The sequence below is a fragment of the Alexandromys fortis genome, unplaced genomic scaffold (assembly GCF_014885135.2).
Source record: "Alexandromys fortis isolate MF-2015 unplaced genomic scaffold, M_Fortis_MF-2015_v1.1 scaffold_139, whole genome shotgun sequence".
NCBI lineage: Eukaryota > Metazoa > Chordata > Mammalia > Rodentia > Cricetidae > Alexandromys > Alexandromys fortis.
The window spans coordinates 4,339,044-4,460,441 of record NW_026068020.1 but is presented as its reverse complement, the minus strand read 5'-3'; the positions used below and the strand labels follow the sequence as shown (position 1 = coordinate 4,460,441).

Genomic DNA, 121,398 nt, shown 5'->3' with positions numbered 1-121,398 from the left:
AAAAGAATGGCACTTGACGGGCCTGGAGAGATGGCGTAGTGGATAAGAGCACTGTCTGGTCTTGAAAGAGGACCCAGGTTCAGTTCCCACGTACTGGTTAACAGTTGCCTCTAACTCCAGTTCCGGTGAATCCCATGCTCTCTCCTGGCCTCTCTGGGATTGCATGCACATGGTGCACATGTATACAAGCAGGTACTCACACATACACATCAATGACACTACTGGGTGGTAGGAACACACGTGCGTACCACCATTCCTGGCTTATACACGTTTCAAAAAGATGTTTGTGCAAGATTTTTTGTTTTCCCCTAAACATTATCTCAACTACTTTAGTCTTTTTTCCAGAAATAGCTTTGGAATCCTAAGATTAATTTTCTATTTTAATACTGAAATAGATGTATAATAGTTACTTAGCAACAGCCACGTGCCTTTCACAGTTTCTTCAGTGTGGTGACCATGATAAATTAAGTACTTTTTTTTCTCTTAAAAAAATAAATGACTGTTAGTACTTTTTAAAAAAAATGATACCTGGGAGGTGAAGGCAAGAGAATCAGAAGTTAAAGGTCATCCTTGGCTAGCTACATAGTGAGTTCAAGGCCAGCCTGGGATCCATGAGACCTAGTTTTTTTTTAACCTTTTATTTTTATGATTGTTCAATACAGGGTTTCTTTGTGTAGCTCTGACTGTCCTGAAGCTCACTTTGCAGACCAGGCTGGCCTTGAGCTCACAGAGATCCACCTGCCTCTGCCTCTTAAGTATTAGGATTAGAGGTGTGTATCACTATGCCTGGTCATGAGACCCTATCTTAATTTTTTTATTTCTATTTTTTATTTTTTAATTTTTGTCGTGATGGTTTGAAAGAAAATTACCCCCAAAGGGAGGGGCACTATTAGTAGGTGTGGCCTTTTTGGAGTAGGTGTGATCTTGTTGGAGGAAGTATGTCACTGTGGAGGCGGGCTTTGAGGTCTCTTATATGCTCAAGTCACGCCCAGGGAGACAGACTACTTGCTGTTGCCTGCAAGCTGAAGCCTCTCAGCTTCCTCCCCAGCACTGTGTCTGCCTGCATACCTCCATGTCCCATCATGCTGATAATGGACTGCCCCTCTGAAACTGTAAGCCTCAACCTCAATTAAATGTTTTCCTTGAGAAGAGTTGCCATGGTCGTGGTGTCTCTTCACAGCAATAGAAACCCTAACTGAGACAGAAATCATCTCAGATGCTTATTCTTTCTTTTCATGTCAGTCACAGGAGACAAAAATCCAGACAGAGGCTATAGTCGTCCCTTTAAGATGCACATTTGGGCACCTAGTGCTAAGTGGTTCTTAGCATACAGCTTCATAGGACTCAATAAATAATTGATATAAATTAGTGGCCAATGAAAGAAGCATCCACACTGATCTATAATTACTGGAAACAACCTTATACATTTTTCATGAAAGTGTTATTTCATTGCAATTTTTTCCTCTAAAATTCAGTGTATTTAGAATTTAAATGGCTTTCAATAATTGCTCTCAATGCTCTCAGTGGTGTAGCTTCCCTGTGAGTGTGGGCGGCAGAGAAATGGGGGATTCAGTTGCTGCTCCTTGCTTCTGATTCTGCCTGACTTTCTGGCCTACACGATGACATCATTGAGAGTGAGAGCGAAGGCCAGGATGCTCCCACAGTGACACTTCAGCAGCTTGTCATCGTGAGCAGAGTCACACGGTGCCAACACTTCAGCAGCGTGTAGGACCAGGCAGCCATAGCCCACATGCTGGCTGGCAGAGATGGATCCACCTGAGTGCAGTGTGGTCACGTGACTTCACCATGAAAAAGGCCCTCTGAGCAAGGACAGAGATTTCTCATACTCTGAATTCACATCATCAACAGAGCAGTCATTCAGAGAAAGGGCAAGGAGGGGCAGACAAGCAAGGACAACGGAGGGAGGAGAAACTCACCACTGGCTCTTTCTGCTTAGGAGACTGACTGGCCGCCACCTAGAGAGGTGTCTGGCGCATCAGACAAACTGTGGCTTGAGTTTTGGTTCTGATCCTCACTAGCAAGGCAGAACACAGACAGGTTATTGCTAGGATGTCCTATTGATAATAGTTATCACTTTGTAGTTGAGACTTTCTGCATCCTCACCTGTGACATGGAAGGATACCCACTTCTTACTGTGATTCAGAGAGCTACATGAACTGAAGGCTGAGCTTTTTGTATCATTACTAATCAAATTTTAAGATGAACCAAAAACCTACACTGGAAAGAGAAAGAACTGTCGCTAAGTTCTTTATCATCTAGGACTGTAAGGTGTGTATGTGTCCTTTGGTTCATAAATGTCACATGTGAGTAACAGTGAGGAAATTCAACTTGGTTATGACTAAGAAGCAAATTTTATCTGACTATCTATCTATCTATCTCTCTATCTCTCTATCTGCCTATCTATCATTTCTGGTTTGGGACAATTATGTATTCTGTCAATTATGTGTTAAATAAATGCTGATTGGCCAGTAGCCAGGCAGGAAGTATAGGTGGGACAACAAGAGAGGAAGTGGTGGTGGGGAAAGGAGAACAAGTGTATTCTGGGAAGAAGGAAGCTCCTCCCCAGTCCTGTCCAGACACCGAAAAAGCAGGATGTGACCTGCCCCCACTGAAAAAGGTACTGAGCCATGTGGCTAACATAGATAAGAATAATGGGTTAATATAAGTTATAAGAGTTAATAAGAAGCCTGAGCTAATGGGCCAATCAGTTTATCATTAATATAGACCTCTATGTAATTTCTTTGGGGCTTACTGGATGTGGGAACTGGGCAGGATAAAAACCCCAACAAGCAGGCCCTCTTGTTACACATTTCTATCTTTAATTTATCTATATATCATCTATGGATTTATCTATGATCTATCTATCTATCTATGTTTATTTGTCTGTCTATCTATCTATCTTGTATTATTCCTTGGAAATAATGATTTCATACTACAGCTCCTCGTCTTTCCTGACTGTTGCAAAAGTGGCCTCTAGGTCTTTATATGTAATACAACCCCATTTCCCCCTTACTGTATCATTCTGAGGCACAGAAACCTGCCAAGGCTTCTGATGGATGCTTGACTAAGTAGAAACTAACCCTATGTCCCACAGACCCTCTGATTAAGAATGTTATTTTTATCTTTTGGTTTGTGTTTTGATGAGCACAGTTCATAAGCACTTGCCCTATGTTCTCTTTGTGTGTCACTGAGCTAGGTATTGGGGGGCATGATGAATTGGTCCTCAAAGATCCCTTAGTTCAACCGTACTGAATTCTTTACTTATATCTACAACAGTGTCCAAAATTAGGTACTTGTAAGGATAAATGTGAGAACCAGGCTAAGCAAGAAGACAGTTCCCAGGAAGCTGGGGAGTCCAGGAACCAACCAGAGGCTCACAAGTAAAGTCAAACCCAGTGCTGGCTTCATGAAACATATCTCTGGATCAGCTCAGACCTTGGGTCCCAGACATTCAGTGATCTCCACAGGATGGCCCTGAATTACTACCAACAAGTAGCTGGTTAGAGTAGACACCTGTGATGTGGTGTTAGACTTAGCTGCTTGGGCCTTTTCAAAGCCATGAATGGAAAACACGTCTGAGGATAAGGCCCAGATAGAGAATGTTAGGATAAAACACAGAGACAGAGCAGGGTCCTGGTGATGCCATGGGAGCCCCAGTTGGGCTGATCCTAAGAGAGTAAGCCCAGGCTGTGGTCTTCTGAGCCAGAGTGCCCTGTGATTTCTTAGTCTCATTTGTTTTGTTTGTTTATTTGTTAAAATGTTATAAGCCCTCCTTTTAAAAGATGTGCCTGTAGGGCCCATGGGTCTACCCCTGCTCCTGGGGTTCATTTTGAGAACAGTCTCTGGCCAGCTAGCATTTCCAGTTTGCTCCTGTACTCCCTCTGCCCTGCCTGGTGATTAGCTATAGGGCATTGTTTACTCCATCTTAAGGGTGGTAATTTCCCACCTGCCTGGGGGGAATTCCTTGTGCTGCAGCTAGGTATATAAGGATTTTTCCAAGGTTGAATAAACAGCATTTAGCTGATCTCCTTTCAGACCCAGGTCTCTTGTGTGTTCTTTCAATCTCCAGGACCTTGCTAGGCTCGCTTATGGTACAGTGGTGTGCAAACTGTATTGAAAGGGCAATGCAGATGCAGGTGTTACAATTGCAGGTACCACTGGGATATCAGAAGTCACATTTGGAGACTCAGCAGCTAGATTGGGAAGTAGGGGACCCCTGAGAGATCTCCATTATGCTGGCCAGCAGGTTGAAGAGCCCAAGAATAAAAAAATAAAAAAATATAGATTCTAAAAATAAGAATGTAGAAATAAAGAAATATAAAGTTATAAGCCTAGGAGATATAAGACAGACTATCAGCAGCTTTCTCAGCAGATCAAGGATCAGTCATTCACAGTGAGCTATTTTCTCAGATGCCTGGGAAGCCTCCATCAGCTTTTTACAACTGGCTCTTCTACTTAGAAGGCCAGAGCTTCTCTCTGCAAATTGAGAGTAGTGTCCTGGCCATCCCTGATAAACAACAGATGTGAACTGAGTTAACCTTTAGGAGACAGAGATACTGACCTCTGGGTTAGACACTGTCTCTGTTATGGAAAACTGGCGCCACCAAAGGGGAGGCATGGGGCTTCAGTATACACCTGGAGGTACCAGGAGACAGTGGACAAATACAATGGTTTAATTGATGAGCTCTGATAATGGAGGTTGTAAAGTATGGCAGTCAGTATCTGAGTTTTACCTTGAGATAGTGTGAAAAGCTTTCTGCTATCTTCTAAATTCTCAGCCTAAGAACCAGTTAATCCTAATTTATTAACCTTCTAGTATTACTAGCAGTTCCTTTCTGACTATTGCTAACGACATCTGTTTTCTTGCAATTAGTGACTTTTGCTGTAATCTCCTCTGAAACATATTTCATGATGGCTGCCTAGTTACCCATTGACATTAGCACTCACCCCACTCTTTAGGGTCTCTGCTGACTGACCCACAGGTCAGGGCAAGATCGTAAAAATTCCTTTGTTCAGAGCTAATGCTTGGTGCCCCTAATATAAAAAGTGATTTCAAAAACCTGCCTGGGGCCACAGCCTAACAAATACCATCTCTGGCTGTGGTCTGAGCTAGTTGATAAGCTTCTGTGCCCAGTGGTGTTTTTATTTTTTATTTTTAAGTTTGCTTAAAATTATTTTTAGACTTGCTGGTGTTCTCATCTTTGCGTGACCCCCCCCCCCGAACCCAATGCTAATCTTTGCAGGTTTGATAATCATTATCCTTCTGATAAGTTGGTCATCTTTTCCAAAAATCATCCAGTATGCTTTCCTAAAGTTACTTCTTTGCAGCCTCTGGCAGGGGCATGGAATGTGTTTACTAATGGGTCTTCCACTGGGAGAACTGTGGTAGCCTCCCCTCCTGATTTTGATATTCAAGCCTGTGAATGCTAAATCTGCTCAGATGGCTGATTTGCTCGCTGTACAAAAATATACTGATATTCCACTTAACCTTTTTACTGACAGTCAATATATAAGCAAAATTCTTGCACCTTTGGAAACTGCAGCTTCTATTGCTTCTGTATCTCAAGTCCAGATGCATTTATTGGCTACTCAAACACTGCTTTGGACCCGATCTGTTCACATTTATGTAGGGCATTTGTGGGTTCATACTGACCTTCCTGGTCCCTTGAGCGAGGAGAATGCATTGGCTGGTCAGCTTACTCGGCAAATTTGTGCAGTTAGTCAAGAATCTTATGAAGCTGCAGAAAAAGCTCATAATCGTTTTCATCTCAGTGCTGGGTCTTTAAGATTTCATTTTAAGATATCTCGAGAGCAGGTCACTGATGTTGTTAAAAAATGCTCTCTGTGTACAGAACTTTTAGCTGTTCCCCATTTGGGAGTTAATCCTCGTGGGCTTGCTCCTAATCATTTATGGCAAATGGATGTCACCCATGTTCCTTCTTTTGGATGTATGCAATATGTTCACATAACCGTGGGTACATATTCTCATCTACTTTTGCCTCAGTCCATACAGAAGAAAAATTACGGGATGGTAGAAGTCACTGTCTCCAGGCTTTTGCCTACATGGGAGTTACAAAAACTGTAAAAACTGACAATGGGCCAGCCTACATCAGCACTGGCTTTGCTAAATTTTCCTCTGGGTTCTCTGTTTCTCATAAAACAGAAATATCTTATAATTCTCAAGGACAAGCTATAGTGGAATGAGTACATCATATGCTCAAAGCCTATTTGCAGAAAATAAAAAAGGGGGAATATGGTTCCACCCCCAGAGACCATTTGTCTTTTATTTTATACATTTAATTTTTTTGACTGTTGATGCTTAATCTCATATCACTGCTGACCGGCATTGGCAGCCAGTTTCCTCCAGGATGCCTCACATCAAATGGAAGAATCTAGCAGATGACATTTGGTGTGGTCCAGATCCTGTACTGGTGTGGGGAAGAAGGGCTGTTTGTGTTTTCCCGCAGGATGCTGACAGTCCAATATGGGTACCTGAGCGTCTGGTGCGTTCTGTGGATTTTCCTGTCCAGAAGCCCAAAGGCAGGACAGAGCCAAGAGATCAAGTAGACACTGGCTTGTCAACTGAAGAGTTGCTGGATTCCTGAGCAGCTGGCTGTGGTGGTCCGAGTGCCAAGGATTGTTCTTACCTATCTACCCATCCCATGATAATGGTGGCCATTGCTGTGGCTGCCAGAGTGGCTACGGCTGCTGGATTTTCCATTAGTCAGTCAGTTGCTTCTGCTAGCACAATGGATACCTTCTCAGGGCAGGTTGCAAATGTCTTGGACACTCAAATTGAGCTAAATTTACAAATGAATATTGCAGTTAATTTTGCAATTGGTTTTGGTTAAAGACCACTGCTAGGTTATACAGTAAAAGGCTTATTGCTGTTATTCACGGACCCTGGAATGCACACGTCACAAATTGGCTCTTGAGATTATTCTAGTTAGCTATACCAGGGTTCTTCCCCAAAGTACTGAGACCTTACTTAAAGGGCTCCAATTTGCGGGTGGACTTATTAAGGACTAAGCAGGCACAGCCTCCTTAAAAAGTGCTTACATGTGCTGAAGCATCATCTTCATGGTTTCATGGTGCCAGAGCCAAAGGCAAGCTCAGGTCAATGTCACCATTTGGCGAGTCCTCCTAACTATTGCCCCGGAGGATCTTTCAGCACGAATCTGGCTAAACTTGGTGATGGGTGACTAGTGAGCCAATGACGGGAAAGTTTTTTGGGGGGGCTGCCCCAACTTAAGAAAGGAAATGTGTTTTGACCAGGACACTTTTCCATGATGGGTAAGGGGTATTGCCTAATGTCCAATGCCACCCAAGACAGGCCTAGTCATATAATTTATATAAAAGGGGAATCTGTAGGGCCCATGTGTCTACCCTTGCTCCCGGGGTTCATTTGAGGACAGTCTCTGGCCAGCCAGCATTTCCAGTTTGTTCCTGTACTCCCTCTGCCCTGCCTTGTGATTAGCTATAGGGCATTGTTTACTCCATCTTGGGTGTGGCAATTGTCTACCTGCCTGGGGGGAATTCCTTGTGCAGCAGCTGGGTGTATAAAGATTTTCCCAAGGTTGAATAAATGGCATTTGGCTGATTTCCTTTTGAACGACCCAGGGCTCTTCCATGTTCTTTCAATCTCCAGGCCCTTGCCCAGCTCACGTGGTGCTCGAACTGTACCGAGAGGGTAACGCAGACGCAGGTGTTACAGTTGGAGACACCGCTGGGATATCAGAAGTTACAAGTAGACACCTGTGATGTGATGTTAGACTTAGCTGCTTGGGCCTTTTCAAAGCCATGAATGAAAAACACGTCTGAGGATAAGGCCCAGATAGTGAATGTGGGATAAAACACAGAGACAGAGCTGGGTCCTGGGAGTGCCATTGGAGCCCCAGTTGGGCTGATCCTCAGAGAGTAAGCCCAGGCTGTGGTCTTCAAAGCCAGTGTGTCCTGTGATTTCTTTGTCTCATTTGTTTTGTTTGTTTGTTTGTTAAAAGTCATAAGCCTTCCTCTAAGAAATATGTGGAAAACTCATTGCCTCCAGCTCATTAAATGCAATAGATTGGGCATAGACAGGCCTGCAAGGTCCAGCAGCTTCTATATCTGTCTGTCAATGGTGGAGCTTTGAGGTTGTGTTGGGATTGGCAAGAGTCCTGAAGAAAAAGAAGGTAAAAAATGAAGAGTAGGAGAGAATTGGGAGAGAGGAGAGAGGAGAGAGGAGGGAGATGGAAGAGGAAGGGGGAGGAGAAGAGAAGGAACAGAGGGAAGGGAGTCATTGTGATAAGCTCTCCTGTTTGTCTCTATCCATTTCTGGATTGGGGCTTGCTATGAGATTGCCTTTGAGGATTTTCTGTTACTTGGCCCTAGAAATAAATTTATTTGCAGCCGAGAGTCTCCTGATAAAGGGGGCTTTTAACCTTCAAATGGGGATAAAGAATACCAGCCCCAGAGTGACAGAAGTGTGGTCAGGGAGCCTGTTTGGTCACAGTTTCCCATCATATTCTACAGCATGGCCGCCAAAATAGCCCTGGTGGTAGGTATCTGAATTACTCAATCAACTTACCCAGACATCAGTGGGTACTAGGTACTGACTGTCTCAGGAACCATGGCAGACACAGGGACATTATACTGGACACAACCTGTCTCTGAAAGCCATTTGGTACCGGAGGCAAAGGTGGTTTGTACCTGAGATCTAGTCTTGGATAGGAGCCAACTTTGTATGGAAACATTCACAGGAAGGTATTGAACATAAAGGTACCCAAATGATTTATTCCATCCCTGGCTTAGCAAAAAGGGCTACAAATAACTAAAAAATATACATGAATTCAACTTTGGTTCCTGTGACTTCAGGTCTTGTGGGAATTCAGGCCTGTAATTTTGTTACATAGAGAGTATGTAGCATTGACTACCGCCTCTTGCATCCCCCAGGGCATCCTGGGACAGGCCCCTCTCACACTTCAGCTAAACTGAAAGAACACTGTGAGCTGGGTGCTGTGCCGGGACTTCCTAGAAGGATTATCTCATAAATTAGGGGTGCAAATCAGGGATCAAAGGAGACAGATGCCAAGTGAGCATCATCTATTCCCGGGGTTTCTGATTGACTCAGTGCCCTCACTTCCTGCAGGAGGAAATGTCACGTTCTGTTTCTATGGTATAGCAGAGAGCTCTGGTTCATAGTTTGGGACTATGGTTGCTTTACTGACTTAACCATTCCCTGAGCAGCATAATATAAATAACCATGCTGTCTGGATTCCACCACATCTCTCCTCTTTTCTCAGTTATAACAGTTGAAAGGATGATGGCTCATTACAGGAGACAGTGTCAATCAATTTAATTTCACCATGGTGACGATGTTCTCAATTGGTCTCCTCTAAGCTGAGTCATCAGATGTGATGGTATGTGCTGGGCCTGCTCTATATTACCCCAAGCTTGGGCTGCTGCGAAGTCACCCTTCAGCAAGCATCTCATCTCTAGCCACGTAAAAGGACTAATAAAACAGGAAAAGGATATGTCGGTTTCCAGTGTCTCTTTCTGTCACTTTCATTTGCTATTATGAAGTTGCAAACCAATTAAAACATCCACAAAGCAGAGGAAAATGAAGGGGGAGTTAAAATTTGTTGCTCGCGGGAGACAGTATCAGTGTTAAGTTGCTGTGATAAACCACACAAACACAACTCGACACCACAGGACTCCTCTCTTGTTAGGTGTGTGGGCAGGTGCGCATGGACCACAGCACAGAGGGAAAGACAGCTTTTGGGAGTTGGTTTTCGCCTTCTGTCTTGTTGAGGTGCACTGCGTACTGCAGGCCAGTGGGGACACGAGCTTCCAGGTGATTCCTTGGTCTCCTGCCCATGTTGCTGTAGGAGTGTCCCATTGCAGGTCTGCGCCACTTTCCAAATCCAGCCCTTTTCCGTGCACTCTGAGGAACAAACTCCGGTTGTCAGGCTTGCGTCACCAGCGCTTTCTCTCACTGAGTCACATTCCCCAACCTCCTTTCTTGCCTTCTCTTTTTAGTTTTTGTTTTCTTTGTCCAGGTTCTCTTTAGTTATTTAAAATACAATGAAAGTAAAAAAGATCAATTCCTATTTCTAGCTTAACTTGCATTTGGTATACGACAGAAAATTAATAAGCAAATTAAAAACAGCAGCAACAGAACAAAACAAAACAAAAACAAAGGAGGATCTAGATAGTATAGTGGTGGAGTTATCATTTTTTTTTTTGGTTTGGCCTGTATTAAGTCTATCTTAATATGTCCATTTATTATCAAATATTCCCTCTCAAAGTCCCTAAGTGAAGCATCTCATTTAATTTTGTAATTTTCATATATTCAACATCATTGGATGCTGTGGTCCATGTACACCTGTCCACACACCTAACAAGAGAGGTCCTGTGGTGTCGAGTTGTGTTTGTGTGGTTTAACACAAACCTTTTGATGTGCATCTGTGAGATGAAGGGAGAAGAAAGGAGGGTGGGAAGATAAAGGAGGGAAGGAATTGGAGGGAGGGAGAAAAGGAGAGAAAGAAAAAAGGTGGAGGGAGTGGAGGAAGAAGGTAAGAAATGAGGGAAGGGATGGAAAGAAAGAAAGGGAGGGAAGGAAGGATGGAAGAGAGAAATGGATGAAGGAAGAGAGGAATGAATTAATGAAGGAAGAAAAAGGACAGAAGTAACAGGAGGAGAGAGCTCTTGTCAGTCTCCCCTTCCTTCAAATCTAGAGCAAAATGAAGAATGTCCATGTTGAGCTTTTCAGTCTTGCGAGTCCTGGAAGTGGTGTTCAGAAACAACATCCTGAAAGTGCAGAGTGCAATCCAGGGCTGAGGAAGTCACTGTAGGGACATCACCTGCTCTGGCCCATGAGTTTTTCTTAATTTCATCACCCCTACCCACGAAAGTCATGTGATCTGTCTTCAAGATCTCGAAAAGCAAACAAGACACTGCTGTTCTGTGAGCAGTGCTCCTGAAATGTCCTGGTGCAAAGGCTTGTCTCTTAGTGGATGCTGTGGACCTTTAGAAGACAGGGCTTTAAAGGAGGTCACTGGGGAGCTCTGGTCTGTGCCCTCGCCATAACCACTAATTGTCCTCACCAGATCGCAAAGCATTGAGGCCAGTTGGCTTCTTCCTTGGCCCTCCCAATTTGTGGGTTAAATTTGTTCTTTAGGAGACTGTAGTAGCCCCCTGACCTCAGCACAACTGACTCCATGATGGAAGTACCACTCAGGCCATAAAACTCAGCATGTAGACAGCACCACCTGCCAAAATGAAAACAAAAACCTAATCCATCTAAGTTCGTATTCTGGGAAAGTCTCTCAATGCACTAATCTTGCTCTTTGGCTTTTGTAGTTCTGCTTCTGGCTAACTGTTCTGGTTAACTGAGGTTTGTCAATCCAGGATAGGAATTTTGGGCCTAAAAGTCCATCCTGAGAAAGGTTCAGTACAAACTGGGACCCCAAATGCCCAGACTAGTCACCAGCTGGCTAATAAAGACTTTCTATTGCCTTAAATCTGTGTCCTGATAACCTTCTCTGGCGGGTGGATACCCACAACAGAGACTGCTTCAGGCACATTGCTGTAGCAATTAGAACCAGAATAGTGCAGGTAGCTAACACTTTTTAAATTATACCATATCCCATAATTGTGAGATCCATTCAATAAAAACATCTTGTCTTAAAAATCCATGTCAAAAGCTTCGTAGGGACTTGACTGTTGAGTTAATTAGATTTAGAATCAACTAAGGGACAGACATTTAGGTGTCCTGTAAGGTCATTTCCAGGAAGGATTAACTGAGGGCTGATGAGATTTGTCCAGAGAGGTGGCACCTTCAGGTTGCAGCCCAGACACAAAGAATCTAAGTTCTGCTTCGCTTACCTGACTTCACTTCTGGATGATGAGTTCATCTGCTGTCTCAGATGCGTGTGCATCACACAGAGAGTGTGTGCTTGAAGGCTTGTTAAAAATAGGGATTCATGGATCTGGTGAGATAGCTCAGTTGGTAAAGTGCCTGCTGAGCTAGGATGAAGACCCGAGTTCAATCCCCAGCCCCTACATAAACATCCAGGCGTGGTGGCGTGCACTTGTGATCCCGGAGCTGGGGAGGCAGAGACAAGGAGGATGCTGGAGCTTATTGTCTAACCAGCCTAGCCCAACCAGGGAGTTCCAGTTCCAGTGACAGACCCTGTGTCAAAAACAAGCAAGCAGAGAACTAGTGTGGACAGCTGACCTCTGGCCTACACAAATGCTCGCGCACACACACATGCAGGTGCACATACAGGCACACACATATGAATATGAATTTCTACTTGGGGTGCTACTAATATAGTAAGGAGATATACATACATACATACATAAATACATATGCTATTTCATAGAACATGAAATACATATATATGTATATTATATAATCTTTATATGCTAAACAAAGCCTATATGAATTTTTGGATGGGATGTCTTATCTAAAGAGACCAGAATCTCATAACTGTCATCTATTCCTTGCTTACCTAGCTTGATTTTGCTAGACAGACTTCCTTGTATGTGTGCTTGTAGCCCTTAGCTCAAAGCTTACAGCAGCTAGTGCCTGGGTAGGAATGAGGCTACAGGGGCTAGCATACATACTATGACAGCATCCCCTCGCTCACTGGAAAATATCTTTCCCATCAGGTTACTTTTGGGGAGAATCTTTAATTCCCATCTGTGGTGGCCTGGCTATTTTCATCTCTGGCATTCGAACCTTCTGCCCTCAAGGCCCTCTGTGGGATGGCAATGCTACTAATGACCCTAATTGTGCATGGCCACCCCTACCTCCTCCATTACCTCCATCACCCTTGGCCACCATGCTTTTAAGTGAGGGGCATCACATCCCTGGTCAGAAGCCCAGCAACAGCTCTGAGAAGCCACGTGGGCCTGGAGTATGTTTTCCTCGCTGTGCCGTTACCACATAAGAGTGGTCAGGAATCACTCAGGACTCTTTGTGTGATCTCAAAGTTTCGGTAATTTGGATAAAAGGGAAGAAATGGGTTCTTATTGCCCGGAGCTCTAAAACGGGTCAGGGCAAGGTCAGATAGGCCGGATTGAAGGCTGTGTGAATTCTTAATACTGTCTGTCTCACTCAGGCGCTGAAGTCCACGCAAAGACAGCGGAACGCTTCCTCAAAAGCCTACTCCCACCTTTTCCCAGCCTCGCTTCCTCTACTTGAAGGCAGACATTTAAATACAATTTAAAGAAAGTCTTGGAGGCCTTTTGAAATGATTTGCTTTGCATCTCATTGACTCTTTTTAAAAAATCCATCCATCCATTTATTCATTCATTCATCTTTTGAGATAGTGTCTTGTTATGTAGCCCAGGTTGGCGTAAAGCTATATAACAGTCGGCTTCCGATTGCTGAGATTTTAAGACTGTTCCACCATGCTTGGCTTATTTTTGTTCATTGGTTGGTTAGTTGGTTTTAAGACTAGATCTCACTGTGGAGCCCAGAATGGCTTTGAACTCACTGTCGTCCTGTCTCAGTCACCCAAACGCTGAGGTGGCAGGCTTGTGCCACCCCACCTGGTTCTGTGGCCTCACCCAAATCAGTGACTTGGATCCATAAACCCACTGGATGACTGGTGAATGCAGGTACTATTGCTGGAGAATGTGGTCCTCTGGTATTGTGTCTGCATCTCTGTGGCATGTGGTGTAGACACTAGGGTTCCAGACTCAGTGTGAGAGCTGAGCCAGCTTTGCAGATGACTTCCATGACAAGCCAAGCATGGTGGTGGATGCCTGCAGTGGCAGCTGTGGGGAGGCAGAGGCAATAAATTTGGGAGTTGCAGGCTGGTGTGGCTACATAGGAAATACAAGGCTATTCTGAGCTTCATAGCAAGAACATATTTCAAAACACCTAAGAGCTACAGACATAGCTTAGTGGTAGAGCACTTGTTTAACATGCCTATGGTACTAGATTTGATCCCTAGTGCCAAAAGTAAATAGGAGCAGGGAGGGATGGAGGCAAAGAAGGGAGAGAGAGAGAGAGAGACAGAGACAGAGACAGAGACAGAGAAACAGAGAGGGCAGGCTTATTTGTGAGTGTGTGAAAGAAAACGTAAGGTCCTTTTATTCGTTTATGATGGTTCCCATCCTAATCAACTATTTATTTAATTGTGTGTGTGTGTGATGTGATGCATGCCTGTGCATGTATGTATGTGTGCACAGATAATGTGCTTGCCTATGCTTGCACACGTGGAGGCCCTATCACTCCTCACCTTATGTTTGAGACAGGCTCTCTCGCTGAACCTTGCCATGGGTGTGCTCATGGTGAGACGGGCGCTCTTGCTGAACCTGAACCTTGCCATGGGTGCGCTCCCGGCTGCATCTCTTCTTCCAAGGAGTCAGTTTGTGCCGGGTGAGCATCACGTCTCTCAGCCAAGGCTGATGTAGTGTAATGGACAACTGCTTCCCTTGAGCCCCCCGAGTTCCAATGTGCGGATAGATGCTCGCTTCCATCAGTTGTCATCAGTGTGCAAAATTCTCACCTATGCTTGGCTAGGACTAAGACTAGGCTGTGATAGCCCTCTCTCTTACTTCCCTTCTAGAATGGGAAGTAGTCTCTGGGTGATCGGTCCACTCAACTAGAACCTGAGGCTTCTCTCTTTGTCAAAACCTCTGGGGGACTACCTGGGTTCCTGGAAGGGCAGAGCCCAGGCCTATGTGGACTTGTATCCTCAAACATGACCAAAGGGTGGGACAGGAGCATAGACCTTGTGTGGCCTCCACAAAAGGACAGACTCTATGCAGTCATCAAAGGGATCTTCCTTGCAGCAGATGAGAGGACCCTTTAATCATCTTTCATGGTACAGACTAATCCGGAGAGGGCAGGTCTCTGTTGTGTGATGTTGTGCACCATCTCCATAGGGGAAGAGCTGTGTTCCATGCTTGGGAGAGCAGATTACTTCTAGTAGGCCTGGGAGGAATGGGATTGGAGAAGGAGCAGTCTGGGAAGATGGGAAGACCCACTGAGTACCTAGACCTCTTGCTGATGCCTCAGATTCTTTATGTCTAGAGTGGGTATCTCATAGAGTTATAGATATGGGATCAACTTGCCATGTTCACTGGAAGTCCGTTTGCTCCTCTCTTGAGGGATTGTTTGGTGTGTTTGAAGTCTCTCCTGTGACTGTGGTTCCTGGTAGTCCAGGAGCTACCCAAGCTATGGTTGGAATTTCCTGTGCTCATTTTAGTCTCCCTCTCTCTAGTCTTGTCACATGGGATGATGAATTCTGGGGTAGAATCAGTTGCTTCTCTGTGTTTACTCCATTCCTGCCTTCAGTACTCTGCACTCAAGGGTGGCATACCAACCCCATCCACCCTGTGCTGCCTCTTGGTGACTTCTGCTTCTTTGGATTGGCAGTGCTCAAGCCCAGCTGAGCCCGAGAATCATCGAGTTCCTTAGGCCATGCCTCCCTTGGGATCTTGGTCTTAAAGTTCAATGTAGAGTCCTTGGGCTTCATTCTGTGTGGATCATCGATCAAGTAGGTATAGTGCTTTAAGTATGCAGTGGCGCTTAATGTTGATGGGAGAAGCAAGCATGCTACTGCTTCATGTGGGGCTGCCCAGCAAGATACAATCCCTTTCTCTCTACAGTCCTTCACAAAGCAAACTGACTTGCAGAGGACAAAAGATAGCAGAGGCAGGAAGGAATTCTTTAGATAAAGGTTTATTTTATTTTTAATTACATGCATTTTGTGGAGGAGTGAGCATGTGTTCTTGAGTATAGATGGTTATAGAAGCCAGAGACTTCCGATCACTTCAAGCTGGAGTTGCAGGCAGTTGTGAGCCATGTAATGTGGTTGCTAGGAACCAAACTTGGATCCTCTGTAAGAACGGCGGGCATTCCTAACCACTGAGCTATCTCTGTAGCCTCAAGAAGGAAGGGTTCTAACTGGACTGGTCCATCACCGTAGCTGGCCCTCTGAGGTACACCTGAGACAAGGTGACAGGGATCCCATCTTCCTGAGCTTTGCTCACAATGCCAGAGCTAGCAAAGCACCAGAGCCTGTACTAGAACCAATCTTACTCAACATTTTAAAAATATTTTCCATCAAAGTAAAATGTAGACCATGTGACAGTTACTTTACCATCACTATGACAAAATGACCGAGAGGAGTAAATTTTAGGAGGGAGGGTTTACTTCGGCTCATAGCTTCAAAGTGTTCAGTCTACCAGAGTGGGAAAGGCATGGGAAGGTGGCTCAGTGTGTGGTAGTGGTGGTGGTGGGGGCATGTAGCAGCAGCTATTCAGATCGTGTGTGTTAGGAAGCAGAGTGCTGGAATTAAGGACTGGGTTCTAATTTTCAGTCTCACCCCTAGTAAGCTACCTTGCCCATCTTTGGATAGCCCCAGAGCCTTCAACCAGGCACCGATGGCTGGAGACAAGTGCTTAGAACACGAGCCTATGCCTGCGTAGATGCATTTCAGGTCCAATCCATAGCACACAGAGTTTGCCATCCAGAGTGTTTTCAAGGCTCAGTGGTATCAAGTGTTTTGTAGCTATCACTGCTGGTCACTTCCGGTTTGTTCTTAAGGCACAAGCACCAGTGAAGCAAAGCCAAGACAGCCTGTGTCTATGGAGTTTGCATATGGAGATCACGTGAGTGCCTGTGTTTCTCTTAGTGGGGGACTAGGACACAAGGAGGAGCCAGCAAGGTCCACACTGTCTCTCACCTGTGAAGCCAGTTTGGTGGATAGAGCTGGAAGACTTTGCTTATGGCTGCCATCTCCTGGCATTGAGAGACAGTGCAACCACCTAGCATTAAAAATAAGTCTTTACCTGCTTAGCTGGATTGGGGCATTTTGTCAAGTCTTGGGTAAAATGACAAACCTTTAGGTTACATGCCCATACTCAGACAGTTCTGCCTGTATTTCTACTTCTGTTTCCCTCACTCATTGTTCATTTTATTACTTATTTTTCTTTTTTGTGTGCATGCATGTGTGCGTGCGTGTGTGTGTGTGTGTGTGTGTCTGTGTGTGTGTCTGTGTGTCTGTGTGTGTGGTGCACATCCATATGAAGTCAGAAGTCAACCTCAGGACTTGTTCCTAAAGAGTTCTCTACCTCATTTTCTTTGAAAATGAAGTTCTTTGCCGTGTTCATACAGGTATATAATACATTCTGATTACCTCCTCCCCAACCCTCTCTTATCTCCCAGCCTTTCCCCTCCCCCATCCTTACCTGTCTCTTTTACAGATTTGTGACTTTTTTTTTGGTCCTTTTGTGAAACACATTGGTTTAATGTGGGCTCTCTGTGTAATCATTGGATTGAGATTATTTGTGCCTGGCTTTGATGTGGGTTCTGGGGTCTAATTGGGGTCCTACTGCTTGCAAGCACATTGGCTGGCTGAGCCACCTCTCCAACTCTTTTGACCACTTGTAGATGACATTGTTTATAGGAGGATCCTCTCATGGATGCCTTTCGGGACATGGTAAAGCTATTCAAATGGAGCTTGGTTGGTTTGGCCAAATGATAGTTTACTGGTTTTTGATAAAATACTTTCAGGCGAATAATGAAAACTTATGAGATAAAGCAAAGAACTTTACTTTAGTAACCATAAAAATCAATGAGAAAGTCCCTTTTGGCTTTAGTGTCCTCATTTGGACACTAAGACAGTTCCCTTGGCCCCTGATGCTTGGCTGCTCTCCTGGGCTGTACTTAGGAGGCAGTGGAGGCTGGGACCACAGCCACCATCTGACTTCTTTGCCTTTCTTGGGTGTCTATGATGGCAGCAATTCTTTCTTTCTTCTTTTTTTCTTTCTTTCTTTCTTTCTTTCTTTCTTTCTTTCTTCCTTCCTTCCTTCCTTCCTTCCTTCCTTTCTTTTTACTTTCTTTTTTGGCTTTTGGAGACTGGCAGTCTGAGGTCAAAGTGGCAGTACTGAGATTTCTCCCTTTTGGCCTGAGGACGGCATCTTCTTCAGGGACCTTCATGGGATTACTCCGTGTGTGTTTCTATGACGGTTCTTTGTGTGCTTAATAGAGATCAAAACTCAGTCTAATAGCTTTATTTTGCCTTAATCAATCCTTTGCTTATGTGTTGTTGTGGTGGGGGTGATGTGTATGATAGGTGCACGTGTTCATATGTGTAGGCATGCACATGTGTGCCCATGCATGTGAAGATCAGAGTTTGACACTGGGTATCTTCTTCGATCACTCTCCTCTCTGTTTTTTGAGACACGGTCTCTCACAAAACCTGGAGTTTCTTACCAGGTTGCCAGCTAGTCCCAGAGATCTGTTTGTCTCTGACTTCACAGCCCTGGTACACAGCAGGTGTGCACCACCAAGTCCGGCTTTTTAGGTGGACACCAGGGATCCAAACTCAGGTCCTCACTCTTGCATGGCAAGTACTTTACCAACTCATCCTTAGCGCTCTAATCTCTTTAAAGACCATATTTCCACTCTACAAGTGCCAAGAGTCAGGTCTTCAATGTAATGTATTAGAAGGACATAATTCGGATCATAATAGGGACTAAATACAACATTTTGGAGGAGATAGAAAGCTGTGTCTTGCTCGCAGGAAGCATGAAGAAACTTGTAGGCCTGGATTGCAGGTACTTGCTCTCCAGGATCTGAGATCCTTTAAGGAAGGTATCTGCCCAAGGTCCTCTTGTCCTGCAGGGTCAACTCATATACCACCTTTGATATTCAGCATCTCAGATACTTTACCTGGCCTCTGTCCTTCTCAGTTAGGACCAATACGAAGTCACTGTTACAGCACACCCAAGTCTCCTACCCAACATTCAAAGCCTGGCCTGGCTCTGAGTCTTCAGTGCCATGACCTCATCCAATTCCCAGCACAACCCCCAGGCAGCAGACTGCAGCGTGTCTTCTCCCCCTAGGATTTTTCTCTATAGGTACATGTTAAACCCATGATGGAATTGTACATCTGTGTCGTAACCTGTACCAGTCACTTGGCAAAATATGCTTGGATTCTATTCTTGGGAATTTAGCTCTAAGTCAAGAGATTCCAGGCTCCTTCATGGCATTTGGACAGACACAGGCATCCCTCCTATGGGAACTGCAGTTGGTACCCCAGTATCTTTTCTTTTCTTTGTTACCCGACCTTTTTAGTTTGCTTGATTTTTTTTTCTATTTAGGTTTTAAGTTTTATATTCTGATTCCTCTGAAGATTCTTGTTGCTTCCAGTGCAGGTCAAGGAATGAGAAGCCTGGATTTGCTGGCTACCAACAGGTGTAGGTGCTAGGGTGTGGGGGTAGGGAAGGGATCACAGGGGACCAGGATGCTGTGGTTCTAGGTTTGTTCTTATAGGTGATCTTGAGATTCTTGATTCCCAGCCTGACTTTTTGATCTCCTTCCACAGCTTCCTCACTCACAAGAAGAAGCATTGTTTCCATTTTCTTCGCACCCTCCCTTCCCCCATTGCTTTGCAAATGGCCACTGTTTTAACCTTTGTGACCTGTCCCTTATTTGGGGTATTTGAGCTAGGGACCTCTGTCTGACATCTTTTGCCCTCTTTGCAGAGGGCTTTTCTCTCTGCACTGAAGATATCATCTATGGGAATTCACGAGAATCCAGCCTCAGTTCCAGTGCTTGTTCAATTGTCTGTCTCTACAGAAGCATTCCTTCACACCCAGACTGCCTACTCTCCAGCTCCTTTATATCTGTATCTCTCATGCCAGCAATTTTATGTGTATGTAGTTATGCATGTGGAGACCAGAGGTCGGTGCTTCTCAATTTCTTTCTACCTTATTAGTTATTATATATGTATGTCGGTGTCATGTCCATGCAGTTGCTGGCCTTTTCCAGAAGAGGGAGTTTGATCCCTTGGAGCTTGAGTTACAGGTGGTTGTGTTACGCCCCATATGGGTGCTGGGAACTAAACGCCTGTCCTATGAAAGAGCAGCCAGCACTGTTAACCACTGAGCCAGCTCTCTAGGTCCACCCACCTCGTTTCTTGAAATAGGATCTCTCAATGAATCTGGACCTTACTGGCTGGCCAGGGAATCCCAAGGACCTTCCTGTTTCTACCTCCTTAGTTCTGGGACTAACCTAGTGCACACCCCACACCAGGGTATGGCGTGGATACTGGGGATCCAAGTTGGACCCTCATGCTTTCTAGGCAAACCATGGATTGACTGAGCTCTCTCTTCAGTTGTCAGATTTGAAACTACACTCTCCTGTTTCTATGTGTCCATAGCCTGCATCCCACATATGAGCACAGACTGGAAATAATAACCTATACTAGACTCCGCCAGTTAGTACAAAGGCATCCATTGGTGGTGTGTCCTTTAAGGCTGAAATCTATCCACTGGCCATTCTTCTATCTTCTCTTCTAGTCTGTTTTAACGAAGACAAAGGAGCGTGAAGGGAATTTACGTGGAAGTAACTGTTAATTAGCAAAGCTGGTCCAGCTCTCACCCTTAAGCCCTACACAGGCAGCTCAAAGCTGAATGGAAGACAGAGTTGGGAAGGTCTACAAATCTGCAAAGGAGCCACGGCAGTTAAATCACCTCCAGTTAAGTGTGTTTGCCTAATCTTAATTAAGGCTTTTAATTCATTAATTAACCTCATCATCATTTTTCATAATGAGCATTTCCCATCTCATTTGTGGTTTTTAAAATGTGCCACTAACGGTAGAAATTAGATTTTAGTATGAATTAATACTAATGGCAAGCAAGAGTGGAAATCTGGATTGCTTGTCTTATTAGCATTTAATAATTATCTTCTTAGCATTTCTATATACTCAGGCATCGCTCATCCCTACTCACTTACTAAAATTGTTCCTGTGTGGTGTGAATTTTTCTTTTCTTCTTTTTTCTTTCTGTATTCCTTTTCATCAAAGAGGCTTAGGGAGGAAGGCGGGGCTAGGACGGCTTGGTCTATAAAGTCCTCCCTCCTCCAGTGGGAGAAGAGACAAGCAAGCTCTTTGGGGAGAGAGAGGCTCTTGGCTGATGGAGCAGTTCCACGGTATGTTCTCAGCTTTTGCTTTCTCCCCTCGGTCCGTGCTGCCCTGGCTGTGGCTTGTGCAGTCTAGGTGATGAGTTTGGTGCTTCTGGTCAGGGTATCATTTTCTGTGGAGATGTGAAATTTAGGTCCCTTCAAGAGACAGGGGCAAGGTGTTGCTTCATGGATGCTCTCTCTGTTTGAGTTGGTTTATAAATGTAGTAATTTCTCCTAAAATTGCTGGGGCATGATTTTAAAATATTATTCCTTTTCTTGGGTGACCCATAAAAATGTACGCTAACAGCTCCACCTGTCTATGGGAAATCTGAGGAAATTAAGTTTTCTTGGTTCAACACTATGATGAGATGGAATAAACTCACAAAGGGATTTATTCAAATTCAAAGGGATAAAAGCGAATTTTCTTTGCTAGTAGAAGAAGGGAAGTGGGCTCTGCTTGTCTTTCCTCATTGTGACTCTCTGGACCTCTCAGCCGATTGGGATGGGTATCGCTTTTATTATTCAGAAGTCAGTGGGCAAGCAAAGGGGCTGGATGAATAATTGAAGATTTCATTTCTAGTTCACTTTAAGACTTAGGCGGCTGTGTTCCTGATATTGAGACTGCGTGTTGGGTGCCCTCCCCGTGTGTTGTAGCCGCACCAATGCAGTTGAGACTGTGGAGTGTCGGGTGCCCTCTGCATCTGTTGTAGCTGCACTAATGCAGTTGAGACTGTGGAGTGCCCGGTGCCCTCCACATGCGTTGTAGCTGCTCTAATGCAGTTGTCCCCACGGCGGCAGGAATTCTACCTCCTCAGAGTCTTGGGAGTGAGATTGGGACTTTGTACTTACCCTTCCCTAAAGTCTGGGATGAAGTTGTTCTTATCTCGGACTAGATTTCTTGTGTTTGAATTGATGCTCTTCTTGTCACCTGTGAAGGCAGCAGGTTCCAGCCCCCTCTGAGATGTCCCTGCTGCCTGGCTTGTTCTAGATGGCTTTTGGCAAATAGTACCTTAAGCATTGCCCTCTGCTCGCCTGTGTCTCAACTCTGCTGCAGAGAGAGAAAGAGAGAGCAATTATCTTTCCTTGTTTTTATTTTTTGGTTTTGGTTTTTGAGACAGGGTCTCTCTATGTAGTCCTGACTGTCCTGGAGCTTGATCTTGTAGACCAGGCTGACCTCAAACCCGCAGAGATCCTCCTGCCTCTGCCTCCCAAGTGCTGGGATCCCAGGTGTGGGCACTATGCCCGCTGGGACCAATAATCTAAAACTTGCACAAAATTTTCAATTTCACCAGTTTTGCCCATCTGTTCAAACATGCTACAATTAGAAAAACAGGAAAATGTCTTCAAAAACAACAAGAAATTTAAAAAATTATCTTAATCATCTTTCTCAATGGTGATTGACAGACGAGGGCCCGTGCACCTCTGCACACGCCTCTACAGGGCTACTGCCAGAATGAGGAGGGGGAGATGCCATGTATCTGGGTGGTGTCACATGTATCTGAAGTCTCTGCAAGTGTCACCTCTCATCACAATGAATAATTGATGGGAAGGGAGAGAGGAACAGGCTGGACCCTCTGGAGCATGCCCAGAGCCCAAACAACTGCCTCCTCCCACTTGGAGCTGTCTAAGAGAGCAATTTCCTCATCTGTGTTTACCATAAAGGGACACAACTGTCCATCTTTCCCGAAAATGGCATCGTAAGACCAGTTTGGTCCCTGTGAGAGTCAAGCTAAGAAGCAATTCTAAAAACATGTCAAATACCATGATTGCGTAAGACAATAGCATCATTGATTTTCATGTTTGTCTGGTTCAGGGAATGCAAGAGTATTCCATTTCTAGTGATGACATGGGTTATACATGTGATCCGTAAGTAGTAGTAATAAAAGTTACAGAGCAACTGGTGAGATGGTGTTACGGGGCAGCTGGTGACATGGCTCAGTGAGCAAGGGTGACTCAAGTCGAGCCTGAGCATGGGAATTTAATTCCCAGAACCCACATATTGGAAAGAGAGAACCAACTCCTGCAAGTTGTCCTCTGACCTCCACATACATGCTGTACACACCACATACACATACCACACACACATATACCACACACACATATACCACACACACAGACACACACACCATACCACATACACCACAATACATACACCACACCACACGCACCCCCCCATACCCTCTCTTTTAAAAATCTGCAGCAGAGTCTCTTATTTAACAACAACAACAACATAAACTCCTTAATGTTTACATTTGGCAGTGTATTAGTATAACGATAATGAGAATCCCTACCTTCTCCAAGAGACAATGAAGTGACACAAAGCCACTTGCAGTTTCAAGGCTGACCTTGTGGGACAGCCTGCTTGGGTTGGAACCCTGCATTTTCTGCTTATCAACTGTGGGGCTCTGGAAAAGTCTTCTTCCCTGTGTGTGTTTTGTTTTCCTCATCGGGGAATCTCATGGGAAGGTTGTCAAGAGCTCAGCACGGAACCTGGCATGCTGTAGGCCCCCGCATCCTAGCTGTTCTTGATTTCCGGCACTTGAAAGTGTCCCTGTGCTGGTGGAGTGCGTGTCTCATGTTCTAGGACGGGTAGATTGCCTTCATTGTTCATGGGTCTAAGCTGTAGAAGAGCACGGGGTTGATATTTACACGAGGCTGCCTCTTCAGGTCTCAGCAATCACAGACTGTGTTTTCGGAGATTTGATTGGACGCTCTGGGAAGTCTTTAGTGCAGCCTAAGGATGGGTGGGTGCTCACTGTCTAATCTGTAGCATTCTAGTGTGGACCAGAAGTTCTACAAGTGTGGTTCAGCACGCAGCAGTCCCTGCAAGCTGATCCCCAGAGCACAGGAAGGTGAGTTTCTTGAGACCCACAGGCAGTGATTCTCAACCTGTGGGTCTCAAGACCTTTGGTGGGGGGGGGTCACATATCAGGTATCCTGCATATCAGGTATTTACATTATGTTTTATAACGGTTGAAAAATTACAGTTATGAAATTGCAATAAAAATGGTTTTATGGTTGGGGGCTCGCAACAGCATGAGGAATTATACTAAAGGGTCGCAGCATTAGGAAAGTTGAGAGCCACTGTTCTAGAGTCTCAGATTGGTCTGTTTGTTGACTGAGCCTGTGATGTAAACCTCTGCTGCCTGAGTGGGAAGTTGGAGGAACTGCTGTCTCAGGTTTAGAGCCATGCCCCCCTCCTCCTGGGAAAGTTGTAAGAAATATAGATATATTCTAAGAGCCCACCTTGATTGTATTTTTTTTATGGAGATAACCTCCTGGTGGGCACAGAGACCCATTAAATGCATCAGAAATCTCTGAAAGGACTGAAAATCAGAATAACTGTGATAGGAAACAAAATCCAGAGCCCAAAATTTCACAGAGTTAAATAAATCCTAGAACTGGCTGAATTCCCCCTCCTGTGGTTCTGGCTTTAGGGTACTCATTGAAACTTAACTGTAGCGAAACAGCTTTAGCTTCATTTTCAGGATGTTGTTGGAAGCAGGCACATTTTGTCTGGTGCCCCAGGAACTACCTGATTGGAGTGGCAGGTGTTACACCGTAGGAGCTGAGGAGCTGTAGGCATTACCTAGTTGGAGCTGTAGGAATTACAAAGTTATACCAAGGATGCTTCTGACCATGACACTCAGGAAGGTGAGACATTTTTCTTTTAATTTACCGTCATGTTGGAAAAAATATTGTAGAGAAGGGCCATGTGTCTTTCACTCATGCCCTCCAACTGATAACATCACATATAACTGGATTTTTACTAGACCCAAGGCCAGGGATTGGATGTAGGTACCGGCCACAGCGTCACTGAAATTCCCCACATTTTTCACACACTCGTGTGTCATTTTCATGTGTTGTTTTATCACATGACTATCAAGTTTTAAAATGGTCCCAACTGTAGAAAAGCCCCCACGGCTGCTCTTCATAGTCACACCCCCCTCCCCCTCCCCCTGTCCCAGCTGTAGTTCTTACCCTGGCCTCTGCTAGGGGTGGGGTGGACTTGGTGCACTTTCCCAGCTCTGCAGAACTTGTAGGTTGACCATGTTCTCTGTGATTGGAGGAAACTTTTGCACCCCAGTCTCTTTCTCTTATTTTCCCCTCATTTGCTTCTTTCTGTTTGCTTCCTTTCTTTACATTACAGAATCTCTTAGTAAGTCTCTTCAAATCTTTATTCACTGAGGTGAAATATAAAAACAGACACTGGAGCTATAACCCTACCCTATTTTCTCCATTTAATCTCTAGTTTCATCACTCCTTATGTCCTTTGACCTGCACTGGCCATCTGGAGCTGAGCTTTGCAGTTGGGTGGATCAGAATCTACATCCACGTTCATTGCTGCCTGTGTTCTGCCTTCCTGGTTCCCTTCTGTCCATGATCATACACCATGGACAGCAGCCATTTGCTGCCATCTCAAGGACTTTCTCTGGCTTGCCACTGGCCATGACTTGACATTGGCCGTGTGGTGCTGCTAGTCTTTGTCTGTGAGGGTAACAGCTTCATGTAGAAATGAGGACCAACAGCAATTCCGAAAGGCACTCTGCTCGCACACCTTGTGTTCAGCCCTGAGCTATCACAAACCCTCTCTTTTCCTCCCAGTCGTCTTTGTGATCTATTATGGATCTGAAGAAACCCAATCTTGTGTGAGATCACCCATGCCCAGGGGAGGCTGCAACCAGAAAACAACAAGATGATTTCCAGGAAACAAAAACAAACTTGAGTTTGACATAGAAGGTTTTATGAATAATATGAAAATTTTAGACCCATTTCTAGCCAGAATCAATAAAATATTAACCCTGATGAATAAAGGACAAAAGCATAAATGTGGTACAGAGAGAACAACAAGAAGAGACTGCCCATAGCGTTTACTTTACAGGGTCCATAAAATCTAACAAAAGCAGAATCAAACATGTAACATGGGGGGTAAACACAGGTCAAGTTGTCAACGTGTGAACTCTCTGCCAAGACCCTCACACCAATACCAACCTCCAAGTATGCACATTCCCCACCATGCTCCATTGAAATCCTTCCCATGGTGGTTTCTGGAGCTGATGGATGAGTCCAGGGTGAGCCAGTCAGGGAGGAAGGACAGTGCCTGTCTGTGAGAGTGGAAGATGCAGAAGTGACCATTAATAGGAAGATAATTTTTCTTCTCAGAGCTAAAGATATGCAACAACGAGAATTGCTTAATCCTACATGGGGTCAAAGTCAGATGAAGTTGGTCATTGTGGGAAAGTGGGGTGATCAGTGCCATGGTAACTGGCAGATGGAAGCACCAACCACCATTTTAAAGCCTGGTTAGGGGCACGTGGTGAGAATGTAGGCTGCTTGTGAGGTCTGTCCCCCTTTGCTATAGGTAACTATAGCAACCTGGGCTAACACTATGGGACCCGAGTGGTGTTTGGTAATCTTGTAGCCATTCTTGGCATGATATTGTATGAAAAAGATGATTATTTTGATACTTCAAGAGCATTAGAAGTGACTGTTAAATGAAAGGGTACTGTAGTAGGCTTCTGAGATCCCCAAGGATGCCCACCTCCCAGCATTGAGTCCTTATAACCCCCTCCTCAAGTGTGGGCTGGACCTAGTGTTTTTCTGCCCCTCAGAAGCATATAGAAATGTGATGGATTGTCACTTTTATGGTTGGGCAACACAAGACTGTGAATGTGTCTCACTATCATGCTTTCTCTGGCATCTTCTTAGCCATTTGTTTCAATAAAGCAAGTTGCCAAGTTAGAGAGGCCCTTACGGTCAATTCACCATGATGGAGAGGCCCATATAGAATAGCCTCCATGTGGGACCTACACAGAGCAATCTCCATGTTCGAGAGGCCTACAGAGAAAGACCAGGTTCTATGTTCGAGAGGCCTACAGAGAAAGACCAGGTTCTATGTTAGAGAGGTCCACAGAGACCAGATTCTATGTTAGAGAAGCCCACAGAGACCGATTTCTACATTGGAGAGGCCCACATAGAACAGCCATCATGCGGGAGAGGCCCCACAGAACAGAAACCTGACGGTGGACTTAGGCTTTTAGCTGAGAAGAGACTGAGACCCTCAACCTAACAGCCCTCAGGGAGCCAACTCCTGCTAATGGAAACTTTCTTCATTTAGTCTAACGGGTGATGCCCCTCTATCCCACTCATGGAGCCCTCCCTCCTCTTACTAGCTCTTTCTCCACTTGCTCCCTCTACTTCTGGTCCATTAGGATGCAAATCTAATTAAGTTCTTCCAACAACTTACATAATATTAAACCTTCCTAACACCTTACTTTCCACCATACACCTCTTTTGCTGCCCTTTGAAGGATTAAACACTAGTTTAGCACAAATGATACAGCTCTGACAGCATCTGAGCACCATGCCAAGTCTGATGCAAAGACATCCTCACAGTAAATCCGCAAGGCTGAGCACAGCCTTGGTAATGAGGAAACTGAGACTTGAGAGGCTATGTTAGTTGCTGATTGTCAGGGAACCCAGCCTCAGCCTAGTTTTTATTCAGACCCATAAGCCTTTGCTTTGGCTTTTTTTTTTTTCTGTACCATGATACCTCTTCCTCCCTTCAATGTTAGATTAGTAGGCGTTTCTTGGTGTTTGTCTGACTTCCTCTTAACATATGGTTTCCATTGTTATGGGAAAGAGAGTCTTCCATTTCTCCATGAATCCTGGGAGTGAAGGACACCAGAACTTTTATGTTTCGTTCCTATCCTCGTGACCTTTTATTTATGTGTATGTGTGTATGTCTGACTTTTATTTATGTGCATGTGTGTACGTCTGAATGAATGTATGTGCACTCCATGTGTGCAGTGCCTGTGGAAGCCAGAAGAGGCTATCAGATTCCTCTGGAACTGAAGTTCCAAATGGTTGTGACCCCGGCCCTGGAAATTGAACTCAGGTCTTCTGCAAGGACAAGTACTCTTAATGTTTGAGCCAGTCCCCAGCAATTAATAAAAACTCAGAGAGAGAAATTGGGGTTCACCCTGAAGATTCGAAAAGCAAAGCAGCCAGCCACTGGTTCTTACCTCGACCTCGGTATGAAATGGCGATCCTGCCTCCAGGAATCTCAGAATGAGACTGTGTCTGAAAACTGTTTCCTCTCATTTTATAATTCTCTCTAGGGGCTGGGATTAAAGGCATGCGCCGCCTGGTTTCTATGGCAAACTAGTGTGGCTACTGGGATTAAAGATGTGCGCTACCACTGCCTGGTCTGTAAGGCTGATCAGTAGGGTTGTTTTACTTCCTGATCTTCAGGCAAGCTTTATTTATTAAAACACAAGTGAAATGCCACTACGTGTTCCACCTTCTATTTGGTCTCATCGGCCTGGGACTTCACCAAAGAGCAGCTTGTCTCTGCCTAAGTATCTTGCTCTGGGTGTGACTGCCACACACCACCACGGGCAGCTTTTTCATGTGCCTTCTCGGGACCTAAACTCGGGTACTCACACTTAGAGACAAGCAGTTTGCCAGCTGTGCCATCTCTTCCGGCCCTGGGAGAGCAACTTTTTACTGTTTGAGAGTGTCACTCATAGGGTGTGTTTTAATCAGATTCACCCCCACTCTCTTCTCTCGAACACCCTTCCCTCTCAGTTCCCTCCCAACTTCATGTACTTTAAAAAACTCTCACTGAGCCTATGCTATGCTGCCAATATGTTCACGGGTGTAGGGCCATCCGTTGGCACACACACACACAAGATGCATTGCTGATGGAAACTAAGTCTCACTTCTTAACATATTTCTGATTCTTTTATCTAGGTTCCCTGAAAGCCAATAATGATCATTTTTAATGTTTTCTTTGCTGTTTGCAAGAACTCAGTTTGCTCTGTCACCACCAATGACTTTGCAAGAACTAAAGCAGTTGTTACCCTGCTTTCCACCCCTGACCCTCACCCCCACTGTCTGAACGTGTCTGCCCCTTACCCTCTTCCCAAACAGACAATACTGCCATCCACAAACCTCCCTTTGGTGCCTCATTATTGAGGAAGTCTTTCGGTTGGATTACAAGGAGGCTTAATGATATTTACGTTGATTAGAAATTGTATTACCTGTCATGGATTTAGAAGTCAGTCTTTGGCCCATTTTTTTCTAGCAGGTTCAGGGTTATAAATGTGGGTAGGTGTTTGGGGGTGGTCATTGATTGGACATGTTGCTTCCCCTTCCAAGGCTCAGCTTTCTTTTCCTTCTGGCCTTTCTGGGTTTTGTCAGTCTTTCTAGTTCCCTCTCCTTTGGATGAGTTTAAGCCTCTTTTCCTTCCCTGTTCTGCTAGGGCTCTCCCACACCCTCTCTAGGACCCTAGGAGCTCTCTTCTAGTCTTTTCTCTTGGGACTTCTTCCAAAAGTTTTGTTTCGTTTTTCACATCGGAATGTGTCTAGAGGATCAACAAACACGTGCATCTGTACCATGTGACCCATGGGACACGATCGAAAGTGCCTGGATCACATGGGCCCACATTATCAGCTGACCTCAGACATGGGTTAGAGACCAATGCCTGAAAGAAGCGAGACAGTACAGTCAGCTGCACGATTTCCACAGTTTGGCAGGGATGTGGTCTCCAATGCAAAAACACACCTTTTCATTTGCAGAGCTGTGGAGCTTCTTGTTGCAAAGCAAATGAAATTGCTTCCCGACCATCTGGGCCCCATTCAGAAGCAATTTGCTGTATGGGAGGCATCTCGAATGCATGGCAGGACTGGTTTGCGGTTGTGCAGTAATGTATATGAAGTACCTATTAATGCTCCGTGCAGCTCTTCGAAACGCCTGGGGGGAGGAGTAAGAGAGGCGCTTAGTGCTTTAACCAGTTTGCTCTGCACACTGAGTGGGTTCTAGGACAGTTCTCAGATCTGTGGCTCAGGAGAGTCTGTGGCTGGTCTGGCAATGTGGATCTTGGATGGGGAGTCAAGGCCACGGAGCTGTGGGATCAGAAGCACTATGTAAGTGAACGCTGGGTCAGCTCTGTGTGCTAGATGTTTCTACACGCAGAGGCTACAAGAGGTGGCATGGCAGCTGTCCTGGAGGGTTTGGGAGGGAGTACTGTGTCACCCAGCTGGCTCATCCGATGGACGTGTATATGGTATGCTTCCTATACATTGCCAGGTCCTAGAGTTCTAGTGGTGACTAGGATAGGCATGGCTTGGGCCTCACTGAGCCAATGGAGACCAGGAAGAACAATATATGAGTCTTGAGATGGTTGCTTCAGGGTAGAAGATGCTCCAAGAACATGAGCATGCTTACAAACACTCCCCCACCCCTCCCCTCACAAACACAGAGAGAGACAGAGAGACTGAGACAGACAGAGATATGCACATAGTAATTTTTAATATTGTTTAATTTAGCCGTTCCATATGTATCAACCAAGTAGACAATTAGTACTCTAGGGTGGGTCAGACAGTTTGTCCCAAGAATGCTGTAGTCATAAAATGCTGCCATACATGTTGCCACCATAGGGTGGCAGCACTGAGGGGTGAAGCCCATAGAGCTGTAGGGCAGAAATACTTGCTGGGTCCTAGAGGATGGAAAGTAGTAGGCACAGGATAGATGATGCTGGTGAACCAGATGGGACACGGTGCACTGCCCACGGCGACCAAAGGAAGGGGCACCAGGGCACATGTTTCCAGGGAAGCCCCTTTACCGTCTATAACCCACCTGCCCTCCACTCTCCACAGGCAAGATGTCCTTCGAGGGAGCCAGGCTCAGCATGAGGAGCCGCAGGAATGGGGCTCTGGGCAGCACCCGGACTCTGTACTCCAGTGTATCCCGGAGCACAAACGTGTCCTACAGTGACAGTGTAAGTCCACACTGAGGCCACTTGACTCAATGAGGGCTATCTAGTGACCAGTTTGCTCTCTGTAAAAACGTTGTCTCTTGTTTTATGAGTCATTTTTTGGTAGAATGTAGAAGCGTGTTCATTGCTGTATTGTATTTCAAACATTTCTCTTTTAAGATGACAATCATTTTAATAAGTCATTAGGAAAAATTTAAACACCGTGTTCCTTAAATCATTTTTTTTGGTAAAATTTGAGGATTTCATATGAATACACTATAATTATATCATCTGCATCCCCTCTCTTTTCCCTCCAATTCCTATTGTGTCCCCACCCACAACCCCTTATTGAATTCAGACCTCTTCTTCTGTGTTGATCTGTGTGTGTGTGTGTGTGTGTGTGTGTGTGTGTGTATGAAAACTACCCAGTCTCATTAGTGCTGACACCCTATTTGCATAGATCGCCCTCCTCCAAGCAGCCGCTGACTCCCTGGAGCTCTTTATCTCCTGGTGGAGTTTTGTGAAATTTTCCTCTTTTCCTCCATTGCTGTTGGCATGTCAGTTAGTGTGGACTTCGCAGGTCTTGCCCAGGCAGCCGTGTTGTCGAGAGTTCCTGGGAGCATCATCTCCATCCTGCTCAGAAGACATTATCAAGCATCAGACATCCCGGACTTCTGGGTCTGACAATCTCTCTCCTCCCCCTTCCGGGATGTCCCCCAAGTGTTAGCAGTAGGGGTTGTACTGCAGATGCCCCATCTGGGGCTGGGCAGTCAGGAGTCACTCAGTCCCTTCAATTTTTAAAATCATGTTTTCAGTGTTGATTTCACTATTCATGATTGATGCTCTTCGTTCTCACCCTGTGGCTTCAGGACTGAGTTGTGACGTCCGTGTCCTCGACTCGGTTCTGTTGCTCTTACCTCCTGGTTGCTTCCTCTGGCCCATCTCTCCTCACACTGCCGACAGGGCGTGGCTTCTTACTGGGATCAGCTTAGTGGGACACCAGGACATTAACTCTGTTCAGTTTCGCTCCTGTAACACGTGGTCCCCTCCTGTCTGCTCTCTGTACAGTCAGGCGTGACACACACTCTGATTTGTCAGAACACTGTAGTCTGGCTTTCACTGACTGCAGCATTAAGTGTTGGGGTAGAAGCTGGATTTATAAAGAAGAAGGGGGTGGGGGAGGGAGAGCCAGGGTACCACTCATGCCATCATTTTTATCTGATTGGTCAATTTGTGGATCCATGAGCTGTTAAAACACTCAAAAAAGGGAGCGTGAGCCTTCACAGAAGCCTGTGCCTTCTTCCAGCTGAGACCTACCTCCTGAGTCTGGCATGAAGGGAAGGGATGCACAGGAGCCTCAGGTGCCACCCCTAATCTTGACACCCCTAGGACTAAGTGTCCCCCTTAGAGTCTGTCCCCATGTCTCACTTTAGTGCTGCTCCACGACAGAGTGGACACAGGCAATGGGGACCTCTCCAGAATTTTCAGACCTTGCTCTCCTCCTTCTTTTCCTTTGACCCCAAGCAATGCAGCACCACTGGAAGGCTCTCTCCAAAGAACCCTTGACCTCAGGCACCAGTGCCCTCAGAAGTGGGATGAAGGCTGAGACTTCTCACTTCCCGTTGGCCTCCTGAGCACACACACACTTCTCAGAAAGTGCACCTTCCGAGGGAATTATTAGCAAGAAATTATTTTTTTAAAAATCACCCTCTTCTCTAGGATCACTCCATGTCCCATACAGCTGTTGAGTTTCTGTCCTCCATGGTAGGAGCACTCAGAATCATCTAAGTGGATAAACATTCTTGTGAGGAAAACTGGGCAGCACAGAGTTCCCAATGCCTTCTCTGCAGAGGAGCTGCGTTTATCCTAAATTTTGCTGAGGAATACACACAGAGGAATGGAGCTTCCAAGCTTCCAGAAGCCGTCATCACCATGACATGGGAGCCACCTCCAGCCTGAGAAGCTGAGGCTTCAGAGTGCCCTTCTCCTGGCCCAGGTCGCAGGTGCTCTCCTGAGCTGTGTGTCACCTAGTCTTTGTGGAACTGTATGGTTTGGTTTTGTCTCTGTTTGATACAGGCGCAGTTGGGCTCGACAAAGGCTCCTTTGTGGGTTCTTTATGTTTTATTATCACTAGTTTTGGGGATTGGTCCATGTTGATGCATATAGTCGTTGTCAATTTTTTGTTCCGCTATGTGGAACTCCGCTGTGGGCTTCTGCTTACCCAGCCTCCAAGAGACGGATACTTGGGTTTCTGGCATTTGATGCTGGGACCAATACCACCCAGTGTTCTTGGATGTGTACACTTGATCTATCTGAGAAACAAAATGCCCTTTGAGGATAGTTGAAGATGGAATGTCTCCTTCAACGGGTCTGGATTTGAACAACGAGATTTATGGGGCCACTCATATTCAAAGGGGGAGAATGGAGGTGAAGGTCCCCAGTGTCTGATACCAGAGTAGTTGTCAGTGCAGGCGCTGGGAATGCGTTGCGAACTCCAAACAGGGAGGAGCCCGCCTTTTGTAGCACATGTCTGGCTGACTCTTCTGGAGGGGACAAGAAGTTAGGGCTGGCTTCAGAGCTAGCCTGTCTTGTGAGGCCACCAACAGGGGAATTGGTCAGAGTACATCAGCTGCCAGCACCTGATGACTTGCAATTGACTGGGGTTCCTGTGGAAGGGAAGCTCCTAGGAGCCACACTGCATCAGGGCTGGACATTTCCGAGGATGGAGTTCCATGGATTGAGAGAGTACAGGCTCTTGGGAAACCATTCTCTAATGGGTCCTCGGAGAAATGGCTTCATGTGTAATATCCTGAGTGGTACCAATTTACTCTCTCACCTACTGGGAGTGTGAGGTCCTTCGCCTTCCTCCTCATCTCCAGTGGCTGGCAACTGTCCTTTTGATTTAAGTTTTGTTGATCTTGTAGGTAGGTGTAACGTGGTGGAGCTTTTATGTATTTTATGTATGTAGGACTTTCCTGTGGGCTCCTTTTTTTCCATATCTTCTCTGTCTCTTGCTGTTTTTCCATTGGACCATCTGCTTTGTTTCTGCTGATTGACAGTCCTTCTGTATCTTGGTCACTATTTATGATACATAACTATTGATTGCAAACTCTCTCCTTGTGAGGAATATGAGTGTTTCCAAATGTCTTTCTCTGCCAACATAAGAGACATCTTTGGTTTCTAAAAGCCTGGGATGGTTCTTATTACTAGTTCCCAGTTACACCTAACCACCTTGCCCAGAGTGGAGCAAATACAAATGAAGGGCATTTTGGAAAACATCTCTTTTTAAAAAATCAGGCAGAAGAGGGCTAAAAATATGCACAGATAGTTTTTTTTTCTAATCCCAAACTATCATCCAACACTTCTGTTCCCTAGTAACTGTGAAGAGAGAAAAACATTGTATGAGTGTGTGTGTGTGTGTGTGTGTGTGTGTGTGTGTGTGTATGTGATGCCAATTTATCCACAAGACAATGCTAAGCAACTTTTGGAAACATTTTCATTTAGTTAAACAGTTTGAATCTATGTGTCATTAAAAATAAGCTCAGAGTAGTCTAAAAGAAACAAAAAGGACGCCATGAGAACCTTTGGGGCGGGCTAGGACATGGATAGTATTCGTTAATCCCAGCAGATCTGAGAGAACACATGAGTAACGCATTACTCTTCATATTTTTTTTAACAGGATTTGGTGGATTTTATCCAGGCAAATTTTAAGAAACGAGAGTGTGTCTTCTTCACCAGAGACTCCAAGGCCATGTAAGCTGCAGCTTTTGTCCACATTGGCTTCTGTGTTTCCGAGCCCAGCCAGTGACTGTTGGCACAGTGAGCCCTTGGGTTCGTTACTGGGGATGGTTGCCTCTCTAAAGTCCCTGATGGCGTGTGATTAAGATGGCTCTGACACGCCTGCAGAATTCCCTGCTTCCGCTCTTCTCTCTTGTCTCTTAGCTCTGGCCATATCGCAGTTGGTAAAGTCACTGAGAGGGACTGCCACTCCCTTCAGGGCTTCCGTGAGCCTGGGGTCTGCCCTGTTACCTAACCCTTCGCAGACAGCTCTACCCATAGGCTCCTGCACTATCTGAATGTCCCTTCCTCACGGCTGTGGTCCTGGTTGCTTCCCTTCTAAGTGGGTGCTCCTCTACGTCAAGTCTTCTGTGTTTGGGGGTTCAGCGCCTGCAGGAGAGGCCCCACAAACCCAACACACAGGGGTCTTTCATGATCTTAATGAGCAGAAAGGAAAATGAATGGGTTTGATCCTGTCTGTTACAAGACAAGGGACTCGAAGTGGCAAGAAACACTGACACCCTTCCCTATTTTGTGGTTACTGGACAAGCTAGATGACACAGGACAAAGATCACCGCTGAGACCCTGGGGTTGCCACGTGTGTGCTAAGCCCAGTTGGACCTTCGCTTTCATCCCTAGTGGATGTCTGTTTCTTGAGTGGTCCCTGGGGGAGGATGCTGGAACTTCTCCTCCACTGGGCACCTTTGAGACATTGTATAGCCCAGCAGCTCCCTGCTGCCACTCTTAAAGTGGGATTCCCATGGGTCCGGACTGTTCTCTTTGGCTCTCACTTCTTGGTCCGTGTTGAGTCCTGTGCAGAAGCAGGAGGGACACTCTCTGCAGTCATAGCTCTTTGCAACAAAACTCTGTGTATCGAGCTGTCAACATGGCGATGTCATGTGATTATTGATCCTTTGAAATGTGGCTAGCGTCAACAAGAAACTGAATTACCAGCTTTAATCATTCTTTGCTCAACTACAAAATGAAACAGCCACACATGGTTCTTGGCCACAATAAAGATGTGTGTAGCTCTGTGGGATTCGGAACTATCGTTCTGAGGATGTGAATTAGAATGCCAGTGTCCCCCACCCCACCCTACAACCCTTCCCAGCTCTCCTCTCTACTATCCCTGCCCTTCCTCCACGTGTCTATACCCCCAGTTCTTTCCTGGCAAGGCCCTTTCCCTGTTTCTAAACAATTCATGCAGACTGGTTCTTGGAAGGCTACCAACCCATAAAGGAGCCAGACAACTTCTTTGGTCAAAAGATCATTTAAGATGTACCCCTGTCCTTGGCAGAAAAAGGGGATCAAGAGTCTATCTTCAGCTATGGCAAGGGCAAGTAGGCCATCTGCCACCCTACTGTGAGCTTGGGTGGCTGGGGACATGTCCCAAAGGGTAGTGGATTGGCAGGCAGCAGTGACAGAGAAGAGGGGGGCATGGGAAGCAGCCTTGTCTCAGGAAGTCCCCCAGGAGAAAGGGTTATGGAAATGGTTCAGTCCCAGCAGGTTCTTGTTTTCTTGGCTAAGCTGAGTGAAGCCCCTTGGGAGCTATGCAAACAGAGGCAAGAACCCTCAATGCTACAGGATCTAGTCTGTAGATCGATTTTTTTTTTTACAATTTTAGAAAAACATTTATTATTTTCACAAATACTTTGAACCAGGACAGTTCTCACACTCTTCAGTCATTAGGGGTCCTGTTATAGAGTTCAACGAGTTGAATTGAAAAAAAAAAAAAAACAGAGCTTGCTTTGAGGAGACAGGAATGCCATCTAAAAGCAGGCAGTGGTCGGGTCCCTTGAGAAGTTAGAAACCGTGACTAGGTTTGCGGGGACTCAGAAAGTCCTGTCTGTCCCTTTCTCCACTCCTTCTTAGTACCCACAGGACTTTTGTGTGGCCTGGAAAGAGATGAGAACAGACCTTCTGATCCCAATTCTGATTTTCTTGCCAAATTTCCAAGAAAGGAACACCAGTGTCAAAACTATCCGTGGGTCTGGTGACTGGATAGATGCTCAGGATTCTGGTGCATAAGCAGGGCCACCCTCATGCAACAGATGGTGTTGGGGAGCAACAGCAGTCTCTTCAGGACCCAGGTCAAGTGTGTGCTCCCCAAGAGGGACCTAAAAGAGGAGGCAACAGCAACAGTTTCCTGGACAGGAGCCGTTGCTGGTGAGGATTCCTGAGGAGTCCCCTTTGCTCCTCATTCCTGTTTGCTCCTCACGGTAGCCTCTCCCTTGTGGGGCTTTGGTGCCTAGTCTGGCTTCAGTACTTCACATGGAGGGCTGTTAACAGAGAAGCCCTGGGCCCCTGGGATGCAGCCGAGGTCACCGCTTCCAGGCAGTAGAAACAGGTGGTTTGGTTGGGCCACAGATCATTGACTTCTGCAATACTCACGACCCTTGCCTACTGAGCTGTGAGCTTCTTCTGCTGAGTGTTTAGAAGAAGTCATAGAAATACAAGTCACCCTTATCCCCTCATAAATGAAAATATGACTGCCATAGGGAGGGCTTGCCCTACATTTTGCTTTAATGCCAGACAAACTCAGTGGTGGTGAAGACCTTGAAAGACAGTGCTTCCTCTGGTCTGTGATAGTGGTGTGTATGCATCTATGCATCCTAGAAGGAAAGCTAAAGCATCTATTTTACACAAATCATTGAGAATGGTTGCAGATATAAATTATTCATAAGAAGAGTGATTAATGCCATGTCTGTTTGCTCATCCATTCACACAGTGTTTGCTAGAGGCCATTATATTTTTGGATAGCAAATATAAAGTATAGAATCCAGCCAGAAATAGCCTTAACAAGATCTTCTCAATTGACATATCTTTCTCTGGCTCTGACTGTTGGGGGAAATTTTGCTGCAATTGACTGAGTATGTAGGGTACAAGGATGCTGGAAGTGGGTGCGTCTTCTACACTGTCCCTGTGCCTTAGAGTAGGTTCACATCTCAGGTCATATACTTTATTGTATGGATGGAGACACTGGTAACGGTGAGTGAAATTGGTCCTCTTAGCCTTGGGCCAAGGATATAAAATAGGACATTGAGCTTTTGGTTATCCATGATGATGTTGGGTGACATGGTCTGGCTCCATTGTTCTTTTGCTCTGTCCTTCTCGACTGTGGAATTGGTCAAACACAGACCGTGTTTGCAGATATTTTTTTTACTACACTTTTACTTCTTTCGGTTGTTAGTCCTCCATTGTTTCTTGACCTGCATGTGTGCACCACCCTGAGCGGAAGGTCTCCTTGGCAGAACATGCGCTGTGTACCAGGTTCACTTTACACTTTGCATCATTTCTAGCCCTCACAGCAAGCCGGGCAGGAGAGAGACTGTGCCAGGACAAAAGTAGGCATTTGGTTGGTTCTGCATTATCTTTGCCAAGTTTCTACTTAGCCACTCCAGGAGATGCCTGGCAACTTGAGGGCAGGACATTACGTAGGTCTCAACTTGGGTGTTGCAGATGCTATTTGATAATAAGTAGTGCTCTTGGACACTTGTTGCATGATTACAGGGTATTCTAGAAGGGGAGGATAGGCTGCACTACTTACCAGGGTGTCTTCAATCCTCTTTCAGCTTCCCATCATGCACGTGTGCCCCCTAGTGGACAGTTAGGATTGAGTTCTGTGTACTTTCAGTGGGAAGACCTAATGCTCACTACAGCAGTTTTCCTTGTCTAGATCGAGCTGTTACTGACCCAGAGTCATTTAAGCAGTGAATATCTGGTAGAGAACAGTGGTTTCTAAGCTCTGGAGAACTTTGGACCCCTGCTAGGCTTGAGCATAACTCGTGGGTGGGAAGAGCTTACCCTCCTCAGAAGAGCATGACTTGCTTGGGCATCCGGTGAGGTTGGTACTGAAGCCTGTATGTCGCTGTGAGTTAGCTCAGACTCACATGAGAAGCTGAGTTCTGGTTCCCAGATACCTGAGTTCCACCTCTTACCAGCTTCATGGCTTCTCACACAGTTAATGTAGGGCAGGAGGCCTTCTCTGCCTCTCTGCTCCCAGCACAGGGCAAAAGCTCATTGGACAAACAGATAATTAGCAATGGGAACAAACCACGAAACTCATTTCTAGACAATCAGCCAGGATGAGGGAAATAGCCTGGGAGTAAGAGACGAGGATAGTATTTCTTGTTGCGCTGGTTGAATTTTATAGCCTGTAGTTTATCCTAAGATGTGACAAGCCATTTGAGCAGACGGAAATCTGTTCCTTCCCCAGGGAGAGCATTTGCAAGTGTGGCTATGCCCAGAACCAGCACATCGAAGGCACCCAGATCAACGAAAACGAGAAGTGGAACTACAAGAAACATACTAAGGAGTTTCCGACAGACGCCTTTGGTGACATTCAGTTTGAGACTCTGGGGAAGAAAGGCAAGGTAAGCCCCCATGTTCTGCTTTAATATACCTGCTAAGGGCTTGGGCCATCTTGGTTGCCTTGAGCTGTTTCAGTAGCATGGAGGTGGGGATGCGTGATTGCTCACACCATTGCAGGAAAAGTCAGAAAACGGCGTCTAGACTGTGCTCAGTCTGAAAACTCAGTAGGTAAGGGTGGCATCATGGCTGGAGCTGTGGTGGAGCCATGTCATGGGTCCCTGTGACATCCTGAGCCTGTTAGAGGAAGGGAGAATACATTTGTGAGTAGCTTGGGGCAGCATCCCTAAGGATATACTGTAGGGGGTAGATCTTCAGGATGGAGAGAAGCCTGAGATGCCCTTCCGTGATGACCGTGCGAACTGGGTCTGGTTATTTCTCGCACCTCTGTACAGGCCCAGTTAGGGAAAATAGTTTTCTATGTTGGGGCCTTTGGTCCCTGACAATATACTGTAATCTCCAACGAAGGCGACATTTCTTTATATCCAGGAGTTTTACAAGGGTCTTTCCATTAGAAACTGGTCTCCCCCAAGGGTTCCCATAGTCTGTTTCAACGATAGCTCAATCCATGGGCTGGATGTCTGAACCTTAACCCCATGAGTCCCTAAGCTCTGTATTGGTAGTTCCTGAGCACATGCAGCTCCACCCACTGTCTGGGGCTCTGCCTCCATGATGGGTCAGTGAGTCTTCCCACAGGCTGCCCATTTCCTCCTTGGCTCATCCAGGTGTGCCAAGATGTTAGTTTGAGGACCCTTCATCATCTCTTGTCTACCCAGCTTCCAATACCTCAAGGGCCAGGTAAAGTTTCAGGGTCTCCATCCGGCTTGTGGAAACATTCAGGGTCACTCTTCCCCCATGTCTTCCTTCCACTTTCCGGTGAGGCCCTGGCAGCAGCCCTGCCTAGAACACCTTATCCCGCCCCAGGTGCAGCCACCCACCCAAACACCCCTGGGGCAGAGTACACAAACCTGGCGCTTTTATCCTGCCCCCACAGTATATCCGCTTGTCCTGCGACACAGACTCGGAAACCCTGTATGAACTGCTGACCCAGCACTGGCACCTCAAAACACCCAACCTGGTCATTTCAGTGACTGGTGGCGCCAAAAACTTCGCCCTGAAGCCACGCATGCGCAAGATCTTCAGTCGGCTGATTTATATTGCACAGTCTAAAGGTACGCTAGCACTGAGAATATCCCGGGATCATTATTCCTAGACCGCGCTGCATTTTGGGTGCAGAGGACAAAGTTTGCACATGCTACTTATCCACAGAATCCAGATATTCCTAGAACTATGTAAGTCTCTGTGGGTTATGTGCCTGTGAGTGTAGGTACCAAAAGAGGCCAGAAGAGGGCGTTGGAGCAGGAGATACAGGCAGTTGTGAGCAGCTCTGGGTACTGGGTATTGAACTGGAGCCATCTACAAGTGCAATATGCACTCATAATGGCTGAGCCATCTCTCCAGCCCAGAGAAATATAGTTGTCATTTTATTCTAAATAAAATTCTCAGGCAGATGGAAAGATAAGATTCTCTGGCTGGCAAATTTACAGAGTAACTCTCAGTTGGGGTTAAGGTGTTAAACCTTAATTACAAAAAGAATTGTTCCCAGTAGTTTTATTTTACTTTATTATTTTCACATATAAATTTTAGTCAGAATATTCTAGTAAATAATTAAAAAGACATTTTAATTAGATTTTTCTTTAATCTTGGTGATTGTTGGTGTGCTTTTGGAAGCAGAGGCTGCAGGCCACAGCACTGTGAACACTGTGTGGTTGTGTGACCCAGATAAAGGTAGCTTTGACTTCATATGCTCAACTTAGCATGTTCTCTCTTTTACTTTTTTAATTTTAAAAGCTTTCAAGCACTGCAGAAATGTTTCGAGAGTAATATGATGAACATAAGTGCATGCGTCTAGACTTACTGATGGCTGGTATTTCCTGCATTTGCCTTCTATAAATATCCCTTTGTGAATTATTCTTTTATGAATTTTATTCCATGACTATTTTATGAATATTTGTGTACTAGAGTTTGGGACAAAATGATTTGAGAGTGGGCTGCAGACATCATGGCCCCCCAATTCACTGGCCTGCGTCTTCGAAGAGAAGGGAAGTCCCTTTACGTATCTCACTGCAATCTTCCAGCCTGGGACAGGGTCCGTTTACATTCCCTGACACTGGTAGTTGATTGTCGATTGTGCCTCTTTAATGGCCTTTCTAAATAAGGCTTATTTTTTTTCTCCATTTGGGTTCCTAATTCCCTTAACTTTGCATAGCCTTCTGTTTTTCTCCATCAGCACTGGCTCTCAGTCTCCGTCCATCGCCACACTTCCATGAGAGCACAGCCATAGCTTTGTAGGTTGAGTTTCAACTTAGGTTTGGCTGATGGTTTTCTCATAAGTGAGTTCAGTTTACCTGGACGTTTTTGAAACTTCTTTTGCAAAGAAGCATTGACTGACAGAACTGAGGAAACAAATTTTATCTTAGATAGGAATTTTCCAGTGTCTGTCCAGGGTGATTGTAGGCCCTGGGAATAGAGTAGAAGAAAACACATGAAGTCCCTGGCACTGGGCCCAGCATGATGGCTGAGCAGGTAAAGGAGCTTATGACAAGATTGACAGTCAGAGTCTGATACTGGAACCCACAGATAGGAGAGAACTGACCGGAAGTTGTATTCTGACCTGCAACTGTGCTGTAGCAGAGATGCTCAAGCATACGTACACACGTATACACACACAGATACACATATTACACAAACATACACACACATATATATATTACACAAACAGATACACACACATATTACACACACAGACAGATACACACATACACATAGATACACACACATATACACATATTACACAAACAGATACATACATATCACACACAGAGAGATACACACACATATACACATATTACACAGATACACACATATCACACACACACACACAATCTGAACAGAATAAGTGGCCTTGGCCTAGAAGACAGCTCATTTCTAACTAACTTACAAAGTTGACTCTGTTAGTTTAGCCAGGGCAAAGAAGGCAATACTCCCCGAGTCCTTGGTGTTGTTCATGTCCAGTTACCTTATTTTAAGAAGAAACACTGAGAACTGGTTTAGGAATTGGGTATGAACCTTCTAAGGGCCACAAGGCACTTACAGATTAGCAGGTCTTTGATGTGGGAGGTGACCAATGACCTAGTTCTTCCTTGTCAAATATGGCAGGAAAACTAGACAATGGAAACAGACAGCAAATGAATGGACTTTCTAACAACTAGAGAAGAGGGCTGCCTCAGGACTTTGAAGACTTCCATTGCTAGAGCTGATAAAGAGAGAAAATAGCGACTTCTTTCAGGGTGGAAACTGCCCTAAGGATAGTGTCCTCAAAGTGGAAACTTTCCTAAGGATGGAGAATGTCTCCAAGGTGGGGATTGCCCTACGGATGGAGACAGTGTTCAAGATAGGGGCTATCCTAAGCATGAAGACAGTGTTCAATGTGGGGGCGGCCCTAAAAGATGGAGAGTGTCTTCAAGATAGAGGCTGCCCTAAGGATGGATGGAGGCTGTGTTCAAGGTGGGGGCTGCCCTAAGGATGGATGGGGACTGTGTTCGAGGTGGGGGCTTCCCAAAAGATGGAGAGTATCTTCAAGGTAGGGTCTGCCTTTAGAGTGAGGACTGCCTAGGCAACAAGTTACACGATAGTCATTTCCACTATACTAAATCATTTTCTGTTGTCTGATGCTGGGATCTGAACCCGTGGTCTGGCATGTGGTAGTAGTAGTAGAACACTCTATCTCCGAGCTACAGCCCAAACCTGCAGTTCTTTTGTTTCTTTTATTTTCCATTAAAATCCAGAAAAGTGCTTGACATTGCAAGGATTATCAGATATAAACCTTGAATAAAAATAGTCACAGTTATGTAAAGCAAAGCAGAATTGCTGGGGCTAGGAAGATCCACCCTGTTCTGACCAGCATGAGGTCTGGAGACAGAGCACACTGCCCTCTATGGTTGAACTGCCCAGCTCACTTACGGGTTCAGGCCAGGCACTCACTGTTCATGAAAGCAATCCCCTGGAGACTCCTGCGTACACCTTCTGTGGAGGCTGAGAATGCATATCTAGAACGGGGCACCGAACCTGTGCTGTCTAGTACATGCCCCTCAGGAACCCCCGATGACCTGGGATTCTCTTCTTGTTCGCCATGTGGTCCCATCCCACAGTCTGGCTCTCAATGCAGCATCCAGGAGCTCATGGGCAGGAAGGTTCCCTCGGGAATCTAGAAACACAGGACCAAAACCTTACTCAGCACCGGGTGAAGTTCCGTTTCCCGTCCCTCGTCCACAGGTGCTTGGATTCTCACGGGAGGCACTCACTACGGTCTGATGAAGTACATAGGTGAAGTGGTGAGAGATAACACCATCAGCAGGAATTCAGAAGAGAACATCGTGGCCATTGGCATCGCAGCATGGGGCATGGTCTCCAACAGGGACACCCTCATCCGGAATTGTGATGATGAGGTATGTGTGGGGCAGAGAGGCCTGTAAGGCTCTGTGGGGAAAGACCAGGGCAATGGCTATGACCTGAATGCTGGGGCTCTGTAGTGGAGCCAGATGGTGGGAAAGCCTGTCTTATGAGAACAACCTATAGACCTCGGCTGTTAAAGACATGGGGAAGGGGTATTCTTAAGGAATTCCAAAGCAGGAACTAATAGTGGAGGCATTTTGCCATTAAAATTTGTCCCCAGCAAACTCCTATTAGACCTGGGTGCACTGTTTTTATGATTTACGATCCAAATCCATCTCAAAAGAGTTAACCTGGGGGTATAATTCTGCACGACCGTGCCGGATTCTTAGGAATTCAGACTGATTATTGTTCACCAACCTTAACCCAGTGTGGAGAAGGCTGAGACCCATACCACCAAATGTTTCCAGAGGACTGATTTAGGAGGTAGCAGACCTCCCTCAAATTATGTCCAGAATGCACGACAGATGATATCTACTGATATATGTGTCAGGTGTGACGTTTTGGAAACAGTGAGAAACTACCCAAGTCCTACTCAGGAGATTTGGGCTAGATGTTCAGAAATCTATATTTAATGCAATCTTATTCCATCTGTGGTTCACTAGACATTTAGATGGTAAATGTTAAGGGCTTAGTTTTAAAAAAATCATTCACTTTCTTGTCTCTGTTGCCGTTTTGGAGACTAATAAGGGGGTACAGGAACCTAAGAAGTCAAATCTGTGCTCTCCACAGAGCTTTGTCACGAGTATGAAACTGTTTTTGAAAAGTGCCAACAATTACATTAATAAATTCATCCCTAGAGAATTTAATATTAGGGCAAAGATTTTATTAAAACATTCTGTAATGCCCAAGAATTGGCACAAATCTAAATATCCAGCAATACTTGGGACTCGGTATTTATTACTAGATATTATAATCTAGTAATATTTATCACTAAAGAAGGAAGCCCAGAGAGATCACCATGCAAAAATGAAGAATAACCACTGAGGTAGGAAAATACTCCTTCTGAGGATGTTTTGACAGTATGGAAATGCTTATCAGTGTGAAATTATGAAGTATACAGATAATAGCTAAATGCACATAAAATCTTGATGACAACAACCCACGGCTCTTAGAATTAAGTATAATTTACATTTTCATTTATATGCTACAATCTTCATTTCCGTAGAAAACGTAGTTTTTTAGAGACTTAAATTATACTGCTAGTTTTTTTTAAATCCTCTTTTTCCTTCTGATGACAGTCTTCCATGACAGCATGGTTTTGCAGCAAACTCTTATGATATTGCGCTTGGCTTCCTGGTTTCTCTAGTACTTTCCTGGGCGACAGTGTTTGGTCTTCTGTATAAAACAAAACGTTCATAACCAGTTCATTGGCCACATCTTCTGACACAGGCTCACCAGGATCATTGTAGTGCTCACTGCTATGGGTGGAACAGGATGGAGGCTCAGCCAACCTGAAACAAGGCCACTGTTTGAAACACGCCATACCTTATTTTAGATCTGCTTCAGAGAATTTTCTTTGTTTTCATCATCATCTTTTTTTTTTAAACTTTTGATCGGTGTTTTATTTTTGAGTCATGAGAGTATTAAATACATAGGAACAAGACAGCACAGTTCTCGCTCATTCTTGGTTTACAGTAGACTGTTTGTGACCATACCTTTTCTACTTCCATTTTGGTGCTCTTCGTCAGTCACAAGAGGTCACACACAGCAAACACAAGTCCTCTCGCTTCAGTAGGGTCGTTGTGATGTCACCCTGCATCCCGAAGACAAGTGTCCTTGTGCTTTCCAGGGATATTTCTCGGCTCAGTACATCATGGATGACTTCAAGAGAGACCCTCTCTACATCCTCGACAACAATCACACCCACCTGCTACTTGTGGACAACGGATGTCATGGACACCCCACAGTGGAAGCCATGCTGCGGAATCAGCTGGAGAAGTACATCTCTGAGCGGACCAGTCAAGGTCGGCCCTTAGGAACCTGGAGGCCGGCGTGCATGGTGACAGTTGGAGGCCAGCTATGCATGCATGCATGGCTGTTGTGGAGGCAGCTGGTGTTGCATGGCTAGCTAGCCCTCTTGATTTTCCGTCTTCACTGCTAAAGAGGAGCTTGTATTTCTTCCCTTTCTTCAAGTATCCCAGGAGGGGTCACTGACATGTCCTTCAGCACGCTGAAGGCAGTGACGGATACCTTCTTACACTCTTGCTTATTCATTTAGGAAGCCTGCTGGCTTTTTTTTTTCCTATAGGCATTTGTAAAAAGTGAAGCCCCTAATGGAAAATCCATATTTAAGAAGCAATGCAGTTAGGTAGATTGTTGAGGTTCAGCCTCAACAAAAATACTTCCTACCAGGGTAAGGGTGTGGGAATTGGAGAAATGAAAGTAAAGAATATGAAGATACATAAAAGATAACAGAACAGAAACCACAGAAAGTATTGGGAGGACCCCAGTGACTGAAATCCTGAAATTCACCCATGTTTATTAAAAAAGAAGCAGAAGTACATCTGCATATCCTGACCACCTGTCAGGAAGGCACGGACTTACTAGAATGGATCTTAATCTCAAAAGAACCAAGCAATCACCTCCTGAGTTAGGAGGTGCAACTATGCCTGTCAATCTCCAAACTCTCTGACCGTCAGACAAGGGGGAAACAGGCCTGCATTTTTCGTCCCCTACAGTAGATGAATGACCAGACGGAGCTGAGCCATGTGGAGAGAAGGAGAGTGGGAAGGGAGAGGAGGAAAGAGAGGAAGGAAGTGTAGCAGCCATGAGGGCAGAGGTACAAAAGGGGGCAGGTAATCACAATGGCTGCATTAAATAGGGAAGAGCCTGTGGGAGAAGGGCAGCCCAGCTTCTGGGCTGGAGAGTTAGGGTAGAGGGCTGGGTATGCCAGTCATACCCTGTAACAGGTAGGGCCTGAGGGATGCTGGGAAAACCTGCCAGCCAGTGTCAGCACTGATGTATTAAATAGCTATTTGACCTGGGCTTGAGACTCAACAGTAGGGTAGAGATGTTAAGACTGTCACAACTGGAAGACTATTGAATGTTTTGACTTTGGCTCTTTCTTTGGGTTACCAGAATAGAATCACCTAAAACACTGGTTTTGTAGAAATGAGTGCAAGACCTTATCTGATAAGCTGCGTGTGTCTTCTTTTCCTGTGGACAGGGTGCTGAGAGGCGTCCTGCTTTGGAGCAAGGTTGTCCTGTGGTTTAGTGACAGACAGCCTCACAGGACACAGTCTCAATTGTTTTGGCTTCAATGAAGACACAGCTTAGAAAATTATTTATAGACGCACCAAACTCCATTGAGAGAATGCCTCATTATGCAAATTTGTCACCTACTTAGGAAAGCATGGGATTATACAAATGAGGGAGAGAATAAGAGCAAACTTCAGCCCAGTCTCATCAAATCCACAAATGTTAATGAAGCGACAAATTCAGCATTTTAAAAAGCAGTGACAAATGACAGTATTACCCATGCCACACTGTTGATGGTCTGACACACCACTATTCCTTCATTGTGATCTATCAGTTCAGGGCCAAGGTCAAATCCAAGCAGTTATCGCCCAGGCCATGAGCTCTCAGAGCAGATGCTACTCTGATGTGGGACATCCTTCTGTATATGTGTTGCTTTATTGATTGATGAATAAAGCTATTTTGGCCAATGTCTTAGCAAAGTAAAGCCAGGCAAGAAATTTGAACAGAGATAGAGAGAATAGGCAGACTCAAGGAAACGCCATGTAACTGCCAAAGGCGAAAGATGCCAGAATCTACCAGTAGGCTACAACCTTGTGGTGATACATAGATTAATAGAAATGAGTTAATTTAAGATGTAAGAGCTAGCTAGGAATACACCTGAGCCATAGGTCAAACAGGTTTGTAATTAATATAGTTTCCATGTGATTATTCGGGTCTGAGTGGCTGGGAAACCAACACACAGTCATTTACATTCCTCCCACTTCCTGCCATACTCAGTTCTCAAGGTGGAGTCTGAAACAGACTTTGTTCTTGTTTTACAGATTCCAACTATGGTGGTAAGATCCCCATCGTGTGTTTTGCTCAAGGAGGTGGAAGAGAGACTTTGAAAGTGAGTTTTGGCTTGGTTTTTTGAAAGACTGGTCTACACCCAATAGAAACATCCTCCCCCTACTGCTGCCCCAGTCTTTTGTGTTTGTCTAATCTTTTCAAACTAAATTTCCAGTTGGTGTATAAAATGGGCCTCAGCGTGACCTGTTCATACATGGTTTTCCTTGTATTTTCAGTATACTGCCTTCTGTCCCACTTCTTTAGTCTCTTTCCTCCCCACATAGTTCCTTCTCCCTTCATGATGTGTGTGTGTGTGTGTGTGTGTGTGTGTGTGTGTGAAGTCTAGATTCTGCATACAGAATATTTCTGCATACAGGAAATGAGATGTTTGTCTTTTCTTATTCAACATTATTATCCACAGTTCCACCCATTTCTCTACAAATGACAAGACTTCATCCTTTATGACTGACTAAAACCCCACCGTGTATACATCCAATACTTTATCCATTCATCTCTTAGGTGGCTAGTCTGGTTATATGTCTTAGCCATTGTGAACTGTACCCTAGAGGACATGGGAGTGCCCGTGTCTCTAGTGTCTGCTGACTTAGATTCCTTTTGGTGTGTGCTCATGAGTGGTATACTAGATCGTATGGTTATCCTAGTTTTATTTGTATTTTGAGGTACCTCTATATTAATTCCTATAGTCACTAATTAAAATTGCTTCTTCTTGGCCCCTTCATTAGTGTTCTGTTGCTTCAGTTCTTGATGCTAGTCAGTCTGACAGTGGTGAGATGGACTCTCAAGGTAGCTCTGGTTTGTGTTTTCCTGATGGCTACGAATGTTAAATATATTTTCATTTTCTTTGTTGGCCATTTGTATTTCATTTGTTGGCCCTCTTCTTTTGAGGGCCATCTGTTGAATTTAGTTCCCTATTTGCTGACTGTCCACTTGGAGTTTTGGTGCTTATCTTTTTGAGTTTATAGGTTCTAGATATTAATATCAGGCCAGCTATAAAAATAGGAAAGATTTCTCTCCCATTCTGTGAGCTGTCTCTCCTCTCTGTTAATTGTTGACTTTGCTCTGAAGGAGATTTTTCAATTTTATGCAATCCCATTTCTCAATTCTTGTTGCCATTGCCTGACCCACTGGAATCCTTTCCAGCAGGTACTTGCCTGCATAAATATTTTGAAATGTTCTGTCCATGTTCTTTTGCTTCAGTTCAAAGTTCCAGGTCATGTATTTAGGTCTTCACTCCATTTTGTGTTGATTTTGGTACCAGGCGAGAGATAAGCATCTCTTTATCCTCCTTCTTGAACTTTAAAAGATAACGTTTCCAGGTATGCTAATCTTTTTGGCAGTTTTTTTTTTTTAAGCTTTCAGGGCTTGAATTATGTCATTTCTGACTTTCCTGACTTGGGGTTTCTGCCAAGCTGTCTGATAACTCTAACGGGATTGCCTTTGTGAGTCGGCATCTCTCCCTTCAACTTTAGATATTGCTTCTTTGTGAACTTGCATTCCAGTTGTATCTTGCAGTAGTAAGATTTTCTGGCAATATGCATTTAGGGCTTAAAAGACGTCTTGTGCTTGGATGTTCCTTCCTTTCTCTAGTTGAATACACACACACACACACACACACACACACACACACACACACATGTATATATTGCTATAATGTCCCTGGATGGCTTTTTTGTACTTAAGTTTTAATTGTAGCTCCTTCTTCTCTCCCACAGATTCACAGATTTGGTTCTTTATGATGTCCCAAATTCCCAAAAGCCACATTCATGAGCTCTCTTGACTTTGCCCTCTATATATCCTAAGGACTTTCATGAAGTAAGCAATGTCTTCTCATTGTGTGTTGTTCCTTTACTAGACACAGGCTGCTCCTCAGCTGAGAGAGTAAGGAGTTGCACTCAGAATGGCAACTGGGATCCTGGACTCCATATGCAGGAATCTCACACCTAAGTCATGCTGCCCACATGGAGCTCCTGGATGACTCTGCCCCCTGTGATATTGAGTATCTTAGCAAAGACTCCATTTCCCCACCCACATCGCAGGCTCTGTTGTTACAGTTGCACCTGCCGGAATTCAGGCCTCTGGCTCCTTAGAAATGAGCATCAGTGATTACAATGTAGCTAGTGTTTGGATACGGTGCTTTCCAGCGATCTTTGTTATTGTTGTTATAGGAATAAGATCTTATAAGAAAATAATGTTCACCTCTATTATTTTCATGCCCACCCCTTTTCCTTGCTTTAATTTAAAACTGAGGTTAGAATAAGCAGACCTATACATAGTAACTGTCTCTGGCCTAGTGACCAGAGCACACTGGAATTTCTAGTTTTTGCTAGCAAAATTTCTTAGAATTGTAGAGGAATACTCACCATCTGGTCTTTTTTTATGGTGTGGCTTTTAGTTTATTCACTCAACTGATAGTTATGAGATGTTTTGAGAGCTGCTTTTGAGACCGCTGTTGAAGAAAAAAAGACGCCATTCAGGAGTCTTTGAAAGAAAAATGTTTTTAAAGGAATTTCAGGGAACAAGTAAAATTGATCATTTTCTTTTTCAGTGTGAAATGATCACTGGATAAGTGTGGAAAAAGCAGCTGTATGAAGAGGAGGTGGGGAGAGAGGGTGTGAAATAGACATCCCACTTAGGGCCGAGCCGTCTGCCGTCTCTCTTTCTTTGCCCAGCTGTAGATGGACTGGCCTCCTGTTAATCACCGTCTCCTACGAATAGACGCTTCTCCGATAAGGCTTGACTGATGCGCTAATCTCAGGGTGTAGCAGTGAGTCATAGCAGTCAGTGTAACCCTATGCCCAGTTAGCAGAGTGACAGTCACAGGTTCTCCGCTAGGGCCTGGGTGTCTCCTCACAGATTCTCATCCCCAGTGACAGGATGTGGTTTCATCCTGTGGAGTAGGTCTTACCTCCAATCAGAAAGGGATTGCTAACTCCCATGACATTCATGCTTCTAATGTACCAGTGGGCATGTCTTGCCAGGCCGGTTGCTATTGTAGCCCCCAGAATTCATAGCTGGGTAAAACAAATGGTTACTTTTCTACTCTGGTAGTGTGTGCAGCACTTCCCTGCAGTGTGAGTGCTAGTCAGTAGAGATCAGGCTTCCGGGTCAGCATTAGCTTGGTTTCTCTGTGTTCCATAGCTCGTGTGGGTGGTGTCTTTAGCAATAGGCTTACTGTCAAGTACAATACCCTGTAGTGTTTGGGGGTCTGTGGAACCTCACTGGCCAACAACTCCCTAAAAAGGTAACTCATTCCTGTCCCTGGACTTTTAATTTATTAGCCTGTGGTGACTTGTAAGGCCTTTGTTGCCCACTTATTGGTTGGATAGAGAAACAGGGAATGACTAGGGAGGAGCTGGAGGAAGGGAGTGACCATAATCAAAATGCACGGTCTGAAATTCTTTAAGCACTGATAAATGAGAAAAAATAAAGAGGAGACAGAGAGTGGTAGCAGGTTAAAGATTTGGAGAGAGATGGTACATGAGAGAGATGGATTGGGAGCTGGCTGCATGCCTCTTCTTTCTCTGAAACTTAAGATTTGGAAAGATTTGTCCTAGGGTGAAGGGAAGAAGTTTCTTTTCCCCGCTGCAACTTAATGGTGGGGGTCTCTCCAGTATCAACTGCGAAGACCTGCACCACTTGTTCCCATTCCTCGGAAGCAGGGGCCGGAGATCAGGACGCTAACTAACATCCAACTAATGTTTCTTGGGCTCCTTGGCTCCAGATCTTTTAGCTGCCACCAGCACTTGCGCTTCTGTTCCTCTGGAGTTCAGATTCTGAGGATGTGGACGGGCTGCCAGACCGCTCCCTCACACTCCTCATAGTCCCACGCTCTTGGCGCGACGGCCTGTGTCTTCTCCATGGAAAGCCTTCAGCCTCTAAAGAAGGGGACTTTCAGGTTCTTCTGTGCCCATGTGTAGCTTAATCCCTTGATCTTGAAGTCAAGCGATAAAGATTCTGAGCCCCCTCTTCCAGCTCCTGAAGTTCTTGCAAAGAACACATCGGGGTGAGAGGTGTTTGTTCACAAAGCACATCTATTTGGCTTTCTTGCAGTAAGTGAAGGGGGGAATGACGGAGCCAACACAGTAACTGCTGGATGCTTTTAAAGTATTCCCAGGGCACTGATAGCTTCCTTTAGATAAGTTATCGATACAACTGTGTGGGATCAAACCTTCACAATTGCCACTTACGCGTCACACCAGTTTGGGGAGTGAACCATTCTGTACGTAAGGTGATTTTCAAAGTACCCTTGTATGGAAGGTGTGAATTATCGCAGGGGTCCTTGTTGTGGAACATTTGTTTAACCAGGCAAAGAGGTGCTACATTGGTTTATGCTGCATTTGTTTAACTATGTAAAGATGTGTTGCATTTATGTTAATTAAATAAAATCAACCTAGGCTCAGAGAGGCAGGGTTAGCAACTGGTTGACAGGAAGTAGCAGGGAAGAGTATAATTTTTTTTTTATCTATTTAAGTTGGGGTGGTGTGGAAGGAGAGAGGCTTCTGGGAACACCAACTAAGAAAGAAAGTTTGTTGCTACTACTCTCTACTCTAGGCTTTGACTTTCTAATTTTATTAAAATAGACTAGAATTCCCCTCCAGGCTATGGCCTGAGCAGTTGGGCCACTAGTAATAATAGTAGACTTTCATTTTCTCAGGATGTCAAACAACTGGTTCACTTCTCCCATTCATAAAGCCGCTGCAGTTGGTTCAATGTTGGTTTGAAATCAAAGCTGTTGAAGGAGCTGCGGGCTGCGTTCCTGCCACCTGGCTCCTGGCTGCCTGGCTAGTTTATACCCCGAAATAACAACACACAAACTGTATTCTTTTTTTTCTTTTTTCTTTTTTTTATTGAAAGAAAAAAGAAAAAAAAGAAATTCCCACCTCCTCCCAGCCTCTCATTTCCTTCCCCCTCCTCCCACTCTTCTCCCCCTCCCCCCACTCCTCTCTCCCTCCCTCTCCAGTCCGAAGAGCAGTCAGGGTTCCCTGCCCTGTGGAAAGTCCAAGGTCCTTGCCCCTCCATCCAGGTCTAGGAAGGTGAACATCCAAACTGGCTAGGCTCCCACAAAGCCAGAACATGAAGTAGGATCAAAACCCCGTGCCATTGTCCTTGGCTTCTCATCAGCCCTCATTGTCCGCCATGTTCAAAGAGTCTGGTTTTATCCCATGCTTTTTCAGTCACAGTCCAGCTGGCCTTGGTGAGCTCCCACTAGATCAGCCCCACTGTCTCAGTGGGTGGGTGCACCCCTCGTGGTCCCGACTTCCTTGCTCATGTTCTCCCTCCTTCTGCTCCCCATTGGGACCTTGAGAGCTCAGTCCAATGCTCCAGTGTGGGTCTCTGTCTCTATCTCCATCCATCTCCAGATGAAGGTTCTATGGTGATATGCAAGATATTCACCAGTATGGCTATAGGATAGGGTCATTTCAGGTTCCCTATCCTCAGCTGCCCAAGGAGCTAACTAGGGACATCGCCCTGGGTACCTGGGAGCCCCTCTAGGTTCAAGTCTCTTGCCAACCCTAAGATGACTCCCTTAATTAAGTTATGTGATTCCCTGCTCCTCTATCCAACCTTCCTTTCTCCCAATCATCCCGTTTCCCCAAGTTCCCCCCATTCTCCCCATCTCCCTTTACCCCTGTCCCACCCACCCCCAAGTTCCCAATTTTTTGCCCGGCAATCTTGTCTACTTCCCATATCCAGGATAATAACTATATGACAAACTATATTCTTTTAAACACCGCTTGGCCCATTAGCTCTAGCCCTTACTGGCTAATTCTCATATCCCGATCAACCCATCTCTAATAATCTGTGTAGCACCAGTCTTACCGGGAAAGATTCAGCATATCTGACCTGGTGGCTTGCTTCATCGTGTCTGCCCTGGGGAAGCAGCATGGCATCTCTGATCTCACTTCCCTTCTTCCCAGCATTCTATTCTGTCTACTCCACCCACCTAAAGGCTGGCCTATCAAATGGGCCAAGGCAGTTTCTTTATTAGTCAATGACCTTCTTCCATCACAAAGCTGCAGAGAGAAATGCAGTAAGAGGCATCAGAGCATCTTGTGATTTAGAGCCTCGGTCCTGAGCTGGGTTGTGTTGCTCATTGCCGCCCCTTCTGCATGTCCAATTCTTTCTCCCTCTCATAGGCCATCAACACCTCCATCAAAAGTAAGATCCCCTGTGTGGTGGTGGAAGGCTCTGGGCAGATTGCCGATGTGATTGCCAGCCTGGTGGAGGTGGAGGATGTTCTGACCTCTTCCATGGTCAAAGAGAAGCTGGTGCGGTTTTTACCACGCACTGTGTCCCGGCTGCCTGAAGAGGAGATCGAGAGCTGGATCAGATCTGTGAGTCTGGGGAAGATGCTGGGGGTTCCTGGGATGGAAGAATGTCTCACATTTTGTTGCTAGGCACTCTTTCTTAATTCCCACAGAGCGGGGCCTTAATGGCCTCCTTTAATTTACCTGAGAGGGTGGCTCGCTTTGTAAGCCTGATGGGATGGTGGGATCCAAAATGGTTAGACAACAAGCCCTTTCTAGATTAAGCTCCATTATCTAAAATTTGCAGCCTAGAACTATGGTTGAGTTTCACCTCTACAGCTGAGAGACAGCATCTGCCCTGGGCCAGGCCTTGACTAGCAATGGCTTGTATGATCTCCTTACCAAGACATTGCATTTTTTAGATTTTTTCCACCAAAAGGAAAAACTGGTAGTTTTGTAGGAAATTTCTTGCAGGGATTTTTTTCAATCACATCTAAGTCTAGCACAGAATCAGGTGAATGGAGATGAAGATTGTAATTTATGGAAGGTGAAGGCAAAACTGAACGAAGAGGCTGAGAAGCAATCCAGCCGTTGGCATCCTTCCTTGTGCTGTGTCCCAGAGTGCACTGGTTGAGCGCACACATCACGGTCAGTATGTGATAAACACTGGCCTCCTTGCACCAGAGTGTCATGCTCTGGAAACAACAGATACCAGTGAAGAGAACCATAAAAGATCCAGCTAGGGAAGGTCAAACCTGCTGTCTATCCGGAGATAGTGAAGTGGTGGGGAGTAGCCAGGTCACTCATCCCTTGATAATCTTTCCACATGGAAGTCCATAGGCAAAGGTGATCACTCTCTGACGTGGAAATACTGTATACCTGGATAGTTTTAGTTAATTTGTTGCATGTTTATTGCCCCTCTTGATGGAGGAAGGTCATTGGTTAATAAAGAAACTGCCTTGGCTCATTTGATAGGCCAGCCCTTAGGTGGGTGGAGTAGACAGAACAGAATGCTGGGAGAAAGAAGCCAAGGCAGGCAGTAGCCATGATTCTCCCACTCCAGACAGACGCAGGTTAAGATCTTTCCTGGTAAGCCACCTTTGGTTTTACACAGATTATTAGAAATGGGTTAGATCAATATGTAAGAGCTAGCCAATAAGAGGCTGGAACTAATGGGCCAGGCAGTGTTTAAAAGAATACTGTTTCCGTGTAATTATTTCGGGTAAAGCTAACCATGCGGGTGGCTGGGTGCTGGGTACGCAGCCCGCAGCTCCTACTACACCCTCTCTATTTCCTGAGGTGGTTAAAAATAATTCAGTAGCCAGTATAAGGATACCCAGAGAGGAGGGAATAAAGAACTATTAGTTTGTCTACCTAACACAGACTTTGGTCCATCCCAGTAGGTTTCCTTTTTAACTCTTCTACAAGTTGACACGTATCATCTGGTTCATGTCACATCCTAAAACCAGGACAGTCCTAATGGTTCCTCTATTCTTTATGAGGGATTTGGATTTCTACTTCAAGGAAACCATCACAGGCAATTCATCTTAAGCTAAATGTCAGGCTAATTTGGCTGCCTTTGATTATATTATCATTCCTGTGATTCATATCTAATTTATATTCACATCTAATTAAATATATTTATTTCTAATCATGTCAACCAGAAGACATACATAAAAATGGAAATTACTCTGGCATTTTAGTTATGCATTCATATAGAGTTGTGAAATTGGTACAGATTTCCCAAAAGACCAAACTTGAGAGTAGGATTATTAATTAATAAATATGTAAATCAGTGAACTATATAAGCAGTCTACCAATGTAGTCTTGAGTGACCTCGCTAGTCATGTGGATGGCTGATCATCAAAGCTGAACACATCCTTTCTCTGTCTCTCCAAGAAATCCCTTTCCACCTGGGAGCTCTCCTTCTCCCCAACAGCTTTCTCACACTGTTTCCACATACATACTCTGAGCCCACCAAGACCTTGACTTTCCATAGTATCTGAATATTAGCCATATGCCACCCATTCAAACATCCAAAGCTATTTCATCTTCTGTTCATTAGGTAAGTTCTTATTATGTGTATGTCATGTGCTAGATTTGGTTTGGTCACACCAAGAATTGTGTGTATGTCAGAAATAGTCTATGGCCTCACATAGGGAACATAACTTGAAAAATACCTTGTGTGAAGTTATTATAAAAATCACTATATTTTTCCACCTGGAATGGGTGTGCATTAGTTGCTGTTATCTTTGCTGTGAACAGTGCCTGGCAAGGAATAACTTAAAAAAAGGAAGGATCTATTTTAGCTCACAGTCATAGGGGCTACAGTCCATCACAACAGCAAAAGCATGGTGGCAAGAGCATGAGACAGCCGATTGCATTGCCTCTGTAGTTAAAATCGAGAGAGAGAGAGAGAGAGAGAGAGAGACAGAGAGAGACAGAGAGAGACAGAGACAGAGAGACAGAGACAGAGACAGAGAGAGAGAGGAATGCCGATACTCAGCTCTCATTCTTCTTTTTATCCAGCCCTGGACCCCAGCTCATGGAATGGTATCACCCACATTTAGGCTGGGTCTTCTCCCCTTAACCCCATCTAAACAGTTCCTTATAGACTTGCCTAAAGGTTTTTTTTCTAGGTGGTTCTAGATCCTGTCAAGTGGAGCACCATTATAAACCAGCATGGGGTATTCTGAAGAAAGAGGGCATGGATAGAGATGGATGTGTTATGGTGTGGGGCTTTGTGGAAGGCTCTGAGATGAAGTGATGTGGGAACCAGTATCTGAAAGATGGAGAGTGAATGGGGGGTGAGGGTGGGCATCATGATGGTGGGAACTGCATGGACAAGGGTCCTGAGGTGAGAAGCTGACACATAGGAAGAACTGAGTGATGGCAGAGGAGGTACAATTGTGAGCGGAAGCTGAAGCGCACGTGAGAGTCCAGAACAGGCACCTCTCTGAGCACCGTTTTCAAGTTTGGGTCTTAATCAACTGTCATGAGATACCACCAAAAGCCCAGAAGCAAGGAGAAAGTGAGATCTGGCTTACATCCAGGAGCTCTCACACTGGTTGCAGCAGGCTCAGGGAGGGGGAGATGGGAACCCAGTTAGAGAGTCCTTGGAACCCTCTCCAGGTCTGCTACTGTGCTTTGTATCTGTAGTTGCTTTCTTCTCTTTCCATTGCAAAGTCAAAGATGTCTTACCACCACAGAGTTGCCCACTTTACATGTGCTCCATAACCCTGGGCCCTAGATCTGTCTCCTTGCCGATCATTTGTCCCTGGATTTCTTTCCTTTGGTTTCAGCAAAGCCTGCACATATGGTGAAGAATCTTTCCTTCTTTGCAGATAAGTTCCTCTCTCTCAACAATCCTCATGGTTGGTGTTTTGTTGAAACTCTGGTTGATCTCCCCCTGACCATTGAGTGCACATCTTTGGAACCCATATCTTCATCATCGCTCTTCTCAATGAACAGAGGCCTTAAAAGTTCACCTTCTGATAGCCATGCCCAAGAACTTTCTCAACCCCTTGCTACCTTCCTGAAGCAAGAGCCCAAGACCCCAAGGTCCAGCTCTAGATTTTGCTAGGGAAATCATCATCATCTATATCTGAAGCTAACCAAAGCAGGCCTGACCCTCCCATAGAAGTTCTTCCAGGTAGAAGTTCATCCTTGTCCGTACCTGGAGCCTTGAAATTAGATGCCTTTTCAAAAAACCTGTTTCAAATTTAAATACTGCAGAAAAATTACAAAGGATAATATATTTATCTCTCATAAAGGATGATGTAAGCTATTGATATCTCTAGCACCAAGTCCTCCCGCTTCTTGTTTGTCATTAAACTATTCCTTCCTCCTCTTTCAGACTTTATGACCAACAACACTTTGGTTTCCACAGTCTTCTGTTGTCTGTTCTGCATTCATTTACTTACCCGACAATTGGTATCTTTAGTGTGTCAGGCTTTGTTTCATTCACACATACACACGTATATGCACATGTACACACACACATGTATATGCACATGTACACACACACACACATACACACACAGATTTCAAAGTAGTAGAAGGGAGGTCTGTTGAGAAGAAAGAAGGGTTTAGAGAGGGGGGAGGGAACAAGAGAGGATAATAGGGCATCAGGATCAAAGAATATTGTATATACATGTATGTATGAAATTGTGAAAGAATAGATACATTTAAAAGGGTCATGTTCCTCATGCTCAAGACCAGTTGGTTGACAATATTCTTCCTGACCTATTACCAGCTCAAAGAAATTCTTGAGTGTCCCCACCTACTCACAGTTATCAAGATGGAAGAGGCTGGAGACGAGGTTGTGAGCAATGCCATTTCCTATGCACTGTACAAAGGTGAGTGGAGTCAGTTCCTTGGGAGTACAGCCTTGGAGGGTAAGATGACTGCTCTCTAAGGTGAATTTCACAGAAGAAATTGTATGTCATTAAAAGGCTGATCAAATGTAACCAAGGTCATCTGCAAACGCTGTTTCTAGCGGTGGTTTAAAGGACTTTTGGCGTCTCAGACCCCTTTAAATATGTTGTAAAGACTTTGTACCTGCAGGGGTGTGTGCATACATGCTTCACATGTACACATGCTCTGTGTCACACACACACACACACACACACACACACACCCCTTATAATTCAACCTCAGGAGCTCACATATCTCCTGAAGCTAATGACTGACCACTAGGTAAAACAATTCTTTTTATAGTCTTTGCTGTGTTAAAATTCCATCAAAGTGAGCTGGGCATGATGGTGCATGTCTTGAATTCCAGCCTCAAGAAAGCAGAGGCATGTGGATTTCTGTGAATTTGAGGCAAGCCTGGTCTACATAAGACTATAAATTTGTCTTCCATGAAAGCCAGAGCTATATAGTGAGACCGTGTCTCGGAAAAGAATTCCACCTAAGTGTAATTACCTATAGTAAATAGCAAAGCCTTGCCTTCTGGATTGAAATACCTAACCAATAAATGTAAAGTATACAGAGAAGATAGATAGATGATAGATAGATAGATAGATAGATAGATAGATAGATAGATAGATAGATGAGAAGAAACAGTGGGGAGAGAAGGGAAAAGAAAGAAATTGAGTTGGAAATTGGGCCTCTAAGACCTGCCTCCCTTTGAACCACTTCCTCAAACTAAGCCATGACTCCTAAAGGTTCCACAGCTTCTCAGAACAGTGCCAGTAGCTAGAGACCAAGTGTTCAAGTCCAGGAGCTTAGGGGGAACATTTTACACTCAAATAATAACAAATACATTGTTGCAATATGGTTCTTTATTTTGTAGATTTATATATAGGATAAGTCAGATACAACTTCAGAATATAATACTTATGGAGCCTCAATCTATAAAAATATCAATATATTCTACTTATACTATATTCATAGGTAACAGAAAGATATTATGATCTGGGTTGATGACTATAGGCTTCTGGGCATGTGCAATAGAGATAAGAATGAGTGACAATAGAACAAGATTACAGTTTCCTGATTCCAAGAGACCTGCTTTGACAAGTGGCTCTGATATTTGGAGGATATTAGTGGCCTGGCTTCCTTATGTGTGGCTATGGTTTTCTCCCTGCCCACTTTTAGCCTTCAGCACTAATGAGCAAGACAAGGACAATTGGAACGGGCAACTGAAGCTTCTACTGGAGTGGAACCAATTAGACCTTGCCAGTGATGAGATTTTCACCAACGACCGCCGATGGGAGGTAATGAAGCCTCTGGGAATATTCCTGGATTAGCGTGGACATTGGTCACAACAGTAGATGGTCTGTGTCCAACAAGGTCATCAATCTAGAATCTTGTTAATGATTGTTTTGTTCTAGCAGATCAGTGGTGTCCAGCCTCCCTTTCCTTGACTGTAGAATGGGATAATGATGTTGACTTAGTAGGTTTCTTGCAAACAGACAATCAAACCAAAGTCTCTAATGTAAGTCATCCTAAATGTATAAATAATCCTGTTGCCAGGAGATGAGAGAAGATCATCTGACCTGGAGCTATGGGTCTGCTGTCAGGAGTGGATGGGTTGAGGTATGGGGACCAGAGACGTGGGATTATTGATCTGGCTTGACTAAAAAGATCAAGGCAGCAACTTTCTTTTGCCCCCTCCACACCCAGCCAAATTCAGATAACAGATTTGTCAGGGGTGGGAGGTAGGAGGGAAAGGTGGAATAGCTTTGCTGAGGACATCCACCAGTGTCTTAGAGTGAGGCACCAGGAACTCCCTGTGTTGAATAAGTCCTCCAATACGGAAGTTGCATGTGTAGTTAAAATCTATAATTTTCCAGCAGGTCACTTTTCTATATTTTCATGTTTTGCGACCCCATTTATGGGATACCACTTACATGCATCTAAAGTTCAGTCAGCCTTGGAGGCTCTGTTCGGAAGCACCAGTTAAACCATCAGACAGAGATTTGCAAGGGTGCATCTTTGTGTTCAACTCTTCCCAATTAATTGAAGTCATTATGGGCAGTGAGGTTGTATTTGACTGTACATGTGTATGTATGGATTTGAAGGCTGGCATCACTCAGCTGCCATCTACAGCAGCCAGCTTCAGAAAGACTCTCACACAAACCACTGTATCATCAAAGACCAAGAGTTGATTTACATTAACATATGATCAATTTTAATGAGAGTAGTGAAAGTAGTAATGGCTCATGAATTTTTGAGTTATTCATCCCTTTAGCAAACATTGTCTTGCATTTGGTCTTTGCACCATAATGAACCCCATTACACATCACAAGGCTTTCGTTAATGGAGGGCAAGTAGAGCTGTGAGTGCATTAATTAATTGGTTCATAAATAAATCCCTCTGTGTACATTGTCCTATTTAAATAAGGTCAGGTGGTAAATAAACAAACCCAGCCACATAATAGCATTATACATTTAATTTTATTAACTCAGCTGAAGGTGGTTAGGATGAAGGGCACAGTGGGTAAGGGTTTGAGTGCCGGAGTGGCTGTCTGTGTGTCCCTGGGCAAGGTTCTCAACTACACACTGGGTCAGTTCCCTTTCACAGTGCCATGCTGAAGCCAGCTCATACTGGCTTGCAAAAACTATCTGCTAATTTTTTTCAGAGATTTTGGGGGAGTTACTTGTTGACTATAGTCATGAGAAAGCACATCGTGTAAGTTTACATAATAACTAAGGCTCTGAGTGTGGTCCTAGGACCAGTGACAGTGTTGGTGGTGTGAGTTGCTGGGTGGTGTCTAACTCAAGCTTGCTGAGTTAGAAACAAGGCTGACTACGGCAGTCTGCTGTAGCGAGTCCCCATGTTTGAGAACCATTGCACCAAGCTGTCCAGTGTGGGACCAATGGGAAGGCGCGCGCGCGCGCGCGCGCACACACACACACACACACACACACACACACACACACTTAAAATGCTTTGAGTACAGCGGAGAAGATGCTATGCTCCCCAGGTGTTAATCCCAGAGAGATCTAAAGAGTGGAGGAATCCAAGGAACCCTTAACAATTTACCCTAAGCAAAATGTGAGTCTATGAAAACAGCCTCAGACAGACACAAAAACCACCAATGCTGCCATTAAAATGAGGGCCAGCCAAGGAACTGAGGGAGTTAAGTAGGCTGTCGTTAGGGTGGAGTCGTGGAGTCAGTGGGCACCAGGGGGCCTAGGTTCCTGAGAATAGACGCCATAGGCTTCTGCTGGAGGTTTTCATGTTGTCAGACTTTGTACCTTCCTCTTTTAATGCTAGAAATAGGATCTTAATGACCCTTTGAATCTGTGAGTATTGGCAATGAAACTAACTCATAATAAATATCGCGGCAGTCGTATAATGCACCGAAGAGCTGGCTTAGTGTGCACCTCCTGGACTATGGCTGAAGTGAAGACTGACCTTTCTTTAGACTCTTAGGAAGGCTAGGCATCATGGCTGCTGTCTGTCATCTCAGCACTGGGGAGGCGGATACTGGAGAATTGCTATGAATCCAAAGCCAGCATGGATTATTTAGTGAGTTCAGGCCAGCTTGGGATACCACGCTAAGACTCTGTCTAAAAATAAATAAGAAAAAAAAAAAAGGATTCCTGGAAAAGCTCTGTAGTATGACTTTTACCAGGGACTAGGAAAGTATTGACCCAGGGTCCAGTGACTCACTGCTGTGTCACAGTCCAGACCCTTACTAGACAGTATGTGGCTTGATGGGTTCTGTTTTGACAATTGTCGCTGTAGAGAAGGTCAGAGTTCACCTAGGGGGGCATCAGATTCCACAGTGTGTACTGTAGCACCGGCAGTCAGTGTCTTCTGTAGACACCCACTGTTGGCTTCTGCTCCCTGAAGCTTTTCATGCCGCGTGCCTGCGTCAGCTCCTGGCCCATGTCACGCTTCAGTGGGCCTGCTATCTCCACCTAAGAAAGAGCCCAGGTCACATTCGAAGGCTCCACCTTGGTGTTTTCCCATCTAGAGGCTGAAAAATGAATTTTATTGTCAAAGCAGGATGGAGAGAGAAGCTGGAGGTCCTAGGACGCTATGGCTGAAATACAGAGACACCTTGTGTTTTCTTTATCGATCTCACGGTACATGCTCTCTCCTGCTCTTTCTCTTCAGTCGGCTGACCTGCAGGAAGTCATGTTCACGGCGCTCATAAAGGACAGGCCCAAGTTTGTCCGCCTCTTCCTGGAGAACGGCCTGAACCTGCAGAAGTTTCTCACCAACGACGTCCTCACGGAGCTCTTCTCTGCCCACTTCAGCACCCTCGTGTACCGGAACCTGCAGATCGCCAAGAACTCCTACAACGACGCGCTCCTCACCTTCGTCTGGAAGCTGGTGGCAAACTTCCGTAGAAGCTTCTGGAAGGAAGACAGAAGCAGTCGGGAGGACTTGGATGTGGAACTCCATGTACGTAATGGTAAAAACAGTGGAGCTGTCTTAATTCAGTTCTCTGCTTCCATATTTCCGTTTCCCAGAATTCTGTTCTCTGCCTCCATCTTTCCCATTCTCTTCCTGATTGCCGTAAAGCAGCTAGAAGGGTGGCATGCATTTTCTCTACCATCTTTACAAAAGAATGAAATCACTGGTAAGTTTTCTAACGTCTTGCTCTAGTCCCTGGCTCTGTTTAGAGCCATCATTTCTAGATCACAGGGCTTGTGTGACACACTTTCCGAGGCTATTTGATGGGGAACAGGGACAAACAGATGGCTTTCCGCTCGGGGTTCAGCTCCCCGCTGCCCGGGTGAAAGAATGAAGGGCTGGCAGTAAAGTAGTTCTGTGGATAAATGGAGTTGTGGATGTTTCCACTAGGGCAGATGTGAATGCCGCAGGGTTCCTCTCTGCATATGGGCAGGTCCAGTTCCATCAACAGCATCATCAGTCATCGCCAGCTTTTGCTCTGATCAATGTTCCAGGGCTAGCGAGTGCCTGATTGCCCCTCACCAAAAGGAGACGATTCAGGAGCATGGTGCAGTGAGCCTCTGGCAACACAGCCATGGCCACCTGCTTGACCATGTGCCTTCTAGTGGCCTCTTTCTTTCCTGACTTCATTTACTCACTCTCTAAATAAAAAACTTTGCTCAAATTCTTATCTCAGGATTGCTTCTGGGGAAACCTAAACTAGATCGTTACCACTTGAGCTCTGAGATTTGTGTCATTAGCATTTGTAGCTGAGATTTTTAAGTGTGTGTGTGTGTGTGTGTGTGTGTGTGTGTGTGTAAATGAACTCACTGTGTGGTTGAACTGAAAGTGTATATCTTCTGTTTGGCAGAATTATGTTAAAAATTTGAAACAGTACATACCTGAGCCTCACATGTGCAGTGTAGAGTTTAGTCAAATCATGAGGGGAGCTGTAGGAGGGGACACACACGCTTTCCATCTGAAAATATTCCTTGAAGATACAGAATCTTAAATGTGAGCTAGACCTCCAATCCTTGAATGACAGCCCAAAGAAATGAGCACGTTTTACTTGGTGACAATTGGATCCAAGGCACAGGAGAGCTGGATCCCATCTGACCACCTTTCTTCCCCCTCTGTCTGAGAAACTGATCTGTGGAATGGAGAGGAACCGCTTTTCTCCACGGTGCATCAGAAGTCATTTAGTCTCTGAACTGCTCTCGGCTCTCCTTCCCCGCTTTTACCTTCCCATACAGTTGTACTTTGTCTTTGATGCTGGATGAAAGATTTTGTGTCAAATCACACCACCTGCTGAGTGACAGTGAGCAATGAGAATCACACCACTGTGCTGCTAAAACAGACTCAGCCCCAAACCCCAGAGGTTTCCGAGCAGAGGGCCTGTTTCTCATGCTTTCCGACCACCCCATCTCATTGTTAAAACAAGTGTACCGAAAGTGGGTTCCATTTGCATGTGGTGACCCCATGTTCTCACCCCTCTCAGGATGCATCTCTCACCACCCGGCACCCCCTGCAAGCTCTTTTCATCTGGGCCATCCTCCAGAACAAGAAGGAACTCTCCAAGGTCATTTGGGAGCAGGTAAACGTCCAGGCCCACATGGAATTGATGCCAAATGCATGCTGTGTCCTAGGAGTCTGGTCTAACCTACACTCGTGCCTAGTTTAAAACTTGGGGCATCTGGTGCCCAAGACCATGCCTGTGCCTCTGTCTGCACGTCCTTGGAGGTGTGCCTAGGATGGGTGGCCCCCCGGAAAGGAGTCAGGTAGGGTCCCCCAGACCACTCCTGCTCCCCAGGTTCCTCTGCATGATTTTTTCCCCCAAGTATAAGAAGCTCTGAAATGTAACTTAAGAAATTAGTTTCTGGTCTCCAATTCAATACATACTATTGCCATTGCCCTTGGTTACTTCCCAGAGGTTGAAGCTACCACATAACTATTGATGAAGAAACTGCACACTTTGGACATAGGACCTGGAAGACTTGAGGTGGATGTGATGTGGAAACATACTTCCATAGGTCTAGCTTCCATAGTATATGAAGGTGCTAGACAGGCGGCCAAGGGAAGGGAGCAATCAACAGCCCTCCCCAGCTGTGATGCCCTTGAAACACAACCATGGGCAGAATGGCAAGATATCCCTCAAGGTGCAATGGTGGCGCTAAGAACTTGGCGATAACAACATCTGTCTAATTGGACAGAAGGACTTTTTAACAGGCGGTTAAGTCATGCCTGGCACTATAAACAGCCAGCTGCCTAGGGGCTAAGTCATGGTCTCAGAGGAGAGCCTCATACCCTGGTTTTCCTAAACCAGTATTATTTCTAACTGCAGTGTAAGTCCTTACCCTTAGACCCACAGAGAAGTGTACCCCTCATCAAAGAAACCTTTCTTTCCAAATCTTACTTTGTTTTTGCTAAATCATTTATCTGCAAATTTATTCACAATATTAAGACAAAAAATTAAACAAATCATATGATCAAAACTCAAGTCTAGTTAAAACTCAAGTCTAGTCTGTTATTATAGAATAAAGACTTGTTGGATCCTCAGTGATGTAACAAAAATTGCATTGTGATGATATGGGAATTTTAGAAGGTTATCAACTATGGTAAGAGATAACAACCTCAGCCAAATTAAGACAGCAGGTTTCAAACTTTAATTAAGCACTACCCAGTTAAATATTCAATTCACTTCTGAACTACATATACAATTTAAAAGGTTCCCTATATACATTAAATTAATATTTATTTACTGATTAAAAAAGAAATTAATTTCTTAGCCCTTACCTCACGTGCACAAGGCCTTAGGTTTCCCCAGAACTAAGTAATAATAAGATTAAAATAAAAACAATGATCTCTCGCTTATTTCCATTATGAACTGGAGGTAGGACCCATAAAAATTCTGCTTAAAGTATTTATTGAGACTTTTCTCTATGGTTTGGTACATCACGGTTTCTATAAATACGGACACCTGTTCTTCCGTGTGCACTTCCGTCCTTGACTGCTGAATTCAGACAAAGCCTTCAGTTACATGGCGCAGGTCTTCAATGGTCTTATTTTCCCTCCCTGCATCCTGGCTGCTATAGTATGCTAACGTCAAGATAAGGGTCAGTCAGGCTTCCTGCCATCAGAGGCTGAATGTCCCCCAGTACTTACCAAGGTGTTTTCTTTTTAGACGCTGATTTTCCCTACAAGACCACTGATAGTTTACTGAGGTCCAAGTCTGTTCCAAGCCCATCTCAGACTTGACTTGGAATCACAATGAGTAGTTGACTTTGCTATCTCCTGCTTGTGTATTCTTTTCAAAAGTTAATGTCAGCCGGGCGGTGGTGGCGCGCGCCTTTAATCCCAGCACTCAGAGGCAGAGGCAGGCGGATCTCTGTGAGTTCAAGACCAGCCTGGTCTACAAGAGCTAGTTCCAGGACAGGCTCCAAAACCACAGAGAAACCCTGTCTCAAAAAACCAAAAAAAAAAAAAAAAAAGTTAATGTCAATGCTTAAAGAGACTATGAATTAACCAACATTTCCCCATCCCTGCCACCACCACCCCCAAAGACCAAAGGTTGTACTCTGGCAGCCTTGGGAGCCAGCAAGCTTCTGAAGACCCTGGCTAAAGTCAAGAATGATATCAACGCTGCTGGGGAATCTGAGGAACTGGCCAATGAATATGAAACCCGAGCTGTGGGTGAGTGTCCTATAGCGTCTGCCAAGATGTCTCACTCAGAAGACTTGGGAGGGAAATGGAAGTGGGGAGGGGCTGCTTTAGGTAAGGAAAGATAGAGGATCCTGAGGCCTTCCCTGAGAGCAAGGCCCTTCTGCCTGTATCCAGAACCCATCAGAGAGGGCCCTCCCTAGGTGGTGAAGGCAGCTCAGTTCCATAAACATGTAACAACACCGTCTACATTAAAGAGCCCTGCCGACTATGCGGTATCTAAAGGAAACATCCATGTAGCTAGGGTGACATTTGGTCAGCTTTCTCTCTGCCTTCTGCATGCCTGGGTCCTCATGCCCCATCTGTTCAGGGTTTGATGGGGCATAGGCAGGCCAGGTTCCATGTCTACAGCCCTCTTCTCTCTGACGATGCAGAGCTGTTCACTGAGTGCTACAGCAATGACGAAGACCTGGCAGAGCAGCTGCTGGTCTACTCCTGTGAAGCCTGGGGCGGGAGCAACTGCCTGGAGCTGGCGGTGGAGGCCACAGACCAGCATTTCATCGCTCAGCCTGGGGTCCAGGTAAGCGAAGGCCGGGCCCTGAAAACTGTGCCCAGGAACGTGCCTGACAGCACCTGCTACCTGCAGCATCAAGGACGTGGCATTAGGAGTCCACCTTCCTCATCCTGTGTAAAAGCCATCGAGGGGTTCCTTGGGTGACAATGTGAAAGACAAGGAGACATATGCTTTTGTGAAAAGCCTCACCTCAAGAGATGGCACAGGAGTGCACCGGTCAACTCTCCACCGCTGTAGCGAAATGTCTGAGGTGATTACCTTAAAAAGAGCAGAGGTTTAGTTGGGTTCACAAGGTTTGAAGGTTTTAGTTCGTGCTTGGCTGTGCCCATTGCTTCTGAATACATGATGAGAAAGGGCATTATGGCCACAGCTGTGGTAAAGGTAGACACCTCTTGGCAGCTAGGAAGCAAAGAGGTGGGGGGCAGAGGAGGAACCAAAGTCTCTTCGAGGGAGTAACCTCCAGTAGCCTAAGACATCCCCCTTAGTCCCATCTCCTTAAAGACTGAACCACCTTCCCAAGTGTCACACTGGAAACGATGGACCTTGGGAAAATATCTAAGACCCAAATCTCAGTGTGGTGCCTGGCTTTAATCGTCAACTTGACATACTATAGAATCATCCAGAAAGAGTCTCAGGGAGGCATTGTCTAGATAGGTTGGTCAGTGGGTGTATCTGTGTGTGGGGTTGCCTTGATTGCCTTAGGTGATATGGGAAGACTATGGGTGGTAATAGTCTTTAGTTTTGGATCCTGGACCTTAGATGAATACAGAAATCTAGGAGAATACTAAGTACACATTAATTTCTCTCTGCTTCTGATTGTGCCTCAAGTTCCCTAAAATGATGGACTGTAATGTGGGACTGCGCGCTAAAATAAACCCTGTCCTCCCAAAGGTGCTTGTTTTTTTGTTTGTATTCTTTTTATTTTTTAATCACAACAGCAGAAACGAAGCTAAGACCTATGGCAAGGAGGAAGAATTCTTTGGGCTTCCACAAGGCAAATAGTACAGCATTGTAATGATGAGCTATCTCTGGGTCCCTCTGCCTGGGTCTCAGTCTGCTAAAGTGGATGTGAGATGATGGATCCCAGTTTCTATCTGTGAAATGGGCACAGTCATGCATATTAGGGATTTCTCTGTGACAAAATGCATGACAGAGGCAACTTATACAAGGACAGACATATTTGGGCTCACAGTTCCAACCCAGTGCAGCAGAGATCACGGTGCTGATGCTGCCACTCCTGTGGATTAGAGGACAGACAGAGGGACTGGAAACTGGCTTAGGGGTAATTTTACAAGGCCCACCCTCCGTGGCCCATCCCATCAGCCAGACCCGAGTGCCTTTGGGGGATTTCTTATCCAAACAGCAGCAGCTGTGGTTGTCAGAGAGTTGCTATGGTGATGCCATGAAATTCTGTATGAAAGGGAAGGTCAGCCATGTCAGCTGCTTGCCACTATGGTCATCACGGTCATCACAAGTGATGGAGGAATCATGAGATGGGCGGGGCTGGTCCTGAGGCAAGTTAAGCAGGCAGCAGCTTTACTGCACCCACAGTTGCCCTGGGACACTGTAGGGCTGATGAGGCAGGGATAGGAGGGAGAACCATGCCTGTAACGTGTTTCCTCTGCACCATGCTTGTGGAGGTGGGCGTAATTCCTTTTATTTTGAGGACTCAGTGCTCAGAGAGGTCCTGGAATATTTCCCATGCTTGCTTGCTAGGAAGTAGTGGCACCAGGATTTGATCCTCTGTGGATTGCCTCCAACTTCAGATTTGCGTTATCCCAGGTGGCTTTCAGTGAAGTGGTTTGCTCTAGAGGCGAGCTAGAGGTGACTAGCAGGTGGTGAGCTGGGGGAGGGAGAAGCAGATATGATGTGCTCAGAAGGAAGGTGGCCCTTGGAGCTCTTGGGAGCCTCTGGGTCCCTTGTAGAGCCCGCTGCAAGTCTCAGGGTGTTTATAACTGCAGTGTGCTGCTTGCTTGGTGCTCTTTCTAAGGTCTAGCTTGGCCCCTCCTCAGCCAAACACATATCTGTGGAGTAACCCCAAGAAGATATGGCAGGGAGCACAAGAGAAGCCTTTGTCCTCTACTCAATAGGAGAGCAGATGCAGGACTATGGCCATAGTACACCATTCCCAACCCTCTTAGTGGCAGTGAGTGGGCCCTGGTTTTCCTTCGCTCCACCCTCTATATGCTAGGCCCCAGTTGTGGGCTTCTTTGATGTGGTCCGGTCCCTTATCCCCACACCTATCTTTTGGTTGGTAATATGGGTTTCCAGTTTCCACCATCATGGAAGCCCTTCCTGCCCCACCTTCAGGGGCTGGCACAGTGGTCAGGGGAATGTGTCTCCATGCATACCACCTCGACTCTATCAGTCTCTCTTTTCCCAGCTTCCTTTTAGCTTCAGAATAAAAGCATCCATCTGCCTCCAGACAGGAATCTCTGGGGACTCTACAGATTGCATTGGCCCTGGCTTTGAACTTAGCAGTCACTGAAGACTCATACTTGTTTAAGCTTACACAAATAAGAATCATAGTTGTTAAAAATTCATAGGCTTAGTGAGTTTCACTCATGTAGCACTCTCTTTTAAAGCCCATAGAATTGAATTTAGAAAAAAAAACCTCGAAAATCAAACAGAATTTTAAGTTGCTTCTTCATGCCTTAGGATCCAGATAACATTTAAAAATTAAAGACATTAATATAGGGGTAAATATTTCTCGAATGCGCAGGGATGGGAAGAATGACTGTGTCCTGTCCCTCCTATACTTAAATCCACAAGGACTGTGTTAACTGTCTCTGTTTCCCTCTAGAATTTTCTTTCAAAGCAATGGTATGGAGAGATTTCCCGAGACACAAAGAACTGGAAGATTATCCTGTGTCTATTTGTCATCCCCCTGGTGGGCTGTGGCCTCGTATCATTCAGGTGTGGACTGGGGCATCTAATCGTGTGTGTGAGCATCTGTGGTGTGTGTGCATGTGCGTGCATGTGCATGCATGTGTGTGCGTGTATGTGTTTGAGCATTTGTGCAAATGGTTGTAAGCCTAGAACTTAGAACATCCATTATGGCATCTGTGTGCGTGGTCTGGCATCTTCCCTGGATTTTTCTGGGTTGGATTTCAAGCAGGTGGGCCTGGGGTCATCTTCAGTATCTTAGACTGAATTTGGATTCTCTGATCAACTAAAAAAGAAACAAAGACAAAACAAAACAAACGAACAAAAACAAAGGTTGAGTTTTGGTTGGGTCAGCATTTTGATCCAGTTTTCCCTGTTTGTTCCTTGTCTGTGGTGGGTAGCACCAGTGTGTGTGTATGTGTGTTTGTGTGTGCATGTGTGAGTGACTGTATCCATGTATATGAATATATGTGAGTGTGTGAGAGAACGTGTGTATGTTACATGTATCAGTATGTGTGAGTGTGTGTGGATGGTGACTCTGCCCCACCTCTGGCTTGGTCCAGGAAGAAGCCCATTGACAAGCACAAGAAGCTGCTCTGGTACTACGTGGCCTTCTTCACCTCGCCCTTCGTGGTCTTCTCCTGGAACGTGGTCTTCTACATTGCCTTCCTCCTGCTGTTTGCCTACGTGCTGCTCATGGACTTCCACTCTGTGCCGCACACGCCCGAGCTGATCCTCTACGCCCTGGTGTTCGTCCTCTTCTGTGACGAAGTGAGGCAGGTGGGCAAGTGTTGCGTCGCTCTCCCCAGGGAGATGTGGATAAATGTCTGCTCACCCCGGATAAGACACTGACAACACACCAAAGAGATGATTCCACAAGTCTAGTGTAAGGAACCGGTGAGCTTACTGGGGTGACTGACGAGAGAGTGGCTGACTCAAAGGCAGCTGCAGCATCAAAAGTCCGCCCAGGCAACTCACAAAAGCTGCATCTCTGGAACTCAAAGGCTGATCTGTGGGCATCACTCCACCAGTGTCTTCTGCCCCAGCACCTGCTACTGTTTACATACAGCCTTGGGGAGGTGCCTGTAACTTTCCCAGTCCTCCCCCTCCCCCCAGCCTCTGTGCTATTCCAGGAGAGGATGTTTCAATTAAAGGAAAGGGTTACAACACTGGACACTTCCTCAAGGTGTCATCAGTGGGTAGCGGATTCATCAGAACTGTTTCTGAACTACAAATGCAGTCATTAAGTTGCAAATAAATTCTTCCCGGGTGACAGTCTATGGACCTGAAGGTGATTTTCAAATCCTGAGCACCACAGTGAGATCTCTTAGCATTGAATTCATGCTATGTCCTTAACTAGTGTTAACTGATGGACATGGCTCAGCCAGGGAAGGTGCCTTACTTAGCTTTGATTGCCAGCTTGACATAGCTTGTGGCCATCGGAAGGGTGCCTCAGCTGAGGAACCGTCTAGATAAGATTGGCTGGTGAATATGTCTGTGGGAGGATTGTCTTGTAGCTAATTGATGTAGGCGATCCCAGCCCACTGTTGGCAGCACCATCCCTAGGCAGGTGGTCCTGGGCTGTATAGGAAAGCCAGCTGGGCATGAGCTTGTGAACTAACAATGTTCCTCCATGTTCCTGCCTCTGTCTTAGTTTTCCTCGGCAATGCAGTGTGACCTGGAAGTATAAGTCTGTAACATGAGGGGGGGGCTGTTTGTTTGGGGTTTCTGTCTCACCCTTTACCCCACAACTGTTTAACCCCAAAGAAAATCACATATAGGTCTCCATAAATTATAAGCTGATTGGCCCATTAGCTCTAGCCTCTCACTGGCTAACTCTCTATCTTGATTAACCCATTTTTCTGATCTATGTTAACCCTGTGGCTCAGTACCTTTTTTCAGTGGGCAGATCACATCCTGCTGCTTTGGTGATCTGGGCAGGAATGGGAAGAATCAACTTCCTCCTTCCCAGAATTCTCCTGTTCTCATTACATCATTTCTACTTCCTGTCTGGTTTTCCCGCCTATATTTCCTGTCTGGCCAATCAGCATTTATTTAAAACATGATTGACAGAATACAGACAATTCTCCCACACCATAGGTCAAACAAATCCTTTTCCCCCCTGAGTTGCTTTTGGTTAGAAAGTTTTATCAGAACAACAAAAATAAGCTAGGACAGAGGAGGGGCGTGGTTGAGAGACCTTGGCCTGAGTTCTTCCATCATCAGGAACCTTCTGTGTGCTCACCTTCACCACCACCAGGGGCAGCTTGCTGAGCAGCTGGGGACTTGGGGGCCTGATCATCTTGAGCACCCTAATGCCTAGCAGTCAAGTCTTGCCATAATCCCTGTGGGTTCTTTATGGTCCATCTGTGCAGTTTCTTGGGATGTGCACTTTTTGGGATCCTTTTTCCACCCCTGAATCCAAACGACCCCAGGTTCCATGGAGCAGGGATTTACAGAGGTAACAGATGTTGAAGAAATTCATGCTAACAGTGAAGGTGGCAATGTCCTGACCCACGATGAAAGCCAGTCTCAGGAAGCCCTTTCAGATTCTGCTGTCATTCTGTTGTCTCTTCTGGACCAGAACCCTAAGGTTAAAATATATTCCATGGAGCAAGCATGTGCTAGGTATACAGCTTGTGGGGTACTTGAGTTTACAAAGCAGAAGGCCTGGTGGCGGAAGAGATTTGAAGGGTCAGCAATGCTTTTCATGCCCTGGTAGGGCCCCGACTAGTCTAAGAACACTATGTTGGCTTACATTCCCATGCCAACTCTTTCAGAGAGATCTTTATGTGCCTTCTCCGGGACTCCTGGGTTGCGACTGGTTCTGGGGGCCTGTTTATATATTCTCAGCATGGGTATGTCTTGATCAATTAGTGATTATGGGTGTGGGAGCTGGGAGGGGCCCTGGCACTGGTGCCCATGTGCACCTGTCTTCTTGACTAGTTGGTAAGCAGTGTGGAGGTGGAGGAAGAAAACCCCAAGACACACAGATGTATTGGATAGCAGTGTACTGCCTATAATTCTGGAGGCTTAAAGACCAAGATAAGGGTCTAGGACGGGTGGTCCCACTTAGTACTACGAAGGAAACAGTTCTGTCCCATCCCCTGACTTCTGGAAGTTTTCTGGCTGTCTTTGCCATTCTGTGCCTCATGGATGTGATGTTTTGACCCCTGGCATCATGTCCATATGGTGCTCCCCCATATATGCAGGTGTGTCCTAATTTCTTCACTTCCTGGGGACAGCAGTCACGTTGGATCAGGATTCCATCTTGACCTGTCCAGTTCCATCTGCAGTGACCTGATTTCCAGACAAAGTCACATTCCCAGGTAGAGGGTTGAGGACTTCAGACTGCAGGTGTCTCTGGGCCCACAGCCCTTCCATGTGGACTCTGTCTCTGTGGCCAGCCTTTACTCCCAGGTTCCCTTATGGCTTCTGATGTGTCAGCAGAGAGGGGCTGAGGGGTTCTGTGTGGAAATCAGCAGTAAGAGAAGAGCTTCCTGGGTTAGAGGGTCAGTTGACTTATGGCTAATAGGGAATTAAGTCATGAGGATTGGGTTGGGAGAGGGAAAGAGGGACAGAGAATTAAAGGGTAGGGAAGAGTTGCAAATAGATTGTAAGTGATGGGTAGTAGTTTGTCTTCTTAGTTCTGTCCTTTTTGGGGGGTGCATTTCCTACTGAAGAAACTCCTGAGAGAAGCAGAAGCACAAATGGGGGTGTCTTCTCTTGTACTGACCCCACCAGGGAGTCCTCTGAGTGCCCCAGGGCCTAACACATGCTCCCGTAGTCCCCAGATCAGCATCAAGTGGGAACAGTCCACTTTAGACTTTAATTTGCTATGTATCATGTATCTCTGAAGCCAGAGCTGGCATCTTCTTGTTGCTGAGATTGTTGTGTTAATACAGGAAGAAACACGCAGGGTGTATCTAAGTCACTCCTGCGGGTCACCTAGTCAGCTACTAAAGCCAGAGAGGAGGAGAGAGGGGGCCCAGTCCTCTCTCCCTTTTGAACAGAGAAACCCAGGTGGCTTTTTTTTTTTTTTTTTCTGGAATGCTTGATAAAACAGGAGCCAGTCTGCAGACCACTGCTGTAAAGTTTTGTCCTTAAGCAATATGTCACTAGAGGGCGCTGTTTCCTTTCCTTTCTGTAGAACCTTGTCTTTTTGGATCCCTAAACTGGGTTGGTTTTCAAGGAAGAGGTCTACAGACCTGTGCAGTCTTACCAGACAAGAGTCACAGTTGTTCCGGAAGGCCCCCTCAACAGGACATTGTCTGTTTTAGATTGTATCTGGGCCTCAGACACTCACTGCTCTCTGCTGACGAGTGATGTCAGGTGCTCACATTAATTGGGGATTTCTAACCTAGACAGTCAACAGTGCACACACAGTTAACTCACTCCTAGCAGAACTAAGCAGTGCGGTGGATGTTTGATTAAAAGGTGGTAAGCCCCACCCCACCTTCTCTGAAAGTTCCTCTAGTTCTGAAGCCGTCACCGCGTGGAGGAGACGGTGAATGTATCCTGTTGTTTCATGAGCGCAGCTTAGCCTTACCTAAAATCTTCTCTCCCTGTAGTGGTGTTCTAGTGGCCCAGGGTTCGTGTAGCTATCATTCCTGTAATATGGGCCAGGCTTCTGGAGCCCCTTAGACGAGGAAGGGCTGGGACAGTACAGATCAGCATGTACCAGCCTACCAGCAGGGACGACAAGGCGAACAGGTGGGCAGGGCGGGTGCCAGCCACTCTCATCTTTGCAGGCACGGAGTAGCCAGTGGCTGTTGGTACCCCGAGGGTCAGCACTGCACCGACAAATGGATGCTCCTGTGTCCTCCCAGGGCCCTAACCTTGAACCACTCTCCCCACAGTGGAACATGGTCTGAGCCAGGCTGTGCAGGCATGGGGGAGGTCATCATTCCGAGGTTATCTGGTAATGCTCCCCTCCTTTGTCCACTCAAGCGGTGTGTCCTGCCTCCCTCAGCATTTCAGCTTGGGGGATATTGGTGGATCCTAGAAACTCTTCACTCCCAGGATGGGCACCTTAGCCAGCCCGTCTAGGCCTTGGGGTCAGGGACCAAGTAGGAAATAGGATAGCCAAGTCCCAGATAGACCCAGATGGATGAGTTCATGGGAACACACGAGCATTCATCTTTTATAGGAATCAGTACCACACCTCACTGACCCCAGGGTCTTGTTCTCAGGCCCCTCATAGCCAGATTCTGAGTAAGTAGGCAAATGGAAGGGCTACACAGCTAGGTTGAAGTTCTCCACACCTACTTTGTACAGTCCAATTAATAATCTTCCCTCCATGTGCACATTTTGAAACAGTTTCACTAATCAAGTTGTTCTACTGTGTGTGTTCTATTATATTTTTACAATAAATACACAAATCTACAACAGTCAGGAAGACACTCGGTAACTGCACAGTGCACAGTCTACACTGCTGTCTGTGGTCACCTGGCCAGTTCATGTTTTCCCACACAGGTCACACTCATTCTCTGTGGTCATTTTGAGAGAACACACCTCCTTTCCTTGACTCTGAGAGCTATACGTGTGTAAAAGAGCAGCTAGCTCTCCGGTGCCCTGGGAACATGGGGTTCTAGTAGTGGGGTTCTTGACACCAACAGCCTCCAGAGTGCTAGGGAGAAGCTGCATGGATATTCACGGGTCTGCAGGCCTGGTGTCCAGATGCCCATTCTTTCGTCTGCCCTCTCTTGTCACAGTGGTACATGAACGGAGTGAATTATTTCACTGACCTGTGGAACGTCATGGACACTCTGGGGCTCTTCTACTTCATAGCAGGGATCGTGTTTAGGTGAGTGGTTCCTTCCCCCTTCCTACCTTCAGGCATTTTGGCACAAAAGATGGAGGGAAAAAAATCTTGGGCATAACAAGTCCATGGATGGACCAGTCATTTCATGCCCTACCAGAGATGACCACAAGAGGCTGTTGCTCCTGTCCTGTGGAGACACAAGCTGGCCAACATAAATTCCTTCTTCCCTCTCATCCAGGGTTCTTTACAATTTTCCTTTTGTTTTTCAAATAGGCTTTGGGGGGGCACAATTATTATCCAAGGAAAGGGTCCTGGGGATGTTGAGTGTCTTCCAATGTTGATTTATTTTGGTCCACTTAGTTATGGCGCATGTGACTTCGGCCAGCACACTGGTCCTGCAGCCACCCTTCCAGGTATCAGTGTTTCCCTCCAGCCTCGCAGCTAGAGAGCGTGAGAAGACAGCTAAATCTCAAATGACCATCCAAGGCCCTAAACTGAGCTGGGGAGATGGCTCAGTCAGCAACATGCCTGCCATTCAAGTGTGAGGACTGTGTTCAGACTCACAGAACCCGCGTTTACTGAGAATGACAGTACCCACCTGTGACTAGAACCAGGGCTGGGCAAGATTGGCTGGTCTGGGAGCTCATTGTCTCAGTAGTGAGTTCCAGGTTCTGTGTGAGACCCTATCTCAAAAACCATGACAGAAAGCAACAGAGTGAGACACCCGATGTGCATACACACATGACATACCACACACACACACAACACACACTTCACACACACGACACACCATACACACATGACATACCACACACGTGACACACCACTCACACATGACACACCACATACACGACATTCCGCACACATGACACACCACACACACCACACCACACAAACGACATACCACACACACGACATATCACACACACAACACATCACACATACGACACACCACATACACATGACATACCCCACACATGACACACCACACACACGACACACCACAGTAAACTTTGAGACGTTGTGCCACATAACACTAATTTCCTTTTTCTCTCCACAGACTCCACTCTTCTAATAAAAGCTCTCTGTATTCCGGGAGAGTTATTTTCTGTCTGGATTACATTATATTCACTCTAAGGCTCATCCACATCTTCACTGTTAGCAGGAACTTAGGACCCAAGATTATAATGCTACAGCGAATGGTAAGAGCCAGCAGCACCAGTGGGCATCCTTCTCTCACCTGCCTTGGAGTCCATGGCTGATGAGCGGAGCTTGTTCACGGCATAGCTTGATAGCTTGCATTCACAGTGGCATTTTTTTTCTTTAACCGTTTTTTACCAGAGGCCATTCTCCTCAGCATCTCTTCCTCAGGGGAGATTTTAGGAAAGAGAGCTCCAAGGAACCAACAGTGTTGAGTGTAGCACTGCCCGAAAGCCACTGGGGTTTCCTGACGGTCTCCACTTTGCATCATGCTTCCTTGGAGTCTGAACAGCTCACTCAGAGTATATGTACGGAGGGGCTTTTATGCCGTTTTTACCGTTTTTATAGATAGGTTGTTCTAGTTCAAGGAGGAAAACATCTTTCCCTAGAGATAAATGATGAGCTACATGTCTAGAGATGATGGGATCCTAAATTCCACACCCTGTAATACCCATGTGGGAGAAAGGCTTGTTTGACATACACAACGGGAGAACGTGGCAGGCTGGGGACGTTGCTTCCCGCGGCTGGTTCTGTCTGGAAATCAGATGGGCCACTGGATGAGCTCATGTGGACATCCCTTTCCAATGCTGAGGCTGAGTGTGTGGTTTTTAACTCAAAGCACCTCGGAGGCATCCAGTCACCATGACGTCATGCTGTGTGTGCAAAACACAGCGGGAGAAAAAGTAAATTGTTCCCGTCTCACAAGGGCTGCTTTTGTTTTCCAAAGAAGTAATTCTGCAAAAACAATTTGGGGGTTGAAAAAAAATGCAAATGCTGCCAGGTGTTGCTGGAGCCAGCTCCTTCAAAGCAGAGGCCCTTTTGTGTTTGAGCTGGGCCTTCATTCTCAAAGCACTGAGTCCGAGCTGTTTGGAGATCAGCAAGCAATAGTGCAGGACTTGGGTTTCATTGGGGAAACATCTCCAGACCTAAGGTGAGGGTGTTTTATTTTTAGGTTAGTGGCTAAGGGTTGGGGATGCAGCCCAGTGATAGAGCATATACAAGGCCCTGGTCTTAACCCCAACAGTTAACTCAATCAATTGGTGTGAGATAGATAAATAAGTGGCCAGGCAACTTGATAACAAATTTTCTGGGTCCTTGAACCTCCCTCTGCCGGCCTCTTTGGCTGACTGGGAATGGCCAGGCTCCATAGCCACCACGAGCACAGTTCTGACTATTCTGATCTCCTCCCTTGGCAGCTGATCGACGTTTTCTTCTTCCTGTTTCTCTTTGCCGTGTGGATGGTGGCCTTTGGCGTGGCCAGGCAGGGGATCCTTAGACTGAATGAACAGCGCTGGAGGTGGATCTTCCGCTCTGTCATCTATGAGCCCTACCTGGCCATGTTTGGCCAGGTGCCCAGTGACGTAGATGGTAAGCCCGGCCCTGCATGGACAGAGGTGGAGCTGGGGGTGACATCCTGGACCCATCCCTGACCATTTCACCTCTTCTCTTTGCTCCTGATTAAGATCTTACCTTGTTCTCATGGAAATCTTTAAGTCTTTCTATTTCTTAATATTTTTTGAGACAAGGTCCCTAGCCCAGGGTGCCTTTGAATTCCCTTTGTAGCCCAGGATGACCTTGAATTCCTGATCTTTTCTCCCTCCCCCTCCCCCCACCCCGCTGAAATTGCTGATGTGTACCGCCGTGCCTGGTTAGTGCTGTGCTGGGGATTGAACCCAGGACTTCATGTATGATAGGCAAGCATTCTACCCACCGAGCCTGCACACTCATGTTTTTAAAAATCATGGTATTTCTCAGTTCCCAGGGTAGAGTGGGACGGTCCTTGCTGATTCAGACAGAAGTGTTGTAGACTGTACCTCCCTGTATGTCACAGTGTTCAGAGTTCCATCTAGTCCTAAAGAACACATGGAAGGTTGACATTAGGACCTTGGGTTGAAGCTTTCATCCTTAGCCCACTGCTCAGAAGATGGAATGAGGCTGACGTTGGCATGGTGGCTTTATTGTGCCCACTCTCAGACTGTAAATGTCAGGTATGGGGTATGGGGCATACACAAATTTGTGTTTTGGGTGGACTGCATGGAGGAGCTTCCTGATGTTGACAGTAGCCCCGACTTGTCATCTCCCACCCTGCCAGCATGAACTGCATTGATGGACTGTTTCCTTGAGCCAGGGCTGGACCTTTCTCAGTCCCTCTGGTTTCCCTATAGGTCTCCATTCCTCAGCTGAAGCCTCTTCTGACTGTGAGAAGCAGGTCTCTTCCGTGCAGGGGTGGAAAGGCTCTTGGGACTCTCTAGTTGGCACGGTGACACCATTTGTCTGGAGGAGAGCTCTTTGTGTGGCTGGGTTGGGTTCTACTGAGGAACAGCACTTAGGGGACAGGCCAGGACAGGTGTGTGCGCTGTGTGCACATTTCAGTCTCTGAGTTCTGTCAGTGGCTATCTGGCACAGTGACACCTTCCTACACTGTGTGTGTGTGCCCAGGCTGTCAGGGCTGAGGACAGGTCACTGGCAGAGTGCTCTTCCTCAGAACCAGAGTCTGTGGTCTTCTCTGAACTCACACAGACCCACAGTGGCTAGTTCAAAGGAAAGGTCCAGACCTTCTTTGCGGCAAACTCCCTGACCAGCAGGAAAGAACAGCCACCAGACGGGGATTCTTCCCAAATCACGCTTTATTGGAGCCTCTTGGTTATAGGGAGAGCAGAAAGCAAGGGGCCCCGAGCTCTGAGCTGTAGTTGCTTATATAGGGAGTCTGCCTAGCAACCTTTGTTACTTTAACTGCTTCTCTGGAGACCCACCAGCCAGAAAGAAAACAAACCTCCTTGTCAATTACAGACCACAAGGAAGTTCCCCTGCCGGTCAGAGGGAGTGTGGGCAGCTAGATCACAACAACTCACCCTGTTCTCTGGTGGAAGAACTGCAACCTTAATATGGAGTTATTTATCAAGCGAGGCCGGGGCCAAATGCCATCTTGTAATGGCAGCCACTCAAATCGGCTCCCAGCAGCATTTCTTGGCAGAGCAGGCCTTCCTCCAAGGTCCATGCTGATCTCTTTCCCATCAGGGCACAGTGGTGTATGTCAGAGCCCTTATGTAACATTGCGCTAGTTAGTACAGAGAGAAGTGTTCCACCACCGAGCTATATCCCCTACCCGTGATATGTCAGGTCATTGATGTCCTTACCAGACCGTCTTACCATCACTTGTCACTGTGACAAAATACCCAACAGAAACAATGTCAGGAAGAAATCGTGACTTACAATTGGAGGGTGCACAGTCAGCCTATCATGGCAGGGGAAGCGGAAGCTTGGTGGCAGGAGAGTGAGGTGGCTTTTCTCATCACATCCACAGTCAGGAATCAGCAGGCGGAAAGAGGGAGGGAGAGGGAGGGAGAGGGAGGGAAGGAAGGAGAGAGAGAGGAGGAGACTCCTGATATTCAGCTCACTTCCTCCTTTTTATTCAGTCCATGGGAAGGAGCTGCCCACTTTGAGGGTTGAAGTCTCTGGAAACACCTTCGTGGACATGCCCAGAGTCACATCTCTTAGGTGGCTCCAAATGGCATCACGAACCCTCTCTGACACTGTTCCTGGATGCCTAGTGCTCAGCCGGTTTAGTTGATTTCACGATCTCACAGCGTCCCCATGCAGAATGTTCTGATCCCCTGGGCTCTGGCATCTATCCACGCTCTCCTTGTGTCCTCTGGCTCTTTTTGATGTGTGTAGCAGTCAGAGCAGCCCTTTGGTAGAGAATTGCTTCTATTACCATCCTCTAACAGTGCCCATGGCTTTCATCATGAGCATGGTGAGCCAGCAACGCAGCCTTGCCAAGTTTCCTCTCCCAGGCCTCTGTCTCACTTACCTTAGCTTGTGCTGTTGCCACTGCCTTGGGTACCTGTCCCTTCCCATTTAGTCACATGGTGTCACTCACTCATCCTTCTGTTCATTTCAGAGATGGTTTCTCTGTGGGAAGCTGTTTCTGGGTGATCCAATTCCTTCTTTTGGGACTTTGTGCAGGTTGAATCTTTAAACTGACTGAAGAACTGAGGAGGTTGGATGCTTCTTGGACCACGAAACATGGCCATACTTCCTATTCTAGTTTCTGTTGCTGTGATAAGACATGCTAACCCAAGGCAACGCTCTGCTTCATAATTCATTATGGAGGGAAGTCAGGGCAGGAGCTCGAGGCAGGAGCCTTCAGGCAGGACCCACAGAGGGATGCTACTTGCTAGTTATCTCACTGGTTAATGCTTAGCTAGCCTTTTAATTCTTCCTGGGTTGTACATCTACTCTTCTTCCAGCTGCCTAGAGATGGGACTTGTCACAGTGGGCTGGCCCTTCCCACATCAAGACAGTCTCTCATAGACATGGCCATACTGACCTTGGCCACCCCTCAAGTGAGACTCCCTCAGATGACTCCAGTCTGTGTCAAGTTGACAACTGCAGCTAACTAGGGCACCTTTTTCTTTCCTTTCCTTTCCTTTCCTTTCCTTTCCTTTCCTTTCCTTTCCTTTCCTTTCCTTTCCTTTCCTTTCCTTTCCTTTCCTTTTCTTTTTGATCTTGGTCTTAATGAAGTCACGATTTCCCAGTGGCTGCTCAGAAAGCTGTCTGGTGGGCATGAGACTCTGAAGATTGTTCCCAAGACATCAGATGACTCTGATCCCACATCCCCTGGCCTGCCGTGGTCCTTGCTTCTCCAGAGGGACCTCACTGGCCTCCTGGTTCTGTGCCCACAGGTACCACATATGATTTTTCCCACTGCACCTTCTCGGGCAATGAGTCCAAGCCACTGTGTGTGGAGATGGATGAGAACAACCTGCCCCGCTTCCCTGAGTGGATCACCATCCCTCTGGTGTGCATCTACATGCTCTCCACCAACATCCTGCTCGTCAACCTCCTGGTCGCCATGTTTGGGTATGTCTGTGTCACACATTCAGGGACTTCCTCTATGGGCTGTGCCTACACCAGGCAGGCAGGATGAGTGTGGGCAGAGGTAACGTCTACCTTGAGGGTGGAGAGTAGAGGCCATTGGGAACCTGGTGGTCTTTGGTGTTTGGGGGCCTTCAAGGGACCATATTAAAAAAAAAAACCAGGGTGCTCTATAGACCATTCTTTGACTGATTTGACACCACAGACAAACAATGCGACCAACTCCCTTAAATCTAGGCAATGCTTAGCATTATATCATTCCGGAGAGCAACTGAACCAAGGACTGTTCTTATTGCTGTGACAAATCATCTAATACAGGCAAGGGGAGGGCGGATGGGCTTGTTTTGGCTTATGGTTTGAGGGTACAACCTATTGTGGTGGGAAGTCACGGGAGTGGGGGTGGGAGGCAGGCAGTCACAATGTGTGGGCTACTCACTCATCTTCTTTTGTATTCAGCCAAATACCCAAACGCATGAACCAGTGCTCCCTGTGTTCAGAGTGGGTTTTCTTCCCATTAAACCTCTCTGTAAGCACGCTCATAGACACCACTAGAGGTGTGTCTCCTAGGCGATAGTGCTCCCTGTGTTCAGAGTTGGCCTTCTTCCCATTGACCCTCTCTGTAAGCACGCTCATAGACACCACTAGAGGTGTGTCTCCTAGGCGATTCCAAATCCAGGCAAGTTGACTGCGTTAGCATGATAGCTACAGTGCAAATCACCTCCAAGGTTCCTGGTGTATGTTTTCTAAGTAATACAAACTTATGCAAGCCAATACCCAGCCACCAATGCCACCTCGGATGTATAATCCAAAAGTTAAAGGTCCCAGGAGCGCCATACTTCCTGAACTTGGAAAGTGTAGCTGTCAATGGTTACTTGTGGCACCTTTTGGTTTTAGCCTCTACTGGGGAGCTCATGCCAAGCTGCTCATGGGGCCTCACACACAGACTTGCTTCCATGGGTTTTCAGAGCTTCGTTTTGTCCAGGCCCCACATTGTTAGCTGTGATGTTTCTTACTTTCATAGAGTTTCTCAGAAGCATGAGAGATACTTGGAGTGGCATCTGGAACAAACCGACCTGACGGTTCTGTTGTGCCTCAATTGGTATATAACCTGCCTAACTGTTCCACAACTTATGTATCTGGTCACCACCCACATAGCTGTTATAATTTAAGGTTTGCCTTAGGATGGCGATGAACGATGGGATGAATCCATGATACACAGATTGTTGTTCTGGTTCTGATGATCAGTTATGGTGTGGTATCTTTCTGAATGTTGGTTCTGAGGGTAGCTAGTCTGCAAGGAACACCAAGTGTTCCTGTCACAAGCTGATCAATATATTTCTTTCAAGAATAATGTTGCCTATGACTCTTAGTGTAAAGATACTCAGGGTAGAATCTTCAGAAGATTCTAGAAGAGGCATAACTGTTTTCATAACCATTTTAATGCAGGCCTTTGGATCCTCTGAAAGGTGGGAAATGGCCGAGTGGCTATCTGCTAAAGCTTCCAAATCAGTGTGATGTAGGAGACAGATAAATTAGGAGCACTTATCTCTATGGCATCTAACACAGGTGCAGATTTCTCGTGAAAAGAAAATCAGAGGTTAGAAGATGTCGAAGTCATGTTGCCTAAGCAACCACATGCTAAAAATGACATCTGGAGCCAAAGAGCCAACACTGAGTTAACAGCACCACACTTGATAACCAAGTCTCAGAAACTGTCCTGTCGCCTGCAGTGTTTCCAGGATTCCTTACAGCGTGCCCACTGGTATGAGCATGTGTAACACTAGGCATCTCTGAGGAAACTGACCACCAGGCAAATTGGCAGAAGTTGTTCAAATGTGAGCTGTCCTCCACAAGCACACGTGTTTGAACACTCGGTCCCCAGAGGGTGGCGCTGTTTGGGGAAACTGCAGAACAATTTAGTAAGTAAGGTCTGGCGAAAAGAAGTGAGTCTTTGGGGTCAAGCCTCAGCTCTGCTTCTGGTGCCAGTTTCTTATCCTCCCTCATACCCTCATTTCCACCTTTGCCCTTTTTTTGGTCCTCTAAGATGTGAGCAAGTCACCTGGCAGTTCCAGCTACTAGCTGCTCACACTGCTGTGCCTTCTCTACCATGATGAGCTGGACTGTGTTCCTTCAAACCATGAGCCAGAGTGAATCTTCCCTCCCTCAGCTTGCTTCCTGTCAGACCACAGTGGTCAGAACAAGGGCCAGCAGCAGCCAGTGCCTCAGCATGGAGTGGCCAGATGTCTCGGAATCTTTGTGTTATGAGCTGTCATGGCAGCTGCCTGCCTGGAAGGCCCTCATCTTTACTATCTGGCATCTGTGCTGTTGTTAGGAAATGAGGCAATCAGAGCTGTGTGGAACTTTCCTGCTAAAGACATACAGGTCACGGAGATCTGCACCTGTGTTCATGGCCGTGCGTTTTCAGCTTACATCAGCGTCTTCCTGGAGGAGTCATTGCACCCCACCCAGACTTCAGTGTGATGGCTCTTGTCACCTTCTCCTGGGTCTTCACCTCCTCTCAGTGACTCCTGGCTATGAGTTTGAGGGCATTGAGGCCCTTCTGTGTTCTGTGAGTCAGTTTCTCACGTGCCATTTCTAGTGAGTGCTAAACTGTCTGGGGATTGCTCCCTGAGCAGGTGGCCCCAGGATGTCATGTCTGTGTGAAGCCATATCATAGTGTTTAGTGAAAAGCTTATGCACCCACACCAGTGACCTCATTATCTGCATTGCAAATGTGTCCTTGGGATGGTCCTGCAGTACCGGGGGCTGAATAGATGGTAGTCCACAGAAAAGCAAGAGGCACTAACAAATGTGTGATTCGTTTGCACGGAAGTCATCCATCCTGGAGGTTGGAAGGGAATGACTCAGGAAATGTTGCAGACACGTGCAGGTGCCAGCTCTGACAAGGACTCACTGACCGTGCACATCCAGGCAGCTTCTAGGAGCCATCTTCTAACACCCTAGGACACTGCACATTTGTTAGCATTGTGTAGAAAAGCAGACAGAAAAGAGTGCTCCCCCGGCACAAACGGAAAGTTTGCTGCGACATCAGTGGTCTGAGGGAAGCTACGGAAACAGAGTTTAAATTTTAAAAAGACAACAGGTAACTGTAATGATCAAAACAAATATTTATGGAGCTTTGCCTTCCAAGTGCCTTGTATGGGCCCCTTCACTTCATTACCAGCCCTTGTGGGGGTGCAGCCTTCCAGTGACTTCACAGGGAAGAGGTGGGGCCAGGTCAAGTGCCTGCTGTAAGTGGAAGAAATGATTGCCAATATTTACCACGGTGGCATGTATTATAATAAAATAGGAAGTAGCCACCAGGCCTGGCAGGACAGTCCTGGAAGCCTATCTACTTGGGAGTCTGAGGCAAGAGGATTTCAAGTCCTGTGTTTGGTTCAGTCTAGGCTGCATTGCTCTATGGCAGCGTTGTACTAAACTGAACGGTTGATTGAAAGGCAGGTAACTGGAATCACTGGTGTCTCTCCCACGGGTTGTCAGTTCTGTGCCTGCTCCTCCCCACATCTCCCACGTCACAATTATTATAATTATTGTCTTTTATTTTGTCAGTGGCATCTAGTCAGCTCTTCTATCATCTATTCCAAAGCCTCCTTCACTCTTTCCCGTCCCTCTTACAAAATGTCTTCAATATTGAAAACAGTGCAAAGAGCTACTGTTACTTTAATTCAGCTGAATGGCAATTCAGTTGCTTAATGGATGTTATTCTGGTCCAAACCGGCACATAGCACTATGCCTGTTTATTCTCATGGTGTAATGTTGGAATGCACATGTTCAATGAGTAATCAATAAGTATTGTCTCCTTCTCCTCTGACCACCATCATCTCTTTGTGTTGGAAGCTTTAAGCCTCCTCTTTATTTTATTATAAAGATTTATTTTATTTCAAATAATGAATATGTGCATATGTCTGGTGTGTTTGGTCAGGAGAACGGTATGTGTATGTGAGTGGAGGTACCCACAGAGGCCAGAAGGGGTTATCTAATCCCCTGGAGCTGGAGTTACAAGCAGTGATATGGGCTACCTAATACGGATGATGAGAGGCAATCGTGGGTCCTCTCTAAGGGCAGTATTTACTCATAAGCACTGAGCCCTCTCTCCATCCAAATCTTCTAGTTGTTTTGAAGCATATGGATGAAAGGGGATAGGATACAGCAAACATGCCAAAATACATGCTGGGCAGACACAGAGCCCATGAGCCAGGGCTGTCTCTAGTAACGAAACAGTTCTGATTAGACATTTCTGGTCTGCTTGGGAAGGAGGGGGCATTAGTTCTCTGTGGCACACCAAAGGAGCTACTTGTTGGGTGAAAGTCTAACTGAGGGCCAGAGAGAAGGGTCAGCACCAGCGTGTTCACCGCTTTTGCAGAGAACCAAGTTTCAGTTCCCATCCCCCACATGGTGGCTCCCACCTGTGTCTAGCGCCAGGTCTGGGGACTCCAATGCCCTTTTCTGGCTTCTGTGAGATCCTGCACGTACATGGTGCACATATACTCAAGCAGGCTCACACACATACACTTAGAATAAAAATAAATCTTTGAGAAAGGAATCTAGCTGAGAAGCCTGTTTGGATTTTAATTTATTCTAAAACCTGCTGTTGTTTTCACATCCAGTTTTTATAATTTTCTTCAGACTGTGCATTCTGATTTGATCACTCTTTCTATTTTGGTTTTTACTACCAAATGGTTTTCATTACTGAAGATTTTTTTAAGTCATTAAAACATCTGTTGTATAAGTCCTCCCCTCATTATTCTTACTCAAATCTCCCCCTAGCTTTTCGTGCATATTTAATTGTACGAAGAAACTCATCTTGTGAGTTTCTTCTTTCTTTTTTTGAGAAAAAAAATTCTTGTGACTCTTTGTGGAATTATTTAGGAGAAACTGGATTCATAATCCCCAGAATCAGCATCTTATTCACAGTGTTCAAGTATCTGTAGCTGTCAGTACTCTGTGGTTCTGTTTGCATGGGCCTTGCAGGCTCTTTGTTATTTTAGCTATTTGGGGGTGTGAGCAAATGTTTTCTGGTTTTTTTTCCTATGATTTTGATTTCAGTGACGACTTTTTGCTATATAGGAAGGCTTTTAAAGAGTCACTTATTCATGGGGAACAAGCCTCCTTTGTTAACTGTCTCCCTTCTTTTTATTACCTCGTGGATGGTGGTTCCCCCCTCCTCCTCAACTCCTTATCTGTCATGTCAGCTCCTTCTTCTCTGTCTCCCTTTCTAACCAGAAAAAGATGTTCTGTGTTCCAGAAGGCTCTCCTGTAAGTATTGAAAGACTTCCCTTTTGATCTGGCGTTATGATGCATCATACAAACGATGGATTATAGCAATATTGTTGGCATTCCACCATCCTTCTGCTCTGTGGTCATGGCATATCACCCTTTTAATGCACGTCTGGATTTCATCTGTGCACAAGGCTCTCTGAGCTCCTAACATCTGCCGAAGGCCAGCAACATCTCCAATCTCAGCGAGTTTCTCCCTCCAAGGGGCTTCTGCTTCCTCCTCTCTCCTGCCCTGCTCCACGGAGGGTATTCAGTTGGTCCTATGAGATGACTTCCACTGCCACTACCCACCTCCAGCCCACTGAGATACTGACAGGGACAATACCTTCCTAACAGGGTATCAGAGAAGTGGTGAGGAGGGGCAGGTTCTAGGGTCTCTTGAGGAAGATGCAGACGACCAGTGATGGCCTGGAAGATGTTGAACATTTTCTGAGCTGGTGCAACTGAGGCTAGCCCCAAGCCACTCTGATGCTTGTGTCCCTGAGAGCCATTTTCACACGTCAGCCATAGAAGGCCTGCCTTTGCAGAATCTAACTTCTCTACAGATGTTAAAACTAACTTCTAAAGACTATAAAAAAAAACCAGAGAGCCATGGTGGTAGCTCGAACTGGTAACAGTGCCTGCTAGGCAAGCCTGAAGACCTGAGTTCAAGGTCTGTGACCTTCATTAAAAGCCAGGCCTGGCAATACACTTGTCAATCTTGGTGCTGGAGAGGCAGAGACATGCAGATCTCAGGGCCTGGCTACTCAGCCAGTCTCGTGAGTTCCTGAGGTTAGTCAAAGTTACTGTCGTAACAAAACAAAAAGTTGACAGTACTGGAGGAGCACCTGAACTTGGCCTATGTCTGTCTGTCTGTCTGTCTGTCTGTCTGTCTGTCTGTCTCTCTCTCTCTCTCTCTCTCACTCACACACACACACACAAACATGGATATATGTAAATAATACAAAAATTATTATCTTGGTGAAGCAATTTGATGCTATCTTCAGTTATCAGCCTTCCATGGAGGACTCCCATGTCGATTTGACTGAATCTGAAGTGGATGTAAAAGAAAAAGAAAGAAATCTAGAAGCTGCTGCCATCCAGGGCGGGTAGACCTCGGCTTTTAGGTGCTCATCTAGCTCCCTCATGATAGGTAAACGCAGGTTTTCATCATTTATCAGAAGTGCTGTTCCCAGGGTTTATCTTGCCCACGGGGCACAGAAGAAATTGCTGTTCTGACAGGAAGGGCCTTGATGTTTGGTTCTCCAGAGGAGGAAATGAAACAGTGATGCTCAGGCTTCTTGAGGTAGAGAATGATAGCACAAAGGCAAAGCTGTGATTGGTGGGCCCTCCTGCCTACTTCAGAGGTAGGGATAGCAGCGCTTCCCCAGAAGGGCTTGGGCCAAATGGACACACACACACACACACACACACACACACACACACACACACACACACACACAAAGTGATGCCCAATGGCTTGTCCCGTCCTGGACTTCTCTGTTCTTCCCAGTCTTTCTCAGGCTGTCAGAAATAAGCTAAAGGTCACAAATGGCTTCATTCTGTCAGTTCCTGCCTTACATGATCTGCAGAACATAAAACGTGCTTCATTGAGTCTGAATGGCCAGTTCAGCCAAGGCACAAATCTCACCCCCAGAGGGCCTTTCTTCAGCGTTTCTCTCGGAGCTCTAGCTCCCAGAGTGAGGACAGGAGGGAGGCTCTTGTGCTTCTTAACGTGCCGTGAGCATTGTAAAGCTCCCCACTTCATCCAGACGTAGCAATGTCTTTTGTAGGAAACATCCAAAAACAACATTTGATGCCTCAAAGTGGATGCAATGGCTTTTGTTTTGGTTTTTGAGTTTGGAGCAATCGGGATTCATTTGGGAATGGCTGCGTGAAATAGTGAGGTGCTCTTAGAGCTAATGGTAAGAATAAAGATGGCTGTTCTGGCAGGTTCTTAGACCGAGAGTCACTAATCCGGGTGCTTCTGTAGATCTGAGCCGCTGCTGCAGCAGATTAGGCCGCTGTTCTTTGTAGAGAGCAGAAGCAGCTGAAGACCAGGGTAGATGGTAATGACAGCAGGCGGAGCGTTAGCCTCCCAGCAACCTGACCTACTTTGGGAAGGAATACCAGGAGAGCTATTAGATCCGTCTTCTGGATCCACAGTCCTGTTTGCTTTGTACCTAAAACTTCTACTCTGAAATGTAGATGAAAGGATCAGCCAGGCAGCCGCCGGCTTGCCTTAGGGAGCTTATGCATGCGGGCAGTCAATAAGCGTGGGTTTCTAATTTTCAGAGGCTTCATTGTGCTCAAAATGCACACTGCCCAAATTGTCAACCACTTTGTAGTTAACCCAAAGTGACAAGTCATCCCATTAAACCCCTTGGAGACAGAGGAGAGCTATCATAACACCACACGTTTTGCTCGACTGATGTAGGATAGACCTGGGGATAGATTGCTAGACCAAACCCCAGCTTCAACGCTTCAATTTGCCGGCTCTTTCTGTGCCTCAGTTTCCCAATCTGTTTATCATAGATGATAGCAGGACTTAGAGTTATTTACATATTAAATTAATCAGCATAAACGGGCTGCCTAGAACAGCATCCTATAGGAACTGGAGATGGAGCCCAGATGGTAGAGTGCTTGCCTAGCAGGTACGAAGCTCTGTGTTGGGTCTGAAGCATCACATAAGCCAGGTGTTTGTGGCTTATGCCAGCAATCAAGCCCTGAAAGATGGAGGCAGGAGGATGAAAAGTTCAAGATCATCCTTGGCTAAGCAGGGAGCTGGAGGTGCTTGAACTATAGGAGAGCCCAAATCGATCAATAGACCGGCTCCTGGTGTATTGAAAAGTGTTTTCTGTTTTATAGCCTGGGTGTTTTGAGAACTTGAACGTCATTACTATAAAGAATTTCGGGTGGAACGCAAAACTGACATCGTAATAATTATGTACAGCATGCAGACTTCTTACGTGGTGCTTGGGAAGTGGAAGGTCAGGAGGACCAAGCCCAGCTGGGAGACTGGAGATGCCACTTCTCCCGTAGTCATGATTTACGTGGGGAGATTGTCCCGAAAGTATGAGTTTGAGCCTCGTTGTTTCCACTTAACGTAGACAATTTTTCCAAAGCAGAAAAATTATCTATAAACCTGATTTCAGCGGCTGCATAATGAAATCACGCTCATCATCCATACCCAGGTGTGCTCTCGGTGTTGAATGTGCAGGTTGTTCTTTCCTCGTAGGTGAGGGGCACAGGTGGCTCTCCCTACAACGTATGAAGAGCCGTGTGTGTGTCTATTTCGGTGTAGTTTTTTTTTAACTACCTCCTTGTCCCTAGCTTGAACTCCCTTGAACTCCCAGGAGTGAAGTCACTGGGTCAAAATGATGAAACTTTTTAAGGTTCCTTAAAAAAAAATAAACTTTTACATTAAGCAAAAAAACGTTGCAGGATGATAATTAGCTGCTACACCCTCTTCCCACCACTGTCCTGCTATTGCCGAGTTCAACACAAGGAAAGAAACAGTTATCAAAGTGAGTTTCTTGGTGCGCAGCAAAATTCAAAGAAATGGGAAAATGTATTTCTGGTTAGAAAACTGAGAGTCCATGTCTCCATTAAGAGACATTTTTTTTTTTTGGAAATGTTTTCCTTTTCCCTTTTCCAAACTGTGCCTTTCAGATTCTTCTGGGCTGTCGTGTTGTGTATTTCACGGTGCTCACAGCTCCTGGAACTCCGTGGAATCTGGCAGAGAATTCCATCCACTTTCTGACGCCTTATCAAGCGTTAGAGATGGGTGTGAATTCTTGCCTGCTTAGTTCCCACAATGCAGCTGTCAAACGCCACCTCAATCCAAATAGTATGTACTCTACCCAAAGACACATGATCCCGAGCTGACTTGCTCAGATGAAACGCTTGTATGACGTTTCTAAACTGTGGATGGACTCATAAGTGGCCACCTTGTTCTTAGCTCTGTTAACTCCAACAGCATCAGAGAGTGCTGTGCACCGCCAGCCGATTGGCTTGTAATCTTCATAGTCAACTAGACAGCATTGCTCCTTGGGTGGAGAGAGACAGCTCTTTCTCATCTTGGTTTCCAGAAATTGTGCTTCTGTTAATTTCTGCATGTTCACGGAAGGGAAAAAGATCGACTCAGGACCCCCAAGACCAAGTTCTCAGCACAAAGGAGATTTATTTGCTCCAGAGGGACAGAGGACAGGAATAAGGGACAAAGACAGGAGATAAAGGATGAGAGAGAAGGGGAAGGGAACAAGGGAGAAGGGGGAGCAGTATTTGTCCTGGAAGGCAAAGAATTGTCTGGGGATAGAGGGGAAACAAACATGGCACATAGGAAAATGGCAGCTTATGGAGGTACAAGGGGAAGCCCACATTAAGCTGAGGTGTTTAATTTTAATTAGACATGTTAATAAGGTGAACCAAAGGGGGATTTTGATTGCTGGACCTTGGTAGTCAGCCTTATAAGGAAAGATTGACCAAATAAGGGAAATGCCCTTTAGCAAGGCTGAGAGGGAGCTGGGGAGAAGGGCAAGGCCTACCAGAGTCGCATGCTCGAGTGGACCAGTGACCCTTAATCTGCATTTCACAGAGAGTCAGATCTGCCCTTCTGGACACACCACAGGGCAATCCTCATTATTCCTTTCCAAATATAACTGTGTATGTCTGTAACTGGAATCTGTGCAGCTCCCATATGACAGTCCCTGGTGACAGCTCTTCCTAGAGGCTTTCTCCCCTTTTCCTGCCAAATCTTGTTCCCCAGCCTTCCCTAGCCATGAGGGTCGGCCATGCTAAGGGCAGCCACTGGGCATCCTAGGGACAGCCATTTTGGCATTTTGTCCAAGGCTCTTGAGAAATGCTAACAAACTCTCTCCAGATTGTTTCAATTAGACACATAATGGTGATAAAATATTCCTGAGGGAATCGCCCTCACTGGCCTCTTTGTAACTAGCACAAAAACGGATTGATGAGCAAAGGTTATCATTGAAAGGTTTGTAAATCAAGATCACTTCGAAGTTCACTGGACATTTTTCTTGTGCGATCCAAAACAAAAAAGAAAAGGGAACCAAAGCTAGATTCCCCACTGAGGTCAGCGGGTGGCTTGCACCAAGTTGTCCTGGCTGTGGTATCAACATGGACGCCTCCCTCCTGCCTGGCCTAGGCCACCACATGTCTGGCTGCCCAGCCGTCTTACCACCATAAGCCAATGGGGCGATGGGCAGTACAGATGGCTAAGCTGTGTCTTCCCTCTCCCCTGCCAGCTACACGGTGGGCACCGTGCAGGAGAACAACGATCAGGTCTGGAAGTTCCAGCGCTACTTCCTGGTGCAGGAGTACTGCAACCGCCTCAACATCCCCTTCCCCTTTGTCGTCTTCGCTTACTTCTACATGGTGGTGAAGAAGTGTTTCAAATGCTGCTGCAAAGAGAAGAACATGGAGTCTTCCGCCTGCTGTGAGTGAGTTGCTTGGCCAGGAGCTGTGGCTCATTTCCGGCTGGGCTCGGGTTCTGGCACGGTGGCTCCTTTCATGAATGTGTGATCTGTGTCACTACAGTCAGTTCACTGTGTGGCTCTGAAGGTCAGGTGTCAGGCCAGCCAATGTGTGCCTCAAGGGACAGGGTGGAGTAGGAAGCTCTCCAGGGCTGCTGGGTATGGCTTTGGGACAAACATAATAATAACAACATAATAAGGTATTTTGCCAGTAGGCTTCATGGATAGTGTGAAGCTAGGACTTTGGTTTTAGAATTTCCTTCCTTCCTCCCTTCCTCCCTTCCTCCCTTCCTCCCTTCCTTCCTTCCTTCCTTCCTTCCTTCCTTCCTTCCTTCCTTCCTCCTTTTCTCCCTCCCTCCTTTCTTCTCTCCCTCCCTTTTTTTCTTTTTCTTTTTTGCCCCCTACTACTTTTGGGAACTTATTTTTTAGGGCAGTTTAGCCATACTGCCAACAGAATGAAAGGCTTTTTGGGTTGCTTTTATTAGTCAGCTCTCTATCACTATAAAGACCCAGCTCAGGTAATTAACCTATAAAGAACAAAGGTTCACTTGGCTTGGTGCTGGAGATGCCAGCTCAAGGCTGTGTGGCTCCATTGCGTCAGAGCAGATCACTTATATCACTAGACAGGAAGCAGGGGGTAACTTAAAAATGGGTCTCAATATCACCTTAAGAGCACTCTGGGCCCCTTCTCTTGAAGGTGTCACCACCACCCCACATGCCATCTTGGAGGGCAACCCTTTAACACATGGGAATTTGGGGGAAACTTACCCAATTTGTATCATTCTACTTCTGGCCCCCAAATATTCATGTCTGTCTCACAATGCAAGACACGTTTCTTTCATTCTTCTGGTCTTCACTATTATTCCAGTATTGTTCAAACATCCAAACTCTAAGACTGCACGAAAACTCAGGTGTGAGTCTTTGCAAGTATCGAAGTCACAGACTTCTCAGGTCCAGTGATGGGGTAGAGGCAGACACAGATAAATATTTCTACCGCAGGAAGGAAGGAAGGACAGCATTAAGAAGGGGAGAATGGCTCAAGGCACATGAAAGCCCAGAAGGACTAATTTCAAACCCCAGGCTCCATGCCTGGTATCTGGGGAACACTGGAGCAGAGTGACCTCCCAAAGGGCTGCCCTCCCCCCCTCATTTCACTGGTGGCAGTCCACCATGCAACTCTCCAGAGAAGGTTTCATTTGTGCCTGTGGCCTCCAGCACACTGTTGGCACCTCTGTATTCCTGGGTCTCCATCACATCATCTCTCTCACGGCTCTATGCCATTCTGAGGCTTGTCCTTTGACAATGCTTGACTGTATGAGGTGCTCTGGTCATTTGCCACAAGGTGTGTGATGAAATGGATATGAACTTCTATTACCAGATTACGCATTATGTTGAGCTGAACACTTCTCTTTGATGCAATTCCAAATATTATGATTCTGAATGTAAAAATATCACGTTCCTAGATATGGTAGTTGGTGGCAATTATGACAGATTTTAAGTGCAGACAGCCATCGTCTGACCCTTCCCATCAAACTGGAGGCAAGATACTCATGGCTGGCCTCCAGTCCCATCCTGAGACCCGACTTCCAGAATATATAGGCACCTCCAGTTCTCAAACAGCCTGCAGTAGGAAGGATCTTCACACTCAGCTTCAACAGTGTCATCCCAGGCATTAAATGACACTCTGGGGGTGTCAATAACCATTGCACACGTGTGGTTGTCTTTCTTGATGAAAGTATTTTGACAGTTTGGATAAGTGGCTGTCTTTCTCCCCATTGTTTTGCCTTGGAAAACAAACTGAGCCATTACTAACAGAAAGAGTGGGAGTCTTCATGTTCAGGGTGGGAACTGCAAATGCAGGTCTAGAAGCTGAATGTCCTCAAAAGCCACGTCTGAATATCAGAGGCATGTAATGGCATGCCTAGGTCTCGGTTTGGCTCCTTCCTGAGATCATGTAGATGAGAGTGTCTACAGGATCTGGGAGAAGACTGAGGGGCAAATCCGAGCCCTAGAAAGGCTTACACAATTTTTTTTGTTCTTTGGACAATGAATAAAAGTCATAATGAGGAAGAAGAGCTGGAGAGATGGCTCCATTGACAAAAGCCTTGCCTCCCAAGTGTAAGCACTTGAGTTCAAATCTCTGGCACACATGTAAAAGGTCAGACATCGTGGTGCATGCCTGTAATTCCATTGCTGGAGGCAGAGACAGGAGGGCTCCTATAGCTTGCTTGCCAGATTTAACCAATCAGTGGGCCCCAGGTTCACTGAGAGACACTGTCTCAAACAAAAAACTGGACAGTGGTTGAGGAAAACACCCAATGTTTGTCTGTTGGTCTCTACACACATGTGCAAAGGTACACAGGTTATGTGCACATAGCCTACATGAGCACATGAACACACACACACACACACACACACTTGTATTTGTTGCAATATGGATGGCTTGGACTCAGGATAAAGATGAAAGCAGAATCTAACATTCATTATTTTCTGGAATTGGAATGAATGTTCTACAGAACCGTCCATCACATTGACTCAGGTTGGGCATCGACTGTTGGGGACTGGATGAAATAAAGGTCCATTCTCTCGGGATCTAGTACACTAAGCCTGGGATCTCAGTGTCAGGAAGGGAGATCAACTCCTGGCTTCAGACTCAACTTAAAGAGGAGGACAAAATGCATCACATGAGGCAAGATAAGAACATGAACTGGAAACAGACCCCCCCCACCCCAACTAGCCAGCCAATAGGTTTCATCTTCAGGAAGCAAACAGGTGTGTCACAAATGCCTGTTATTTATCCATCTCCCCAGGGAGACACTGGGGAGAGAGATGCTCTATGGACAGTTGGAAGAAGCAATGGTACCTGTCCTCTTTGAACAGATCTTACTCCTAGGAGGACACTAAGAAACAGAAGGACAGGGCGCCTCTCCTTAGTGGTGCTGATGATGGAGCCAGAGCCCCGTTCCCTCACCAGAGACTTTCCAGCCAGCTGAGTCACTCCATGCTCCCCTGCTGCCTCTTGCAGAGGACTAATTCTAGAGACAACAGCACTCTGCCTCTCCCAGGGACTCCAGCTGGCAGCTCATTCCTGAAGCGTATTTTGTGTTTGCTTCCAAATGATGGGGAGGTCATTAATTTTGAAATTGCCCTTCTTTAGAGGAAAGACTATAAGACTTTTTTCAAATAATGCTTAGAATGTCAGACTCCAAACTTTCTTTTTTTTTTTAAATACCCCCTTGTTTGATAATACCTTCAAGTTGGTAATTGCAGTTTTAGAAAATTTATTGTTTCTTTTCTCATTTGGAAGGCAATATAGACTCTTTATAGAACATTTGAAAAATACAGGAAAGCACAAGTAAGGATTGAGGGCAGATAGGACCAGCATCCAGAAATAAATATCAATAGTTATTATTGATTTCTGTGGGAATGTATATTGCCTGGAGTATAGTATGCAAAAAATTCATAGAATAATTGATTCATTTATACAGCTGATGATGCATCATAAACATGTTTAGACCTATAAACAAATAATGTCTATGCTAAGAATTTTAACTATGAGATATTCTAGTGTATGGATATACCATAGTTAACTTAACCAAGCCCTTATTGTTAAATATGTAGTTTGGTTAAGCTCTTCAGAAAGATTTATTTTTAAATATATATGCAAGTGCCTGCAGAGGAAAAGGCACTTGATGCCCCTGGAGCTAGAGTGATGGGCAGTTGTGAGCTGCCTGACATGGATGCTTGGAACTGAACTCAGATCCTCTGGAAGAACAGCTAACATTCACAACAACTGAGTTGTCTCTCCTGGCCCTAGTTTGATTCTCAGTAATATATGAGGTTGTGATAAAAAAAAGTGGTATATGTGCATTTTTGAGAACATGAATCATTTTCATATTAATTCTAGAAGAAAATGTCTAGGTAAAGAATATGTATTATCTCTGATTCTTGGGTAATGTCTCCCACTACCTTCTCATCCTCTCTGAAGTTGTAATAATGGATGGGCTTTTTTTATAAGATGGGTGGGTGCTTCTACATATTTTTGCTGGCACAAATATGGACTTCAGAGCCTGCCAATTTTTCAGTACACTTGGTGAAAATGCCAGGCTACCATTTCACCTAGCCTCTCCCTCGCTGTTAAGGAAGCTGGCCGTTTTTTCTTGGCTGTTTGTCGTTCTTGTTCTGGCTGCTGGTGTCCAGGAACTTCAATCTTGTTGAGCTCGAAGATTTACTTTGAAGGAAAGACATTGGAAACTACTCCAAAATGCACTTGAAAGGAAATAGGTTAGGAACTGTTTTGAAAAGTAATAACAGCCATTTAAAGATAAAGGCATGTTTGATTTTGGAATTTTCTCAAATCCAGTCATTCACGTATTACTCTGATCTCCAATTAAATTTTTTTCAGTCCGGTAAGGCATTAGAATTTATAGACTCTAACATGAGGACGAACACATTTAAATGATAAGTTAAGGGTAAAACCCACACAAATTACTGGGTTTGGTGGTGCACACCTTTAATTCCAGCACTCTGGAGGCAGACGCAGGCTGATCTCAGTGAGTTTGAGGCCAGCCTGTTCTACTAAGTGAGTTCCAGGACAGCCAAGGCAGTTAAAGAGAAACCCTGTCTTAGAAGAAAGAAAGAAAGAAAGAAAGAAAGAAAGAAAGAAAGAAAGAAAGAAAGAAAGAAAGAAAGAAAGAGAGAGAGAAAGAGAGAAAGAAAGACTGAAATAACAAAAGACAGACAGAAAGAAAGAATGAACAAAATAAGGAAAGAAACCTGACCAAATAAACAAACCACAAATCTGTTTCAACTATTGTGCAGCCACTTACACAAGCATCCCTTTCCTGTTCCCATAAATTCCTGGAGTTTGGTGTCCATTGCAAACATTAATTATCTTGATGATGTGTTTTCTCATTTGGCCTCCATCCAAAAGGCCCAGACACCGGAAGAAACTGAAGTAAGAATCTCCCTGGAACAGGTCCCAGGCTAGTTTGTATAGAGGAAAGGGGAAGATTGGAGGTAAGGTTTTCTTCATGGTCCACTCCCAGACCACCTGTCTCAGAGTAGAATCAATGTCATCGGATTACTCTCCTCTGTAAAACTCCTGGCTTTAGATTGGGAGTTCAAAACCTGAAGTAAATGTCCAACCAAATGGTTTAGTGTTTCCATGTCATCAAAGCAGAGGAGAGGGACTCACCAAATGTGGACACCCAAATCATGAGTGGAGTGATCTGAGTCTCAAAAGACACAGGCAAGTTTCAAAGGGATCTCTGTTTAGAATAAAGATTACATTCTTAGTTCACACAGTCAGCGCCCACCCTCATTCTTGCTGAGAAATCCGTTAATATTCCATCGCTCTGCCTCTGTCACTGGAAAGAGACGGTAGTCAGGTCTACTGCTAGAGATCAATCTAACTGTCTTAGTCCCAGAGTCTCTCAGATGCCTGGCAGGCAGGCGTTGGTTCAGGAAATGGAGGCAAACGTGACAACCTGAATGTTTTTCTTTTCTCATTCTTTCAGGTTTCAGAAATGAGGACAATGAGACATTGGCATGGGAGGGTGTCATGAAGGAGAATTACCTTGTCAAGATCAACACGAAAGCCAACGACAGCTCAGAGGAGTACGTCAGTCACTCACTTCTGTAACAAGGCACCCTTTGCATACACAAATCTATTTTCTGTCTGGAAGGACAGAGGCAGCTTATCTGAGCATGCTCAGTAAGGCGTGTTTCCATTGGCGAGTGACAGTGCTACTGAAGCAATTGTAGATGACAAATATTTAGACATATGCCAGCCACTCCCTTAACACAGGCAGAAGTCACACCTCAGTTAATCTGATTGTTCCCCTAAAGAACATGGGATAGAAAGGGGTCCCAAGAGGCTATATATTTCTCTTGGGACAGTGAGATGTCCTGTGTTCAAGGCACTGAGGTCTGAGCTAAGCCTTTAATGTCTGAGTTGGGTGGTAGTGCATGCCCTGAATCCTACCACTCAGGAGGCAGAGGCGGGCAGATCTCTGAGTTCATAGCCAGCTAGGTTTACAGAATGAGTTCCAAGACAGCCAGGTCTACACAAGGAAACTCTTGTCTTAAAAAAAAATCAAGCAACCAAACGAAAGAAGATGAGGAGAAAGAAGGATAGACATTAGCACCCACAGAGCCAAGAAACAAGAGCCACAGTTGCAGAAATGAGTTCCAGGAAGACCCAGAGGTAATTGTATTGTCTTGCAGGAACTACCGACACATTTGTCTCTGCAATGCTGGAGACAAAGAGGTAGAAGGTGGCTTGTAACAAACTATCTCTGGGAAGTGCTATCATTTTTAAATTGTGTGGGACCTTTTATAAATCCCTGTGTGACCTAGCGACCTTTTATAAATCCCTGTGTTTCACTTTTTCTAAGAGTTTAGCACACCTCCAAATCACTCTAACCAGTAGGAGTAAATATGAGAACAACTAATCTATTCGCTAGAATCCACACAACTACCAAAGGGTACACTGCTCTTTCTCTTGAGACAGCATGGATGCCTGTACTCTAGACGCTCGTATTCTGGATGTGGAGGAAGGCAGATCTGAGTCAGCTTTCACCACTCCTGTCAGCAGGACACGCGTGACTTTTCTGTCTCTCTAATTGGGCAGAGAAAGGAATTCTGCTTTGCAGAGAGATCAGTGCAGCTGATGCTGGCCTGAGCCCAACCTGGAGACTGTACACATTCTGCCTTCCGTCCTTTGAAAGATGAAAAAAGGCCAAAAAGCCCCCCTCCCCAGACTCTTTCTCTTAGTTTATTTTCTGATTTCTTGCAGGATGAGACATCGGTTTAGACAACTGGATACAAAGGTATGGCTCAGAGTTCCAGAAGCATTTATTTTATCTTTAAGTTTTCAGCTATAGAGTGGTCAGAAAACAAAAGAAGGCATTCATTGTTTTTTTTTAAAAAAAATTAGACATGTTTCTGTTCAGCTGTCTGCACAACTCGCCTAAGAGCGGGAGACTGAGGCAGAATTGCTTCTCAAGCTTTCTTGTAGAAGAGCCCAGAAGTGCCACTTCTGTTAGGTTTAACTGTCAACTTGACACAATCTAAAATCACCTTGGAAGAGGGTCTCAGTGGGTAACTGTCTAGATCAGGTTATCCTTTGGGCATGTCTGTAAGGGATTGTCTTAATTACATTAATGGATGTAGGAAGACCCGGCCCACTATGCATGGCACCATTCCCTGGATTTGGGTCCTAGACTGCATAAGAATAGAGGAAATGAGCTGAGGTTATGTATGCGGTCATTCTCGCTGCTCTGCCTGTGGATATGATGTGATGAGCTCCCTCAAGCTTCTGCCACTTTGAATATATTTAAGGTATACAGTCAGGTATTTCATATATATTTACACTGCAAAATGATTGTCACAATTCAGCGTTGGAAGCCCTATCCACTTAGTGCAGAGCCTCCCACATCCCACGAGCTGCCTCACTGAACTGCTGAGCTGCCTCTACCTCCCTTTCTGTCACCTTCTCTGTCCTCTTTCCACTCTGAACAACCAAAATTCCCTCCTTTCCACTCGTAGAAATCTGGGGATCTTGTTCTGAATTTTTGTTTCTAGAGCAAGAATTTAGCATATTTTTGCTTTCCTTTATTTCCTTTATGACTTTATTTTTGAACAGCTCCATTGAGATATCATTGACACAAATTCAATATATTTGAGGTATGCAGTTAGATATTTTGACTCATGTATATGTTGCAAAATTAACACCACAATCCAGCCTAGCTAATTTACATACTCGCATAGTTACTATCTGCATGTGTCCTAGGATTCACTGTAAGACCTATGGTCTCAGCACATCTCATGTATATAGACGATGTTAATGTCTAGATGGATATTGGCATATGAATACAGTATAATAGTGGTCGTTCTCACCTCCATGTACATTCCTCCCTCCCCTGACCCTTCTGACTATTTTAGGCTGACGATGCGAGTGAGATCACATGGGAGGGGGTTGCCTGTCTGTGCCTCGCTTATTTTACTCAGCACAGTGCCGTCTGGGCCACCTGTGTCCTTGCAGATGTAGGGTTTCCTTCCTTCCTCTAGGGTGAAACTGTTCTCCACGGTGTCCATGAACCACATTTTTCTTTACCTGTCAATCGGTTGCCTGACACTTGGGTTGTTTCTGTGTCTGTAGCTGGTGCTGCAGTGAACAGGTCAACATGGGCTACCTCATCCTCATCCTCCTGACATCAGCTCTTCAGCTGGGTTCCATGAGTGGGGTAGCGAGGCCATTTTTAATGTTTCCAGGAGCTTCTGTATTGTTTTCCATATCAGGGACACCAATTTTAATAAATTTGTTCCATTGTTTTTTTCAGGAAAGGTTTTTGGTGAAGTCTTTGTTATAAGACATTACTTAACACCCCATGTAAACAGATCTAGATAGCTTTTACTTCCTTTCCTTACCTGATCACATGGGCTACAATTCCCAACACTGTTTAGAATAACAGTGGTGAGAGTGAACAGTCTTGTCTGAAGATACTATAGATGATGTGATGTTGGATAGGGTGATAGGATTCATTCTTCATAGTCTTTTTTGTGTCTAAGAGTCCTTATCTTCTTCAGTTTCTATTGTGAAACAGATCTAGAGTTCTTTTTCTGCCTTCAATGCATGGATCATGTTGACTCTGTCCTCCATTTTGTTCATTTAGCTTACCACACCCATTGGTTTTCGTTTGCTGAACTGTCCTTTGTCCTTTTATCTGTCTGTCTGTTTGTTTTTTTAAGACAGAGTTTCTCTTTGAAGCCCAGGCTGTCCTGTTACTCACTATGCAGACCAGGCTTGTCTTGAACTCACAGAGGTCCGCCTGCCTCTGCCTCCTGAGTGCTGGGATTAAAGGTGTGCGCCACTACCACTACTTGGCATACAGAGCCAGTCTCATATCCCAGGGACCAATTTCACTTAGTTGTGGTGTGTGGTCATTTCAATGTGCTCTTGAATTGAGTTCCTACTATTTTATTGATGTTTTTGCATCTTTATTCACTGGGATGTTGGCCTGGAGTTCTCTTCGTTGTCTTTATCAGACTTTGGAGCCAGGGTAATGTTGGCCTCATACATGGAGTCTGAAAGCAGGCCCTCTTCTGTTTTGGGAGAGTCTGAATGGGATTGGCATTTGTTCACCTTTAAATGTCGGATGGTACCTTGAGATTTCTGTCCGGTGCTCCAATGTGGGTCTCTGTCTCCTTTCATCGTCTGATGAAGGTTAATATTCAGGAAGATGCCTATATGTTTTTCTTTGGGGTCTCCTTATTTAGCTTCTCTAGGATCACTAATAATAGGCTCCATGTCCTTTATTTATGGCTAGAAACCAAATATTCCTCTTTTTGGGTCTGGCTTACCTCACTCAGGATATTGTTTTCTATTTCCATCCATTTGCATGCAAAATTCAAGAAGTCCTTGTTTTTTTACTGCTGAGTAGTACTCTAATATGTATATATTCCATACTTTCTTCATCCATTCTTCCATTGAAGAGCTCCAAATTAGGAGAAGAAGGAGAGAGAGCATGAGCAAGGAACTCAGGACCACAAGGGGTGCACCCACACACTGAGACAATGGGGATGTTCTATTGGGAACTCACCAAGGCCAGCTGGCCTGGGTCTGAAAAAGCCTGGGATAAATCCTGACTCTCTGAACATAGCGGACAATGAGGACTACTGAGAATTCAAGAACAATGGCAATGGGTTTTTGATCCTACTGCACGTACTGGCTTTGTGGAAGCCTAGGCAGTTTGGATGCTCACCTTACTAGACATGGATGGAAGTGGGTGGTCCTTGGGCTTCCCACAGGGCAGGGAACCCTGATTGCTCTTTGGGCTGAGGAGGGAGGGGGACTTAATTGGGAAAGGGGGAGGGAAATGGGAGGCGGTGGCGGGGAAGAGACAGAAATCTTTAATAAATAAATAAATTAATTAAAATGTTGGATGATAGTTATTCTCTCGTGAAGCCACCTCTCTGCTCTGGAGCTGTTCTTTGTTAGGAACGTTTGAGGCTGATTCTGTCTCCTTGTTTGCTCCTAGTTTTTTTGAGCTTTATAGTCTTTACAAATAATGATCCCATTTTAATTGTGTGTATATGTGTGCATTTTAATTGTGTGTATGCGTGTGGCCACGCAGGTGGGTGCACGTGCCACACTGTGGTGTGGAGGTCTGAGAACAACTCTTACGATCTGGTTCTCTCCTTCAACTATGTAGGCCTGGAGGATCGAACTCAGGTCACCAGGCTAAGTGTCAGGTTCCTTTACCCGCTGAGCTATCTTACAGGCCCTGGGTTCTGTGATCTCTATTCAGACTCCTTAGGTTGTATGAATCTAGAGAAGCCCCTGGCTAAGCAAGGTTCCTGAACCACGGAACCTTGTGGGAAACAAAGAGGACTGGATGGAGGTGCTTATTTCATGAGACACCTGTTTTATCTGGCATGTGGCCTGGTGGCCTGTGATCAGCCTGTCCCTGGAGCAGGAGTTTTGTATGTGCTGGCAGGTGCCTTTGTGGCCTTTGGCTAGCCAGGGGCAGCTTATACTTGTCTGCCCTTCACTCTTGTTGCAGGCGCCTGTTAGACTGTGTTCTCCCCACATCTGAGGAAGATACAGGCCTGAGTAGCCCTTGGTTCTTTAAGTCTGCAACACCACTCAACAGACACAGCTTTTCTTGAAGTCTAGCTATAGATTTGTTGGTTCTGTTTACCTTTCACAAAACTGACTCTTAGTTTGGCTTATTTCCCTTTCGTTTCTCCGTGTCACTTCGTTTGCGCAGAGAGTCTTGTGCTCTCCTTGAAGTGGCTTATTAATACCATTTTACTAGTAACAAAATCCCCTGGGGAGGGGAGCAGAACCCTTTTCCATCTCATTATAACTGAAAACAAAGTTATTCACTGCTGACCTGAAGCCTAGAAGTGGCCTCTCACTGTGCTGTTTCCAATGAGGCAGCCGTTAGCTACCACGGTTTCTCTTTGTTCTTTCTTTCTTTTTTAATTAAAGGAAGAGGCTCGCACTGGAACTGGGCCCAACTTTAGCACACATCCTCCACCCCCACCCCAGTAAGCTGGGAGCTGACTCCACAGAAATTAGAACTTGTCCATGTGCTTTTATAAAGGACATCAGGTGGCACGTGACTTAAAATGAGGCCACAGACCTCATATAATATGCAGAGTAATCTTATGAATCATTTATGTAAGTTGTATTTTGGAGCTTACTGTTTATGTGTTAGGAGGCATACCGTCATATCTTGCTAGTATCTTCATAATTCTTATTAGCTCCATATTTTTATATAGCAAAACTTCCTTCATATCTACTAGCAGTGTCTGCCCATTTGCACACATTCCTCCTGTGCTGTTATCCTTTGTCGGGTCTAGGAGGAAGGAAACCCTTTGGACATGCATTTCATGAAGCTGATGTAGGTTTGTCTGGTAACCGCTGACCATAAGTTAGCAATAGGCAGGGTCCTCCTGCCTTCTCCGGGGTTGTCTTTACTGGTTAACGGACTTGTCATTTCAAATGGAATGTTGGAAATTTGTCCTAAGACTGAGTTTCATGTCTCTCCCTTCCCAAGCTTAACGATCTCAAAGGTCTCCTGAAAGAGATTGCTAACAAAATCAAATAAGCTGGGTGAACGAATGCTCGTGGGGAGAAATCAAGGCTTGACAAGGTGAGTTGGCTAACGTCTTTCTTCTTTGCTCTAAAAATTTCAGTGTTTTAAGGATAGTTTTCAGGCTGGAGAGATGGCTCCATTGACAAAAGCCTTGCCTCCCAAGTGTAAGCACTTGAGTTCAAATCTCTGGCACACATGTAAAAGGTCAGACATCGTGGTGCATGNCCTGAGTTCAATTCCCAGCAACCACATGGTGGCTCACAACCATCTGTAATGGGGCTGGCGCCCTCTTTTGGCCTGCAGGCATACACGCAGACAGAATATTATATACATAATAAATAAATAAGTATTTTTTTTAAAAAAATGGATAGTTTTCAAATTGTGGTGGTTTTCCCACTTGTTTTATATTCATATGTTTTCAGCTTTGACAATAAAGCATTGTACAAACCAAACCAAATAAGCCACATTCTAGAGACAAAGGAGTGGAAGTTCCTCTTTATGTCCCTCCCAGAGGATGGTTCTAGGGCACAGATAGCCTACAGGGTCTGTGTAACACTTGCCAACCTTGTAGCCATTCTCACATACTGGAATGAGGTCATACTGACCTAATATTTGTATTTTTTTCCTTAATGCTTTATGGTAGAAATTTTTGTGAAAATGTGCCTAAAATGTTCCTTATTCTCATGGTTTCTTATGTCTATTGCTGTGGGGTAGGTAGGCTGATAACCTTTTTGCCTATGAAAATGGTTCCAGTGAGACAGGGGAGGGTTGTAACAACAGCTCATTTGCACAGTGACGTGTAACTCAATCCATTGGCAAAACTGAACTCAAGGCTTCGCTCCAGCCTCTCGCCATTTGCTTTAATCATGTTTTCCCAGAACTGGTCCACATCCTGAGACCAAATGTTGATCATTTTAGGAGCATAGGGAGGAGGGGAGAGAGGAACACAATTATGAGTGTTCCATTAGTCTACAAGTAAACTGTAAGGAATAGAGACACAGCGAGGAGTTGCCTGCTCCGTTAGTATTGAAAGAGTGTGGCAGAAGGGTCAGAATTGCGATGTGCTAGCCCCTTGCGCTGACATCTTACCCTGGCTCCTAATGCTGGCCTCTCGCGTTCATGTCTAGCATTGGCACCTTCATGTGGAGCCCCCACACTGACCCCTTGTGCTGGCCCTTATACTGCCCCTCACACTGGTCCTTCGAGCTCATCCCTCGTCCTGTTTTTTGGCACAGGTCTTCTGTGCCGCCCTTTGCTCCAACCCTTACTTACATGCAGTAAGTACTTGGATTGTAGGGTTCCCCCTGCAGAGAGGTCATGCTGCACGGAAATCCTTTGTCTTTAGCCATTCATCTGTGATCCTGGGTCCTGGCAGTCACAGCTCATATCTACAGACCTCCAGTATGGAAGACTCACACCTGATAGGATCTGAAAGCTGAGTGCCATTTCCTGAATGTGCTGAAGAATTCAGGCCTGGAGCACTCAGGGGGAATCCACTTTGACGCCTTCACAATGATGTTTAATTTAAAAAGTTGTAGTTTAAAATACACTGCACTGTAGCATGATTAATAAAAAAAAACTCAGAGACAGATATTGGGGTTCAACCTGAAGCTCAGAAAAGCAAAAATAGCCAGCTCTTGGCTCTTACCTCCACCTCAGTTTGAAATGGCAATCCTTTCTCCAGGAATCTCAGAATGTTTCTGAGAGCTGTCTCCTCCCGTTTTATATTCCTCTCTAGAGCTGGGATTAAAGGTGTGCACCACTACCACCCGGTTTCTATGGCACCTGGTTTCTTTGGTTGTGTGTCACCACTGCCTGGTCTGTAAGATTGACTTGCCTATTCTATATTTTTGAGTTAATGGAGCAAAAGCTAAGCTAATAACATCCTTATTGGTTCTCTGAGACTTCACTTAGAGGGGATGACTTGGATCTTGCTCAGTGAACCTCACATAGCTCACAGGGTCAGACTCCCAGACAAACACAACTAGTGTCGCAAAGCCAACCTCTTGGTTGTGGTGGCGTGCTCACATCTCTCCCAGCCCATTTTGAAACGCCTATGCTGCCAGAGAGTGGAGCCGTGAAACTTATTCTGAGTTCACCATCTTCTTGTTTTCACAGGTGAAATCAGTCATCTGGATTGGGAGTCTCACGGGACACTGATGGACAGTGCTGCTATTGACCTCTGAAGGAGAAGTTTTCAGGTTCCTGGGCAGATGACTCATTGTCACCCTCGAGGGCAGACCTCAGGGAGCAAAGTGTGTGGAGGACTTTGGACGTGAAGAGGGTTGTAAAGGATCACGTGTTCCTCCGTGAGGGTGCCTGCACTTTCTTCACCTTAGAGCCTCGTGCTGGCATTGAGTGTTGACGTGTTTGCTTACCTTCTTTGTCCCTTGAAGTTCCCCATCTTTGTTCCTTGCATCTCCCATGACGGCGATCCTGGCTCTGATGTTACGCCTGCACCGCTGTTATTTCCTGCTTTCCTCTTTCCTGCATTGTATGATGAACTTGACATGTTGTTAAAAGGTCCCACCCTTACTCCCATCAGGCCATCCTCTAAAATGCCCTACGGCAACTTCTCCTTTCTCACACGTCAAAAAGGGCCACCATGGCAGTGACTTCCTCTTCGGTTCACCAGGACTTGGGCTGAAGAGATCATCTATTCTTACCAGTGTGAAAAGTCACCCAAGGGGATCCCCTGAGAGGAGTTCTTTCTTGTGTTGTTTCCGCTGGGTGTGCACCTCCTCCACTCTTAGTATTTCCCCATTAAAAATAGCAGATGGATAGTACAGGGACTTAGATGGTATAAGTGCACATAAGCAATCTCCCACTCCCTTGTGGAACCATTGTCCACACTTCTGTGTGTTTGCTCAAGACTAGCTTTTTCTATGCATGCTATACTTCACTTTTAGAAATCTTAATCATCATCTACATATACAGTTTTATAGAGGCCTTCTCAACAACGATTTTATCAAAGATGTTTCACAGTCTTCATGAGCAGTATCAGTAAGTCGGTAATATTCAAACCTCTAGCAATTTCCTTAGCGTAGGTCATGGATAACTGCTTCCACTTGGCCATCGAAATGAACATTTTTGAGCATGAGTCTCCTTTCTGAATTAAAACCATTAAGAGAGTTCCTATCTAGGATACTAGCTTCTTTGGAATATCTGTTGATTATCAAACCACTTACAAGGCTTTTTTAAAAATCAGTGTATAGCAAAATAGGAATTATTAACTTACGTATAAGGTATAAAATATGTGGAGCTCTCTATTAAAAGACATGGTATTATATTTAACTTCCAGTGGTTATCTCAGTGAGCACTCTACTCCTAGCCTTCTTGAACCGTGGTCCCTGTGCTCCACAGAGATGTTCTGGGAGAACAGAAGGCACTTTAGCATTTGTAGTTAGCTTTTCAGCTTCTCATAGACTCACTCAGCAACTGAAGAGCGACCCTCAGCAGGAAGCCATTAAATGAGTATTTAGATAGAAGAATGAGCGAAGCATTAATCCAGATAGATGTATTTATTTTTGTTTGGTCTGGCTGGCTATTCACAATGTTAGCAGAGATTGGAGGAATAAAGGATGCTGTTACTTAAACCCACTCTGGCCTTCCAGGGCTCTCACTCATCAGAGTTTCAGAAGCAGGGAGTAGATGGGGCAAATTTACATGTGAGAATGGCCAATGGATGGAAAGCTGAACATTTCTCTGTTGGTGAGAGCAGTCCATATCCATTTCACCCCAATGAACAAAGTGCTTGCCTTGGCTGAAAACAACATGAGAAAGAGTCCATGCTCTCCATAGGGATTTGCAAAAAATAAAAGGTGGTTGCACACACCTTTAATCCCAGCACTCAGGAGGCAGAGGCAGGCGGATCTCTGGGAGTTCGAGGCCAGGCTGGTCAGGGACAGGCACCAAAAAAGCTACAGAGAAACCCTGTCTCAAAAAACCAAATAAATAAATAAATAAATAAAAATAAAAATAAAATAAAATCTATGACAACACACAGACTGTGTGGACATTAAGTCCCAGGCCCTTACCTGCAACTCAAGCAACAAACTGGAATAAAAGAATTAAATAAAATTTAAAACGCCCTGTAAGACCAATTAGCCATTCCCCACTTAGTGAATGTGTCCACGTGCTCATAGTTCCATGCCATGTCTCAATTGGCTTAAGAAAGCCACACATTATGCTTCTGTTGACCCTAAAGAAGAATTAGACAATGCTCAAAGTCGTCTCTCGTTCTGTGTGGAACTATCAAGCCTTCCAAGTGGGGTCTCCAATGGTTACGCTGCAGGATGTGTGCTCATACGACATCAATATCTCTACTGTATCTCATGAAAATATCACGCGTTGGCTATTTGTCAAATCAAAGGTGCTAGCTACATCCTTCGGTCTGGTACTAACTGTCTGGAGACCTGCGCACAACTCCAGAGCACCCTGCAACATGGCTTCAAGCAGTGCGTGGGAGCATTAAACCATGGAAGAATTGTCCTGATCATGTGTGTGTCTCATTCTGGTGAGAGTGAAAAATAAAAGTCATTCCCCGAGTTACAGTCATTCCTAAAGGGCTTGGGTGCAGAGTCCCAGGGCTGATAACTGGAGCACTCTGGGTGCCAACAGAAGCAAGTGTTCTGTGGCTGCACTTGCCATCAGGAGATTTAGGTCCTGTGGTCCACAGTTTGGTAAGTGTATTAACTGCTTTTCCATTGCTGTGATAAAGCGCCATGATCAAAAGCAATTTGTATAGGAGTTTATTTGGGCTATGGTTCTGGAGGGATAAGAGTCCATCATGGCTGTGGGCAGTGGGCTTGGAGGCAGGAGCAGAAAGCCTAAAGCTCACATCTTGAAGCATACACACAAATCCGAGAGAACGAGCTAGAAGTGGCGAGAGAATTTCAACCTCAAAGCTGGCCTGTACCTTCTTCAGCAGCACCACACCTCCTGAATCTCCTCCAAACAACATCACCAGCTGGGGATCAACTGATCAAAACCACCAGTAGGTTTTGCTTAGGCACCCATCTGTAACCTAAGGGTCTCCAGCTTCACTGAACCAGAGGTACTCCATTGTGTTACCGGTGGTTTATGAGGCTACAAGGGTTTAGATGTAGGCTTGCCAGCAGACCGACAGATTACCCTGGGCTAACATGGGGTCTTTCACCCACAACAGAGCCACCTGTACACAATATGGGACTAGGGCTGCTTGATATAGTTATGTCGCTGCCAGTGCTTCCGAGTCCTCCTGCTCCAAGGGCACAAGTTTCTCTCCAGGAGGAGTCAGGGAAATGCATCCTTCCACCTCCTGCTTCTCTGTGGTCCACAGGAGACTGAGCATGTGGTTGTCATGGAGATGGCCTAAAGCCTCTGTCTTAAAAGTAAGGTGCTTAGAACTCAGGCCCTCAGTCTGTGCTGGAACCAGGCATCCTTCTTCACCCTCAGCTCCAAGCATGAGGACATGGGACTTTATTCTTCCAAAGACAAACGTTTCAGTGTCTGGTGGCCTACCCCAGTTTTCTGAGCAGATACCTCTGAAGTTCAGCTAGTTGGGGTCCTGCTGGGCTAAGCGCAAAATGTCCACACGGACAGCGCAAGTGCATTTGATCAGGTTGTGTTTTCCCCTACAGAAGTCTTGTTTGTCAAGTTCCCCTCGCTCCTCATACATGGATGTGTTTTTAAATGTCTCCTGTGAACATTTCCTTGGAAAGAGAATGACTTAAAATAATTGGGAGGAATTGGCAGGCTCTGCTTTCTACCATTTTATAACCTTAGGTAGGAGAAGTGAATCTCAGACAGAGTCACTACCAAAAGGTGGAATACTAACTAAATGCAGGGGTGGGGTCGAGCACAGAGGGACTCGGAATGAGGGTGGAGGATGAAAGAAGTCTCAGGATGCAGCCTGGCTGTAGCAATGAGACTGGCTTCCTCTGAACTCCCCCCGAGGGGACCATCTGGTGTTGGCAATGTAGAAACGCCTCGAGATACAGGATGGGTGGGGACAGGACATGTGTGAGGGATGATGGGTAGTAACGGCTAGGTGTCAGACAGTAGTGGGGCATTTGACATTGTCAGGGAATGTCATGAATGCAGGGCAAAGAGAGAGCTGCTGAAAAGGAATGAGACAGAGGAATGGGTTGAGGGAGCATGTTTAGGACCCCTCAAATTTGTGTGATAGTACAAATCTTTTTAGAAGATGTATACAGATCTGGGCTGACCTACACCTCAGGGGAGGGCACTTGTCCAATATGCATGAGGTCCTAGTTTGACCCCTAGCATCGAATTTGCATATTCGTACATGCACAACACACACAATGTAAAGTAGTCCATCAGATCAGGAAGTCACATGGAATCTTCTAGAACATGGGGCACATTTTGCCAGGCTGTGAGGTCCTATGTCTCCATCATGCTGAGAGACATTCCTGGGATTCAGGGTGGGACCTCCCTTCTCTCTCAAACCTTCAGTGGTTCCTCAAAGACTGCCTTGCCATGTGTTCTAATACATGGGGACTCAGTAGCCCTGCCTTATCTCTGTAGACTCATTGTGTGATAGCTCTTATCAACTAGTGTTGAGTTTATTCTTCATGAAATTCCCCCTCCTATGTTTCTACCTCAGTAGATCTTCTAGAATAAGCTGTAGACTCACTCAGTGATGGGAGAAATTGTGTTCTCTAGAAGCTTCTGTGCCTGAGGAGATCATACAAGTGCTGTATCTTGATTTGTTTGTGTGTAGAATGGCCTCCTTTCCTCAGAGGGGTGAGAGGATTTGATGAGGTAGCTGGGAGATTCTGGGTCTTGGAATGACATTTTGTTATAGCTCCTGTCAGCTTTCCTTACTTCCACCGTTCTCAACTCTTCCTTTTTCCCAAAGTCTCTTCACCTTTTTTTTTCCCCTCTGATAAACCCTTATGTTTCTGTTAGAGCCCAACTGTTGACCAAGGTTTCTGTCCTGCTTGGTCCCACAGCCATTCAGTTCCAAACAAACACACAGAGGTTTACATTAATCATAAACTTGTTGGCCTAGTAGCTCAGGCTTTTTATTAACTCATAACTTACATTAACCCATTATTCTAGTCTGTGTTAGCCACATGGCTTGGTACTTTTTCAGCGAGGCAGTAACATCTTGTTTCCTTTGTGTCTGAATGACAACTGCAGACGGAACCTTTCCTCTTCCCAGAATTCTTCTATTCCAGTCGCCCTGTCTATACTTCCTGCCTGGTCACCCCATCTATACTTCCTGCCTGGCTACTGGTCCATCAGAGTTTTATTAAAAACAATACAAGAGGCAAACCTTTTCAAAGTACAAGACCATTGTCCCACAGCACCCAACTTGAAAGACACCACCTCCAGACAGCCTGCCTTGAAAACCTCAGCCCCCAGAGCAGTCTCTGGCATTTCTGTCCTATGGAGCCTCCCTGACTCCTCCACTCAGGCACCCACAGGACACTCATGTTAAGTGAAAATGTCAGCACCTTGACAGACCTTTAACCTATTCCTCATCTGCCATCCGTGTTGGATGCTGTGGTTATTGGTCTCCATCACAGTCTTCTTAGAATGCCCCCGGTGGGGATGGAGAGTTCTTGAGGGAGAGACATTGTCCAGCTGGTCTGTCTCATTCATTCTGTATGGACAGGGAAAGAGCCCAGTGAGGGCTGAGTGGTTGAACAGCACCATTCTTCAGCATGTCATGAGATGCTCTCCAGGCTCCTGTTCCTTCTCTTTTCTTGCCTGGTTGAACTACTTCTCAGTCCTATCTAAGTACACCCTATTTCCTCAGGTTCACAGCCTTCTTCTTCACATCAGGACAGAAGCTAGTCTATGGATCTGATGGCAACCCTGGCAGCCTGTGTTGAAGGATTGTGGTCACTGTGGAGAGTCTTGTGGCAGGATTCTCTAGAGCCAATGAAAGGTGTCTGCAGAATGGGGTTTACTAGGCAGCTGGGAAGTCCCACAACCCACCATCGGTGGTAATTTGCAGCTCCGCCCTAAAGGCTTGTCTTATGAACCAGGGATGAGAGGACTCACATCCCAGTCCAGGAGCCGGGAAAGGTTGGTGATGCAGCTCACGAGCCAGAGAGGAAATGCAACCTCTACCTGTTCCTGCTTTGTCTAGGTCTTCTGGGGATAGATGATACCTTCCACCCTGGTTGGTGAAGGAAATGTCTCTACTGATTACAGCAATGCATACACTAATCCTATCCTGCAATACACTCCCAGACACCAAGAAATTACACCCAGTCAACTGGAAACAGAAAAATCACCATCCCAGGTCTTTCTCCACTGGATCAGAAGCTTTTTACAAGATAAAGACTTTGGCTTTTTCATTTATATATTAATCCATATGCTTGACTCATGAGTTGTACATGTCATTGTGGTTGGATACAGCCCTGAATCTGTACTGAACAGCTGTCTACCATAGCTGTCATCCAGTTGTGAGATATGATGGGGCTTTAGTTAAAGGGATGTAGAAGCAAAGAGGAGGCTCCCAATTAGCTCTGAGGAAGAAGGCAGGGAGACATCCAGGACCTATGATGGGCAGAATGGATTTACTGACAAGGAAGGATTGAAGAACAGACAACACAGGCTGGCTCGTGGTTGAGAAGTCAAGTTGTCAATGTCTCCCCTGGGCTTAAATGCCACCTCTGGCATGCTATGTAGTCCGCTCTTTTGCTATGTTTGGTATTGGAGCTCTCAGGTCACTGGCAGACTTTGCATTTGTGTTCTTGAAAAATGTTTCATGATGTGAGCCTGTGCAACCAGCCTTTACCTTTCATGGATGGGTAACGGAGTGAAATGAACTGCTCAAGAACTGAATAGGACATGAGGGGCCTATGGGGGCACAGAGGGCGGTCCAAGTGTGTGGGTACTGAAGCCCATCTTCTAACTCTCAGCCCAGAATACACTCTTCAGGCAGCAGAAGGCTTCATTAGTGTTTTCAAAATGACAAAACTTCAGTCCTCTACATTAAGAAAGGGTCCAGTAGCACTTTTAACTTGGGTGGGCAGGAAGAGCACATGTAATGATTCTATGCAAATAAAAGTAAAATCTCACATGCTCTGGGTATGCACTAGGTCCTCTACATACATACCACATACATACTACATAGATACATTTCATCTGGGGTCTTTCTGAGACTCCTACCAGTTGGAATGGGAGTGTCTCTGACTCTTACCTGCACTTGGACCCTTCCCCCACACCAGTTTGCCTATTTCAGCTTTATGTGAGGGTTTGTGTCTGGTCTTATTGCATCTTGTTTTGCCGTGTTTGGTTGATGTTTACTGGGAGGTCTGTGACTTTTTCAAGCAAAATGGAGGAGAAGTGGACCTGGGAAGGGAGGAAAGGGGGAAACACGGAGGAGTGGGGAGAGGGTAGGCTACAGTCAGAATGTACAGTATAAGAGAAGAATAAAGAGAAAAAAATTCTACACACTCACTTGGCCCATTGTTTTCAAGTAAAATCTACGACTACTAATAGCAACCACAACAATAATACTAATCAATGTTTCCTAATTGCTTGCGCCTCAGTGGGGAGATACTCCTGTCCCTGTTGACTGTGGTCCTCTCCCAGCCTCTACTTTTATCCTCCCTTCTTTTAACTTCAGTGCTGGCTAATGCCTGTAATGCCTCATTCATGTTTTTTACATGAGTGGGTAGTAGAACAGCAATCATTCTTCTAGATGGATAAAAAGTCTTCAGCCTTACTGCTTTTAGCCCCTGATATGTCTCCTTATAGAGGCAAAACCACTGCCCAGTGCAATATTCCTGGGACTTTCTTGATTTTCTCTGAGATGACTATTCTTGGTTGTCAGCTTGATTATATCTAGAATGAACTCAATAATGGCTGGGCACACCTGTGAGGGATCTTGGCTTAATGATTTGAAGTGAGAAGGTCCATTTCTAATACAGATCATTGAGGTGGGACCACACACATTTAATTCATATCTTTCCAACTGGGAAAATCCCACATGCTGCTGAAAGCCTATATAAAGGACATGGAAGAAGGAAGCCTTCTCTCTTTGCCTGCTTCTTCTAAGTCTTGCTGGAAAGTGCATCCCTTCACTGGTATTAGAGCCTACTTCTTCAGGATTTTGGTGTATACTGAAGACTAGCCAAGACATCTAGTCTTATGGCCTGAACAACTGCTGGACTCTTGAAACTTCCATTCATAAGCAACCATTGTTGGATTAGCTGTACCACAGCCTGTAAGTCATTCTAATAAATCTCATATATATGTATGAGACTTATGTTTATGTGTATGTATGTGTGTGTGTGTATTCATTCTCTAAGTTGTTACTCTAGAGAACCCTGACTAAAACACTCTGAGACTGCAATTCTCCTTTTGCATCCTTTTGGAAATGGGAAATGGACATCCTAGGCAGCCTGCTGTCAGTTTCCAGATGCATTTGGCAATGCCTACACGTTTTATTCTGAATGATCACCCTTATTTGTAACGGCGTAAGCGAATGCAGACAGACTGTCAAAATATAGACAGCTTTAATGGAGGAATAGACTTACAGAACCACCGCGGAGACCAGGAAAGCAGAAGCGAGCGCTGGGAGCACGCTCGCCAAATTTATAGGCAAACTTTAGCCTGAGGCGAACACGCCCCCTAAGGGGTGGGACTTATCCCTACACTTACTGACCTGGAAATGATGAGACTCTGGAGTTTGTGGCATGGGGACAGGAGAGGAAGGGGACTTCCGTGTCCCGATGGGCTACCCTATGGGAGAACCCCGGGGCAATAGTACACAACAACAGCCTGTGTTCTCTGAAGAGCCCCTGCCCTTTGTGTCCCCCAGGTCAAAGTCCAGCTGAGCTCCTGGCTCTGACGCTTGCTGTCCTTTGGGATCTCAGGAGGTTGCAAAGCTCTCACTCCAACTGTGGACTATTTCCAGGTCAGGAAATAATTTCTCTCTGGCTCCTAAGAGCCTTTGCCTTCTAGCTCTGAAATCCTGGATTCATTTTTTTTTTTGGTTAGGTTTGCTTTTCTGATCCTTTGGTATTAAGTGGCGCGGTTCCTCAGCCTATTAGAAGCCAGGAGGCTTTCATTACCAGAGCTGAAGTGCACATGGCTTGAACTTGGAGAGGGAGGTGAGTTCATTTCCATCAGTTGATTGAGCACCCACTGCATGCCTGGGCCTTAGATGGGTCCAGATTATTTCCCTGATATTTCCTGGTCTCCAGGATGTAAGGTCCCTTCTGTTGGGTTGGATTGTGATACCTCCTGGGGTTTGAGCTGCCTCATTAGAAAAAGGAGGCCTTGAATGAAATAATCACTCAGGCTGTCCCCTCTCTGGGACACTAGAGTCACATCTCTGGACAGAGGGAAAGGAGGAAGCCTTTGGTGAGAACATCCATATGTTCTTTCTTCCTGGTCATTGAGTCTTTCTGAGTTATTTTTGTAAACGAGGCAGACATTAGATGAGAGAGACAGGAAATCCCTCTCCTCCCACCCATCCCCCTTCAGTCTGAGAACAGGCATTCTTGCTCCACTATTCAGCCATCTTTGGGGGTGGGGGAGGAGTCACTGCTGGTGGGAAAATGATGGGTTGGGTAGATGTTGTCGGCCAGGAGGGCAGAGGGGGAAGGAGGTCAGGCCGGCTGGATCTGGAGTTGAATAGATGGGTTTGAGAAGGAAGGGGTGGAAGGACTTGACCCCACTCTCAGTGTGTGCGTGTATTCTCCTATCCTTAGCTCCAGCCTCGATTTCCACGTGAACTCTGGCTGGGCTTACCCATATGGTTGTCTGGACTGTTTAGATTGCAATGCTTTGACCAACTGGCTGGCTCTATGGAGACATCATCACTGTGTTCTCTCTCTCTCTCTGTGCCCTCCAGGGTGTACTTGATGATGCTTTTAAAATCCAAGAACCTCTCTTTTTTTCTCTGCTGCAATCACTCTTGTCCACCTTGAACTGTTATCTTAGCTTGAACTGAGCAGCAGCAACTTCATCCCCACCCCCGAAGATGGATTAGTAACAGAGTAAGGCTCCCTGCTCTCAGACAGCAGGGGGTAAGGCCTGAGGGGAAGGGTTCCCAGGCTCTCTCTTTATAAAAGTAACACCGAGTCTCAGGTAGGAGCCTCTGAAATGCCTCTGGTGCTTATTCCCTCCCTTCTAACGCCTCTGTAGTCAAGGCCAATCAAAATCTGACCAAATAGTCTTCATGCTTAAGACCCTTTAATAACTTCCTGTTGAATGGTCAGGGTTGTCGTCAAGAGTCAAGAGTCGGTGACTTGGCATGTTCCTGCTCACTTTCCCAGCCTTATCTGATACAGGGCCCTGCCTCATCCTGAATGCCAAGTCTCTCAGTGTCTCACGAGACACTATTGAAAGGGCTTGGGATGCTATTGCTGACTACCCTAGAGCAGCAAACATATGTCGGAACTCCCTTAGGCAAACTGCGTGACTCTATCTAGGACTTGGGATGTTATTAACAACTACTCTAGATTGCAGTGCTTCTCAATCTTCCTAATGCTGCGACCCTTTAATACAGTCCCTCATGTTGTGGTGACCTCCAGCCACACAGTTATTTTCATTGCTACTTTATAACTGTAATTTTGTTAGTGCCGAGAATCAAAATGCAAATATTTGTGTTTTTCAATGGCCTTAAGTGACCCCCGTGAATGGGTTGTTTGTCCTTCAAAGAGGTTGTGGCCCACAGGTTGAGAATCTCTGCTCTAGAACACTTGATATACAGCAGAATTCCCTTAGGCTAACTGTAGGACTCTGTCTAGGGCTCAGGAAGCTATTAGTGATTACTCTAGAGCAATAGCAAGGCATTACCTTGGGCAAATTGTGTGACTCTGTCTCTGGGGTGACATACTTGTTTCTGCCCCAGAACTCCTCCCTCCTCTAGTCTGTCTGTCTGTCTGGGACTCCCTTGCCCTGATTTTTTTTCCCCTCTCATTCATTCTGAATTGTCCTTTAGCTCATATATCAACACTTGCTTTTCCAAAGAGACTTTCCTAACTATCTCAAGTCCATCCATGGTATACCTTTCTAGAATCTTCTACGAAACATTCCTCTAGTGTGACTGACTGTGCCTTGGAGGGCCTCCATTGCTGCTGTTGTTTTCCCTGCATTTATGAAACCCACTGACTGATAGTCACTCCCCTGTATTACAGGTACTCAGCAGTCAGGAACTAAGGGATGCTTTGCTCACGTGTGTCTCCAGCTCGAAGCTGGTACTGAGTCAATGAGGACATCAGATAATCATTTGGGAAATGGTTATTCGCTGGTTCCTGGTATGAGAAGCTCACTGACTGCAAAGTTTCTGTTTAACTGATCAAAGATTTAAATGGTGGTTTCCCTGTCCTGCACTATCCCACAGCCATTTCTAAATAATCACCCAGAGGTTTTATATTAATTACAAAATGTTTGGCCTATAGTTCAGGCTTATTACTAACTGGCTCTTACATTTTAACCCATTTCTATTCATTTATGCATTGCCACGTGGCTATGGCTTTACCTGTGTTCTAATATATCTTGGTCCTCCAGCCGCTGACTGGCATCTCTCCTGATTCTGAGTTCTCAGTTTGATTGTTCCACCTAACCTTATCCTGCCTGGCTATTTGCCAAACAGTTTTTGTTATTAACCAGTGAGAAGAATACATAGTCACAGAGTGCTTATAAAGATCATCCCACAGCACAAGAACTCTTGAAAATGAATATAGCTTTGGAAGACATAAATGATATCTTGTCAGAAAAATGAATAACCCATTAGTTTTCCTATTTAATAATGATAACACCTTCTGGAGAAGGAAAGGCCAGTGTGCTGGATAAATGCTTTGGTCTCTGTGAGATCAGTGTTCAGTAAAACAATTGGCTGCATACCTGGGTACAGTGTGGATCTTTGCATGTTATTCATGTTTAATGCAAAACCTGCAGAAACTCCACCTGTCCTTCATCTTGGAGGGTGTATCTTCTAGCATCCATGCCATGGGCATGAGAGGCCTCAAACCCATCTCAGGTTGTCACATGAATTAATTAGGTTTAATTATTCTGTATTGTTTGGAGTTCAGTAACAAGATGCACAGAAGTGAACCACGTGGGCACTTTGAGGGCAGACCCCAGATGGTTTTCATGCCAGACAAGAGCCCCATTCCTGGACCACCTCTGTGATAATCTGAAGCAAGCAACAGTCTCTCCACACCTCCCCTCCTTTTCTCCTTCCTCTCTTTTCTCATGTAGGTCAGGCTGGCCTCACACACACTGTGTAGCTAAATACGACTTTGAATTCCCATCCTTCTGCCTCCATCCCCTGAGTCCTGGGATCACAGGAGTACACTATCATAACTGGTTAATGTGGGGCTGGGAATTAGACCCAGAGTTTTCTACATGCCCTCTGTGACCATCTTTCTTTATTCTCTCTGTCTGTCTGTCTGTCTGTCTGTCTTGCTGTGTGTGTTCTCTTTTCTCCATTTCCGGTTTTATCATTTTTCTTCCTCTGTCTTTACACTCTATTCCTTTTAAGACGTCTTCACTAATTTTTCCCATGATGTCAGCTGACTTTTACAGAGGACACATTTTCAAACAGAAACACCCCCAAGGCTTAGAAAAGTATAGTAGACAAAGAGACATAATATTTAGATGTGTACCAGTGCATCTCATGTGACACTGGGCAGGTCAGGAGACCCCAGTGTCATTATCTGAATTCATTTATTCATTCATTCATTCAAAATTCATTTACTAAAAAAAATTCATTTACTTAATTACTGGTAATAAATCATGTCATTGCTGTCTCCAACAGACTCACAGTCTGAGGAGGATGACAATTTCAAGGTTCTCACAGAGTGAACAAATCGTGACAGCAGAGATGGTTGCTGTGGCCATGTCAGGAGCAGGCAGAGGAGCAGGGGAGGGTCAGAGCAGCTGTGCATCGGATCTGGAGTCTGAGCTGAACAGAGCAAGAGGAAGATCTGGCCTGAAGAAGGCAAGGTGAGAAGTTTTAGTGAATGCAAGGTTGAGGTTTTTCTCATCTTTGCCCACATGCTCTGCTTCTGTGCTCAGGTTCCCCACATCTGGATGGTGGACCTAGGGAGCTCTGCTTCCATGCTCAGGTTCCCCACATCTGGAATGGTGGACCTATGGCACTATGCTTCCGTGCTCAGGTTCCCCACATCTGGAATGGTGGACCTATGGCACTATGCTTCCATGCTCAGGTTCCCCACATCTGGAATGGTGGGCCTATGGCACTATGCTTCTGTTCTCAGTCTCCCACATCTGAAATGGTGGACCTATGGAGCTAGGCTTCCTTGCTCAGGTTCCCCACATCTGGAATGGAGGACCCAGGAGCTATGCTTCTGTGCTCAGGTCTTCTACATCTGTAAAGGTGGGCCTAGGGAGCTATGCTTCCATGCTCAGGTCTCCACATCTGGAATGGTGGACCTAGGGAAGAGTCTCTACCACTAATACTCACACTGGGAGCAGACAATGTAAGAGTTGACAAGAGGATCCAAGTACCTGCCTCTCCGAGAAGCGTCCTTGTTGGCCCCAAGGAGACCATGTCAGGACTGCCCTAAAGGGCAACTGGGATGATGGGAGTGCTCAGTACAGCTCTTGACCCGTAGGAGCCAGGTGGCTGCATTTAGACTAAGGGAGTAAGACTGGGTTCAGCGATAACACCTGTAAGTCCAGTATTTGGGAAGCTGAGGCAGGAGGATTGTGAGTTTGAGGCCAGCAATGTATATACAGTATGTTCCAGAACGAGCCCCCTGATTGGTTATTCAATAAAAAATTATCTGATCTGGAACCACACATATACAGCAAAAATGGACTCAGCAGGTCACACTTACATATTTGTGCACACAGATACATTATGTAACAATAATAATCAAAGAAAAAGGCTATCAGTTTGAGAGTGAAGGAGTTATGGGAGGATCTGGAGGGAGAAAGGGAAGCAGAAAGTGATGAATTATATTTTAATTAAAATGTGTATGAAACAACTTAAACTAAAAAAAATTAGCTTTCTGAAACCTCGCTACCCACATTTGGTCTCTGATGGTTTGGCTCAACAACCTGAATTTGATGAAAACCTCAAAATAAAATAAGGAGGTAACTTTGAGGCCACCAACTATTGAACTGAATGCCATCACCGTAGAGAGCTGGACTGTTGCGGATCAAGGCCATAGTATCTTGGGTTACTGTTAGCCTCTTATTGTCATAGACTGCCCATCTCCGTGTCCCACTGAATATCCTTGTCAGGTAAGTCATTTCACGATGTTAACAGACGAGCCGCTACCACCAATCCAAGAGCACAGCATCTCTTCAACAGCACCCGAGGCCCAGAGCAGATTCCTCTGCTTCACTATAACCTTGTCAACCCTATGTCTCCACTAAGGCATTTTTTAAAAATCCTTTGATTTATGTCTTTCTTTTGTTCTGTAACTATAAAAACTTCACGACAGGTTTCCACGTTGGAATGTGTTACTTGGGCAACTCAAATCGGTGTTCCTGGGAAATGGCCATTCATATTTGTCCCCAGAATAAACTGTTTCTTATTCTCTTTGAGATGAGAGCTGAATTCTGCAACAAGACGTGTGGCCTTTTGATGCACTGAGGGGTTGCCCTGTACCGGACATGGTTACTGAAAGTGTCTAGGCTGCAGAGTATCTTCCGATGGAAATCATTCAGTCCCTCAGTTCCTCTGCCCTGACACAGTGTATTGGCAAGCTTGCTGGCATCGAAGATGGAACCACACAGGGGATTTATTTTGTCCTTCAGTCTGCAGCTGCATGAAAGATCATGGGACGGAAGGGTCGGCGGGCCATCTCACCACATCCTTTCCCCTTCTCACCCAAAGTATTAGCCCCAGATAGAGGGTGGGCAGATTCCGTATTGGAAGCTGGAGTTAGTATGCACAATTACCAGCTAAGCACCAGGACTGTGAATGGTGTGTTTGTTTTGACTTAACCCTCCTCCATCCCAGATGCCCCTGGAGGAGTACAAATTGATATTAGCGTACATTAATCAGACTCAGCAATTTGGGAAGTGGCTGAGCCCACACATCAAAAGCATGGGGAGGACTGAGAGGAGTGATAACGAGAGCTAGACATCACAAGTCTCAGAGACATAACTTGATCAGAGGGCTGAGGTTGAGCTCTGGGATGCCCAGCTGCCTCTGTTTCTCCAGCCTCCCGACTCTCCCTATATAATCTACTGACTGATGAGCTGGAAGACAGGATTTTTTTTTAGGGTGTTAATCCATTGTCTTCTCAGATTGCCAGGTCTCTAAATAAAACACAGCTGAAAGACTGAATTTCTGTTTCTGCTCATTGGCATTTGTGATGGCAGAGCTATCGGATTCTGTATGCCAGTTGCAGAATGATGCATGGTACTATTGGGCATTTTAAAGAGTAAGAGATCATCTATAGGAAATATCTGGGGTGTTTCTCCTGGTCTTGAGACATCATCTTGTTTTTTTTTCTTCTTTTTCACAGCTGTATTTGAGGTGATATCAAGAGAATCCAGAGCTCATTGTATACGTGCCTTTGTATCTCTCTCTCTCTCTCTCTCTCTCTCTCTCTCTCTCTCTCTCTCTCTCTCTCTTCTCCTTTTTTTTTT

The 121,398-nt window shown here is 45.5% G+C and overlaps 1 protein-coding gene and 1 long non-coding RNA gene across 2 annotated transcripts; both read left to right on the top strand.

Moving 5' to 3' along the window:
- The first annotated feature begins 30,318 nt into the window (after positions 1-30,318).
- On the top strand, positions 30,319-106,228 carry Trpm8 (transient receptor potential cation channel subfamily M member 8). Its single transcript, XM_050163107.1, has 25 exons — positions 30,319-30,718; positions 34,374-34,447; positions 38,688-38,844; positions 39,834-40,011; positions 43,175-43,347; positions 45,144-45,318; positions 47,374-47,441; positions 53,539-53,736; positions 57,905-58,007; positions 59,251-59,369; positions 62,224-62,514; positions 64,004-64,099; positions 66,066-66,195; positions 66,597-66,742; positions 69,540-69,652; positions 70,186-70,402; positions 75,337-75,428; positions 76,447-76,588; positions 77,783-77,954; positions 81,272-81,449; positions 92,009-92,199; positions 97,756-97,855; positions 99,036-99,069; positions 103,807-103,902; positions 105,964-106,228. The coding sequence occupies exons 1-24, from the start codon at positions 30,602-30,604 to the stop codon at positions 103,855-103,857; spliced, it is 3,315 nt and encodes a 1,104-aa protein (XP_050019064.1). The 5' UTR covers positions 30,319-30,601; the 3' UTR covers positions 103,858-103,902; positions 105,964-106,228.
- Positions 106,229-114,504: 8,276 nt separating this feature from the next.
- On the top strand, positions 114,505-121,323 carry LOC126514307 (uncharacterized). Its single transcript, XR_007595549.1, has 5 exons — positions 114,505-114,730; positions 114,814-114,926; positions 116,961-117,080; positions 118,586-118,773; positions 120,347-121,323. It is a non-coding gene; the product is annotated as an uncharacterized lncRNA (long non-coding RNA).
- Positions 121,324-121,398: the final 75 nt, after the last annotated feature.

Coding starts and splice junctions, on each gene's coding strand:
- Trpm8 (XM_050163107.1), top strand. CDS start 30,602: ATGTCCTTCGAGGGAGCCAGGCTCAGCATGAGGAGCCGCAGGAATGGG. Junction 77,955..81,271: donor GGTGCCCAGTGACGTAGATG/GTAAGCCCGGCC, acceptor CTGTGCCCACAG/GTACCACATATGATTTTTCC. Junction 97,856..99,035: donor GCCAACGACAGCTCAGAGGA/GTACGTCAGTCA, acceptor GATTTCTTGCAG/GATGAGACATCGGTTTAGAC.